The sequence below is a fragment of the Sinohyriopsis cumingii genome, chromosome 7 (assembly GCF_028554795.1).
Source record: "Sinohyriopsis cumingii isolate HCF-2022 chromosome 7, ASM2855479v2, whole genome shotgun sequence".
Classification (NCBI taxonomy): Eukaryota; Metazoa; Mollusca; class Bivalvia; order Unionida; family Unionidae; genus Sinohyriopsis; species Sinohyriopsis cumingii.
Genome location: NC_142967.1, coordinates 111,535,848 through 111,671,426, shown reverse-complemented (window position 1 = coordinate 111,671,426; position 135,579 = coordinate 111,535,848). Strand labels below are relative to the sequence as shown.

The 135,579-nt window shown below is 37.7% G+C and overlaps 1 protein-coding gene across 3 annotated transcripts; it reads right to left on the bottom strand.

The window, feature by feature from the left end:
• Positions 1–14,358: 14,358 nt before the first annotated feature.
• On the bottom strand, positions 14,359–96,883 carry LOC149795935 (uncharacterized). 3 transcript variants are annotated; one of them, XM_089964153.1, is made up of 6 exons: positions 96,743–96,883; positions 60,657–60,737; positions 51,716–51,800; positions 17,019–17,324; positions 14,766–14,972; positions 14,359–14,547 (listed from the first exon to the last, which is right to left on the bottom strand). In XM_089964153.1, the coding sequence occupies exons 1-5, from the start codon at positions 96,788–96,790 to the stop codon at positions 14,842–14,844; spliced, it is 651 nt and encodes a 216-aa protein (XP_089820279.1). In that variant the 5' UTR covers positions 96,791–96,883; the 3' UTR covers positions 14,359–14,547; positions 14,766–14,841. The 3 variants fall into 3 exon arrangements, with proteins under 3 accessions (XP_089820279.1, XP_089820280.1, XP_089820281.1); XM_089964154.1 differs by lacking the exon at positions 60,657–60,737 and having other exon boundaries at positions 96,743–96,878; XM_089964155.1 differs by lacking the exons at positions 60,657–60,737; positions 96,743–96,883 and adding an exon at positions 57,897–57,943.
• Positions 96,884–135,579: the final 38,696 nt, after the last annotated feature.

Here is a 135,579-nt window from a genome sequence, read left to right as displayed (position 1 = left end):
AATGTGCTATGATTTGTTTGGGAGAATGCACATAATAAACATGTATGACGCATTCATAAATGATACCGCGATCTTATTTTATCCATCACATGTTTGATATTCCAATAATTTGGTTTATACCATTGTTACAGACTTCCAAGAATTCCATCAGTATACTTTGGAAGTCAATAGCTTGGCTACTGCTTAACATTTTTATTTAAACCACCACAGGCATTTCTTCACGAAGAAAATATTTCACAGCTCGACCATATATCTCTCTTTTTCTCAGTATAAAATAAATGTCATACAGGCAGTCCAAGCATTGCTGTAGAGAAAAATTAACACAGGCTTTTCCATGTTGATATAGTTACAATCAGTACATTAATTCATTAATTGAGCTTGCGGTGTGAATTCATTACTACCATAAACTTACATGTTTATTTACACTGAAGGATTTTGTTTCTACACTCTGTGGTGACTTTGTTTCTATAATGTCAGCAGAATAGTCTAAAAGACTGTGATTTTGCCCATTTTTTGGAAACCCATTAGGGCAATTCCATCTTGATCAGCTTATACCCCCATGGACAAAATTAAAAGTGATAACAGGCAATGATCACTTATGGGCTAAATATGTAATTAGGGTATTGTCGAGAACAGAATGAACGGCTTTGAAGGGACATAAAAGTAGAAAGCCCCACTTTCATGCTACTCTTAATCTCAGAAGGGTTTAAAGCTCTAGTGCAGAAGTGAAAGTGTGAAGAGAAATCTCAAGATATTGAGACATGGTCTTGGCTTGAGGACAAGACCCGCAATGTGGCCTGTTAAACACACCTCTTAAATGGATAATAGTCAAGTATACCAACAGTCATATCTTACTGTCATACGGCATTAATGTTAAACAGCAGAAGTGAAAGTTTGATTTTTTAAAAGTAAACGAATATCAACTGTTCCCATTACATTTAAATATAATTACGGATGTAGCATACACGTGTGAGGCAATGAATAAAAATCAAATGAATGTGGATAAAAAGAAACAACTCGGCTTATTATGCATCAATTATCATAATTCATGTTTTATATCATACATTTTTGTGTCATCCATTATGCCAAGTTACATCCCTATATTTTTCATTTCAAAATAGCTTTGATCCGAATATATTGTATGTTTGATATGTTTCATGGTTATTGAACTCTTCCCCCCCAAAAAAAACCGTGTTTGTTTCCGCTAAAAAAATAGGTAGATGGCATTATTTTAGTATTATTATTAATACCATTAGTAGTAGTAGTAGTAGTAGTAGTAGTAGTAGTAGTAGTAATAGTTGTGGTACTTATATTCAGGCAGGATGTTCTTTGAATAAAATATTTTCATCTGTAAATGTTATCATATTTATTATTTTCTGTTGTTATAATCATTATGTTTTTCAGGTTATGAGGTTATCATTTAATGAAATAAAGAAAATATGCTATTGTGATAAATATGCAGTATTTGGATAAATAGACTGAACAAACTAATGTTTTGTTTATTTTCATTTTTGCTGGTTAGGAGGTAGGAATAATACCATTATCCTTTTCAATTAATAAATCATAAATCGATTCATTTTTCTTAAGCTTCCATCCTGACCTTGTGACATGTTTCCCACTGTTTGGTAACAAAACGTGTAATTGATAATTTCAGTAATTGCTAGAAAAATCATTGATTTAGTAGGCAAGTAAAAGTTTATATCAGTCCAAAACTAAATTTTCTTGATTTGCAGTAGTAATTAGGAAAATGTGATAAAATATTAAGTCGTAAAAAATTTAACATAAACAAACATGTATACAACTTTTTTACTTTACAACTATGGAATAATAATCGCTTCACAACACTGGTTCTACCACAATAATTTTCTGATGCAAAGATATTTGGCTACTCTTTTCTAGTTTCCTTTTAGATGAATACCATAACCATACAAATATTACACTTTAGCAACATAATAATAAAATGATTCGCAAATGACTGATGCTCATAAAATTACTGATTTTAGGCGTATAAGTAATGCAAATAATATTTTCAGTTACAAAATCATAAATCAATTCAGTTTCCTTGCTTCCATCGCGACTGTGGACATGGTTACCACTGTTTGGAAAAGTTTTAAAATTTTATGTCAGTCTTAAAACGATTATTCTTGATATAGATAAGTGCACCGGAAAACGTGATGAAACTTAAGCATGAAAAATTTGAATATAAATATACTTGTATGAAAGTTATACTATCTAATTATGGAAGAATAACCAAATCACAACACTGGTTCCAATACCATTATTTTCTGATGCTGACATGATTGGTCACCCATGTATAGTTCCATTTTAGATGAATAACATATTGATAAAAATTTACCTTGTATGACATAAAAATAAAATGATTTTCATATTGTGCATTATTTTTATTGTTTTGAAAACTGAGCAATTACTAATTTTTATTTCAAACTGTAAATTGACATATGTTGATATTATGGATATTAATTCTTAAAAAGAAATAAGATAGAAAGAAGAAGAAAAAGGGCGTAGTTTCGGTGGATTCGAACTTTGTGCGAAAATTTGGCACAATAAGGCTATATCGTTTGAGCTACTGAAGCTTGTATTGTTCCCTGGGTATATCATGCAGATGACCAATTTATTTCCAAACAGATTTATATAAGTACTGATATGTTGTTTGCCTAGTTAATGCTTTAGTTTTAAAGACTGAATGTTTGTACTACATGAAGAAAGATCCAGTTAACAAAGCTTTAATGAAAAGAAGCGCAGCTTATAAATAATATTTCCATCAGAAAATTTACAGATTCATTTAAAGATTACATGTACAGAATTGCACTGTAATAGTGAATTAAACGTAGCAAACGACATCATGATGGAAATGAGGAAGACAAAACCTGTTATTAATGTATAAAATAACTATATGCCCTTACCCTACTTCTTACAGCATCCTTTTTCAAAAATACTGGCAACGTAAAAATACATTTAATGTTTACTCCACGTTGTCTTTGTTTACATATCGTTCCAAATGCCCCATCAAAAAAATCTCGTTCCCAAAACAATTTAGAAAGAATGAAGAAAGAGAGAAATGAATGGATAACATTGTTTTTAAAATATCTGAATAGTTATTATTCCCGAATATTTTAAAATATAATAATAAAAAAAAAATATAGCGCACTCTAGCAATGTGGGTTTAATTGCTCACGCGTAGAGATACGTGGGCAGCTACGGTGCAACAGGGAAAACTAAGACAGTTATACATAGACAGCAAAAATTCAAGACTTTTTTCTAATTTGTACTGATTAGCGCAAACGTGAACACATAAATTAATATGAGAACCTAAAACTTTTAATAATTAATTAACCAGTGTAAATACCTTGTCTGATCAAGCCTGCGCTTTGACCTTATTTCTAGTTTCAAGTTGCTCTCTTAAATTTCCCTTACCAAACCATGTTTAAAGGTCGTGTTTAGGTATGAAAAAGACATTTATATGCATACTGAATGCAGAATAAGGTGATTTATACATCGAATAATACAATGAAACACAGATTTATGATATTTACAATATATTATTCCTCCATATAAACGGGGGCAGAAAATGACCCTATTCAATGTAGGTCTCTTACCAAATGAAATTCGTATTCTAGTTAACTTTCTACTTCAGATTCAGCGCAATCGTCATAAATGTGACACGCCCAATTGTATTCAAACGTGCATTGTGTTGAGCGAACTTCATAATGATGCCAAGGAGCATTTTCCGAAGAACCTAAAAAAGTCCAACTGTGATTTGGTCCTCAACTTGCAGAAATGTTTCTTGCAATGTTGCAATCAATTTAAAGTCCACTTGCCTTGTTTAGTCATGTTAATTACGTTTTTTACATAAAATTAAATAGTGGTACAATATATTGTTAAAAGGAATGCAAAGCTCACCTAAGTAGAAGCTAGCAGTCAATGTCATGAGCCAAGTCAACGCATTTCATACGACCAAACGTGAAGTTTGAATATTTTAAAATATCTAACATTAATCAGTGGTTTATATTACTCATTTACTGGTGTAATTAACGGCAGTACTATGGAATGAAAGGATGGCAACCTCGGTGTATTTGGTGCTTAAGTTCATTTGCAGAGTTCATTATGGTGAAATGAGATTCAATACGTGTATTGAACACAAAATTACTGAGTTCATATTCTAATTATACTCATGGATAAGCATACATTTACGAGTTAACTACAATGAAATCACAGCATCAATACTGTACTCGTAGAGCAATAAACTATTGTCTTTTTCTTAAGGTAAGCAGCTGAGGGGGTGAACCCACATCAATAAATCCAAGTAAAGAAGTCTATACGGCTTACCTTAACGGGGAAAGGTTCCATTTTGAAAAATAAAGCTTTCGAAAAGGAAGTCTCCTTTGGAAAGGCCGGGCAAAAATGTCTATACGGGTTGCCTTAACCGAGAGGTCGCACCCTATCCAAAACTTTTAGCAAGACCTACACGATATCGTGATCGATGGTCATGTAAGTTTATTGTTATATATCTATGCAGGGTTGACTGAGCCTCCCTAAATAAATTTCTAAACTTAATTATGTCCATATCACCAGTACACCAAGTCTGGTGAATATTTCGTAACGTGTGTGTATCAACTACATTAAATACAGTTAAAATACTGCAGTTATCTCTGATTACTTTAGGTATTTGCGTATACCGCTGAGTAACATAAATCACGTCCGTGCTTTTATGCCTTCCTCGGGAAAATATCCGAACTGGATTTGACTGTCTGTCTAGCACTGCATCGTCATATACATCTAAATTGTTAATAAATCCATCAAAGTCATCTATGGATAGCGCTTTAGTAATATCAGTTATAAATTCAATAGCGTCTTCGTTTAACAACTTTGCATTTTCATTAAAAGCCTTAAGTACTTCGTAACATCTCTGATCATCAACTGACGGAGCAACTAAATACAATTTATCCCATTTGATCTACTTCATTATTAAATTAACTAACAGTTGTGTTTTGTGAATGGGCCTAATATAATCATTAGAACATAATTTGGTAGTGCTGAATGATGCTTGCCCGGCTCTTGCTTTCGTGCCGCTAATCCATGATGCAGAAATATAATAAATAATATGGATTTATATTCTGTGAAATGCAGGGCGCATACCCCGCATAAGTGGACTAGCAACTACAACTACGACAAATAAACGACAAGCACTTACGGGTAAGTGTCACCGAAGTGGTACACATTTTTTTAATTTATTTCCGCTGACAAAACAACGAGCAAGACTTAAGAAAGGGAGGTGATATTGTCATGCTGTTAACAAAGTTACCAGGAACACCATGGGCTAAGTACTCAGAAGAAAAACACCTTCCAGGATATAATTACTGTAAAATTAGTTCATGCGCTAAATCCACCCCCCCCAAAAAAAAAAACAAAAAAACCAAAAAGAAATAAAAACATCTTTCAAAGAATCATTAGCTAATTCGTTAGTAAGATCTGCAATGAGAGGTAAGCTATCATTAGGAGCCGATAATTAATCAACCGATTATTATTATAATGGAATCGATTTATTATAGTCCAAGGAGATACTGGAAACGTAGAGCAGCGATTAGTAATCTCGCCGACGCAGCAAATGTTACACGTGTTGCTGTTGAAAAATGGTTAGCACGACAGGCAATATGGCAAATTTATCTACCACCGCCTAAAATTATTCAACTTTCATAATTTGATGTCAGCGTTCCAAATGAAGTTCATTAGGCGGATATTTTGTTTTGACCACATAACACTATTACAATTGAAAGACGTCGAGTAACATACAGGTACGACTTAACTGTTGTTGACGTTGCAAGTAGATTCAAAGAAGCAGAGCCGCTACTAACTTAAATAACAACTGAAGTAGCTTAAGCATTTGAACGAAGTTATGAACGAGAATCTGGTCTACGATGGCCATACTTAATTACAAGTTGATCCTGACAAAGAACATCACGGGTGCAGTATCATCGTTGATGAAGAAACATAACATTGAAATACGACGAGGACATACAGCAATTCATCGCGAACAGGCAATTGTTGAACGATTTAATTGAACGCTTGATGAGAGATTGTTTGGATATCAGTATGCGAAGGAAATAATTCAAGACAAAAGATCTCTCGAATGGGTTGCAAGGTTACCAAGTGTGATAGATGCGTTAAATAATGAACTTACTGGAACAACTAACATGAAACCTATTAGCGCGATCGCCCTTCCATCGGAAGAAGCTATCATAAGTACATGATCGCACTCCTCGTTGTTTCGTGTCTCTCGCGAGTCTGTGTGTAGGTATTAAAACAACCATATCATCTGAACTATTCCGAAATGATACAATAACTCGCATTGTTTTACCATAACCTCGCGGTCCATTTAGATAAACAGTCTTGTGTATGGATACTGGATCATGTACGGATGCCACATACGATAATTCTGATATCTGATTATTTTTATAATAAATATCTTTAACCGCAACATCTGCGGCTTCAGATTAATTATATAACGTTTCTTTTTGTATTCTCTATTCACCCCACGAGGCATCATCAGCTATAAACTGAGTCAGTAATTCTAAATATTTTCTTTCAATATTGAATATATCCGTAGCAACTCTGACCGCGGTGTAGGGAAATCTGTTTATCATTGATAACAAATTTATAGAAACATGCGTTAGCATTGAGAACCTTAAATTAGTAAACTGAGGCGACTCGCCATCAATATAACGAACAATTGTACCTAATCATGTATCCGTTAGACAAGTAAGCGTTTTCTCGACTTACAAAAATAGTTCTCTTCGTTGCACCAGCAATTATAAAATCATATTCAACATCGTTTATGATCGTATGCTCCGCATTGAGTAAATTACCAATTATTATTCTACCAAGATCCTTTGCAGTTTTATTTTCATAGGTGGTGGTCACCAAATTTCTTTCTGAGGGCGGTATGATATAATTGCCGCACTTACAATCAACGATATTAGTATTTTACAATCAGGCATATATCGTAACAGCACTATTGGTGCAAAACGTTTTTCTGAAAAGTGCCTATCAAGCCACACATAACAGATCGGATGAAGACATTTAGCAAACTCGAATGACTCAATACGGGCGAATCCAGCTAGATCAAAATCAGGTTGGCGAATCCAGCTAGATCAAAATCAGGTTAGGGTCCGTTTATTGATACTCTAGTCATCTCGTGTGTGGGATGTCCAAATCTTTTAAAATATACAGAATACTCTCCGTAACAAAGAACATTGTCCGGATAACACGCGGCCATATCAATCTAGATAACATCGTTGCGGTCATACTCGGTATACCACAATCCGCCATGACCATATTTACAGCAACTTAATTTCACATCATCAAGGCATTCAAATCGTGTTGGAATCCACGAAGTTGTTTCTCTTGCAAAGTGAGCTGCAATAAGAGGAACTGTAAAACAATCATTCAATAATTGTTCAGTATTCTGTGTAGAAAATTTCTGAGCAAAATTTTTCATTTCTTCATGAACAGATTCTCTACGATTTATTTCGTCGTTAGATCGTACAAATTGATGATATTTTCTATCATCGGAACTCTTAAACAGCCATACTTATACAGGGTCGTTTTTGCTTATTTCGTAAATAAAATAAAACATGTTTCACCCAGAGTCTTGCTGGTAAAATCTTACGGTTCGATTTCGTGGAAATATTGTTACTGCGCTAGTCCACACCTGCGTAATATGATCAACAATATTTATTGGAGTTCCCCCTTTTATAATGTTTCGAATCGTGTAAAATTTATAGTGTTATCTGTGCTAGTTTTATTGGGAATTTTAGTGTTTTTTCTAACTTAGCGACATCATTAATTGACGCCCCGGTATCCTTGACTTATTCAGCCCATTTGCTTATTTTTACACGTCGCTGATCCGTTAATCCATTTCCACGTATCGCGTTTGTAAATGTTAGATTACTCGTTCGGCTACACAATTTACTTTTGACAATTTCATCGGCGCAAGATCATCGACGTTGGGTTTATCATTTAGCGAAAAAATTCCATAAATAAGCACTGTTATAGGATACGCTCGTTCGTAATATAGTTTATCAATACCAGTTAATATTCAAGGCAGCGAATTTTTACTTAGCACAGTGGTTTTCCGATTAATAAGGACAGTTTCACGTTTGTCACAGATAATTAACTCAGGGCTGGGAATGTCTGTTTCTGATAATACAACAAATTTTATTCTGAAAAAAATATTTTTGATGTTTGAGATAATCGATAATCTGTATCGCCCGCTCATCTTTAATTGTAGCATCAATGACCAACGTCGCGAAATTCTTTTACAGCATCCCGAATATTATAAATCAAATTGTTCGTAGGATCAGCCAGAGTTCGCCTCCGCAATTCAAGGGTTCTTCTGTCAAGATCGAATCTGGATTCAAGAAACGATTTTTTTCAAGGCTGGATTGTAGATAATCTCTCAAATTATTCCATATTATATTTTAGACAGGAATTTAAATTAAAAATATTATATATATGATGACTCAAAAAAGAACCAGTTCAAGTGGCTGATGATAGGGTCTTCAACTCCTTTGTAACAAGTCTTGTGTAAATGAATTCCTCGGACAACTTTTACAAAGCGTAAGAAGAGGAAGTCTTGGTCCAAAACCGTGTTTGCAGCAGTGTGGTGTTGGAGTTAGAGGGAAACGCAGTTGTGTGAGAGTTTGGTGGTAAAAAATATAGAGAACTAAAACGATATTATGATAAAAAAATATGACAAACATTACGTTATCAAGGCCGTTGTCAAAGACTCTGCCCTTGATAAAAAAAAAAGGTTATAAGAAACCCTGAGGATTACATAGCTAGATCTGTAAAGACAAATTATAATTTAGACAAATAATATTACATATAAATGGAGCAAAAAGAGGTTGTCAGACGTCGTATCCTCAAGACTCATGAAGCATCTCATGATGGTGTATAAAACATTGTCAGCGAAACAATACTGTTGGTGCAGTTGATAAAATTTTTATCTTAGATTCAACGTTGGGAGGAAGAGGTATTACTGTCAAAGGTTTATATACGAGACTTTTCACGGGGTGATCAAAAATGGTCTTGTGATCGATCATATTGACGGACAAAAACTCAATAACTCTTTGAAAAACCTGCAAGATATTACACAGAGCGAGAATTATGCACGTGGGAACTCTGGGAGATGTAAAACAGTTGTATGGAAGGCAGTTAAATCTATAAATACTGAGAACGGAAAAGAAAGAATATATCAGTCAATGTGTGCACCTGGCAAGTATTTGGCTATTAACTCGCGCGTGGTTCAATATGTATCAGATAAAATAACCAAATCATTGTTTTCACAGACGAATGAACAATGGATTTCATTTTGGTATGTTTCAATAATGTTGGATACGGACAACATCCTCGATAAATTCATCAGAGACAACTCTGACGCGGATATGTAACGTGGTTGATAGAGTTCTCGTTGTCCCCTTGACTCGCGGTGATAGATTTCAGAATACTTGTAAAGAAATATGTTTGTGGTCAATTCTCTCTTCTGGAGTTTAAAACACCCACCTGGATTTCATAGAATGTCATATGGCAATCAAGAAGTTCACATGAACGTGAACAAATTTATTTTAAACGTATATTTAGTATATAATGAATTACGAAAATATCTGTGATATTATGTCTGCTGTTAAAAAATTAAAGCATGAAATATATATCTGATGAACTATATCCCGAAATAAAAATTATTTCTGATTTTGAAACATAATAAGAACGTAAACTTTAAAAGGGAAACACACCTCCATCAGAATACAAATTTGTAAAGCGAATTCAGGGGTCCATGTTTCAATCGTTGGCTACAGTAAAATAGACTGAAGTAGGGGAAATGCATTCTCGCTCTGGCGCGATAGAAAAAAACTAGATTAGAATTGTCTCGTGAATAAGAAGCAAAAGAGACAATTAACACTCGCGTAAGACAACTAAGAAAGATTATATCTGAAAATGAGAGTCATTTAGTGAAAATGAAAGTGAAAGTATGTCAGCTTTTAGTCGTTTTCTTTTCACTGATTTTCAAGTATGTGTTATCTTTTGATCAAATCATTAAGATCTCATATATAAATTCAGACTTAAAACTTCTCCACGAAGGTCAAGAAAGTGGCCGGTCTGGTGAGTTAGTTTGAAATTTTTTTTGATAATAAGCGGATTATGGCATCTTAAGTAAACCGGATTGGTCGGCTCTTGCACAATCAGATATCCGGGTGATTTGTGCTGCCATCAATTACATACAAGATTGACCGCGATCGTTGAGGTTATATTTACAATTCCCGGCGAAATATAATGGCCTTCACGGTGTTGCCAATTGTTGTACCGGATAATGTTATCATGCTGTAGTATCTTTCTCCACTCAGCAAATATTTTAGGAAACAAATCAATCTATAATATCATTGACGGATTTTTTAAACTCAGCTGTGATACATCAAGGAAAATTAAATGTTGGAACATCAGCTTCTTTGATCGAATAATGATTAAGTAAAAATTGTTTATGTTTATCTGCTGCGTTAATAAGTACACCTATAATTTTCTCATAAATGAACTCAATATCAGAAAAAATCTGATGTAGTATTTTTATTTGTTTGATAATTCCTTCCCTTGTAGACATCAAGTCAAGAAGATGTTCGGTGAGGCGTTGGTGTAATTTTTCTCGTTGTCGCTTATGTTCATCATGTATCTCACTAAAAACATCTTAATGTGTTTGTCAAGAAAGGTCCTTGGAACTCGCTTTCCAAATATGTACCACATATGTGGGCTTTCTTCTCTAAATTCAGGCTTGTCCGGGACTTCCTCAAAACTACCAGTGTCTGGACTCTTCTCTATATGTTCCCGCAGCCAATTCTTTACATATCCTAGAGTAATTCCATGATACGAGCATTTATCCGATGTAAAGTCAGACCGCGCTTGATAGGTATCGGTTCCGGTGGAACAACTTCAGGCCACCCTAGCACGGATCTGATCGACGATTGATATATATCAACTGTGTAATCCGGTGAATTTATTTCTATCGCGGCAGATAATGTTGGTTCATGAACTTGTATGGCTATCTTGGATTCCCGGTCCGTCACTGATTTTATTGTACGCTGGAATTCATCAATAATTTGTTCAATCTGATAACTGCCGGTCGGTATTCCAATAACCTGCCAATTAGGTGTTTCCCCGTTGACAGAGTCAGGGCCATCGGCACCGGGTTTATTTTTATTTGCAAACACTAACAAATTACCACCAAATGATCTTGACCGGATATTGGGCCAACTGTAGTATACTTACAACTGTGCAATAGCTATTTCCTTTACTGGAATCGCGGTTGAAAAATAATACTAAACTCAGGGTTAGTGGAGTTTACTGGTATCATTGTGGTTTCAGCGGATTTGTCTTTGCGACTTTCAATGGAGTAATTATATCATTATTTAAACCGTCATTTTCTAAATCAATTACTTCATTGTATGTCTTAAACATTGTGTCAATTCAGAACCAGATATCGTCGTATCGTCAAGGCTTGATGATATCAGCGACAACAGTTTAGAGTACGCGTGTGTTGCCGTGTGTAATTTTACAACGCAGTCGTGCAATTTTGTGCTCGTGCACGTGGATATCTTTATCGCGATAATATTAAAAAACCGAACAATGTTTGCCGATGATGAAACACATATTGTCACAGCTAATGCTGCCGTTAATGGTGTTAGCGCTGATAATGCTACACCGGTAACAGCAGTGAGCGCAGACACCGTTTATACAATATAATCGATGAGAACCGCACGCCTTTGATATATTTTTTACTTTTATTGTGTACTTGTAAACGACAGTTTTTAACGCTGTTTGCCATTTACGTACTTGATTATATCTACATTTATGAACGCTTAACTTTGTTAAGGCCATTATATTTTATACAGTAACCAAATAGAGGCGTTTCAGCAACAAATTCCATACACCATCAGTAAGATACTCCGGTTAATTTCATATCAGCTAATTCTAGTATAAATGTTTTTTCATGTCCGCTATTTAACAAAATCGACACAACCTTGGAAAACATCGGTTGAATGACGCAATGGATGTGTAGTGTATATACTAAATTTGGCAGCGCTGAACACAGACAAACTGTACACAACAGTGAATTCCACGGTATGTTTGATAGTATTATTTTGCTGTGCTGTGACCATGTTGAGAATCCTGATGACACTGTGTATACTACGTTGATGATCTGTTTGTGATGAATTTTAATCAGACTAATTTTGTTACCGATATCAGGAATTCCACCTACGACATCTTCTAGTGTCTTTTAATCGTTTCAACGCTCGTTTTGATATCAGAGAGTTTCATGTCAGGAGTCAACTGGGTGCCAAAAACATCTTCTGCGATTTTATTAAGTTTTCTAAAGTTTCTATGGAGATTTGTAAACGCACTTACGTGAACATCATACTTGGCCCACAGCGTGGTTAATTTACCATCTACGGTGCTGTAGTTAACGTCTACATATTTTTTTTTGTTGCAGCATCTTCATCGTATGTTGGATCTTTTAACACGACTATTTATTTTCGTTCATGCTGAGTTCACCTGTCATTGTGTCGCCGGTATTCTTTAAACTATTAACAGTGTTTCTTGCAATTTCATTTCTGATTTGCAATATGGATATACTTGAGTCTCTGATCTTACTGTCGCTGGTAAACACAGGGATGTTATCCGTTTTAGAACCAAGAACTCTACGCACTATGTCAATCCACTTGATGCTATTCGTTTTTAAAACGCCTTATTTATCTTGAAAAACAAAAACTTCATCTCGGTCAACTCCAGAGAGCTTTGTTTTACTCTTAATAGTATCGCCTTAAGATCTTCCGAAACAAAAATCGACCATTATTGTTTAAACGACGCACTTGTATAATTGTGCACGACTTTGTAAGGTGGCAACGCTGATTTTGATACAGCGTCGAGTACAGCAATTGCTTCACGACCATAAACAGCGGATCGGTTTGTGTTTGTATTGAGAGCGTTGAATACCAGGCCGAGGATTTGATAGGTGTAAAATAGTTGATAAATTCTTGCGGTGTAGCTAACCCTTTTTAGTCAAAATAAATAATCCCACGGGGATTAATCGCGAATGCTACCCAATTAGCTCCTGCACTTGTACTATTATCGAGATTAATAATACCTGTCTCAGTGCTGTTTGGTCGTTTTGGTAACTGATCGCGAATAAAATCACCTCTAAAGTATTTTAATTTTAGTTGCTTGGCAGAATCAAGTAAAAAAAAATTGACAATGGTGAAATCAATAAAGTGTTCCTAGAAGTCTTAGGACCTCTCCCCGAGGATGAGGTCCTGAAAGCCTTAAGCCCATTCCCTTGTTTATTTAATGCCATCCAACAGCTTTTGCGACGGTTGGTGAGACTACTGATATCAGCGCTGGTATTGCCGCTAGTAACGAAAATATACCTCCGGTCTTAACAGTGTGTTTGATGGCTCCTATGGAACGTTCAAGCCGTATTCCGGTTTTGGATTGTTTGGCTTTATTAAGATGTTTAAGCTGACATTCTGTCAACGACAACTTATTTCCACCGCCTCTGATTTGACCGTGCTTTAGCGTTATTGTGGCTCCTGTTGTTTTTTTCACTGACGCGGAATGCAGTTGCTTAATTTGACCAGGATTCAGACTGATACGAACATGATGGTACGATGACATTTATAAAATACTCGTATTTTTAAATTACCGCATGTTACATGTTTTTGAAAAATATTTACGTGTTTTCTACTAGTGTGACAACGACTCTCATTCGGCCACCAGCGCCTTAAGCAAAATTACCATGTTACTGAGTATAACCTCGATTGCTATGAAATTAACACCACCACCTGTATGCACACTGGCTCTAAAGTGGATATCAACAACATATTGTCTGGTTAAATCAAGATGTTCCAGCGAAAAGTAATAGACCGGATATAGATTTTAAAATCCAGCTGTGAGATTTGTAAACCAGTGTCTACGTTTTGATCACGTCAGAAAAATGTCATTAATCGACGATACACACGCGTGATGACTTTGTTCATAAATTAGCAGCATGTTTTCCGTTGGTTCCTGTTGTCTGTTTATTCGCAAGGAAACCTCGATTTTCTGTTTCATTCCTATCTCAAACAAATTTAAAAGTAAAAAGTGGAAAGAAATGAAACAGAAAAGAGAGTACATGAATCAAAAACTGCAGGGAATCTATTTTGTCCTATGAAAATCAATTTGTACATCTAACACAGTCTTAGCATATTAGTAACTGGATGTCCACATTACATCTTTGGACAGAAAGTAACAGCAATATTATGATGTAATATTTTTATCATTTTCGGAAAGTACAATTTTTTGAATTGTAAATTAAATTCATAAACAAAGTTTCTGATTGTTAACAAATTTGTATTATGTGATTCTAATATATATATATACCCTAGTTAAGTCTATCAGTGTTACAGCAATATTATCGTAAAACAAACCTTCAGTAGAGGATGTGATTCACACCAGCATTCCCAGACACTGACATAAGTAAGTATGATGACAAAACTAGAGCAGAATATACATATATACACACATATATACACACACATATATATATATATAGATATACAAACATATATATATACATAAATATACACACATTCATATATATAGATATATATATATATATATATATATATATATATATATATATATATATATATATATATATATATATATATATATAATTTGCATACAAGCATGAGTGATGTACAGTCAGTGAAACCTATAATTATAATGACAAAAAGAAATTCAAGGTATCCTGCATATCCTTATATATGTGGATACATGGAATATCAATACAACGATGAAACTCCTAAAACAGCCACCCTTTTCGCTACTGCCATTTGAAATCTTTTGTGTTGTACCGTCATATGAAGTTCCTTGAACGAAAACGAAAAACAAAAGTAAATAGTCGGTGGGGAGACATTTTATCATGGTTACTCTTTATGCCCCTACATCTCTATGTACACGTTATACTGATTCATATATATATATATATATATATATATATATATATATATATATATATATATATATATATATATATATATATATATTATGCTTTCAACTGCTGCTACATTGCTTTCTTCCATTGTCCAACTACTCTATTCGAATTATTGTTGGACTTGGGATTTCATAAAATGAAAATAAGCGATCACGCATATTGCTATTACTCATATATATATATATATATATATATATATATATATATATATATATATATATATATATATATATATATATATATATATATATATATATATATATATATCAATGCGTCTGAAGAAGATACTTATTTGTATAAAAAATAATTAAATGCGGTGGAATCATCACTATGAAACTTAATGTTGACTAAACATTTAGCAAACATTTGCAGCATTTCAAATTCTGGTTTATCAGAAAGCATGGACTTATCATAGGTGGTCAAAAATCTGACAGACTGACACACAGACAGACAGACTGATTGATTCATGCAAATGGTAACAACATTCTAATTCTCTACTAACAAAACAGGGGCAAACCTAAAGATATTACTTCTGTGTTGCCATATAAAGTTTTGTACATTCTGGACATAGCCTTGCCATGATAAAGACCACATCATTTACAGCTGTTTGCACCATGTCATGGAATGACAATTCCAATTCTAACCTACAAGCCCAGATGATTTTGATTTTATTTTTGCTATTACAATAATTGGACTTGTAAATGAAATGCTGCTTGCCACCAGCAATGGTTTTAGATGCCCATGCTAGTTTGTCAATGGAACTTTCATTCTCCACACATCACAGACGGAATATGCTAATACCACTTCAAAGGATCCAATGAAATCATAAATCTATTCTACAAGAAACATTTCTTTTAGCTAAGAGTGATCTGTTTAGCTGCCCCTTTTACATTGTAAATAAATAAATGCCACGTGTATTCAATTACAAAGACTGTGTGTATCCACTGGCTTACTAAACTCTGTCCAAATAAATATTAGTTCATTTTTCCTCTGACAGCTTTTATTTGCGACCTCAAGGAAAATGTGGCAGTGAAAACCAACATTTGGGCACATCTGAATAAAATGTATATTTAGTTTGATGATCAGACAACAATTTGCCCTTTTCAGCCATTTTGCAAAAAAATTTAACTCCATATGCCACAACAAAGACTTAGTTAATGTGTGATATATTATTATAAAGTGTTTCTGTTGTGAGAACATTATTATAACAAGCAAAGCACAAAGTGAGACTTTACCCTGTCAAATATACCCTAAAGAATGTTTCGCGAGTGAGGCTCTATCAAAGAAAAATTAATAAATATTGCGAAGAATAAGCAATTTTCTTTTTGTTGTAATACAGACAAAATGTAAATTGTCAGTTAACTAGTATTCAGCTATGTGTTGATGACTGAAACAAGTGGCTATGATAAACAGTGTCAATTAAATTGAAAAAAGTATGTGAATGATATATAGCTATGTGAACAGATGTGACAGAAAATTGATGTTGCATTGTATTTTTATTTCATGTGAAAATGCTTGTTGAAAAGATTAATTTATGTTCTATTCCTGGGAAATAACACTGGCAGCAGTTGTCTGAATAATCTTTGTGACTGGTCTTTTCTGTCATTAGATCATACACACAAAAGATTTCTCAAAGATAATGATATTTTACTGGCTGATGACAATTTCTTTGAATCTATGATAAGTCCGTTTCTTCTCTCTTTTCATGGATATTTTAACTGCTGAGTTTTGAAGCCATTTCTGATATCCTCGACAAACTAAAACATTTAGTTAGAAGTTAACATGAACACAGTGCAAATGAGAGGTGTTTCATTTCTAAACTCGAATGTACAGCACACTTACACCAGAGCAAAGTTTATAAGCTATATAGTTACTACACTTGAAACAATATCAACTAGAAGAGCTGCTAAGAAATACTTACGGTGAAGAGTTAAATTAACTGTCTGTGAACCATATTGGCATTTCCAGGAGAAAGAATCTTCCGTGAAGATCACCGCTGATATTTCTACAAAAATAGAAGCTGATGTGGCACCATAGTTATACCTGCCAACATTGTTTGGTGTACACATTTTGGATGCTGACAAACAATTTGTAAGGATTTTGGAACTATCTCCATTTAGCCATGATGCTACACCAGAGAAATTTGGTATGGTACAAGTTATTGTTGCATTCTGATTATTGGCAGGATATCTTGGAACTGCATCTATTTTAAACGGTGCATCTGGAACTAAATAAGAAATACGAAAAACAGTCAGGACAAAAAAAAATATTTTTAATAACAGATTATCACTGTTTATAATAACAGATTATCACTGTTTATAATAACATATTATCACTACAACAATTTCATATACACTCTAGCGAACGGTTAGGTTATATTGAGCCTACAACAATAAAACATATTTGAACTCAATATTGAACGAGATCTACAACATACAGTATGCCCTCATTATAATTCTGTCCATGGGCGCTGTGTTTTCTACTGCCAAGTAATAAGACAGCCTGACAATAAAGTAATCAATGTTAACATATAATTTTGTTATCACTAAATGGAATGGCATTTGTGACCATACTGGCATTATAACATGACGTGTGTTCAACAGTTTCACATGAGAGTGTTTTACAAAAACATATACTCCGATTAGTTTCACATGTCTGCATGAAATGAGCATAGTATAGTGTTACAATACACTCAAGTAAACTCCATAATTCATCAAGTGTATAAGATTTGATGAAGACCACTCCGGTGGCCTAACTGGTTAGAACGTCTAACTCAGATGCGGGAGGTCACGGGTTAGAACCCCGGCAGTCATACCAAATTTTTTTACAAATGGTTCCAGCAGCTACCTCGCTTGGCACTCAACATTCTATACTTAGTATTCGGACCGGTTGGCCTTGTGTCAAGATAATGTGACTGTTTAATATTGTTAAAGGTACGCTAAAAATGGAAATCACACGCAACACACACACACACACACACACACATGCACACAGATTAGAATAATAACAACCAGGGAAATCCACATGCTTTATCAAGGGCCTTATACTTAGTGTTTATTATGCAGACATACTCGCCTATTTATAAAGATTATTTCTCCCGTTCTGTTGAAATATTTACATTATCATCCCTTTAGTGCAGCACGCTTATGTTTATAACATTAAGTACTTCCAGAGCATTTTCTGATGAGGGTCATGCTGGCAAGCCGGGATGATATAGTGATGCAACTGGAACACTGCATTCTGATTGGTCATTCAAAATGAAACACAGCTTCAATATTTTTAAGGACATGTTCCTAATGTGCGGCTTTCACATGTGCTCAACAGTATTACTGGTAAAAATAAATGGAGGGTGTCATGACCCGTCATTTTCATTCGCCAATCTGCATTTATGAACAACACAAGCAGTGTCATCATAAGCTATTAACTTGTTCTCTCTCATGCATACCTAATATCAAAGTCGATATACATGTATATTCTTAGAATAAGTCAATATTTGAGACGATAATAAAATGTCCAAGTTTTCTTTTCAAGATAATAGTTCGAAGTTTTCATTTCAAGACGGTTGTTCGAATACCAATAGTACAACCCTGCCAAATGGCAAACACTGACATTCGCAGCCTGAAAATCAACTAAGGAACGTTTTATCGCATGCTCATTCAATAACTGCCCTTACGCAAACATCTCTTCCATTAACGCTTTTACATTTAATTTCATTATGTAATCAATCTGGTCACTATTCGGCAATACCCGCCCTGTTAACTGACACAAAACCATATGGTTAGCATCAGTCTGATGTCACGTAAGTAATAAATGTGAGACTTTGTATGTATGAAATATTGCATTAATAACTATATAGAAACAATAGAGTCATAGCTAATGGCATTGCATCATTTGCTCTGAAACTACAAATACAATGAAGCCATCGTGCATCAGAGTCTTGACAAATGCTAAATACAATCTTCTTTTATACGTTATGTCATTTTAAATTAAATAGTTCTTTTAAATTTTAACACTATATTTCTGTTACCAAAGTCTCTTCAATCCTGATAATTTAATGCTCTGCTCATTAACTGTCACCAAGAAAATTCCAGATGAAAATTATTTATCTATGGACTTTTACAATTGTGGCATAAGAGCGCATGGAGTAGAATCGTCACAATTCATATGTCACATGTTTAGGCTCAAATAAACAGTAACACAAGAAAAAGTGAAAACAACAAGCTTTGGAAAATATAACAATTAATTTATTTCCCTGGAAAAATACTGTAAAAATAGAAATAATATGAGATCTTACGGTTTCCAGAATCAAATCCAAAATGAATGCAAGAATAATTCACGAATAAAAGATTTGCGGTCCTAATATTGAAATGTTCTAATGATTTCAAGTTTGAGTCCCGACAAAGAATCCAAGATGGAAGGTGATGACGTATAATGTAGCCTGTACTGTGTTGACGTCCACAGTTCCTTGTACAAACACAATAATCTATATTCTAGTCTTGGAAATCCAAACAGAATTTTCAATAAATGTCCTTGTTCAAGTATGAATACAATAATATTTCCAGAGAAACTAATTATCTTTTAGAGTCCTAATAATTTGGAGAAAAATTAGCTAATAACTCAAAAACTCGAAAGAAGTTCATTTCTGGTCACAACAGTAAAAATAAAACTAGACATCAAGTGTTTAAAATCCCTGGACTCTGATATATCTCTGTCTAAACATCACTATTAATACTAAGTATTTCGTAATTTCGGAAATCCCTAATTGCAAAATATATTACGAAATAAAGAATCGCGTTATCATGTTTACATGTAAAGGTCACATAGCTCCTGTACGTCCTTGATTAGAACTAATCATTTTACTCCACGAAAAATGTTGTTTACTTGACACTCAATCAAGGCCAGGAACTATGTCAAAAATAGAATCAAGTGTTTCTATTATTAGGTGACTAAGGAAAACCTCAGGTCAACCTAAATTTTTTGGAAAATATCAAATTCCAAGTAAACAAAATTACATTACATTGATATGTAAAGAAAATAAAAAGATTCCAAAACCCAGAAATAATCAAATCAAATCAAACACAAATTAAATCAAATATAAATTAAACTAATATATGTAACACAATCGAGCATATTACGAATGTTTTTTTTATCAATATGCATTGCTTTCATTGTGACATGGCAGCGTGCAACATCCAATCCAGATTATACTGGATCATACCTTCAGGCTTGTTTTATCCAAAAATGTCGACCTACCTTAACTTTGATTTTGCCGTATGCACCTTTTGGGGCTTATAAATAATGACCTTCGATTATAGAATATGAATGTATACCAATCCAAATATAGTGAATACTTGCCACTTAAAGGTGTGTAGAATCAAATTCTATAAAATGACACCCGTTACTGAAATAATCAGAGTTGAATGCCTATATAATCCTTGTAACTTGTACTATAGACAGAAATATGAGTTTGACTTGCTAACACAACTGTAATAAGAAAATATTTTCTGGTGGTTGTGCAAGTTACAAAGCTATATGGATATGTGTGATTTAGATTTTTAATGTAGCTTTAAAAATATTCAGTCATATCACTACGATGTCTGCAGTATGGCAGCTTATAGTGACGTCTAGCCCTGGGCAACATGCCGCAGACATGTAGCTTGATGTCCCACCCATCCTGACTGACCTTCTGCATCCGAGGCAGATGCTCTAACCACTAGGCGACTGGAGCGGTCTAGAAATATGTAATAAGCACCGACACTAAAAAGTGAATCAATCTTTCACTCAAAAAATCTGGGTATGACATTCATGATGTGTACCTGTGTCACACGTTGAGGGATGAAGAGCAGAGCCGAAGTCCAAACCATAAGCTCGACTTGTCTACAAACTGGATGGCTTGAGCTCTGTTTCCTTGTATTACAATAAAACATGACTAGTGTTAGCCCTTGTTCAAACTGTTGGCAGTAATCTGGTAGAAGGATGGAAAACTTCCAAAGCAGTTACTATTGGACCCATGGAGAAACGCCTTCAATCTGGAGAGTGAAGAAAGTAGGATGTGACACACACCCCATACGCGGCTCCAATAGTAGTATCGAATGCAGAATGATTAAAACAGCCAAAAGAGGTGGCAAATATTCCAGAGTGCGTGCATGGGCTGTAATTCTCTGGAAAGAAATTTCACTCAACGAACGAGTGATAATGTTTCTTGATAGTGAGGACAATCTATCTCTAAATGGCACATGCTGATATATCAGCTGACCCCATAATCGGTACGACGAGACGCTTCTGATCCAGCCTTCTACCTTTTGAAACAAAGATACAAATACGACTGAGGACCCCAATAGTCAGAGGAGCTACCAACAAATTCTTGTTAGCAAACGAGAGGACAGATTTATAATAGTTGAACTGTAAATAACATTTCTTCTATAGGCAGGCATAAATTGCACTCCATCTTCACGCACAGCATGATGACAGAAACAAGGCTAATATCAAACGAAGCTTCACTCAACAGTTCCTAAGGAGTTTAGACAAAGCTCACAAAGCCCACAAAACGCTCAAGGGATTCAATCTAGGCATCAGTCAGTGGGATACTGGTGTCTACAGCTCAAACTGCTTGATAAGATCAGAAAGATTAAGTTCAGACATACCCTTAAAGGATCTGAGCATTTTATATAGAGCTGCATTATAGCTTCACTGGCAGAGACAAAACATTCTCATCAAAAGGTAGATAATAAAGTCTTGAGGTCTTGACAGGGAGGTGAGCCCAGGTTCCCACCAAAATCTCTCTTAGCGCGCACCAGAATGCAGTAGGGAAATACGCAAAGGTTTAAGCAGGAGAGTTTAATCTATAGCTGAGTGCCAATACCAACGGACACAGTGTAGAAGGGGGGTGATAAGCCACTCCCCATGTTGCCAGGTCAACTTCTAGTCTCTTGACAGCTTCTTACCATCTCAAACTAAAGCAGCTAAATACCTTCTAGAAGCAACATCATCCTGAAAGGTCTCTCCAAACTGCACGGGTGTTTCTTGTCTATCAATCTCAGCGGCTTAAGATAGAAGACTTGTTGCAGGTAATATCCAACGTTCGGATTTGTTCCTCCTAAAATGACTGGGCTACGAGAAAAGGGTGGAGAAGAGGCAGGTGCCCAAAGGGATTGGGAGAGACTGTCAGTCATTTATTCGGCTACCTCATTAGAATCCAACAAGACAGGAAAGATACAATATTCTGCACTCAGTCCAAAAAGGAATGCAGGACTTCCCATTGCAACGTCTCGCTGTTGAGAAGGAAATTTGAGAATCGGGATATCCTTTTTCCTGAACTTGGGGAATGATGGGACTGTCTTTAAAGGAGACCTCGTAGGAGCCCGAGAACACTTCTAGTCCTAAGGAGAGTAAGCATGCGTAAATCTTTTTAGTTGGCTCCAGATGAGCAGATGAAGCTAATCCCAGTCATGCAACATCAATTCTGCTTTGAGGACAAGGCATGAATATCCATGATTACATAAAGGAAAAGGAGCATTTTCTTTTCCAAATTTTTCAGGGGTTGAAAGGGAACACAGGAAGGAGTAGGAGCAGCGGGGGGGGCGAATCCGACATTTTGTCCAAACGTCATTTGGCTTAATTAGTACTTTCTGCACTCAGCGGATCCGGTGTCGTCAGCGCCTGGTAAAAAAAAAACGACGTCGTCGTCGAGGGGATCGTCCGGACGTCATTTGGTTTAATTAATACCTTCTGCGCGCCGATCCCAGCGTCGTCAGCTTCCGGTAAGCACATCGACGACCGCGTTGATGTCATCGCCCCCCCCCTGCTGCTAAGTGGTTATTTACAATGAAAATTAGTTACAACTAACCGAATATTTGGTCAAGTCCGATACGATATCGTGTCCGAGGATCATGTAAATTTATCGTTACAAATCCATGTGGGGTCGACTGAGCATGACTAAAAAAGTTTCGAAAAACATTAAAGTCCATGTCACCGCCGCACCATGTCTGCCAAATATTTCGTAGCGTGTGTGTATCAACGCCGTTGAATACAGCAAGAATATTACAGTTGTCTCTGATTACTTTTGGAATCTGAGTGTATCGTTGAGTGACATATATCACGTCAGTGTTTTTATGCCTGCCTCTGGAAAATATCCTAGCTGGGTTTTTTTGATTGTCTAACATAACATCATCGTACACGACTAGATTGTTAACGTCGCCATCAATATCATCGATACCTGGTGCATCATTGATATCTGTAATAAACTCGATGACATTTTTTTTAGCGATCGCTGATGCATTCTCGTTGAAATCTTTCAACACCTCGTAGCATCGTTGATCATCTACGCTAGGGGCGATTAAATACAACTTATCCCACTTCATCCATCTCATTATTAAATTGAGTAACAATTGCGTCTTGCCGGATCCAGATGGTCCGATGATAATCATCCGGATCGAGTTTGGTAACGCTGCAACATGCTTAACTGGTTCTCTTGTTTTAGTCGCTGAAAAGTCAATTATATTCATGTCTCTATACATAAATTATGGATCTATATTGTGTAAAGTGTAGAGTGCGTACTGGCACAAATGATATGACAACCGTTACAACAAGAAATAACAGATCGGCGCTTACTGGCAAGTGTGTACAATGCGGTACAAAGAAATTTAGATTTATTTCTATTAAACCCGGGGATGTTTTAAAAAAAAGCGAGGAGGTGATATTGCAGCCAGGTTATCAAAACTCCCCGGAACCCCGTGGGCAAAGTATCCAGGAGAAAAGCACCTTCCAGGATATAACTACTGTGGCCCCGGAACGCGATTAGATATCAGACTCGATGATCAAAATCAACCCAAACCCGGCGAGTATCCAATAAACGCTATCGATAAGGCGTGTCATGCTCATGATGTTGCCTACTACAAAAGTAGCGATCTGCAACAGCGTCATATTGCGGACGTAAAATTAATTCACGCGTTAAATGCTATTCCTGATAAATCCGTCAAAGAAAAATTGGCCTCATGGTTGGTAAAATCGGCTATGAAAGGTAAATTAATGATTGGAAGCGGAGCTTCTCGCGCTGGTAATTGAAAACGCTAGCGTTTATAATAACAACATGGAATCCATCTATTATTCTCCGAGAGGATACTGGAAGGGGAAGGCCGCAATTGGTAAGCTTGCAAGCGCTGCAAAAGTAACGAGGGCCACTGCGGCTAATTGGTTATCCAAACAGGCTATATGGCAAATCTATCTACCACCGCCTAAACAAATCAACTTCTCGCGCTTTGATATCAGCGTACCTAATGAAGTTCATCAGGCTGATATACTATTTCTGCCGCATGACAACGGTTACAAATACGCGCTAACCGTAGTTGATGTTGCGAGTCGATATAAACAAGCGGAGCCGTTGAAAACAAAGTCAGCAACTGAAGTAGCCGATGCGTTTGAGCGAATTTATCGAAGAGGTCCTCTGCGCTGGCCAAATCTATTACAAGTTGATCCCGGTGGTGAATTTCGCGGCGCTGTTCTATCAACGCTGAAACATCATAGCGTCGCGGTACGACGAGGTCATACTGCGTTACATCGTGATCAGGAAATTGTTGAACGATTCAATCGGACTCTTGCTGAACGGTTATTTGGATATCAATACGCGAAGGAATTCATCCAAGAAAAACGATCTCGTGAATGGGTCAAAAGGTTGCCAGGCGTAATTTCAGCGTTAAATAACGAGATTACCCGAGCAATCAACATGAAGTCCAGCGACGCGATTAAAGAAAAGTATATACCCGGAAGATCAAAAATAGATAGCGTTTCCAAGCCGATTCTCGGCGATGTCACTGTTAGATATCTGTATGAACCAGGAGAGCTTGAAGGCGGTAAAAAAAGGGCTACTGATCCTATCTGGAGTGTTACCACACATAACATATCAACGATAACACGATCAACTAATAGACCACCGATCTATAGATTGAATTCAACTGCCCCACAGCGCGGATTTACACGCGAGCAACTACAAGTGATACCTGACGATACTCAATTACCCCCGCGTGGTCTTAACTAGCGCCGTTGCGTCTATTGCACTCAAGACAGGTCAACCTCACATTGTTTTTGACATGACCGAGACTGTTATCGATCCTGTCCACGGTAAATTGGCGAGCGTCTTTATCCGAATAGCGCCAACTCATTATACAATTGCAACTCGCGCAGTGATTATTCTGTTGTTGTCGTAACGCAATTATTAATTCGGCATCAATATCAAAACGCCGCTGTTTTTTTTATCCTGTTGGCGGTAACCCGATAGTTTTCTATCAATGATGCTTGCATCGATGGTGACTCCGTCACTGACTCCGTCACTGACTCCGTCAATAACAATTCTTCGAAGCTGATTTATCCTTCGTACTCTGGACACTGCAAGATAGACTAGATTCGACCATTCGATGCGATTATCAACCATCCAAACAATTGTATCCGTGATAGTCAGTCCCTGCGAGGAATGTATTGTCGTTGCGTATCCTAGCGTCCACGGGGATTTATCAGCACGTAGCGCGTCCTCGACGACGCTGATATCAACGAGCACGATATCATTCAGCACGAGAATTTGTTTTTCTGTCCGGCCCGGGATTTCAACTTCAATGTTCTGTCGCCGTGTATCCGCGGGTCTATAACATAACGGCACTGGACGCGTTGGAAACTTTTCCTTATGCAACGTAAACAACTTCCGCTGAAGTGTGTCTCTGACTATCTTTCTACTCGCTACAATCAAATCGTTTGGTCTCCATGTTTCCCAGAATTCATTTAACGGTGTTTCCGGAATCACCTCGCGGATTATTTCACATTGAATTCTATCTGGCTGTAATCTGATTAATTTTTTAACCTCGCGCAGTTGTTCATCAAGTGCCCGGTAATCAGTATCGGTTTCTTCATAATAGTCCACAAAACCCTTTAACCAATCATGTGGACCCTCGCCGACAAATGGTGGTGGTTGGCCATGGTCGCCACACATGATTACCGCTGTATTCGCGCGCAGCAACCACTCAAGAAACATTTGTAAAGTATCTAACGAAACAGTACATATTTCGTCCCAGATGATAACCTCAGGAATAAATTTTTCACCCATTCGATCAGGAGTCCACTCACCGCCGCTGTATCGAAAAAAGCTGTGATAAGTAACGGCGTCAACATTTCGTTGTTTTATCTCTCGCGCTAGTCTATGGGTCGGTGTAAGCACGATTATACTTGCCCGCGTTCGAAATAATTCAATTGCCCGAGTCGTCTTTCCCGACCCGCCACAGCCGCTTAAATAAACCGTCTTGTGTCTACAAATTGGATCAGAACACGATGGTGCATTAGACCATTCTGACAATTTATCACCGCGTAAGTAGTTGTTCTCAACGGTGACATCTGCTGACGGGGAATAATCGCGTCGTATTTCATTTTTAATTCTCCATATACCCCAACTCTCGTCCGGACTAGTAAACTCGGCTACGTTTTCCTTGTACTTTACGTCAACATAAAACGAATCAACGGCTACTCTAACCGCGGTATCGGGAAATATATTTATCATCGAGAATAAATTGATAGCGGCATAACCCAGCATAGACGCCCTCAAATGTGGATACGCCGGGCTGTCTCCATCGCTGTAGGTAACAACTGTACCCAACCTCGTTCCATTGGACAAGAAAGCTGTTTTGCAGTTCACGTATCTATTTTTTGCCACTGCGTCCTTGATTACGAAATCATATTCTGCGTCATCTATAATCAGCCGTGAGCAATATCGTTTGTAGTTGTGGTTTTTTCCACCTTGTGTGAACTTACCAATTATTCTTCTACCGAGATCTTTTGCCTCGCGGTTTCGTTGGTTAAATATCCTCCTGGACCATTCGATGATATATTCCTCGTCGGCATCAATGTTTTTTCTGGACTCGTCAATTATGCTATCTAGACGCTCCGGTTCTGGTAACCAGACTTCAGTCTGCGCCCGGTATGATATAATCGCGTCACTGACAATCAACGATACAAGCATGCTACAATCAATCATGTACCGTAGCAACGCTATTGGCAGCCACTTCTTTTCAGCCATGTGTCTACCGATCCAAATATAGCAACAGCGATGAAGTCCTGCCGCGAACTCAAATGATACTATGCGAGCGAATCCGGTTAAATCAAAATCAGGCAGTGGTCCATTAATAGCAACACGAGTCATTTCATGTCTGGGGTGTCCAAATCGTTTGAAATACTCAGCGGCGGATCCATACCCGAGAAAACTCGCTGGATAACAGGCAACCATATCAACCGAGATCATAGCGTCGCGGCTGTATTCAGTGTTCCATAGTCCACCGTGATAGTATTCCAAACAACTGGATTGTACATCCGGCAGAAATTCCTTGCGCGTTGGTCTCCACGCATTTTTCCTTGCTGCAACATGAGCTACAACCGATGGAATCGTAAAACAATTTGTTAGCAGTTGTTCATCATGCTCTTCAAATTCCATGGCGGTTTTTTTCATCCTGTTGTGAAATGCTTCAGTGCGATATAATTCGCCGTTTGGTCTTACAAACTGATCAAAGGTATCCGCATCGTTTTCAGCGCTGCGAAGTAACCACACTGATAAAGGTCGTTTTTACACAAGTAGGCAATAGCATCAAATAGTTTCCTCTCCGCGAGAAAACCATCCCGGGGGAATTCTTCTCCTAAAAATTCTTCGGGTATATACTTTACTGTTCTATCCCGTGGAAATATTGTGATCGCGGGCGTCCATGCGTGTTCGTTATGATCAATAATTTTGATTGGGGCCCCATTTGATTTGTACTTTGATTCGTATAATACTTCACCGGTTATCGTTGTAACGGTTATTGGAAATCTCAACGACGTTTCTAATCTCGCTATGTCGCTGATGGTTGCTCCACGCTCTTTTACGGTTAGTTCCCACTGGTTGATTTTGCTACGTCGTAAATCAGTCAATTTGTTTCCTCGACATGCATTTGTAAAATGCTCTATTATTCGTTCTGCTACACAATTTATCCCAGTTGACTGTTTCATTGGTTTCAGTTTTCCGATATCAGGTTTCTTATTTAACGGGTATATTCCATAAACAACTGCTGTTTCAGGATACGCTCGTTCATAGTATGGTCTGTCAATTCCGGTTAACAGCCCCGGCTTGGAGTCGCGGCTAACAATGACTGTTTTCTTGTCGCTGAGAACTGGTTCAAATTTATCACGTATGATCCAATCACCTGATTCCACCCGGACAATGAATTTTACTCTGAAGAAATACTTTTTACCGTCAAGTTGTGATATTATCGTTGCTGCGCGGTTGTCGTTCATGGTAGCATCAACAACGCCATCGATTCGAAATGTTGACCAACTATGAGATGCACCATCACGCTTGAATTCATCGATACAATCGCGTATTTTACTCAACAGGGTTCTATCGTTTATTAACGCTTTTGGTGCGTCCTTGAGGACTCTATCAAGATTGAATTTAATATTTTTCCAGGGCTTAATTACTGCTAATCTCTCGAACTCATCCATATAATTAAAACAAGTATTTAAATAAAAGAATATAGTATAATGAATAAATGCAAATGGTTGATGATTGGGTCGATAACCCCGTACAATAAATCATGTAGAGGTGAATTCTGCGGGTATCATTTACAAAGCGTTCGTAATGGTTCTCTTGGCCCCCTCCCGTGCTTGGTTTGTCACGTTGGTGTAAGAGGAAAATCGCAGTTGTGTATTAATTGTGGCGGAAAGCGATACAGGGAACTAAAACGCTATTATGACAAACGAATTAAAAACGCCGTCATTGACCCCACCGCTGACTCCGTCATCAAAACCCCCCAAGACTATGTTAAAAGATTTATAATTAAACCAAATAATAAATTAGAGAAGTAGTATTATTATATAAATGGACCAAGAATTTCAGCCGCATCCCCTGCTCGTCAATTACGAGGCATCTTGCGACGGCATTGTTAGAAACCGCAGACTAAAAAAACCGGTTGGATGGAAAAACAATCACGGGTATTTAATGTTTACTGCTGGAGGGAAAAAATATCTCTGTCACAGAATCATCTATGAATGTTTCCACGAATTGATCAAAGATAGTCTCGTTATTGATCACATTGATTCTAATTATCAAAATAACAGACTGTGTAATCTGCAAGCTATCTCTCAGAGTGAAAATATTAAAAAAGGCCAGACTGGTAAGTACTCAAAAGCAGCAAGGGGCGTCAAATCATTTGATACATCAACGCACGAGGAAAAAATATTTCAGTCAATGAATGAGGCAGGAAAATATTTTGACATTTGTAGCGCCTCAGTACGATTTGTTGCAGAACGAGTATATCAAACAGCTTTCTCAAGTAAAAACGGACATAGAATTCGATTTTCATATCTGAAGGGGGATAACTCGTGAGGGTATGACGAAGTCGCCATGATAGAGTTATGCTGTCACGTGATTGCAAATTGTCGTCTGTTTCAATGTAAATGAGTTACCTATGCGCGTTCACCTGGAACGCACTACGTGCTTATATTTTTTAAAAACTCGTTATTTGTTAGGTGCGTCCGTAGTCCGATGCAAACATGTTTGACTATGAAACTCGAGTCAACAATTTACGGGTTCGCGCCTCGCAGCGGGCAATTGCCTGGCGGGAAACGGTTAGATGTTTTTTTTTCTATATAATTGGGGGGGAGGGGATAAAGCCCCCTTCGTTGAAGTTCAAAACGAACCAAAACGCAGCCCACACACTATCATTCATAGTGTGCGCGGTTGGTTTTTTCCAACTACGCAACCATGATTGATTTTTATGGGTTGCGTTTTGGTTCGGTTGAGTGCAAACCACGCCCCCGTCATTGTTTGTACTGTCCATAATTAAGTATATGTATGCCTGTAATCTGCCACAAACACTTCTGCAACATCGAGTGGAGATTTACGGCATTGTACTGTCCATAATTAAGTATATGTATGCCTGTAATCTGCCACAAACACTTCTGCAACATCGAGTGGAGATTTACGGCATTGTACTGTCCATAATTAAGTATATGTATGCCTGTAATCTGCCACAAACACTTCTGCAACATCGAGTGGAGATTTACGGCATTGTACTGTCCATACAAAAAACGGGGTCAAAAATGACCCCCCAATAATTTTATTAAAATTTTTGATATTAGAAATAAGATGTTTATAAGAATATGGATCCCCAAGACATCAATAATATATTAACTGAGATTTCAAAATTAAAAAATCAAGGAATTGTATTATCTGATAGGCTCAACAGCGAGGAAATATTATCCGATTATGAGGTTATAAACGAGCAATCGAAGCGGGGGCGTTTTACGCTAGCCCGCGAGTATTCTTTTATAAAACGATTACAACATACAATTAATGAGAACCTGTATGGCAATGACGTAAGCGTATTCATTGGGTTATTCACTGCCGTTGAAACAATACGAAAAAAACTCGGGCAGCTTTATGAAAAACGCCGCGAGATCTCTAGTAAGATTAAAAACATTAGGAGGATTATAGACGAAACCCCTGTGGGGAGCCTCAGCTTGAAGTTACCTGTGCCCACGTCGCGTGACGAAGTCGGCATACCAATGTAACATTATATACATGTGATGTGAAAAAGTAATGGTTTATTTTTTTTTTCGATAAAGTCGTACTATAACGTTTTTAATTACCTATCCATATACACACAATGACACAACTTTCGCTTCGATATATTTCTGCCACCATGGAAAGACTCGGCGGAAAATTAGAAAATTTTATTTGAAATTGCGGATCAATTTACAATAATGGTAGGTGAATCACTTACTACTCGGCTAGCCAGAGAGCGGCTAGCAGCGCTTAAAAAGTTTATACCGTTACGAGACAGAGTGAGAGAAAAACTTCAAACGCGGCAACAAATGCAAACTGATTTTGCTGTTGGAAGTGAACAGTTATTTGCTCCGGTAACTAAAGCGACTAAGGATGTTACAGCGGCAACAGAACGAGCAATATATGGAGATATTCCTAAGGAGGGCGAGCGACGAGAAGTGCCTCTTCTTCCTGTACTTGAAAAGATAGCAGCAGAGACCGAACAAACAAAAAAGTCTCTGGAAACACTTCCCGTGGATATAACAACTACTGGACAGCAACAACGACAAAAAGAACGAGTACTAGAAGAACTACGACGACAAGGTGATACTAAAGAAGAGGAAGGAGACGTTACTATAGAAAAAATATATTCACCACAAAGTATATTTACACACGATGTATACAATAAAATTAAAAGTTTAGATGTCACTGAATTAGCTAGATTCACCACGCTGAATTTTTCACCTGATCTAAGAGAAAACGCTGTAAACAAAATGTATAAAGAGTACATAAAAAATGACAAGAATTGGATAAAAAAAGTATACCTGGCAAAACGCGGCAAATTTAAAATCACAAAAAATATTCGCAATGATTTCGAGGATTTTAAAAAGATGGTATTGAGTAGAGTGGATAAAGAAAAGTCAACTGGATTTCTTGGTAAATGGGACACAACTAAAGAAACAACTGGAAATGGATATTTAGGCAGCGGCTTAGTTGGAAACGCTAGTGTTACTTGTCCTGGTAATGTTCTCAGTGATATATCACGGCTAGAGGTACTAATTGGAGGAAAACGAGCCGGAAATAACTCTCCGGAAATAATCAATGAGGCCGCTGATATTTGCAAGCGGTTATTTGCAGGAGGTATCATGGACATTAATGCATATCGAACGCTCATAGACGAACTCGTGGATGATTAAAAAAATTATAAAATTATAAAATTATCGTTTTTGCCATTTTTTGACTGTTTTTGGCCATTTTTTGACTGTTTTTTGCCATTTTTTGACTGTCTTTTGCTATTTTTTGAGGGCAAAAACCCAAGGAAATCATTTAGAGAAAATCGATGTTTTTCTGAAAAATCGAGAAAAAAACGACTATAGGCAACAAAAAACGACCAAAAATGACTAGAAATCAAGAAAAAACCAGAAAAAAACCGGATTTTTATCGAGGGCAAAAACCCAAGGAAATTTTGATAAAATTTATTCCGGTTTTTGATTCGGCGGGGGGGGGGGGTGATCAATCACTGGTGATCACAATTACTAATTGGAAAACTGGTGTTTTTAATAAGGATGATCATACACTACAACCATGATAAACCAGTACTCGTCTACGTGGTAAACTCGCGATTGCCTGTTTACCGCGCGTACTATGGAGATGGTCTCGGTAGCACCATTGCGGGGTTATTTACAAGAATGGCTCCAAAAGTAGCGCCGTTAGCCAAACAATTAGGAATGAAGGCTATTGATGTTATTCGTGATAAGGGTATTAGTGCCATTGGAGATGTTGCCGGAAAGGCGCTTTCAGCCGCGCGGGATAAACTAATGTCATTGGTGAGAAAAAGAAAACAGAAACCACCGGTGATGCCATCAACGACAGTGATGCCTGCAAATGTCAGTAAAGTAATAAATAACGCCGTGGAAGAAAAACTAGAGTCGTTGGCGACGACTCCGTCGTTGGCGACTTCGCCATCCGCCGATGCGGCAACCAACGCGCTCATGAACGCGATAGCGGGAAGTGGTCTACGACGAAAACGACGTTGATGGATTTCAATTGAAAACATCAACATGAATAATAATAGAATGTTTGCGCGAACCGCTGATCCCGCGTTTGATATGGACGCCCCAGTGCGCAGGGATGATTCTGTCCGTGATTATCAATTTTATTCTTATTATGCAGCGCAACCTGACCTACGATCGCGAATTGAACTTCAGGTCCAAGATACCAGTAAATACTTTCTGCCGTGTGAAGCGTTTATCGAAATCGAGGGAGAACTCGTGACAAATGCCGCCGATAATGCACCATACGCAGATGACCATCGTGTTCGAGTTGGCTTCGTCAACAACGGTATCATGGCGTTATTTGAGAGCGCCAGATATCTTATTGACGGGCGAGAAATTGAATCAATAGAACGCGAGGTTGATGTTGCAACGACGATAATTGGGTTGGCGAGATACTCGGATGATTATACAAGATCGGCGGGCCCATCTATGATGTTTGCGAAGGACACCGCTAATAGCGCTGATCATCTTCAGTACATCAACGTGCTGGTGGAAAGAGATACCGCAACTAACCCACAGGCTGAAGCAGCCAATCCAGACCGCAGAGCAAGACCGGGCGCTGAGTTCAATATTATAAAAAGTCTTAACGATAATTACAATATGGGATTCGCAGCACGAGTAGGGATGTTGCAAGGACCACGCCGACAGTTTTCATGCGCGATTCCACTCCATCACATATTTGGATTCTGCAGAAATGTCAGGAAGGTTATCTATGGGGCTAAGCATACAATCGCGCTGACGCGAAGGGGTGATGATAACAATGCAATATGGCGTGCTGCTGGCGTCGCTGCCGGTAAAGTCGTTTTAACTAAAATGGCATTGTGGATGCCGGTGCTGACTCCATCAGTTACCACGGAAGCACGATTGTTAGCATTTATGGAACAGGGAGGGAAATCGCTGTTGAGTTGGCTAGCGGTAACAACTGATGCTAAAGAGGATAACGTCGCCGATACGTTTACATGGCACCTAGCATCAAAACAGGGTGTTTCAGCCCCGCGTCATATATTCATAGCGCTACAGAATAGGGAACGATTGGGCAGTCAAGAACGCAGCCATATGATATTTGATCAATTAGGAGTCAGGGATGTTTCGCTGAGAATAAACGGACAACAGGAACCATCCGAGGATATACAGCTTAATTACGGCGACAACCATATCGCACGTGTGTATCATCGATTGCTGTCATATATGGGCCGTGATCAAAACGTCGACACTGGTTTGCAAATATCACAACTTGATTTTAAAAACCTGTATCCGATTTATTACTTTTCGTTGGAACATCTTGATTTAACGAGACAATCCGTCGTTGATATACACTTCCGAGCTCGTATAGCCCCGGCTGGTGCCAATTATAGAGCGGTTGCTGTCATTCTCAGCGATAAATCAATGCTGCTAGAAGGTGTTGGTGGACGAATGAGAATCGTTGATGCGCCAGTGGAAAACGTAATTGAAAGCACAAAACGCGTTCACAATAAATGTCGTATAGTGTCGTCAGTGTAGAGTTGACTGATGGTCAAGTCAAGAAATTACGATCAAAGTCGGCTAAACAATGCGGAACCACAATAACGCTGAAGCCGTCGCAGATGGCGGGCGGTAATCATAAGATATCGTTGACGGCGCGTCAAATAAAACATTTCAATGATGCGATGAAGAATAAAAAGGGAGTTCAAATAGATTTTTCAGCCGCAGCAATTAAAAACATGGAAAAGACCGGTGGGATATTTCCGCTGTTAGCTGAGATTCCAGCGTTGATTGCCGCGGTGGCCCCAGCAGTGGCTAAGGCGGCGGCGTTAGGAGCCGTTGGTACCGCGGCGGGAATGGCATTGAAGAAGGCAACCGGGAAAGGCTACAAAAAAAAACGACCCGTGGCCGGAAAGGGTCTAAGACTACCGGGAACCCCGTATTCATGGTACTCGGGAAAGGGTCTAAGACTACCGGGAACCGTTTATTAACGCAAGAGTCTATGACTCCAATGTCTAATTTTGATTTAATAGACGCCGCAAACGCGCTAGCGATAAAAAACTTCAGAGGTGTTTTTATGAGGGATCAATTACCGGCGGCACCAAGGAATATTGAAACCGGCATAATTAACCTCGATGGGTCCTCCGGAGCGGGAACTCATTGGGTTGCGTACGCGATTGATCCGCGTGCGATCGTCTATTTTGATTCATACGGGTTAGCCCCGCCGAAAGAGTTTATGCGGTATGTCCGGGCGTGTTCAACCCGGGTTTTTTATTCCACGCTGCCAACACAGCAGTTAAGTGACCCACCGATATGTGGCCGTGAGGTATTGAACGTACTCGCGGCGATTTCATCATCGCGGAAACCACCTCATGTGGTTGTAAACGAATACACTAGTGGGGTCGTAGAAGCTCAACGGATTTTAGAGAATAACATTTACAATAATAATGATTGATATTTGGGGACGACCGGTTTCGGCGCTGAAAGAATCCACGGAAACGGCCGCCGCCGACATAAAAAACCTAATTGAGGATGAAATCGCTGATATGTTGAATCTAACAAGTGTTGACCCGGGCGAAATAGTTGTATTTCAAGACCGCCAGGGTAAATTGAAATCCGGTAATGTGTCACTGAATGACGTTTTAATACGACAGCGTGATGCCGCCGAGGACACTATCGCGCTGTATACCAGCGACGGACGACTCAAACCGGGTGAATCCATCTTGACGATAAATGGAAAAATAAGTACACTTGGCGACAATTATATAACCATGTCAAATTCGTTAAAAGGTTTACGTAGTGAAATTAACTTGCATGAAGAACGGTTCAGGTCGACGCTAACGCATTTCGCCGATGTGCAACACATTGTCGATAGTTTTTTTCGGGGACCCCCGACGGCAACCGAACCGAATTTTGTAATAATAAAAAATACTATTTCGGAGCTTATGGCGCTGTCGGTCAATTTACCCCCGTTGCGAAAAAATGTTAACAGGATCGATGACAACTTTGATAAATTCTTTGGTAAAAAAAATACCAAGCCGGATGAGATTACAATAACTATAAATGATATCACTGCGTATGGACAGGAAATAAAAACAATCAAAACTGATGTTGCAACAAACAAAAGGAGTGTAGACGCGCATGAACGGGAAATAGAAATAATCGGCGCTAATGTTGCAACGATCATAAATAATGTAGACTCGCATGGACGGAAAATAGAAACAATCAAAACTGATGTTACAACGATCATAAATAATATGGACGCGCATGCACAGGAAATAGGAACAATCAAAACTGATATTGAAGCGAACAAAAAGAGTGCGGACGCGCATACACAGGAAATAGGAACAATCAAAACTGATATTGAAGCGAACAAAAAAAATGTAGACGCGTATTGGCGGGGAATAGGATTAATTAAAACTGATGTTGCAGCGAATAAAAAAGGTATAGACGTGCATACATATGAAATAGAAACAATCAAACTTGATGTTGCAGCGAACAAAAAAAGTATGACCGAGAATACACGGGAAATAGAAACAATCAAAACCGATATTGAAGCGAACAAGAATAATATAGACGCGAATTTGCGGAGAATAGAAATAATCAAAACTGATGTTGAAGCGATTAAAGACGGACTACCGAGAATAACAGAGCAACTCGAAACTAATATTGAAGCGAACAAAAAAAATGTAGACGCGTATGGAGGGGAAATAAAAACAATCAAAACTGATGTTGAAGCGATTAAGGACAGACTACCTAGAATGACAGAGCAACTCGAAAAAATGAAAACACCTCATGGGATCATCGGCAGTGGCGTATACACGGTTCAATACGGATCATTCGATTGGACTCCTACGCGTAATGCAATAGATGTCACCGCAATTGTTAGGGGTATTTATCGATTGACATTGATTTCGGCGATGCAGTTCAGTATATCATCGCCGAGTTCATCCGGGTTTAACAATACAATATCAACAATCATCGACAAGGATACAATCGAACGGTTTATAAATAAAGCCGTTGATAGCAGTCTATTTAGGGCAAACACGACATGGTATGCGGAATTTGTAGTGGATCTAAGTAATTAAAAACACTAGCTCTTTTAAAATAAAAATGACTACCAAGGTAATTGAATCAGAGGTATCACCGACGTCACATCAATATCGATTCGATACCGCAAAAGAATTCTCCGCGAATTTGAAAATGCTTTCCGAACAATACCGTATAAAAATAAAAAAATACCGCCGAAAAATAACCGCCATCGACGCGGTCGTGTACTCGGTGTCGGGTATAGTAGCCGGTACCGGTGTTATTTTATCCACGGTGACCACGATAGCCCCGATCGCTGTTCCAATCGCTATCTCCGCAATGACAACAGTTGCTGGAGTTGCCAACGCAATCACTAGGAAGATATCATCGTGTTTTCAGAAAAAACTCAACGAGTATACAGTAAAACATCAAATAGTATCCGACGCGTACTCGAAATTATCCGGGTTGATCTCGTTGTCGATTGATAATTTGTTCATATCCGATGTTGAATTCTCCACGATGGTCCAGTTGTATAGCTCCGCGATGTCAAAAATCGAGGATTTTTAACTGGAAGCCGGAACCACCTGGTTGTTGAAATTAGACACTAAAAACAACGAATAATAATAATGTCGCTGAACCCCGAAGGGTTTCAATTACTTCAGCGGATCGCGGAGAACACCACTCCGGTACAAACAAATATGATATCGATAACGTCAACGAAACCCGAATTCAGTGTGAACTTCCCATCGCCGGCTCCAGTGAAGGAAATAGCGCTGGCAAAATTGCGAGTATATCACAGTTGGCCTAATATCCGAGCGGACGCATTTAACGGACAACAACCTAATAACTCGCTGGTTTTTGCGTGGACAAATAAGCCCGATGGGACCCCAGACTGGAATGAGGTTACAATACCAACTGGGTCATACCAAATAGAACAAATCAATGGAGAATTTCAGCGCAGGATAAAATCGATCACAGGAAAGGAATCAAAAATCGCTATTACGGTTCATGAACCGACGTTATCGTCGACGATTGAAATAAGCACACCGGGGTATATGGTTGATATTTATAACAGTTCAATAAGAACCATACTAGGATGGCCTAAGGATCCACCCGCGAACTTGCACACGAATGATCAATCGTATCATGAGATTAATCCCAATTATCTAAATAAATTATCTACTATAAAAAGCACGTTATCACCCAGTTGGTTTTTATTTCAACGCAGGAATATCATGCAGTGGTATTTTCAGCATAAGGAAACTACTGAATCGGTCGCCATATTAATATTTATTTTAAGTGATATCACTGATATGTTTGCCGAGATTAATCATTATTACCAATTACAACTAGAACAGCTACGGGAAACAAAAGAACGAAAACACGTTGAGGTGTTAAATCAACTTATATCAGACATGGAATATATCAATGAACGAGTCGTTAAAATAATATCCGATAACAGCGATGGTAGTAAACAAAAATTCCTAACCGAGTATAATATCACAGAAGCCGATTTACCCGATTTCAAGTTTCCAGGATACAACGCGCCAGAACTAAGAAAGTCTCTTAATGATTTTCTCGGTCCATCAACTTATATCCTCAGACACAATAACGGAGATGATGGTAGGCATATTGCCCCGTACAACGTAAATATCGCATCGGTGATAGCAATCAATCTAGTGTGCGATGTTATCGAAGGGAGTTACCAGGTAGATACCAAGCAATCAAATCAGGCTCAACAGGGGTATATCCTTTATTCGTTTTCACCAACAGCCCCTCCGGGATTTTTGATCATTGAGAGTCCGATTAATCCGGTCTATATGCGATGCCATGATCGGTTTTTAACGAGAATTAATTTTAGACTTACCGATCAGTCAAATAACCTAATTGACCTACAAGAGGAGGAGTTAGTGATCACTCTGTTTGTAAGATCATAGCAGCAGGGGGGGCGATGACATCGACGCGGTCGTCGATGTGCTTACCGGACGCTGACGACGCTGGGATCGGCGCGCAGAAGGTATTAATTAAACCAAATGACGTCCGGACGATCCCCTCGACGACGACGTCGTTTTTTTTTTACCAGGCGCTGACGACACCGGATCCGCTGAGTGCAGAAAGTACTAATTAAGCCAAATGACGTTTGGACAAAATGTCGGATTCGCCCCCCCCCCCTGCTGCTGTAGGGGATATGGACACTGTGGTGGATTAGTATGTAGACCCAAAGCTGGTTCCCAGACCACTAATTAAACTCTACTGACCAGTGACCGTAGCTTGAAGACTATCGTCCTACGACTTGTAACAACTGAAAGACAAAGTCAGATCAGGATACAATTATATCACAGTAAATCTAACAGAGCGAGATCACAGCTGCTCCACAATTTTAAATAGGCAGAAACATATGTTCGTCTTTAACTGGAGGTTTGATGAACTGTCTTGTGGTGTTTTCCTAACTTCGAGAACCCAGGACTGATCATTATCAGGAAATAACTGCATCGAAACCATCATTGGGTATACTTGGGCCTTATTGTGAGTCTGGTAGGACCCATGACATTCCTGCTAAGCAGGTGGGTGAGTGTCATAGACAGCCCTTTCCTGTCATGGTCTACATCGTAAGACACATCCCCTGATATTTTCATTATGTGGGGTTATAGGTCTTACTGCCTAAGCAACTGCCTTGGGTAGAGTGTTCACAACTCTTCTTACAGGAGAATGAGAGGTCAAATTTTCAGGACTAAAACATATTTGGCAACAAATATCGACATTCCTCCACATATTTAAGTGTCATTAATATACTTACATTGCTGTCTTTATCGTTATGGAATCAAAATCCGACAGTAGCAAATGGATGCATTTTCATGTTCCGTTGACATACATCTCAGTTGGTTGCGATGCGAAGGAAGCTCAGGAATGTTGAAGTAGGTTTCAACAAGGGCTCTTTATTTGACAAATGAAAGTATCTAATTGTTGGTTTTTTTTCAAACATTGCCATTTCGGTGTGCTTTTTTCCTCATAACCATAATAAAAAAGTTCATTTCTTTTGTTATATTGAAACAATAAATAGTGCATTTGTGCTTCAGCTGAGAGAATGAACAAAAGGAGACAATACTGGAACCAGTGTGGAATCAAATTAAATGAATGATAGATCAAATTTACTCAAATATTCAAGTTAACTAATCACGTTACCGTTGTGTGGAAAAACTTCAAGGTTCATGACCACATTGTAACCAGAGATTTAAAAACAATGTATGTTTTTGCTACTCACTGGCTATGGTTTCAGTAATTATATACATTGGGTTAAAATCATCTACACTTTTGACATGACATACGGGTAATACAATAAGCGTGTCATTAATTATTTTTGTTGTTTTACAATTGAATATAACAAACTTTGTGGATGGCTGTGCAAAGAAAGTTGATCAATTTAATCTTTGCATATTATAGGGCTTCATTTCAGCATGAAAAGCATGAAAAGCAACATCAAGTATCGGTTTATCAGCAGATATAACAGTTGTGAAATAAAATATAATAAATTAATGTTTTTATTAGTTTGCTATATAACCCTTGAGATATCAGTTTGTACATTTTAAATTAATATGGCGCCAAAGAAAGCATAAATGAGTAGATATACTGGATTTCATTTAAGATTTTCCATCACATTGAGATCACAGAAAAGCAACCAAATACCTGCAGCTTCTATAATAATGTGAACCAAACAAGTCAAATTAAGTTGTTCATTTCCAACATCATTGATTATACAGGAACAAATACATGTACAGGGTATGATGACAGCTTAAAATAAAAATATACTCAATTATTTGGAAAGTTCATTAATAAGAAAATATTCACTGGGAATGAATGGGGTCTGGAGGTTACACTGTTTTTTTAAAAAGTTTTTCATACATGATCGTGTGACAAAGTTATAACTTTAATGTTTGAGTAGCATTTTAACAGAGATTGATAAAATGACATACTGCCAAATTTGTGTACTTGGAATTGTGTTATTAGACTGATTGTATTTTCATACACGAGTCATCGAGTTTTCGTATTTTATGACAGAATCTTTCAGCATTGCCAGGTCAAGTTTGATATTAATTTTACGCTTTGCTTCCTGATTTTGATTTCAAACTTCTGATTGAGGATTTCCTGGATTAACTGATCAAATGAACGTTCAGGAATTACGTTCCCTTCTTTGGTATTTGCTTTGCTGATAACAAAGATCAACTGAACAAATCAAAATGAATAAATCTAAGAAAACACAGTTTAGACAGGAATAAATCTAACCTTTAGGAAATCAAAAAGTAAGCATAAATGACATCAGTCGCATATACGACTCCCTTGCATCTTTCACAGCTACATACACCATAACGTATGGGTTATTGCAACTAGTTTTAGTATTTTTTCTTCACTCTTTCTTCTGTATCCCTGCAGATTCATTTACAGAGGCACCACAAAATTAAATATGGTGTCAAAATGTTTCTTTGAAACAAAAATGCGATGATAACGTACACTTTATGTTAAATATTTATAATAAAAGTACACGTTCTATATAGTCTTTAAGACAGTTCCTTGCATTTGGGCATGAATTTGCCAGGATGTCTTGGATTTAAATCGTGCTTATAATATGGAAAGGCTCTGTGCTGCCTGCCAGGTACAAAAGTGAAAAGATTCTCCCCCACAAGAAAGCAAACCATCTTCTCAACATTGCTGTCCCTGTTCTGACTCCCTCAGTGCCTGTAAATATCATTTTATACCACCTTATCATCAAAAAGCACATCAAGCGATTCTCCCAAAAGACCTATAATTTGGCTGCACCTACTAATTGTATTTTAAGTGTATCGACCTTTAGCTCCTTGCAATAGATCATTGAATAGCCTGTTCAGGACTTCAATCATTCAGTCCATGGTAAGGTTTCTGAAAATAACCCCTCCATAACTGACTGTCCTGTGCCATGTAATTTCATGCCGTAGTTTTTCTCGGTAAACAACCATGTGTGGCAGTAATCAGACGATGGCGAGAATTAGGTATTTAGGGTGTTTCTTTGCTACACAAAATGTACTATATCCAGGCACCAGTGGGACAGCATAGCCTTGCCATCCGGTTTCTCGTACAGCATCGCGTCTACAAAGATGATTAAGACCACTCCATAACATCCCCAAGGAGTAAATGTAAACCTGGTCATCCTCTGGTAAATGATCTTCCTCTTTCTTTGACATCCTTTTCCTCTTTTTACAGCCTGCTTTGCTCACATGCTGATTCTTGCTCTTTGGTTGCTTTCCTTTGCAATACTAGCAGTACCACATCTCTTATGGCACTTCATCAAGTCATTCTGACAGAAACAAGATGGAACCATTCTTTACTTAAACATTTCTTTTCAGCATTACATCCTATTATTTGCTCATCAGCAACTAGATTAGTATGGCATGAACATAATGTTGGGTCGGTCGTTCGATGTTCGATCTACAGTCGTCGTTACAATGCCATTCAGTGGGTATATTATCTCTATCAACGTTCACACACAAGTAATGAAGCCAGTCTCGACTCTGACAGTTTCCTCTTAGTTCACATCCAATAAAGTCATTATCATTCTCTTCATCATCTGGTTTTAGAAGTGCTTTAGTGTGCAATTTATGCCAAGCATTACGAACTATGTTATCGCTGACCTTTTGTAAGTAATGTTTCCTTTCATCAAACTCTGCATCTTTGATCGATGAAGGGGTTTCAGGGGTCTACTGTATTTGTCCTGCATATTCAGCTGATATATGGCAAGGAGTAAAACCAACCCTTCTGTTACAAGACACACCAGTTCCAAGGCAAGAGAAAAGTTTTCACTTATATCAGACTTAATTTGGTGGAAGTTAAAAACATTTTTCAAATCAGTGAGGGTCATTCTGTCTATTGCGCTTGAGCCCTGGAAAAATTCATCACAATGATCTTGCGTTTCTTTGTGAAACTCTTGTGGTGAAGGTTCCAATCCTTCTAAGCGCTCCCATGGATCCAATCCATTTGTTTGTGCCCGTTGTGCATCAATGACATGCTCACAACTTAGATGATCGCCATAAGGTATGTAGTTTTGTAAATGTTCATAAATGACTATTGCACCCTGGGTAGATGATGGATCTTCTTGAAATGCGACAAGATTTATCATGACACTTCGTTCACTTGGTTCCTTTGAATGTTCATGACACATATGTGGTATAGAGCAATCATGGAAGTACTGATTCAACCAGTATAGATGGCGAATGGTGATCCTCTCAACAAATACAATCATTCATTGTTGTAGTTCATTGAAGTCTTCCTCCTTGGGCAGGTAAGATCACACTTCCAAATCAGAGGCTTTAGCTCTTAATTTCCAATAGAGATGGGTCACAGGGACATGGTTTACAGCTAAGTATGCAAACACCATATTAATTGAAGTGTTGGATGTATTTGGCATCGGATGACATGCTTATGCCTTTTTCACTACGTTGTCCCAGCATGCTGTAAATCCAAGTGTAGCACCTCGCTCCACACAGTTGATGGACTTTCTTTATGATCCTGTGGCACTTCAACTGTATCTAGAGCTTCCTCAATTACACCTCCTTCATTTTCCGTTAGGTCTAGTCATTTGAAATCACCATCGTCGTCTTCTTTCTCTTCTTCTTCTTCCCCCTTTTGTTCCACTTCATAATCCACACTTTCGTGGTTGCTTCCACTATACTCGCCTTCTACTGGATTTTTATTTCCAAATTCTTCTGAGTCCGACGGTGGATTGATCTCTTCATCAATGTTTGGTATTGTCACCGACATTGCCACGGATACACTCAGATATTTCTGTGTTTCCCAGTATTCTGTCCAAACGGTTGCCTGAAAGCTCTTTTTCAGTTGTACTTTTGTACTGTTTGCCGCTTCATCAAATGCCTTTGTTATTTTATCAAATGAACTCAACGTCCCTTTGTATCGTAGACAAACACCTGTATGTGACATCTGTTTGATCGTTTCTGTTTTCAAATCACCCCAACAAAATTGTAAGGAAAAGGTTTTCTGGAGAAAATTTGCCTTTCAAGGGGCCATTGCATAAAGAAGGCATGCTGCAGCTGTATCTATGTATGGCTTTAGTGATGACCCATCTTTCTCCTGTCGTGTTTCATCTGTCGCCTTTGATTTGACTGCACTCCTTAATGCTGTATACAGGATGGGAGTGTTGTTCTAATCTGCTGAGAGTGAAATGTCACGAGAAACTGTTTAGATGTGGAATAGTAGCCTCTTTGCATAATGGAGATTTGTGTTTGAGAACCTCTTTAACTTCTTGTTGTACCATCTGCGAAACAAACTTAACAAAAGATCATTTATTTCCAGACGTGGCGTTGTACAATCCTCTTATGGTCCTGGTATTCTGTCTTAAGCTCGTATGGCCGTCACTATGGAATCACATTTTCTTGAACAGGGTGCCACAGTGGCCAGTTGGAAATGGGTTTTATGAGTTGCCATTATACACTGCAATTTCGGTCAATAAACCTAATTTGACAGACTTCATAGATTTCATTTTCATAAATACAATTTTGCGTTATTTCTATTATTTTATTTGCATTTTGTTTATCGGAGTGAGGTGGGGGGGGACAATTCATAAATATTAATTATACTTTTTATAGCGTGATCCGTGCCTTGTCAAAATCCTCTAATGCCAAATTCAATACTGATTTTCTTATCCTAGATAATCTACATATACGTACCAAGTTGTAATCCAAGTTGCATATTTTATAAATTATGCTGCAGAAAATCTAACTGTTGAGGACAGACATACATAAATATTTATTGCTATAGGAGGGAACTTAACTATCAACGTAACCCTAATATAATGTCACCCAGTTGGATATGTTCCTCTTTAATATATGCAAATTGACAATACAAGTTCATGAACAGAATATCACAAAAGATAAATATAAGATACAGCAAAATGTTCATTATCATGTTCGCGCACAAGTCCTGATAATCGCTGTTGTAATGTATGTACGATTTATTTGATGTATACGATGTTACTGATATATCATTTTACAGAGGCATTTGTTTACTTTGGTAACTATTGCGGTACTTATTTACTGTACCGGTACACTGGTAATTTTGTCAATAGGTGATTTAACAAAAGAAATCCTGTACAGAATTCTCAGAAAATTCTTTTTTTTAGCTACTGTCATGATATTAAAAGCATGTTTTTCATTTTTGTTTAGAAAAAAATAAACACGTACCTGTCACAAATGAATTTTGAATGTTAGAAATATAATTATATTTAAGAACCTTGAACTACGATTTTGACAATTGTCACATTTGCCAATACGATATCCGAATGGAATATTCTGTATGTACTTACTTTTACAGGTGTACTGGTATAACGCGGTTTCTTTGCAACAGACGGTCAGCACTATTCTCTTTTCTTCCTAATATATTCCTTTAAAGTATTTTGATATTTCACAGTTTCACTTACAGTGCTCCAACACTTAGTGCACAAATAGTTTCCTCTGCGTTTTGATGACACTGGGGTGAATCTGGAGCCAGTTAACTTCACAAAAACCTTGTAAGCATTTTCATTACTGTTTGTAAGAGTGTTCTCAGCAAAAATCTACAGTATCCTCTGTCATCAGGTTTCCTTTAAAAAGTTTGATTGGAGTTACAGCAAGTATCCATGTCCTTTTTTATTTCAACAAATGCAGACGACACAATGTAATTTTTTCAACTACAGAGTGAAATTCAAAACAAAGGCAAAATAAAAGAGTGTGCTCATACAATGTATCCACACGTGGTGAAGGCAATATTTGATGATTTAAAGATAGGTTGGGTTATGCATATGGACATTAAACATGAACAGCTGTTAACTGCAACGGTCGTGTTATATAACAAGAACGTTCTTTGACTCCTTCTGACTGGATCTAGAAAAACTGCATAGTAATACCTACTATGATAAAGGAAAAAGATGGCCCTATCGCACTGGTTATTTCGCCACTTACAATAATAATAGATGAACAAATTACATCTATTCAACTGTGGAATTGTTCTTGTTGCAAAATTGAAAGCATTGGAAACATGGACAAAAACGTGGTCACAGGTAAGCGAATTAAAATTTATCTTTTGTTTTGGATATCGGTATACTTTTGTAATCAAATGTATAACTTGTCATTAAATATATATGCAAAGAAATGTATTAATGTTCAATATGATGATATTGTTATAATGTGACATATATATGTACAATAATAGTAATAATAATAATTGATTAAAAAAGCAGGTTAAGCAAAAATTATTTTTGTATCATTTCATACATAATCAAATCGTGATTTCCATTTTTAATTTAGTTTTCTCGTATCAAAAACGGAAAATATCAGTTTGTCTCTTGCTCTCCAGAAGCTTGCTTGAAAACATATTGGAAAGATATATATATATATATATATATATATATATATATATATATATATATATATATATATATATATATATATATATATATATATATATATATATATATATATAAAATCCTTGTTGGGGTTTGGACCGAGACAAGGAAATCTCATTCATTGGTTTATATTATTTGTCTCCCCACGAGGCTTCCCCGAGTGGGGAGACATATAATATAAACCCGCGACTGGGATTTCCTTGTCTTGGTCCCAACCCCAACGTAGATTATTTTTCTCACCCAATAATTTCCTTTAAAGTATAAAGAATTCTGCACTAGTGTTCACGTCCAATGTTTACATGCGGCGCATGAATATAAATATGTTAATGAGGGCTGTGGTGTGACCGTTGCCTCCGAAGTACACAGTTTATACGCGTGAGCAAAGAAAAAGAAAAACATGAAACGTCGCCTAATAATGAGGTATTATCACATTTAATACATGGATGTTATATGAAACTGACAATAAATAATTAATATTTTTTACAAATCAGTTCCAATTTTGAAAAGTTACATTGTAAATAATTAAACAATATTGGCTACTCAGCTCTACTGTAGTTATACTTAGTATAAGCTGTAACGAAGAGTAACATCTTTCTTTAGATTATTCATGGGTAATTAGAGTTCTGTGTCACTATCGTATATAACTAGTCTTTTCTTTGAAGGAGGTGAAACTGTGTGTGACATACTTGTGTTGTCCTTAATATTGATTGTAAAATTATCCCCGTATATAATAGACCCTCCAAAAACGGAATCTAGCGGATAACCATGTCCTAAACTTTCAAGTTCACGGATTCTTTTAACATGTATTTTTGTGTCCTGGAAATATGGCAAGTGCTACAGTGACACTTGCTTATGGATTAATGTGCTGACGGATAAATGATTACCTCTGGCTGGTAAGTGTACTTTTTGTCATTAAATATAGTAAGTATATTTTTGTTTCAACCGGGGCACAGTGGAGATGCTTAAAAAAAAATTAGAAAAAAGCATGTTTTATATAACACTTTTCTGGCTGTTACTAAGTTTTCCGTAGTTGTTAAGAGAGTTGGGAGGCTATGAGGTGTATAGGTCTATAGTCTATATGCATGGATCAGTGCTTTTGGTTATTTTGTTCATTTCACACAGCACTATGAATTTTATCCTATCTGTAGCAGTCATTTTCAGGTCAGCGTCATTAAATGTTGCTAACAGTATATAATTTGTTTCACACGAAGTATTTAAAACTAGTTAGGTAGCTTTAGCTACATTTAATGACGTTGATTTAACAATGAACTGAGCTAGGCCTGCATATAGGATAAAATTTACCATGCTGTGTGGAACGAACCAGCATAATACCACAAAGCTCGACATCATATGCGTTTGTCTTTGTCTCTCTTGAAATGTTTTCTGAATGGTGTGTTCTCAAAGATGGATTTTAATTACGTTACTATGTTTTTGTTATATATTTGTTGCTGTTGTTGCTGTTGTTGTTTGAGTTTAGCACAACTACGTCAGGCACAGCAGAAGACAACAATGGTTTCTTTTTAAAAGTAGTTCTGAGCGCGTGGACACCTTCACTGGGACGACTGATCTGAGATGACTAGACGGAGATAAGAAAAGTAAGGTTAGCAAAACAGCTTGATTTCTCTGTCGCATGGGTGAGAAATTCTGTTCAACTGTATGGCAGTCGAAATGCATTCTATATGCTATTGATGAAGCCCGTTGTATTTCTGAGTGGAGAGAAGAATTCAGGATAGAGTACCAGCGATTGGGCGAACTTACTGCAACAAGTATGGCGTAGGTGAAAACAAATATCTTAAACTTCCTGCAGCTCTATGAACATTATACAGAGATTGTGTTCAACTCTCTTGATCGTCCCAACATGTCCATCGGAATCATTAACATCGAGAATAGTGATTATAAGGAAAACATGTTGTGGCTTTTGGAACATATAAAAGAAAAAGGGGCGTGATCAAAGAAAGCAATCATTTATGGCAAAGTATTGACACCGTGGCCAAAGTGTATGTCACTATAAACGACTATCTTGGTCGTTATATCCATATTGATCAAAAAGAAGATTCACAGCATCTACTAACATAAATGTTTCATAAAAGTACCTATGAAGTATCCAAGAAACAAATGTTTGCTAATTTTAGATGGAAGGATGACAGCATTTGTTGCATTGTTGCAATGGTTGCATTAGGTATGGGTATGGATATGCGAGATATTGATCTTGAGCGTGTCCAAAATCTGTTTTGACTTACTGGCAGGAAGCGGGATGTTGTGTTCTGGATGGTGTGTGCGTGTGTTTTGGATATTTAACGTTGCTTTTGACAATTTTGCAGTCATATCGCTACTATGTCTGCAGTGTGGCAGCTTATAGTGACGTCTAGCACTGGGGTATTATGCCGCATACATGTAGCATGACATGCCACCCAGTCACATTATCCAGACACCAGGCAAACCAGTCCGAACACTAACCTCTTAATGCTGAGCGCCTAGTGAGGCAGCTGTAAGTACCATTTTTTATAAGTCTCTGGTATGACTCGGCCGAGGTTCAAACCCATAAACTCCTGCATCCGAGGATAACTCTCCAATCACTAGGCCACCAGAGCAATGATGCTAGGGATGGCAGAAATTGCATAAGCGTTATTTGTATAACAAATTTACAAGTTCCACAACAACCAGAAAAGAAATCATGACAATAGTCACAAATGTCGAAAAAAATTAGAAAGCTAATCTTGCAACATGTGTCCATAACCCAGAAAGATACAAATGAACCAGTATCAATATGCGAAGGATGTGAAGATGTACTGTGTCAATGTAGTTCATGTACATGCTGCTGCGTGTGTATTGATAAAAGCCCATTTTGAGCGCACTAATTCTCTATGCGTAATTTCCTCTCACGTGAGTATTTTCAGTCAATGGATATTAAAACCGGGAATATGGTTTAAATAAGTGAAAGTGGTCATTTATATAAAATGCTCTCCACATCAATCGTAACCAGTTTCTCATGACCAGTCGTTTCATTAGTACAAGTATCATTGTCATCGCATCCATTTTTTGTCCGTTCTGAAAATTGTTTTAAGAGCAAATGTTAGAATTCTCAATTATACCACTAAACAAGTGACGACCATATCTTATCATGCTGGTGAAGCAAGAAAGATGATTCATTCTGTAAAAGATTAACGATGATTGCTTTGCTCCTTTTGACTCAGTCTTATTCAATTGCAATCAATAAATATACATGTATTAAACATGCCACCATCAGTTAAAGAGAAAATAAACAAAATAGTCACATGCAAGTACTGATCAATTTTACAATTTGCATACGTATACATGTTATCTAATTATTCATGTATACCTAGCTACTTACTAACAAACATGTCAATCAATCTGTCTATCTAAATCTATCTATCTGTCATAGTATATAATTACAAGAAACAAATACATGTTTAACGACAGAATACTTTTCTTCAAGATGTATTTAGATTTGGTCTGGTTATCTCTATAGGACCCATTTGAACATTAATCAATGTTTCATTCAAAAAACATACCCACACTTGAACCTACTTGAACATAATTTGGCAAACTTCAAGTGCCGTTGCATTTCAACAATTTCAAATGTATGTCAACGGAACATGAAAATGCGTCAATTTGCTAGTGTCAGATTTTGATTCCATCAGGATAATGACGGCACAGTAAGTACATTAATTGCACATAAATTTGAAGAAGAGTTTTGATACGGGCTGCGAATAGACCAACAAGTAGGTCTCCATTTTTTTTCCAGACATTACTAGTAGAGTAGATCAACAATGTCGGGATGTATTCCATAGTGACGTTTTACGCTGGTTCAGCCTTCCATCATTTCTGACTATTGGACGCTCACTAGTAATTAATAAATTTTATTTTGATTGACCTTTGTATGTGGATGGTAAGTAAAATCCCTTTCCTTTAGACACATTGCATTAAATCTTTCAGAACCATTACTTTTTAGTATTAATCCCTGTCAGAACAGAACACATGAGCATACATCTATTAATGACCTGTTTTTAAATTGCTGACGTATGTGTGGAAAGCAGCATCACCCCAAGGCAAGAATAAATCATGGAAACCTTCTTATGAGGACTATATCACTAGGAACTGACCAATGCTTATGATGGATCTGTGGTAAGAGAGAGAGAGAGAGAGACAGAGAGAGAGAGAGACTTGTTTTTAGACTTGGCATAATTCATCATCTTCATTATTTACATAAACACACGAAGAACATACAAAACAAATATGTGGTACCATGACCACATGTAGACTGGAATAAGGGAGTTATCACTTGATTTATGCAAACAAAAAGATTAAAATGTAATAAATAAGTCTTTAAAACACAAAACAGCTGTACTTTCTGCTAGCAAATTTGACCATGTGTAAGCGTACATATATTAGATGACATAAGAACACACATAACAATAATATTACAAAAACAAACATTGAAATTACAAAACAAAATGAAGATATTAGATTTACTTGAATGATGTGCATTAGTTGGGTTGTATTTATCATATGGAGGTTTCTCTTAGACGCAAACAGATGGAGGGTTAGGGAGGTATACGGTGAGATGGGATATGATGCAAGTTAATGGGAAACCAATGAAGACTTTAAAATATCAGGTCAAGGAAGAATCCACTCTAAAATGAAGCCCTGTTTTGGGGTTTGTTGTCTACCCGACTGTTAGCGGTTGAACATGGGAATATAATCTAGGAGTTTTGATGTGTATGGATTTCCAGGACAGTCAAAGTTAAATTTGATATTGCCAAAAAGAATCAGATTGCCACCTATAAATTTTGTTCATGTTCCAGTAGGTTAAGAAACTGCTCCAGAATGAGAGATTCAGCCAGCTTGTTTTTTTTTTTTTTCGCCTAGCAGGAGGGCGGTACAGACAGGAAAAAATTGGACTGATCTCTATTCCATTGTGACCGAGGTTTGGACCAATTAAATGTGTTCAAAATTGAAAGTTATAGAGTAGTTTCTATATCTTATTCTAAGAAGAAGATGTAATTATAGGGTTTCACCGGATTAGGTAATTAAAGCAACAGTCACAGATTTTGTATTACTGCTATAAAATTAGCACATTATCAGTGGCGTTATGAGTGATACAAGATATGTTTTTTGCTAAGCGTACATTTTCAGTTTATATATGGACCGCTCCGGTGGCCAAGTGGTTAGAGCGTCCGCCTCGCATGGGGGTTCAAACCCCAGCTGAGTCATGCTTACAAAAAAATGGTACTAACAGCTACCTGGCTTGGCAGTCAGCATTAAGAGGTGAGTGTTAGGACTGGTCGGCCTGTTGTCAGGGTAATGTGACTGGGTGGGATGTTCTTGCTACATGTCTGAGGCATGATGTCCCAGTGCTAGACATCAGTATAAACTGTCATACTGCAAACATCGTAGCGATATTACTGAAACATTGTTAAAGCTACGTTAAAAATCTTAACCACACACACACATACATACAGTTTATTTATGATTGTGATAGTACTGTGATATGTATCATATATCGGGCAATTATCATGATTAATATCGCGGCAAAAATGGATGGCGATACCAATTCCTAATTTGTGGTAATTTCATATACTTACGGTCTAGTGTTACTGCTGAAATCAACGCAACAATGAAGATGATCATAACTGTGGGAAAATACATTGCAGAATGCGTCAAACTGCTCTGAAAAGGAAACACTGATTAATGTAGTTCAAATCACAAAGAGTGAATATATATATATATATATATATATATATATATATATATATATATATATATATATATATATATATATATATATATATATATAGTTCCAAAAGCTAACCGTACATGATTATCATTTACAGTGTAATACCTGCATTTGTTGTAATTACTGACACAAATAGTTAAAACATCATTCATACGATCCTGAAAATTTAGTTTCTCACACAGATGTCAGATCTAGAAATAAATTACACAGAACAACATTAGCTCAATGGTTAACACAGCAAGCTGCCTACATATTACACAAGCAAGCATGACCAATTTGATAAACAGTAATTATATGTTAAAAGGATGACCAGTGGCAAACACATATTCTGTGTCATCTGATATCTGTCAGCATTCTGACACTGATATATATTTTCCCAGACAACTTTTTAAAGCATCTTTCTAATCAGTTTATATAATGGTTTGGACAGTGGAACAAACTTTGTGCTGTGACACTTGGTATTACCTAATCATTGTCATATTGATAAATCGGCAATGTTTAATATAAGATTAAACAATGAACATGAATTTTCTGTGTGTTTTGTAAATTGTACAAATTAAATATAATTCTCTTTGACTTGAGGACACTTTTTAAGCTTTAAGTTTTAGCTAGAAACCTTTCAGAGACGGGGAAAATATTCAAATGGACAGACACTAACCTTGATGTCAAAATATTATGAGACATAGAGAATAAAATGTGTAAAACAAATTCATGTGGATTTAAATTACCAAATTATTGACAAAAGACTGGATGATTCCAGATACCCAGTCCATAAATATTATTGTCACTGCAAATAGGGACATTAAACAGACTTCTGGAAGACATGCATGGAAATGACACTATATATACATATTAGGCATTGCTAGTGAACTGCAAAGGAACTGCATTTCAAGTGTGACTCCAAGAAAATTTCCGAATGGACTGCTGATGATCTATTAATAAACTCAGCATCTGAATTTCAATAGACCAGAAATAATTCGACAACTGTAAAGAGAGGGACTAAACAGTATATTACTCTCTTTGCAGTATCATAAGTATATATGGAATTTGAATTTTAAAAAATGCACAGGTACAGGGGTTGGGCACTGGATTGGTTACAAAATTAACCCATTTCAGTCCCCAATTGAAATGGGATATAACAAAGGTATGAGGCATAAAATAACTAATAATGCACTAGAAAACAACTACCAGTACTTTAAGGCAAGTCAAACTGCCAGTTTTTGCCCTCGTGGTTCATCCATTACCAGCAGGATGCAGTTTCCATACTTTTGGCTGGCACTTGATCCGCCACTTTGCGGTGTCTACATGTTATCACTAGAATACTGATCATGTTCCACAACAATTTAGCCGAAACCCTCTGATATAATTTTAATTTAGGATAACTAGACAACATAAAACTCTTTTGACAAACTCCCAATGTGAATATTGTCATCGATTTAGGAGGAGTAGTGATGGCACGATTTCTGAGATGGCTGCTTCATTGCCATATTGGGTGCCACATAAGCATTTATAATCAACAACGCATCATTACAAGTTCTTTTGTAATAAAAAAAACAAAACTTGTTCTTATGATGATTTGTCTAGGCGAAACAGATTCAAAAGCATGACAGCCATATAGGTCAGATCGGCAACAATGTACTCTTAAACCAACAAAACGTCATAAGAATTATCATGTTCAAGCCATATGTAGTTATGACTTTCCAGTAAGAAGCAGCGTTAACAAGATTTTCAGGATGGCGGCCATATTCGATGTCAGATGACTAGAGCTTCATTTAGGTCAAACTAAGTAAAACAAGAAGACATATGGCAAAACATCCAAGCAGATATGACCATCTATTCAGAATTAATATCAAGAACAATTTTCAAGATGGCTGCTCGAAGCCATATTAGTGGACAGATCGGCACCATTGCCATCTGAGACCAACTAGACATCATAAGAAGTCTTCTGGCGAAGGAAGCACGCATTATTATAGATTTCCTTTCAGGTGGTGTGTCAAGATAGGTGCCATTGTGTCCATATTGTCTGTCAGATCAATAACATATGTATTTAGGACGATTTGATGTAATAACAAGTCCTATGGTGAAATCGCCGTCTGATGAGGAGTAGCAAAAACAAAATATTCAAGATGTTTATTATGGTGGCTATGTTGGGTATCAGATCGGCACCATTTTCATTTAGGACGTTATGAAGTTCTTCAGTGAAAACCTCATGCTGATATGACCGTACATTCGGGAGAAGAAGCAATGACAGTATTTTCATGATGGCTGCCGTATTGGTCAAAAGGGATTTCCGATTGGCACTCTTTTCATTTAAGACCAACCAGACATCATAAGAAGTCTTCTGGTGAAAACATGACTTTCTGTTCAAAAGGAGTAGTGATTGCAAGATCTTTTGAGATAGCTGCTAAGGCAGTCATACTGGTGCTAGATCAGGATTATTTTCATTCAAGACCAACTAGATCTCATAATACTTATTGTAATGAAACCCCAAGTTGCTATGACTATCCGTTCAGAAGGAGTAGCGATAACAAGACTTTCAACATGACCACTATGGGAACCATATCAGAAACCTCAGCAGCACCATTTTCAGTTAGAACAAACTACACCTTGGGATGAATATGTGTCTAAATTGTTGTTTATATTTAATTTGTATTTTTTTAAACAAATTTATTTAATTATCTGCTATTGTTCTGTAACACTATATGTTGGACTTTGTCCAAAAACAGGTTTATCTTCTACTTGACCTGAATTATTGACATTTGTTTTATTCTATAAACAACAAATACACAGCTAAAATATTCTGTTTGAATACGTTTAATATCATGATCGTTATTAATAGAAGTAAACGTTTATTTGGGCATGGGTTTAGGTTATTGGAATTCCTTAACAATTTGCCTGGCTTCTCTGATATAGTCCAGGATATATTATAATTTTAGGAACAGGCTTTCTAATTATATTACAGCATTGTAAACATTATGTTTCTAGAAGGCTTTTTTTCTTTAGGTTATAGTCTTTCTTTAATTGTGACCCGAGTAGAGTACTATATAATCCTGTTATTGGATGAATTATTCATTTATGCATAAGTTCTAGAAGAAACATTTGGTATTGTTTTGTCCAGTACATTAATTGGCCTGGAATTTTTATTTTTCAAATTATTCAAGTGAACTTTCCCTGAAAATACAGAGTGCTCATAGAAAATAATATTCTTGGACTGAGACATTCACTACAATTTATAAAGATTCAAACCTGGAATTATATGTCTGTTTCAACAAAAGACTGTCGGTCCAACAGGACGATACAGGCCAACACATTCGTTGTATTTAATTTTGGATTTCTACTAAAGTTTATTCAGAACTTGTATTATTAGGACTTGAGTCAGTAATTCAATGATTATTTTGGGATTTAATTTGCAAAAGTGTAAGTTCTTTTTCTCATCATTTCCACTTTGTTTTCTAGGGACATAAATTATTTGAATTTTACAAATCCTGTTGTCTTTCACCCTATTATGTTACTTATTTTGAGAGCACATACTCGTAACAGAAAATTAGGGGCTCATCCGGGATACGAATTTCTTTAAAATATTTCAGAAAACTTTCTGAAAATTATATTCACCTTGTTTTGGAATTTCCAAGTCACACGTATACTTTCACATTTTGGAAATCTACAGTGAAACAAAACACCCTTTTTCAGTGTCATCAGAATTGGAGAACTTTACTTCAAATCCTACTCAGGAATAGTTAGGACTCCTTTAAAAAGGATGAACTGCACCAGCTTGCCAGAAAATATGAGCTATCTGAGGCAATAGCTTCTAAAGCAAATAAAGACATAAAATAAATATTTTCGTCTAATATATGGTGGAAAAGATTGTTTTTGATAAAATTGTGTTGCATTTGAATTAGTGAGTTTACATGTGGCTTTACCTAAAAGTGATGAAATGGAAATTGAAGTACAAGAATGAAACAGAGTTGACAAAGTTTGAGCTTCTAGAAAGACAAATGCAATTGGAAAAAAGGAAAGAGAGGGGAAAATGCAGTTGCAGAAAGAGGAGAGAGATACAAATGCAGTTACAGACGAAGAGAAATACAAAATAAGTGCAAAAAGAGAGAGAGAAAAAAAAGAGAATTTAAATTTAGATTGAAATAATTTTGAGCTTGCAAGAGAAAAACACATCCCCACTTCACAAATTCAAGTTTTTATGTTCCTAAAAAAATATTTGGTTAGTACCACTTTTAAAGAAAAAGCAATAGATGCATATTTTCAAGATTTCGAAACATTTACTGAAAATTTGAAATGGCCAAGAGAGCATTGGACTCTGTTGTTGCGAAGTACACACTTTAGCAAACTCGTGACATCTACATTTCTCTGTCGATAGAGCAAAGTGCTCATTAAATCTGGTTCAGGACTGTATCTTCAAGGGTTATGAGTTGGTGCCTGATGCTTATCGACAAAAATATAGGAACTATAGACAAGAAAGTGGAAAAACTCATGCTCGTGTGGAACTTTTAAGAGAAAAGAGTAATTATTTTAGAGGTAATGCTTAGCCAAGAAAGTTGGTCAATATTAGAAAATCTCAGACAAGTCATATTAATTGAGGAGTTAAAGAACTTCATCAACAGTAAAGTTAAGGTTAAGACTTATCTTGATGAGAATATGGTCGAAACTTTAGAAAGTGATACTCATACAGCTGACGAGTATTCCTTAAAGCGTAAGACAATCGGCACTATAACACATTAGTTCAAATTCATTTCAATTAATTTCTTTTGAAAATCTTAAATAAATTATTTAGGAGTCAACATAACAAATAATGTGTAATGGTACCTTGAAATTCAAGAAGCACCAAAGCAAATCGTACCTTAAGCCAATTAGGAAGCAACTTGTCATCTTGCACAAGCGTGAAAGAGTTAGATTAAGTTATACCCATTTTAGGATATCCTTGTATAACTTGGGAAACCCATTCCCAGATTTAGATGATGCAATAAAGAAATCCAAAAGTAAGCAGCCATGTCTGCTATATTCAATTAGAATAAACCCTTCATAAATGTCGCGAAAACCATTAAACACCAACGTACCCTGGAAAATATAATATCTTTTAAAATGGTTTCAAGCAAATCATCATATCCGATTAAAATATGATCAAACCAAAAAAGAAAAACCAGAAGAAATCAACACGAATACTACAACCGATATGATGGTTACAAATTTAATATTCCCCAATAATAATCATTGAAATTCCTTAAAATAAATAACAATCACAACTGCAGGTCTTTGAAAAGCCAAATGTATTCTTTTCCTGAAACTGTTGTTGATGATAATGATGGTGAAACTATCTATATAATACATGTACAATAACAAAATTGATCTGCACTTGTATGAAAATAACACGAGTATGTACTGACATTGAAGTCTATACTTGGTGTCGTCTTTTATATGCATTACTGTAGCATAACACTGTCTATAAAATCCCCATGTTTTATTAATAGTTAGCCAATCAAACTCCACTACTCAATGAACAATCAACATAATAGCGTCTAAGGGGAGTTGTTTAGGACAAAATCTCCAGTAGTCTGCCAATCAAAGTCAACAGCCTAATACAGGGGCTCGTATCATTGCTTACAGTTAAACTATCATACATGTACTATATAATAACTAAATACTGTACTAAATAAAGTCCTGTCTAATATCAGGTGAAGTTTGTTATCTTGAGTATGCAGTCAGTCATCAGAAAAATAACACCTTTTTTAAACAATGCCATCCCCACCTCGCCACCTTACTGAACGGGAACATAGTATATGTACAAGATAGATTATGCAATTTAAAAGTAAATTATAAGCAAAGATATGAGTCCTTTTGGCCAAGAAGTTGTACCCTGCCTATTTTTCATGTTTGATACAACTGTTGGCCGCTAGCAACATCGGATGACTAAATGAAAATGATGCGGAGAACATCTTAGTTGTACTAATGCCTAAACTGGTATTATCAATCTGAACATTATCGAAAAACTAAGAAAAATAAGTAAGAAATATATATACCTGTGCCATTAAACAGAAGCCTACTCCAGAAATGTTTCAAAACTTTCATTTTCTATTTCTTGGAAATGAAGAATTTCCATTTATTTCGATGAGACGAGTATATATATATATATATATCCGACTGGTCAAATAGCTCATGTATGCGATCTAAGTTACCTTTTCGGAGAATTTTGATTACTCACACCTTTAAATGGCGTTTTCATCTTTCTTTCTTTCTTCACTTTATTTAGCGCATTGTCCATCAAAATTATATTGAAGATCATTGGATAAATCCTTCAAAAATGCTTAACGGCAAATTCAGTGATAACTTACGTCGACATTTTTAGAAACAAGGTCTCTTACTCTTGCTTACAATATAACTATGAGTCATACATATTATTTTATGCTATATGTATGACTGACATTTAATTTGTAAGCAACGATACAAGCCCCTGCGAGTCTAGCAAGTGGGTTGATAACGTTTTGTCGCGCGTTATGATGTTGTTGTACGGTCTAACGCCATTTTTAAGCACAATATAAGCTATACATGGCGGCCAGTATAAATGGTGGAAGAATAACCTCAGAAAACCCCGGAAAGAATCACCGACCCTCGAGAAGCTACTGGAAAGCGTTCTCACATACCCACATTGGCCGAAACCGAGACTCGAACCCACGCAGACAGAGGTGAGATGGCAATGATGCGTAACGGTGAGTGCTTTAGACCACTCGGGACCCAAAACTTTAAGATGTAATCTATAATCCATGAAATGGAAATGTGTCACGCTCAAGAGGTTATATATTAGGTCTTGCGCGTGTTTTGGCTTCCAATCAACGGAGTTATAAAATGTTATTGATGGACTTGGCGTTGTTATTAGCCCAATTCACTCGTTCAGTATTTCTGCGGCTAGGTTCGAAAAAATATTTATGTAGTCTTTATTTCAAGTTGTATGTAAAAGTATCAGTTTTCGACCAGCGTTCTTGCAATCGGTATCATGCAATGGTATAATCGACATATTTGCCGAAACGAAGGCAAGTTTAATTCAATTGTAAGAGGTGAGTTGTTTTTTTAGTGTACGGTGGCATCTACGGAAATAGCTTTAATTACTGCTTTTTTCAACAGATTTTCAATCCATTAACGGCGTCATCTTTGATCAACATGTGTCATATATTCGGTATGTCCTCTCAATTCGCTGTTGCGACAGAATAATTCATACAATGACAGGAAGAGTGTAACATGTAGTACACCAGTAAATATATTGATGTCAGTAAATACGTCTTAGCTTAAGGAATACATTTTATATTTCAATATACACTATAAGAAGAGCAAGAACTGGCAGAGGGTTGATTTTATATATATATATATATATATATATATATATATATATATATATATATATATATATATATATATATATATATATATATCTTAGGTAATCCGTCATCTGGTTACGTGGAGGAAGAAGGAAGAAAAAAAGTGTAAAAGTGATGTCACCCCATCCTTCTGACAAAAAACAACAGAAAACCCAATATGCTCTTCATGTTCATGTATTGTCTTATATCAACAGATCCCTTAGGTTACATATATGTAATGATATCCCACCCTAAGGGAAATTATATACTGTATATATAAATAAATAATTTCAACCTAAATCAAATAATGAGCACAACGATAAGACAGATTCTAACTAAAGATGTCAAAGCACGATTTACTATTTCCAAATGTAAACAAAATTATAAAGCCCTCTACTTGACCTAAGTCACAATTAGCATTTTCTGGTAATACTACGGCTTACTCATGTTAATGGGAGTTTCAGTTCTAGAACATTCTGGGTTCTCAAGCAGATAAAATCTCTTATGAAATTATAATACAAATTAAAGTGTAAGCAAAACGGTAATATTGGTCTTGAACACATGAATATTAGATTATACAAGTGAGATTTTATCCAATATTAATGCTTGATTAATGGAAAGAACACGTATTATCTTCTTATTATACATTAGTGTGTTTAACTGATGTGACATCATTAGATAAACTTTCAATGGTACATATGGAATGAGTTAAGTGTTTGAATTAAACGACGTGGTGGTTTGTGAGCTATTGTTGATAATTGTCTACGTGATGCACCAATAATTAAATGATCCGTATATTCAAACAGTTTAGAAATATTACATCGATATATCAAGTAATCTACCTTCAGTAATTTTTCTTCACATCGAAGTAAAATCAAGGGAATTACAGAGCGATTTTCTTTCACAGCAAAGTATAAAAAAAAGGAAATCACTTCCGTGGAGTTTGTAACATTCATTGGTCACGTATTCGAAACGCTTCTGTCAAAATGTACAATGTACGATTTGAAAGGAAAATTGGTATATAGAAAGTTTATAAGAAGAAAAAAAAGCGAGGGAAGTACGGTGTTGCCATTTACCTAGGTTGTTTTTTGTTGTTGTGGGGTTTAACGCCATTTTCCAGCACATGATAGGCTATGCATGGCGGCCAGTATTAATAGTGGAAGAACCACCGCATTTAATTAGGAAATTGTGTTATATATATATATATATATATATATATATATATATATATATATATATATATATATATATATATATATATATATATATAAAGAAATTTGATGCATTAGAGTTATTTTCCGTAGGTTATCGGAAATAGGGACATGAGCCAATACTATCAACCGCTGATAGTCTCAACGTCCATGTGTGTGTTTGCTTTATTTTCCTTTCTTGATACGTTTTTGAGATCATACGTGCGATTATATGTAATACCGGGGTGTTCTTTGGGAGTCTTGCGTTGTCCTGGGTGTTTAGTGAAATCGCGAACATGCCTGCAGTTGGGAAGAAGTTGTACTGCAAAGATAAAGAGAGACGTGACAATGTCGTCATTTATAAACAAAAAACACCAGCAGAAAAAAAGGTCACACTAGTTCAATAAATTGGAGGTAATTATGTAACTTTGTATACATCTTCTGTACTGTATGTCATGTCTTTATTTCCATTCGTACATAATACCTTTTTCCAATACAATTATGTGATTCCATTAGCAACAGGAGACGCCGCTAGAGGGCACTGGTGATCAAGATTAACATTTTCTCAAAATGTCAACATCATAACACCCGGTACTTTCTCCGCTTTAATATGTAAAAAGCCGACATTATTACATCTGAATGTATTTATGGTTGAAAGGTCGAATGTCTATATTTAGCGTATATGAAACTGGGCCATTTTTACAACTTATTCAGCGAAAAAAAAACGAAAACCGAATTTTTAAAAACGCTGTAAAACTAAATAAACGAACATATACGCTCACCTACGCCTACTTTGTAAATACTTGGAGTTCTTTTCAAAAGAATAGTGATAAAATGTGAGCGAAAAATCCACGAATTACGTCTTTTTCAAAGGTCACCCATGCCAGCAAGAACGGTAACTCTTCCCGGCACATCTGTACGTACAAAATGTAAACAATGACAGCAATACGACATAATTTGGGTTCAAAAACACATGAAAACTTGATTGTTTGAAATGGCAGGCGTTTATAGTAAGGAATCGGATTATACAGACGTACTGTCATTCATTATATCAAACGTATTACAACTATTTGTACAACTTTTGTTGTGTAATATATTTTCGAGGTTAGAGACTCGACGGGAGTATCACTCAGTGATACTAGACTTACTCCTAATATGTATGTGACTGTGATCACTGAGATATTATCAATGTCAGGCCATCTGTTCTACGTACGATTTTTATCTAGAGACACTGGTATTACAATTAAAATGTTCATGTTTAGTAGGGAGGGAAAAGAGGTAAAAGTTAACTATTTTTCAGAATTTTGAAGAATGAAAACAAATTCATTTAAATTTGTCATGCCATTTTTTGTGAATATCTATATGAATATTGTCATCATAAGCCACGGAATAGAGAATCGATCTGCAGTATTTTTCCATTTAAACAAATACATAATCATAAATGTTTATTCAGAACCAACTCAGTGCCAGTTTCTTCTCTATCTCTGATACCATAATTGTCTTTACTTCACGAACTATGTAATATTGCTCAAAACAATGGTCAGAATTATTATGAAAATATCGCAAATTTATGACATCTAAAATTTAATGTTGCACCATCCTAAGTTGACACTATAGAAATCCTGACTTACTGTAATGAAAACTTAGTGGAAAACCTTTTGTCATTGATTTTATTTTATAGATATGAAAACTGACCAAATGTATCTTATGATAACTAAATTCTAAAATAGCAATTGTTATTTACTAAATTGTGATTCAGATAAATGTATATATGTACAAGAACACTGTAATGAATATGCACTATTGGTTTTAAGAGTAACATACAATTTCAACTTGGTATGACTCATGATTATACTATTTCATGCAAAAAAGTTAGGGGGCGTGTGATAAAAAGGCACAGAAAGTCTTCAGAAGTACCTGGAACATAGAAAAAGTAAATTTATTCTTAAAGCTGAATGTTCACAGCACATTTATATATAAAATATAGGTAAACAAATGTGCAACTCTCAGGATGAAGTAATGAGGTCAAGAATTTTCAACAGTGGATGGAAATGTGTTTGAATGCTTCCTGTGAATTTATTTGAAAAGATATCATAAAGATGGGTTTATTATTGAAATCTGCACACTCAAATTAAGCAGAAAACATTCCATTTTAAAAGCAACATATAATTTCAACTTGTGCATGACTAAAAAATATAGTATTTCATGCAAAAAGGTTGGGGGGGTGTATGATAAAAAGGCCCATGGGGGCTTCTGAATTACCTGGAACATATAAAAAGTCAATTTATTCTTAAAGCTGAATGTTCACAAAACATTTATATATAAAATATATGTAAGAAATATGCAAATTTCAGCTTGAAATAACATGAGGTCAAGATTTTTTTCAAAAATTGCCAAAGACCAATATTAAAAATGGTGGATGGTAAATGTGTTTGAATGCTTCCTGTGAATTTATTTAAAAAGATATCATAAGATAAAGATGGTTCATTTTTTAAATCTGCACACTTAAATTATGCAGAAAACATTCCATTTTTACATATATATTCTATAATTATGAAAAATTCATCCCTGTTGCTACTTTCATGCACGTAAAAGACTAGTCAATCCACATTTATTTTAGTTTAAGGCACAACAGTTCAGCTGTGGGTGAATTTTCATGCAAAACTGTTGGGACGTTTATGTATATCAACTGATTAAATACTATTTAAAAGGCAATTCTGGGGTAATATCAAGTACGTAGAGTATCATCTCCATATTGAAAACCCGCTCAGCAGTGATTGGCAGATCCCAAATGAATAAACATAGTTTTAATACTTTTAATGTCTCCTTGAGTGCCTCCAACAGCATTTATGTTAATGTCATGAATTTAGGAGTTTCTAGTAAGGGTTTACACATAGGTCATTTAAATATTCAGGGTTTTCGTGGAATAATCGATTAAGTGAGGTTACTGCCAACCTCTCCAAATAATAATAACCATTTATTTGAACTCTTGGAAACAATGTTGACAGAAAATCAGGGCAAAAATTTCTTGTATCTCCATGGCTATGACAAACATTGTCATTGTGGTAGCTTTGGGCACAAAGCCAAAACTAACACTTGATTTATGGAATAGGAAAAGGGCAATGAGGCCATCTCAACTACACAGGAAGACTCTATTCAGGGGGAGGACCAATCTATGTATCAAGGACTGTCATATACACCAGGCATCCCTTGTCAAAACAGATTTGATCCTCTTGCTGATGGTATTTCTGAATGTGGAAACTTACCAGCTACTTGTACATATTCAAATATGACTGATAGTTCAGATTTATACAATGATTATAAAAGTAGAAAATGCAGTTGTAGAAAAACTAATCATTTATACAGTATTGATAGTTGTAATGATGATCACTGTAAACATAGTTTTAATACTTTAAATGTCTCCTTGAGTGCCACTAATAGCATTGATATTAATCTCATGAATTTAGGAGTTTCTAGCAAAGGTTTACACTTAGGTCATTTACATATTCAGGGTTTTCATGGAAAGATTGATCAAGTGAAGTTACAGCTAACCTCTCCAAATAATTATATCCATTTATTTGGATTCTCAGAAACAATGTTAACAGAAAATCAGGGTGAAAATTTCTTGTATATCAATGGCTATGACAAACCTTATTGAAAGGATAGGAAAGCAGGCGGTGGTGGTCTCCTTGTGTATGTTAGAACTGGTACTATTTGTAAAAGACGGGAAGACCTAGAAATACAGGAAATAGAATCCATTTGGCTACAGATCACTCCAGAAAAAGTTAAGCCCTATTTAGTAGGTTTTGTGTACAGACCCCCATCATTACATACTGACTCAGTGATTGGTGTGAATATAAGTAGATAACATTTCAGATGAAAAAAAAACATTTACATTCTAGGCAATATAAATAGAGACCTTCTCAATGATCAAATAAAAGTGAATGGGGTAGATTTCATTGCTTCGTTAGGTATGGAGCAACCAGTAAATGAACCCAACAGAGTAACATCTTCCTCTAAAACACTTATTGATCATATTTATACCAATACAAAAGAAAATGTTTTGGAAGTAATGGTTCCAAAGATTGGTATAAGCGACCAATATGCAATTTTTCTAACACGTAAAGTTAATGGCAGCTCAACAAAAAATAATATCCATAAATCCATTACCTTTAGATCTTTTCAAAACTTTGATACTGTTAAATTCCTGGAAGATCTGAAAGATTCCATGGAATACAGTCCAAATCTTTGAAGATATTGATGATGGTTTAGATACTTGGAGAGATCTGTTCATCAGTATAGTGAACAAACATGCCCCTTTAAAAACAAACAGAATAAATAAAGACTACCAGCCAGGCTGGATCTCCCCAGAAATTTTAGAAGCAATAAAGCAAAGAGACCAACTAAAATCAGTAGGAAATCAAGCTGAATATAGTTTGGAGGAATAAAGTTAATAAAATGATATGTCAAGCCAAACAAATGCACTACAAAAAAGTGCTGGATGAAAGCCAAGATAACACGAAAGCCATCTGGAAAGTATTTACAGAGTTTGGTGAAGGGAAATGTATAACTGAAATTTTATCCCTCAATCATGAGGGCATTTATACTGATAATCCAACTGACATCTCAAATATTTGTATTAACTTTTTCGTTCAAATTGCTGAAAAACTTAAAGAACCCAGGACTTCATCTGATCATCTGGAACTCAAACATTTTTGTGCTAAAAAACTACCAAACAATATCAAGTTTGAAATTCTTGAAATGAGTCCAGAATTTGTGTTGAAATATATTTTAAAAAATGGATGATTGTAAAGCTACAGGACTTGATATGATTGGACCAAGGCTACTAACATTAGCCGCACCTGCAATTGTAGAGTATAGCTTTCATTTGCAATGAAAGTATTAGGTCTAATAAATTTCCACAAACATGGAAAACTGCCAAGGTTACATTGCATAAAGCGGGAGCAAAAGATGATGTAAATAACTACAGACCCATCTCTATCCTTCCTTGTCTTCCAAATTACTATAAAAACATGTACACGATTCTTTTCTCAACTATTTGAACACTGACGATCTTATTCATGATAATCATTCTGGCTTTCGACAGAATCCCTCCTGTGAAACTGCACTTGTATCTCAATTGATAAATGGCTGACAGCGTTAGATCAAGGAGAAATGGTAGCCACTATTATGGTTGATCTTCGTGAAGCTTTTGATCTTGTAGACCATGAAATTTTGCTTGAAAAACTAAAAATCTATCAATGCAGTGAAAACTACCTAAACTGGTTTACTTCTTACTTAACCGATACAGTGCAAAAAGTATCTTTAAATAGTCAACTTTCTCAAAGTAAAAATATAAACTGTGGAGTACCACAGGACTCAATCTTTGGACCTCTGTTATTCATTCCATTTATCAATGACTTACCTCTTAAGATTGAAACTTCAGTTTCTTCCACTGACCTCTATGCAGATGATACTACACTGTCTCAGGTAGGTAAAACCAAAACGGTACTTGAAAATAACTTACAAGATGCTCTCAACAGACTTTAAGTATGGTGCAAGGAAAACAGTATGATAATAAATACAGAAAACATAAAAGTTCTACAATGCATCAAAAACAAGCAAGGCTAGATAGTGATAAACTCCAGGTTCTGGCTGACAATATGAGCTTTAATAAGACCTCTCATAATAAAATTCTTGGTGTGTTCATTGATAACAATCTTACTTGGTCTATTCACATTAAACATGTTTCAATAAAGGTTAATTCTTATGTTTGGCTACTGAGAAAAATCAAAACATACATTCCTTTTCAGTATATGGTCATCTTTTATAAAAGTTATATTCAGCCATATCTGGACTATCGTACTGTAATTTGGGGTAATACCTCCAGTTCAAACATAACAATACTTTTAAGGGGGCCTCGAGTGGCCGAGTGATCTAAAGCACTCTTCGTTACGGATCACTGCCATCTCACCTCTGTCTGCGGCAATTCGAGTCTAAAATTCAGCCAATGTGGGCATGTGAGAAAGCTTGCCAGTAGCTTCTCGTGGGTCGGTGGTTCTTTATGGGGTTTTCTCTGGTTCTTCCTCCACCATTAATACTGGCCGCCATGTATAGCCTATCGTGCTGAAAAATGGCGTTAAACCCCACAACAACAACAACAACAATACTTTTAAGACTCCAAAAGAGGGCTTGCCATTTAATTCTAGATCAATGTATAGACAATTTCCAGGAGGCAATGAATAATATAAAGGTTTTAACAATACATGAAAGAATATTTCTTAGAAAGGTCAAAATTGATGTATAAAGTATCCAGAAAAGCCATTCCTATCTATCTAAGCAATATCTTTCACCAAAGAGATGCTCATGGTACTCCAAATTTAAGGTCCATAAGAAGTAAAACTTACATTATATCAAGGCCAAAGAAGGAATTGTTTAAAAAGTGTTCAATATAATGGTCCACTGGTATGGAACAACATTCCAGGTGACATAAGGCAGGCTCCATCTCTTCTTTTCATAATCAAATGGATGAAATCTTTAAACAAATGAACAGTTCTAGTACAAAAAAATACTGCCTGCTTTTCTGTAACTTTGCATCATTTTCATAGTTGAATTTTTCAATGCAGGATGATATTTTGTAGATGTTTATGTGTTCACAGATGCCTGTACGTATCTTCCAGGCTTGACACTTTGATTTTTCAAATCACTTATTTAGTGTCAAGCCAGATTTTTCACATCATGTTGTATGCAAATATTGTACGTAACAGATAGAATGCCTCAAGGTAGATTAGTTCTGTAACAAACTGAGTTACCTTTTCTAAATAAAGTCTTTATTATTATCATTATTATTATTATTATTATTATTATTATTATTATTATTGTCACCAGTGGACCCCTAACACCCATCTTTCTGGCATTTCAAACAAAGCAGAAAAGAATTTGTGTTCTGCTTCTCCAAGTTAATACTTTACAGACACAAGGTTTTAAATACCAGTTCCTTTTTTTAAAATCTGCAACTGGAATAAGGAATCAAGGTCCAGAACTCAGGGCCAGATCATAAAGAAGTACACGCACACACACAAATGTAGTCACTTGTCAACTGAAGTTTGACCACCGTTTTATCTTGCATATGTTTATTGGGTATTATGCACACAGAGTAAACAGACACTTAAACCATGCTTTTGGTGCCCAATCGAGGAATGTAGGGTCCCTTTTTAAATTTTGGACCCCCACCCACCCATCACTTGACCTGATCCAGCCCATAAAACTTGTATTAATTTCTGATTCTCAGTTGGCACTATATTCCTATAAGTTTGATAAGTAATTATGAATATGTTGTCAAATTATGATATACTTTTACATATTAAAATTCATTAGAGAGACTTAAATCAGCTCACTTTCAAGCTCAATTCCAGAGCGACCTTTAGAGGCAGAGGGAGAGGAAGGACGAGGCATGGAACAAGAACCAGAGGGGGAAGAGGAGGAAGACATGCTGTGCAGCCTGAAAACAGAGCTGACCAAGCCCTACACATAGTTTAAACAAGGCAGACAAGAATGAGGGTGATTGTTTATTTATATCTTGCAAAAGAAGTATTGATACATATTAAAAAATGTTTGGTACAAAATAACTTGGCAAAGACTCTAAGTAGTGTTTTGCACAAGGAAAATGCATACTTGTATTATAGGATTTTTTATTTTAAAAAACAATATGTTCAAACTGCTCTACCTTTTCGTTGCTGCTCACCATCCCACCCTAATATCATTTGTTAAAAGAAGAGGCCACCTCATATATAATACCAAAATGATATGGAGACAATATCATAGAGTACCCCATTGCATGATGACATACATATAATTGATATGAGACTAAATACAAAAGGTTTTAACATGGGTCACTTAAATGTACAAGGTATAGTGGGAAAAATAGAACAGATTAAGGTAATGTTGTCTTCCAAGGAAAATAAAATACATATTTTAGGACTCACTGAAACCAAATTAAATGCTAACCACAATGATAATCTATTTCACTGTCAAGGCAACAATAAACCATTATGAAGGGACAGAGAGACGGCAGGGGGAGGTCTTGTATACATTAGGGAAGATGTAAATGCAGAAAGGCAACCTGACTTGGAGTCACGTGAAATTGAGAGTATTTGGGTGGAAATTTCTCAAAATAATGCAAAATCATTTCTAGTTGGTTTCATTTATAGGCCACCTTCCTCCAAAGCAATTTGGAAATGATAACTTTTTGAAACATATAGAAAATATTCTTGCACAGGAGAAATAAACATATATACTTGGAGATATAAATAAGGACCTACTCAATACTCAAATAAGGAACAACTGGATGGAATGTATTGAATCATTAGGCCTAGTCCAGCTGGTAAATGAGCCCACAAGGGTAAAATAAATATCAAGCGTTCTTATTGATTACATTTATGCCAACCTACCAGACAATGTGGCTTATGTTAATGTACTAAATGTTGGTCTTAGTGACCACTATACTAGGTTTTTTTTATACAAGAAAGGTTAAATGCAAGAAAAATAGGAAAAACACACACAAAACTATCACTTACAGATCTTTTGAAAACTGAAGTAAAGAAAGATTTCAAGACGACCTATATAAAGTTCCATGGAATATTATCCAAAATTTTGATGACATGGATGAGGCTCTGAGGTGTGGACTGACTTATTTATGGATGTAGTCTCTAAACATGCACCACTTAAAGTACATCAAGTAAAGAATGAAATCCACCCTAATTGGCTTACTACTGAAATCCTAGATGCTATGAGAACAGGTGACCAATTCCAGCCTATGAAAAACCATGCACAAAATAAAGTATGGAGAAATAAAATAACAAGTATGATTAAAAAGCTAAAAAAAAATCTTATTATCAATCATTGCTTGAAAACAAAAAGAGCAACACAAACTCCATTTGGAAAGTCTTCAATGAACTCAGTGGAGGAACACACAAAGATCAGACAAATAATATTCACTCACTTCTGGTAAATGACACCAAAGTCACTGCAACTGTTTTCATTGATTTCTTTCACAAACATTACCACTAAGGTAAAAGAACCAATGATAGAAAACAACTTTAATTAACTGAAAAAATCCCTAAGGAGGTATGTTTCTCTAGCCCACAGGTATAAAAAAAACGTTAAAAAATGTCTCAATAAACTTGATACCAAGAAAGCTACAGGACTTGATCAGATTGGTCCACCACTCATTAAAACTTCTGCCTCAGCTATTTCAGATAGCATAACATTCATAATCAATTTAAATATTGCAACCTCATCTGTCCCCAAAATATGGAAAACTGCAAAAGTAATGCCTATGAACAAATCTGATTCTAAGAATGATGCTGATAACTACCAGCCAATTTCAACACTACCAAAACTTGTCAAAATTGATTGAAAAACATGTCCCTGACTCATGCATGTCATATTTAACCAAACACTTGCTGTTACACACTAATCAATCAGGCTTTAGCCAGAACCATTCCTGTAAGACTGCCTTGATCTCCCTAACTGATAAATGGCTTCAAGCACTTGACCAGGATAGAATAATAGGATCTGTATTTGTAGATTTCAGGAAAGCTTTTGACATGGTGGATCATGAAATCCTTTTGAAGAAACTGAAAATCTACCAGTGTGATGAAAGGACAATTAGATGGTTTACTTCTTACTTAAGTGAGAGAACACAACATGTTTATATAAATAATGTTCTGTCTGAACCTGGAACTATTAGATATGGAGTACCACAAGGTTCAATTCTAGGTCCATTACTATTGATATTATTTATCAATGGCCAAAACAAAAAGCATAAACTGAACTAGAAATTTCTTTACAGGATGCCCTAAACAAACTGGACAACTGGTGCAAATGCAATGGCATGGTGGTAAATACTGGTAGAACTAAAATATTACTTATCTCAACACAGTCAAAAAAGAACAAATCTTGATAGTGATGAACTATGTCTGACATGGAAGGATAAAAATTTGCAAATGTTTGTCATAATAGACTACTTGGTGTTTTGGTAGATAATAACCTATCATGGACTGGACATATCAAACATGTCAGTAAAAACGTTAGTTCAAGTTTATGGCTTTTCAGTAGGATGAGACATGTTCTCCCTGAAAGGTGCAGAAAACTATTTTATAACAGTTACATAAAACCCTATTTAGACTACTATTACACTGTGTGGAGTAATTCAAATGATAAAAACGTAGCAAAGCTTACACATCTTCAAATAGTACCATTCAGGCTAAAACCAATTAAGAAAGAAAGCAAGGAAACTTTAGATGGTAAGTTAAAAATATTACCTATTAAAGACTGAATCTGGCTGAGAAAAGCCAAATTAATGTACAGGATATCCAATAATAGTGCTCCTGAAGAACTTAATAATCCTAAAATGTTTTATTTGTCCAGAATTTAGATTGACATGAAGGCTTGCAAGAAACAGATTTTTTTCCATATCTGATCTAATATTTTTGGATAAGAACGTTAACTGCCCAGTCTGTTTGGCATTCAATGTTTAAACCTCTGAACTATGATTACTGCAAATTTCTGTAATAAAATTTTTACTTGATTCAATGGCAATTGTGAAACTTCTTTAATTCTTTGAATACCTTTTATGTATTCCTTTAGCATGTTATTGCCAAAGCTTAAAATTTTTATGTATAAAATATATATCACAAAAGGTATGAATAACTTGCCAGGTATGTTGGCTACATTACATAAAACCTCTTTCTGTATACAGGATATGTGTAGCAGCTGCCTACGAATGTTTAACTTGCACTTTGCACTGATAAAATCAAAATACTGCATCCATTTACACACAGAATTAAAACTTTGGTAGTTGCTCTTACAATACAATATTTGCAGTGACTTCCATTTCCAAGGTGGACTTGCAAAGATTGATAATTGATGTAAATACATGATTGTTGTAAATGATGAAATTTCCATGGTATCATGATTTTAGCTTTGAAGCTTATACCACACACAGACAGGGATTCAGTATGATTAATCTTTTAAACATATTCCAGGAGATCATCAGTGTGGAGCCAGACCGGCTGTGGGAACTGTTGATACAGATATTGCAGTTCCACCAGTCTTTAACGTATTGGATCCAGGTTCAAGACAGTGTGGTTGCTATCACCCAACCTCCAACACAGGATTACCAGAATGAAGTGTGGAAAATGTAGAGATGCCCACAGACCTGGAATAGATGTTGTGAGAGACAGCTTTGCAGGTCACTTTTGCTGGTAACGATACTATAGAGTTTTGTTCAGAATGCGTACTGTCTCTTAATGCATTATTCTTAACATGCTTAAGAGTTTATTTAACGTAAGAAGTTTCAAGACTTTTAACGACACTGCTTACCAAATGAGACATATGCTTAGATTATTTTGTTGCAACCACTGTGAAAGAATTTTAAAATTGTAAGCCGTCCAAAAATAGACATGCATACATATGTAAATTTTAAGGACTTTTTTTTAATTTACAATTGATACTTATCGAGTAGATTCCTTTCATTACCTGTTTTCAATGTGGGTACCTTACTATGCTAAACAAATCTAATATTATGATGATACAATGATACAATTTTGTGTAAATATTATCTTCATCTGCAATCAGCCATTCCTATTTGATCCCAATGCAGGAGTCTCTGACTTCTACAAATGCTCCCAAAAAACTTTGAGCTATCCATCTTAACATAAACTACACTTAATGTCAGTTCTAGTTATGATGGAACTCTCAGTGCTCATGTATAAATAAAAACCGTGTGCAGTTTTGAGCCAAATGTGTTTTACACTGGAATCTGCTGTTCGGAGATGAATAACTTTCAAATAAGTGCATGTTCCTGTTATTTTTTTACATTTTAGAAATAGCATATTACTAATCGGAATAATTTTTCAGAATTTTCAAGTTCTAATCCTTGATGGGGCTGTACTTGCCTTGGCCAGGATGTACCGATGGGATGTTCTTGTACTTGGCGATGAAGTTGACTTGATGAGCACTAACAGGCATGCTGCCTGTAGGCAGTTCATACTATGGCAATATGGAAGGCTTGTGTCTGGACAGAGACATGTAATTCTCTCTTGCTGTTTCTGGCAGATACATGACAAATATCCGGATGTACACTGGCTTCATCCCTTCTAGGCTTGTATGAGCTTAAACACTTTCTTGCATGTACGAATTTGTATATAAATAAATACAGTCGACTTCATTCTTTGTTTTCTTGTAACTGCACATAATATTGCATCAAACAATAAAGCTTTCATTCAGATTTTTATTAACACCAGTCTATTTCTGCCGATAAACAATGTGGGCACAAAGGTCATAAATAATCAATGTAAAACGTTTTCAGCAATTGCAGATACAGCATTATATCTTATTTAATTGTCAACTACTGATATTTACAGGATATTATATAAAGTGTAACCTGCCTTAGCAGACATTTACATATATCAGACACTGTTTCACATTTTACATAAATAAAATTGAGAGATCTTCTCCGTCACCAAAACTAGAGTTGATGGTGGTTCTTGAGGCACCAGGTTTCTACAAATTCTCCTGGGGTCATCTTCCTTTAGTTCTCTTCTCCTCCGCATACCCTGCTTTCCCTCAAGTTGACAGATGAGGGCTTTCTGTATAAGCTTCCTGACGTGGGGATGTTTTCTTTTCCTTGTAAGGGTAGATGGACCATCCGCCACTTTTTTGTTGTAACATCAATGATACCTGTTTTAAAGAAAATTGTATTTTATTAACTTGTGTGACAAGCATCCCCATGCTAACCCATATTAACTTTTCACCTAATATTAGAGCCTCATGACCAGTTCTCAACAAGGAGTTGTTGAGGAGTTGTTTTTGTTCTTATTTGTTCTATCTACAAAGTACTATGTGAGACAGGATGCATTTTTGCCCATTCCTTCAGAAGGCAACATGTTTTCACGAACAGGTATTAGCTAACAATCATCATGATGAAAGCATCTTCCCCAAACGTCCTGAGGAAATTCCATGAACTCCATATATCCTTAATAAAGTGTGTCAGTCCCTTTGGAAAGTGCTATACATATCACTGTATCTAATTATTAGACTTGCATTATTCAAATCAAAATAAATATCCACTAGAATGATAACAATACTAACTACAAGATCTGTATGCATGAAAATATATTCCTTACCACAAATATTAAAAAATGTGTGCCAATTGTTGCATAATGACTTGTATCTAATACAAATTTCCCATGACTTGTACATGTGAATAATATTCCATTGGCTTATCTCCAAGCAGGGATCATAATGTACAATCAATATATAAAATTATTTCTAATTTCCTGTAGTGAAACAAACTTACACTATCTCCCCTTCTTTGTTTCTCATTACACCTCAACCACTATGGATATTGTGATCCAAATCAGTTAGCTCATTCCTAATCCTGTACAAGGGAGGGATGTATGAAATTATCTTGGCACAGTACATCATGATCTGTACACAAGAGGGATGTATGAAAATCTCTAGGCACAGTACATCATGATCTGTACACAGGGGCAATGTATGAAAATCTCTTGGCACAGTACATCATGATCTGTACACAGGGGCGATGTATGAAAATCTCTTGGCACAGTACATCATGATCTGTACACAGGAGGGATGTATGAAAATCTCTTGGCACAGTACATCTGGATCTGCTGATGAAAAACATCAAGCTCAGCAGTGCTTCTGCAATTATCAAAAACATGTATCTTGTAACATGTGTCATTTGGAATCTGCTAACAGGTTAATACAATTATTAAATAATCATTACTGTTGGTAAATTGTGCATAAATAAAATCTTTACTAAGTATTTACATGTATTGAGAAAGTGTCATGGAATTGTTTATACCTGATGTACATGTATTATAACTAAACTTACCAAAGACTTGAGAAGGAGAGCTTTATGAATGCTAACTTATTCAGATCTTCAGATGGTAAATATATACAGCAATTTATTCTTAAGTTGAGAAAAAAACCCACTGAAAGTGGTCTTCACATTTTTCTTTTAAATACCATGCAATTGTTGCAATCCTAAAATGGCACACCTGAAATTTAAGTAATACTCCATTCTATTTAGGAACCTTGGTCCAAGAGCACCTGTGCCAAGGTTTTCAGCACTTTGGCATCCTTCTTGGGATCAAGCCAAGGTTGTGTCCGCTCTTCATTCTTCAACAAAGGTTCATGTAGACATTTATTAATGCCTTGGCCATGTGAGAGGATCTACTCATGTGTATTGGTGATGTGATGTAGGACACTCCTCCAGATACCGGTACTCTGAATGAATGTCACAATCGATTCCTATAGCACCTACAGATGGTCTCTTTTGTCATGGTGACCCCATATTGATAAGACAACTTGATTTATATAATCAAGTGAAAGCTATATTGTAGATTTGGTTAATAGTTAATGTAACAGGATTGCAGTTTTGCTCAGATCAATGTTCCTTCAATATTTCACCTTACTCTGACATTTCAAATAATTTACTTTTAACAGGCTACATACCTACAAGATTTGGTGATTTATATATATATATATATATATATATATATATATATATATATATATATATATATATATATATATATATATATATATGGATAAAATAAACATTAAAAGAAATCAGAAGATAAGGATTATGCTCTGTAAATTTGATTTCATACAAAAATATTCAGTAGCAAACATTTACATATATCTGATGCAAATACAAGGACTGAAAACTCACCAAAAATTGTTCATAGCTACTAGACGTCTTACATGAAAACCGAAACTGGTTCATGATGTCTTGGGACCATTGTAATAAAGCCATATTTCCTTTTGTTTGGTAACCTTGAAAAGAAGGCAGATAAAATAAAGTTAAAAGTGCATGAAGAGCAATCATCAAAACAGAAACAGCTTTCCAGTTGAAAAAGTTTTATAACAGTAAAGAGTGAAAACCAACAAGTTTTGTACAAATCAGCAAATCATTTAATTTCCAAGAATAAAAAATTAAAATTTTAAAAGAACTTACAGTATTGTGATTTAAATACCAAATAAGTTCTATCACCAGTCCTAATGAATAAAGTTCTAATTAAATTCCAGTGGTGTCCAAAAAATTTCAACTGTTATATCAGTATGTTGTTTTTAAATTAAATATGTCCTATGTGCATTCATCGTGAGCTAGGTGGATCGATGGGAAGAGGGTGTTAGCAATAACTGCATGTGGCAAATAGCCATAAACAGAGAAACTGCATAAAGAAAGCATATGAGATATGTAGACACAATTTCAATATACAATCTCTTGTCCTTTAAGTACTGAGTGGGAAAAAAAGCAGTTGTGATTATTGGGTTAGCCAGCACATCATATTGTAATATTTTTGTCTAACCAAAACAATGACATTTCAAATGATGCCTTTATTTCATGCATCAGATGGCACAGCTGAAATACCCCACCCCACTTCTGAGAAAGCAAAATTCAGGGGCTTTTTGTTCTAATTCAAACTAAGAAATGCAGAAGTGGGAACACAGCCTGCTGGCACAGTTATAATAATGTCCTTTATCAGCACTGCATTTGCTACATCATTGTTTTCAGTAGAATGACAATTGTAAGACACACCCCCAAAAAAAATCTGCAAGAAATTTCTAATTTTTACCTTCCTGATTCAGTAGTAAATACTTCAGATACTGAAGGTGTCTTCATTCTCCCTGTATGTTGTAAAAGCACTTGGCCAGGTGTTGATGGGAATCAAGATGTACTGGCCATTGGTTCTCTATGCCTGGGTTCATCTTTTGCTATATTCTTTGAAACTTCGTAACTAAAAATATGAATTAAATGTTCATTTGTATTATAATTTATGTTTTAAATCTCTTTCTTCGTGCACTGTGTTAAGCACTTAGAACTGAAATAGTTCATTTTAGCAAGAATACATAATAACAGATCTTTAAAAAATTCACATCAATAAAACTAACTTGACTGCAGCTCAAAACTTGAACTGATAACATGACAACCTGCCAGCCATATATTCTGGTAGCACTACAACATCCTTTCCTATCATGACTAGAGATCCTTTTGTAAATATAGTAAATACAGTGCTTTATAATAAATTTACTAGTTGTTGAAAGATGTACAATAAAATCTTAGCATTCAGCCAGCTGTAATCATGAGATCAACATTGTATAGGATCAGCTCTACATTCAGATACAGAAAACAGATCAACATTAAACATGTAGTATTTGTTTTACATGATAAAGTTATTAAGCTTGTACGCAAGTATTGTGCTTGTCACATTAACCCAAAATGTGTGTGTGGGAGAGAGAGGGTATACATATTGATAACGCTTGTATATGTATCTAAGTTCCCAAACAGAATTTAAAGAACCTGTCTCACAAACGTAGCCTAATGACTATGATATATTACTTCACCGTCTCCAGCATGTATTTGGCATTCATGATACAGCCTTACTGTGGTTAAAGTCCTACTTGGTCAACAGGACACAAACTGTATCTGCAAATGGAATACACTCCAGCCCAGTTGATCTATGTTGTGGTGTTCCAGAGGGGTCTGTTCTTGGACCTGTTCTCTTCATTCTGTACACTCAGTCGCTCTCAAGTGTCATAGATCATCATCCAGTCTCACCAATTGTACGCTGATGACACCCAAATATACAAATCTAGCCACCCAACTGAAGTTGATGCTACCATCCAAGGTGTAGAGAGGTGCATTTCTAATGTGAAATCATGGATGACTTGTAACAAGCTGCAGATGAATGGTGATAAAACTAAGGCCATTCTGATCACAACACAAAGACTTTCTCATTCATATCCTTTACCTCAAACAATAAATATCAGCAACACCAACACTAAATTCACACAATCAGTACGAAACCTAGGTGTTACTCTGGACAATACTCTCACATTGCACCAACATGTCATGAACATATGCAAGGCTGCATATCTTCAGCTGAGATGCATCAGCTCAATTCGCAAATATCTTTCAGTTGATGCCACTAAAATACTTGTGTGTGCATTAGTACTTTCAAGACTGGACTATTGTAACTCAATTCTGTCTGGTTCATCTCAATATCTACTCCAGAAACTTCAAAAAGTTCAAAACACAGCTGCTCGGATCATACTTAGAGTACCACGATCAGAGCATACCTCCCCGCTGCTCTGTACCCTGTACTGGCTATCCATTCGATCCAGAATCAAACACAAAATTTGTTCTTTGTGCTGCATTTCACTGTCGGACTCTAGTCCAACATACCTATCTGACCTCACTCATGTGTACACACCAGCAAGATACTTACGCTCCTATTCTGACAATCGTATACTCATTATTCCCACTATGAAAACAAAGTCATATGGATAGCGTTCTTTTGCATACCAGGGCCCAGCAACGTGGAATGAATTGCCCACTGAACTTAGACACAAAGACACAGTGATCACATTCAAGAGGGCTCTCAAAACTCACTTATTTCGACTGCAAGAACAAACGTAAAGACCTAATAATGTTTCCTACCTGAAATATTCTCTGGATGTTTTTTATTTTTTAATGTTTTTCTAATTTCATGTTGTTTGTTTTTGTAATAATATTATTATGTTTCTTATCTTGTAGGTGTTGTCTAATGTTGTGAAGCGCTTAGAGCTTCTAAAGATTAGGCGCTACACAAAGTCCTCATTATTGTTATTATTTTAATGTGCATGGGTAACGGGTCAGAAAGGACCAGTACGGAAAAAGTCCAGCTTAAAAAGGACCTGGACATAAAAGGCCTGGGTTAAAAGGACCATTTAAAAGATTCATTAATAATAATAACAAAAATAATAATAATAATAATAAGAAGAAGAAGAAGAAGAAGACAGCATTTCTACAATACACATATCTATTCACATTTAAGTCATTGACATTTTTACATATATTGCTAAAACACTGAGCTGCAAAAACTGAAGCACTGGTCAATGATGATGAACACCAAGACTAAAATAAAGCACTGATAGCAATCAGCAGACCTTTACAGATTACACAGATTGTAGTACCAGGAAAGAATCGCGATTGCATTGTACTTTTCACACCTCCTTTACTTGTTTTCTATGTCAGATTTATTTAATATGTTAGGAAACTTTGATAATCACAATTACGATGCAAATACAAGTCTCTACAATCACAACTCTTTCCCATGGCTTGCCTCCAGTATCAACAGAGCTTGATATGTAATATGATTTTAACAGTTTCTGTAGATTTATTGAGAAGCTCCTGACTGAACTACCCCAGGCGATTATCTGCAAACTTCAGGTGTATGGTACTTGTGCTTCTTTCTTCTCTTCACACATATCATTTTATTCATCGTCATATATACTGTGTTTCCATTACATATATCTTTTTATTGAACTTTCCTTATTTTCCGTGAATAATTTATGTATCTTTTAAAATTACTGTGACTATATCTAAGGATGAAGATTTTGAAGCTGCTGACCTTGGATTACCTACTTATATAATGAAATCATTGCCATTTTGTTTGAAAAAGATAAAATGTATGAATGTGCAATATTCATAGATCTCACATTATAGTTTTTTGCCTCACAATGGAGAGATGCTTGATTGCTTTCATGTAAGTTTCTGACAAATGTTCATTTGTGCCATACATTTTTGTAACAGTTGTCGATGCAATATTGCAGTAAATTGAAATAAAAATTTGGCCTGTATTATTAAATCAAAATGTTTAAACTCTGCGTCACACGTACAGTTTCAAAAGTGAACTTTTCTGCATGCATTTACTATTTTGTATGTTAGTGTTTTCTTTTCTTGAATGTCCAATAAAATCCTCTGTTCTTATGAAACATACTGATAGCTACATATTTGATCTCGAGTTGTTTCAACGCTATTTTCTACCCAGCTTTTTACGTTTTGTGCTTTACACTAGGAAAACAATGGCTTGGAAATTATGAATTAACTTTGACAGCCACTGTGTGCGTTTTTTGTTGTTTTGTAAGGTTTTTTGTTGAAAAGTGAATATATATGTATGCACATTTTTATAGTTCAGTGATTATTTGTTGCTATTATTGTAGAATTGTTTACTATAATTTGCTGTTAAATTTATCTGACAGCCGTTATGTGCAATATTGTTGTAGTATTTAATATTAGATTTTAATATTCATGTATTAGCAATAATTCTTGCTATTATTAACAAATTTATAAATCTGAAATGGCATTAGCATTTGTTTGTCTTTTGTTGCTTATACTAGTTAGACATGATACCTTTTCTTTTGTCTTTCTATCCCACCAGAACAATTGTTTTGTTATTTTTTTTTATAAATAACCTCTTAATTCTCTTCCAGTTTTGACTTGACTTTTATTGCAACCACAACACAAAAATGGCATCTAAAAGGAACCGAATATAGAAAATGTCTATTTAAAGCATAAATTATAATCAACAAAAATAAATTACACATACACATGTATTAACGATATTGAATATATGTAAAACAGGAAGTCAATAGTCTTCGCAAATGAAAATATTCATCCACTGGTAATGAAATCGTCATTACTTAATTAAGGCATTACCATGACAAAGTTGGCATGCACAAACCACACATGGGTGACAATAACTCGTATTCAGTCTTGATATCTTATAACAAAGATATTATTGATTTGCTTTACTTCCAATGTTTTCTTACACAATTATTTGCCTTCTTTTAACTTTCTCACATTCAGTAAATTGCGTTAATTTTTCTTTTTTCATTTTATATAGAGCAAGTAGTGTATCGCAATTAATTTCATGATCACTCGGGTAAGATTGTGACATTCTGCATAACGATTCTCTACTGCACATTATTTAAAGACGTTTCACAGTAAAACAAGGATTTGATATTTACGTATTAGTTACTTTTATCAGACATGATACTAGTAATTGGTAATTGATACATAAATGGGACTTTTAAGCATTAGTCCGTTTTGGTCGTGGGCCTTTTGGTACCGGTCCGTTTTGACCCTGATCCTTGACATGTATACAAATGATATTATGAGCACGCTGTTATATAAAAAAAAAAATATATATAAAAAATAAAAAAAATCCACCCCAACATAATACACACAATGCAATCACCGCACAGGCACTTGATTCCGGGTAAACTAATGTGTACACTCACCATATAACACTATGGTGAGTGAACACATTACTTTACCCCAGAATCAAGTGCCCGTGAATCACCGAGTGAAATATTGATCAGCCGATCACATTTATTTTGGGAATCTTACAAAGCAAATGAAGTCCTTATGCAAAGATAGTAATAATAAAACCACAGAGGCTCCTTACAAAGAAAATCAAGGGATGGGGGTTCTAACAGGTTAGAATCCCCATCCCTTGATTTTCTTTGTAAAAAGCCCCTGTGATAAAACAGTGTGCTTTCAAACATAGGAACAAGACATTGACAACTGGAGAACACTTTATACGTAGACATTGGCCTACCTGTCCAACAACAACTTCGCCATTTCAGTGTCTGATGCCAGTTCTAACTCTTCCATCAATGCACTCCATCGAACAAACTGGTCCTCAAGACGAATCCTTGATAAGTCCCGTTCGGTTTCTCTGACAGCTTTTCGAAGTTTCTTCTCGGAAAGCGACAACCGCGGGCGACCTTTACGTTGTTGACTCTTTCGTGCATCCGCCATTTTTGTTTATAGTTATATTTAAATTTGAACCACGTGACTCATAACCCGCCCACTGGACGAAGTCGACGTTTCCGTGTTTGTGGTCACGTGGGGTTTCCGTAAGAGTTTCGTGACCTACAAGTTTCAATTGAAGCTGGCCCCCACAAAATTCATAGAACTTCAAAAAATACACACACACACGAAAAAAAGTGGGAAAGGTCTCCCCAACCTAATAAATAGACAACAAACAAATATAATACATAGACTAACCACTTTAACCCCAAACCCAACATATTACTGGCAAGGTATATATATATATATATATATATATATATATATATATATATATATATATATATACTGGTTCGGGAAGCTTCTTGACCACAAAGACGAGATAAGAAAAAACACAAGCCCATAAACGATTAATGAGAGACCACAAAGTTTTTAAAAACTATATAAAATCATTAAAAAGTTCCACAACAAAACAGAATTATGGCAACTAATAAAGAAAAAACAAATATATATTAGCTAACACGAAAACAATAAACCATGTATAATAGAAAATAAAGAAAAAATCTAAACTAGCCCCAAATTTGGTCACAATGTACACAAATAAAAGATCCTGACAAACAAGCTAATATTTATTTATACCTGCACAACGCATGGTGAACAGGTGAACACGCATACTTAAGAAAAGTTATACCTTTCATCCCCAAATGTCACTTGTGTAAAAAAGAGATAGATAATAAAATACATATAATTTTAGATTGTATTTTTTATCTTTTATTTTTTTTAATTTTTTTTTATACTAGAACAAAGCTGATAAGTGAAATAACTAAAAAGAATGGAACTTTCAATCCATCAAATTTATTATACACAGACCAAATTATTGATAAAAAAATACTGTACATAGAAGTAAATAAAGCAATAATTGAAAAGAGAGATAAGAAATGGAAAAACGAGATTCTACAATAAAATCCCCTATAACCCTGGAAAGCCGAAAAGGCTAATTTAGAAAACACAAGGGACAAGACAATCTTTTTACAAACACTGGAAAGCCGGAAAGGCTAGTTCTTTAAAACACCAGAAAAAAGGATGTTTTCCATCACGTCCGCATCATGACTGATTTCAGTCCCCCAGCAATTATAGAACCATGCATAAAAGGTGGCCCAGTCACTAAACATTTAAGAGATACACATACATTTTACTTCCCAAACAAGGAGACTTACTACACCTGCGGAAACTAGGTTTTCGCCGCTGTAGCCTCCCTCCCCCACCCCTTTAGATATGAATACTTTTCTTTCAAGTAAATATTTTATATGAAAGAAATTGGTAAACATCAATACTCGGTCAAAGCCCTACGTTGATTACATTATTTGTGCGACAAGGAAGACAAATGGATTCAGCATGCCCGCAACGGAGGGGGTGAAAAGACCACCGGAACGCATTCGGTCGATGGCTGGGACTTAGAAAACCCCAAGATCGTGTACGAGTTTAACGGTTGCTTATTTCATGGATGTCCCGTCTGCTACCCTGATCATAACACTAAAAATCAGTTTTTACAACGAACCATGGAAGACTTGTACCAGGCAACTTGTCAGCGACGTTTGAAGTTAGAACAGCAAGGACACGAAGTGGTGGAAATGTGGGAACACGAGTACGATCACCGTTTGAAAACCGATCCCGAGTTTAAACGCATCTTCGAAAGTTACCAGTGGGTGGACCCCATGAACCCGAGGGATAGTTTGTACGGAGGAAGGACCAATGCCACCTGTTTGCTGTACCACGCTAACGAAGAGAAGGGAGAAGAAATCTAATACTTGGACGTGTGTTCACTGTATCCCTACGTGTGCAAATTTTGTCGCTTTCCTGCAGGGCACCCACAATTGTTAACGGAGCACATCGACCTGAAAAACATTCGACAATACGAAGGCTTGATCAAGTGCAAAGTCTTGCCTCCCTCGGATTTGTACCATCCCGTGTTACCTCACCATTGCCAAGGCAAGCTGATGTTTCCCTCGTGCCGTACTTGTGCCGAAACGTGTAACCAAGATCAGCCTTATCAGCACACCCAGGAAGAACGGGCCTTGACGGGGACGTGGGTTAGCGTGGAATTGTTAAAAGCTCTGGACATGGGATGCCAACTGTTAGAAGTGTACGAAATTTGCCACTTTCCCAAGACACAACAATACCACTAGGGTGACCAATCTCAGAAAGGCATTTTCGCAGACTACGTGGATGCCTTTTTGAAACTGAAACAAGAAGCCATTGGCTATCTTTCCTGGTGTCACACTCCTGAAGACCCAAAAAAAATTAACAGAGAAATACTCAGCAAAAGAAGGCATCTCTTTAGATCACATCGAGAAAAACGAAGGCAGGCGATCGTTTGCCAAAGTGATGTTAAATTGCTTGTTGGGTAAAATGGTACAACTACCGTGTTTACCCAAGACGGAGTATTTGACAGAACCTTCTCGCTACTTTCAGATGATTCACGACAAAACCTAATTCACGAAGCACGTGGACGTCGTTTGTGAGGATTTGATCTTAGTGAATTACGAAGAAGATCTGGACTTTGTAGAAGCCGACGAATTCGGAAATGTCATCATTGCTTCTTACGTGACAGCTCATGCTCGCTTAAAATTGTACGAAGCTTTAGAACTGATAGGGGAACGCGTCCTGTGCTTTGACACAGACAGTTGCATCTACATCGAGCGCACGGGTCAACAACGCTCTTACATACAAGGAGACCGTTCAGGAGCCTGGACAGACTAGCAGCCCAACGAGAAAATGTTAAGTTTCGCGAGTGGCGGTCCTAAACATTACGGCTACGAATACCGGGACAAACAAGGAGAAGTGCACACGGAGTGTAAAGTGAAAGGATTGACTGAATTATCGTACCAGTCGAGTGGTGAACTTTGGCGTATTGAAAGAAGCCTTGCAGTCTGGAGAAGAGGAAAACTTTAAAATGACCACCTACCAGCTAAACAAGATTGTACGTTTACCCACTCACCAAATCGTCAGTGACCCTTGGAAAAAGTGTATCAAATTGTGCACCAGAAGCGAGTGCGACTTCCCAATCACTTCACTTTGCCGTATGGACACGTCTGTATTGGTCTGTATATAAAAAGGGACCATAGGCAAGATTGATAGTCCATTGTGACTACCAAGACCAAGCGAACAAGACGAATCCTTTGAAAGAGACATCGTTCAAGTTTGGGGATTATAAAAAAAAGTTTTACCTTCACATAGTGTGACTAATATTGGATGGATAAGACCCATGCATTGCGACAGAAAATGTCCGGAAGGAAGCTGCAAGTGTCTATGCGGTTACCATTGTAATTGCGTAACGGAGTTTGCAGACGAGTGTGCCATGACACCCACCATGATGACCATGCAAGAATCCCAATGGGTCGAATTTCATCCCGTCCCCTCTTTGACGGATTCAACTCTTATCGAGTTTGAAATCAAAGGACGACATGAAGATTACATCGATCTGAATCGCAGTTACTTGTACTTGAAAGTGAAAGTCATCGAACCGCCCATCACTGATTTAGACAATGATGATGTAGTAGCTCCCGTCAACAATTTCATGCATTCCTTGTTCAGTGAAGTGGATTTGTACTTGAATAACAAACTGGTCAGCAGCAGTATGGATACTTACCCTTACCGAGCGTACTTGGACAATCTCATGACGTACGGAAAAGAAGCCAAGAACACTCATCTGCATGCTTGCGTGGTATGGAAACCTGACAAAGCGACAAAGTTCAACAGCATTACAGTTGCTGCGGATGATCAAAATACAACGGGATTTATAGAAGGATGAACGAAAATTGCTAGAAGCCGTAGTTTAGAACGGATGGATCGCTTACATTTGGACATGTGGTTGCAAGAGCAGTATTTGCTGAACGGTGTGGATGTCCGCCTGAGACTGAACCGTAGTAGTGCAGCTTTCCATTTGATGGCTGCTGCTGATGCCACTTGCAAAACCAAAATCGAAGAAGCCAGGCTCTACGTGCGTCGTTTGGAAGTGTTGCCTAAAGTAGGAAACGACATCAGGCACACTTTGAGCAGAACGACCGCCAATTATCCAGTACGGCGTGTGGAAGTGAAAACCTTCACCATTCCCGCTGGACAGCGATCCATGATTGAAGATCATCTGTTCCAAGGGCAGCTACCCAAACGTTTTATTATTTGTATCGTCAAGAATTCAGCTTTCAACGGAGCCTGCAATAAAAATCCTTTCCAGTTTCAACATTATAATGTGTCCAAACTTGAGGTCAGTAGCGATGGTAAGACCTTGTGTACCAGACCTTCCAAACCTAAGTTTAGTAACGAGAAGAATTACTTCAAGTCGTATTTGTCCCTGTACGAAGCTACCGGACAGTTAGGAACCAGCACCAGTCACGGCATATCGTACGAGGAATATGCAGGAGGCTACACTTTGTGTGGTTTTGATTTCACTCCAGACCAAGGCAGCGACGAAGGACATTTCCACCCTATAAAATCGGATCAGATTCGAGTAGAACTTCAGTTTGCACACCCACATGCAGACCACACGGTAAACGTCATCCTGTATGCTGAATTCGACAATACCCTAGAAATCAACAGTTTGAGAGAAGTCATTCTAGATTATTAGAAGCCATGGAAGACTGTTATCCCTCTTTACCTAGTGGAGAAACTTTGGACATGGAATGTGAGGAGACCATGGAAGAAGAACCCCAAGACAAAGATAAAGAAGTCATCATGATGAAGTCGAGACGGCCAGGACAAGAAGCGCATTTAGTCTCCTGTTTTGCCAAACACTTGGCCGAAAATATTACGGAATTGATCTAGGATGATTGCTATGGATGTCAAAACCATCATCCCAGTCAAATTCAACACGATATATGTTTGATGCTGAGTCAAGAAGAAAAGTTGGACGAGTATCTGGACGAAGCTTGGGGTCTCATCTCGAAAGAAGTCGTGTTGCATCAGTGGTATAAAGACTTGCGTGACCATTCTTGTCCTCCATTATCAACTCAAGAGATCCGTCGCATAGAAACCCTCTTGCACCAGGGTAAGAAGTCGGAGCTAAACGCCTTTTACTTGACAAACTAATTCCAAGAGAAAGTCAGGATCGAATTGATCACTTATCATTACCTGTTAAGAAAAAAAACCCACAAAAACCATGGATACCTGGGAACCTTATTACCTTTTGAACCACAGTTCGTACACTGCTTCTTGGACTCCTGTCGTATGTGCTAAAGATGAACTCCCTCACATCAAACCTCAAGACCATCAAGCTTTTGTGATCAACACGGACGACAGTCATCTCCCAGGAACCCACTGGATAGCCGTCTACGTTCCTCATGAAGGATGTGTGGAGTATTTTGATTCGTATGGATTACCCCTTTGGAAGACGACATGATTAACTTTATGAGAAGAAATGCTCAGACCACTCGATTCAATAATGTGAAATTACAAGGCACAGATTCCTTGGTGTGTGGACAATATTGTTTGTATTTTCTGCATCATCGCAGTTTGGACTATTCTTTAGAACATTTAGTGACTTATTTTGATCATCATTCTCCTAGAAACGATGAGAAATTAGATCGATGGTTTTGTGACCATTATGCTTATCTTTTGTCTTTAGCTAGGAAACGTAGTGTCCATCAATGGCCTAATGACTTCCAACAGTGGAAATCACAATTTCATTCACAACGGGGTCAGTGCTGTCCAAAATAGAGTGTTATTTGAGAAAAGAATGTCTGTTATTTGAAAAAATGTTTAATGTTAAATTGAATGGTTAATGTTAAAATTGTATAGTTATTTGTTAGTGTTAAGTGACTTGGAATAAAATTGTTGTGTTTTGAAGAAAAAAATGCCTTTTGTCGTTTGTTTTGCTATATCTATCATGATTCATGCTCTTTGACTTCTCTCTATCCCTCACATCACACTATTTGAACTTTCCGCTCAACCATGCCACCCAAGCAAGCCACAGGAAGCAAAGGAGCACGATAGGTATATGAAACTGGTTTACACTTTTCATTGTGTAATTCATTTCGTAATTTTGTATTTGCTTTTTGCAATTAGCATTGAGTAACTTAAATTTTTGTTTATAGCTTTCCAATTTACAGATTTTGCTTGTATTTTGTATAATTTTGTGGCAAGAAAATAGTAGAGCGCGACCTAGTGAGTGAGGCTCACTGTAATATATAGGTGAGCTCTACTCGCACTAATCCAAGACACAAAACCGACAATACATATGCATAGAAAGAAAAGATAAAAGAAAAACATCACACAACTACAATGTATAAAGGGCAAAACTAAGAAATTATTTTCCTGTTAGAGTAGAGAAAGAGACAGAAAAGAGTTCCTTATAGCGGAACACCCAAAAGGGTGTCAATTAATGGACTTCGGGGCAGTGAATGATTGTTCTCGACAGTCGGACATTCTAACCGCAATAAAGTTAAAGGGTATAGAGATTGGGAAAATTGACGGCATACAAAACGCTGGTAGAAACAAACATGTTATCTATCCAGTTGAATACGACACTCCAGTACTAGGATTTGAGAATGCAGAGGTCAAAGGCCTAACGGCTACCATAGCAAATGCCCAATCAGTTGTAAGGGAGGTAAAGCCCAAAGTGAAGAGAAATTTTCATCTCCGGGCTCCCTCTGAAAATTCGTCTCTATTCCTTACTGATATATTGATTAAGAAGATACAGCACAAATTCAAAATACCAGTCAGGTCTGAAAAACTAGCAACAGTTTGGGGATTTCAAACAGTGAAAATAGGAGTAAGGATTCTTACGATACCCAAAGAAACCTCAGTAAATGTACCAACATTCTTTTATGTATTAGGCTTCCTTCTCAAAACATGGTATCGAGGGTGTGAATTAGAAAGGGCATGCCCTCGATGCAAACAAACAGGACATGCACCAAGAGATTGCAAAGCACAATGTGTCCCAGGCACGTACGCTGCAGCAGTTGCTGCACAATTAAGACCCATTGAAGCAGAAATTGCTTCGGCTTCAATCGAACATGAGAGCCCAATAGGGGCTACAAATGCTCAAACAAGCTCAAATGTGGAAAAAACAAATGAGACTCATGAAGCACAAAACGAGGTAGGAATTTGATATTTACACAATATTGATGTGACTTATCAAATAACCATTCCGTCAAACCTAGATTCCACCAATGTGAATAGCATAGAGACTCAAGGTGATACAACAGGTGTAATGGGAACAAAAGACCTTGAATGGGAAGACTTTGGTACCCCCGGAAAATCAAGTAAGGCAGTATCCCTGGAAACGGAGGAAGACGATAGCCTAGCAACAAATCCCTACTTCCTCTTAAATGTTGAGGAGGAATATGACGAAACACAAGACAAATAACTAAGACAAATAGTAGAAGGGCTGGTTGATCTGATAGGGATAAAACGCCTCACATCTACACCAACCTCAAAAAAGAGGAAACTGGCCATTTCGTCCCAAAGCCCCACCCTTGATGTGGAAGAGTGCGAGAACGAATTGGTCATAAACAAAACACAGTAGACTATTATCCCACCAGTTGAGACAAAAATCATAACTAGAAACGCAAAGAAACGAAACAATTAAATGAAACGGACAATGTCAAGGTCATGGAAGACGATAACGACTTGGAAATAGAAACGGACGACGAAACGGACTTGGAAACTTACGACACAAATACAGAAAATAATTACAATTCAGAAATCGAAGAAATCACGGAAGAGGAAGTATATGAATCAAAAGAGGCTCTGGAAGAATTCCAGAGCCGTTCAAAAGAATAAATTATTCTAACTTTTTATAGAATATATATAAACATAAACTACATAAATCTCAACAAAAGAAAATATACAATCGAAGTGATGCGGCACCTGGTAAAGTGTAGCTAAAATGGAGGGATTAAACTTCCGAATTGCATCTATCAACAACAATGCGATAAACAAAGAAAAAGCAGAAAAACTGACCAAAGAAACGAACTTTGAAGTGATTTTACTACAGGAAACACATAATGGAATTACGCCGGAAATAAAATACATTCTAGAAGATAAACTAAAAGTGGTTATATGTAACTATTGTACAAATAATGACAACAAAGGGGGCGTAGCAATAATAATAAAAAATAAACAGTGTTTAAGCTGGGAGCAAATGGAGGTAGGATAAATTTGTAAGTGACGATTGATGCATATAATGATACACAACTGGCACATTATAAATGCATGCTTCCCAGCAAAGACGGGCAACAAACAAGTTTTCATCGAAAATTTATCTAACTACTTAGCAAACTACTCAATGGAAAATTTGATTATGGGGGTGGGGGTGGATTTTAATTGGATATGCGATGAAGTAGATAGAAAAACTGACCTAACATCAGACGATAAGCTTTTCAGAAATGAAATGTTAAATTTAATCAACAAACATAAATTAAAAGATATATATAGGAAACTAAATCTGGTTAGATGTGAATATACATATGAATACAAACAAATACAGGCAAGCAGACTAGACAGATTTTATGGAACGAATTTCAATCTTTTGAGTTATATAAATGCAAAAATAACTGTCTTCAAATTATCAGATCACAATTTGGTTTATATTGAATTAAAAATTAGGAATAGGTGCAAGTGGGGCCCAGGTCAGTGGAAAATAAATAACAAAATTCTAAATGATTTAGAATTTGTGGATATAATAAAAAATGAAATTGAAAACTTTAAAAATGAAACAATCGACACAATAAAAGATTGGGACGTATTAAAAGAAAAAATTGAAAAGAAAAGCAATCCAATATTCCAATACAAGGGCGGAAAAAAAGAAGAAAAAAGAAAAGGAACAATTAAAGATAACCATAGGTACAACAATAAATGAAGAAGAAAGAAAACAATTTGTAAAGAAAATAAAAGAAATTGAAGAAGAAAAATCTAAAGGATATATAATCAAAGCAGGGAAATTTACGGAGATATACAAGACAGCAACAAATTTATATAAAAGAGAAGAACTCAGAAAAGGAAGAGACAAAATACTAGAAAAAATTAAAGTAGGAGATGTGATATACACAGAAAAAACCGACATTTTAAATAACATTTATATATACTATAATGATCTCTATACGACACAATCTATCGATCCTGAGATAATTGATAAATACCTGGAAGAGGTCAAATGTGAGATGATATCATCAGAACACAAAGACCTGTATGATGAGTTCATCTCCGATGAAGAAATTACGAAAACCATAGCTGCACTTACGAAACAGAAATCACCAGGGAAAGACGGACTCGTAGTGGATTTCTACCAAAAATGTATCGGTGAGTTAACGTATACTCTAAATACTTTGTATAACAATATTTTTTAAGTAAAAGGAAACAAATGTCAAAATCGATGCAGGAGGGAATCATAACTATTATTTACAAAGGGAAAGGAGATAGAGAGGATATTAAAAAATGGAGACCCATTTCACTGCTGAACACCGACTATAAAATTTTAAGTAGAATACTAACTAACAGAGTAAAAACCGGGATAGGAAAAATAATAAACGTAAATCAAACCTACGGGAGGAAAGGAAGAGATGTACAAAATAACATCCTAAATATTAAAACAATTATTGACTACATAAATGAAAAAGGATCGAAGGGTGCCATGGTACTTTTCGATCAAGAAAAAGCTTTTGATCGATTAGAACATGACAATATACAAAAAGTACTAATAAAATTCGGTTTCGGAACAAATTTCCGAAAATGGACTGAACTCCTATACAATGGAATAACCTCAAGTGTACAGGTAAATGGAAAATGCTCGAGAGAATTTGACATACAAAGATCGGGGAAGCAAGGATGCCCACCGTCGATGCTATTTTAAGTGATAGCAATTGAAATCATCAGTCACAAAATTCGAAACAACACACATATACAAGGTATTCAAATTCCATATCTCAAAGAGGAATGTAAAATGCTCCAACATGCCGACGATTGTGCCAACTTCATAAGATATGATAAATCTTATAAATACTTACAAGAAGAATTTGAAAATTTCGGTAAAGCATCCGGTTCAAAAATAAATCATGACAAAACCGAAATATTAAAAATATGAAATTTGCGCGGTAAACATCCTGGGCTGCCTCCGCAACTCCTGAGAGACAAAGTGAAAACTCTTGGAGTGTTTTTTGGTTAAAAAAAAACGAACCAGAAAATTATAAGCATCTAATCAGGAAAATTACAGAAAATGTCAACACATAGGCACTAACACCGCTATGCATGATGGAGCGTGCACAAGTTGCAAAATCATACCTATACTCGAATATAAACTATACCGTTAAATTCATTGATATGGAAAACAAAAACCTGAACAAAATTAATAAGGGCATAATAAACTACATATGGAACTATAAAATACACATCATAATTAAAGAAACACTATATAGAGCAATAAATAAAGGGGGACTGGGAATCCCCAGCCCTCTACTTCTAAAAACTTCCAATATAATCAATAGATTAAAAAAAAAACAGAACCTGAACCCAAAACAGCGTGGGAGGCGTTTATATTTACTGGTTTGGTTTCTCTTTAAGAAATAGACCGGAAATATACCGAAATAATAATCTAAAAAGAAAATTAACAGTCCCAAATAAATTTAGGTATATAAAACATTTTATTAAAATATAGAGACAAAAAAGAACTATGGTTAATGGAGACAAAACTGACTTACGACTGGATTAGAGAAGATACAACAAAGAAATTAAAGTGCAGGGTAGAAAGGACAAACTGGGGAATCAACTGGACTCAAACTTTGTCAAATTGGGCAAAAATAAGGTCACAAAACACACAAAGCTTACTCGTCAAATGCTTACACGAAGCCTGGCTTACTGGTGAAGAAGCTATTAAACGTCGCATGATAAATTTTATACCAAAATGTCCGCTATGCAAAATAGCAAATTTTTCCAAACTCCATGCGATGACTGAATGTGATAAAACAAAAATTAATAGGCAAATACTAATTATGGAAATAGACAAAAAATATAAATATCAGATAAATAATATTTTATATTTGGATGCAAAGTATGACAATAAAACAATTTTACAAATAATAAATTACATAATTACGACAATGTTATCTTGTGGCCAAGTGATAAAAATAAAAAAAATTACGTTTTTTTTATTTTTATTTTTTCTTTTCTTTTTTTCTTATAATGATAGTAAACTTCAAGGGGAAAATATGTACAGGGAACGCCTTGTGGGAGAAGTATGACGCACAGACGCCGCAGGGCTAAGCCACAAGGCGCCACGCGCAGTGGAAAGGCCTGCGCAAGAGCGACTGAAAATCCCACAGAGCGGAAATGGACAAACAAAGCAAGTACACGGGGACTAACACATTTAAAGAACAGCAAAGGGACTAACTTCAATGTCAAAAATTCTTTCGAAATTTCTGAAATCCCAAATAAGAAAGGAGAGGTGTAGCTCTGCAGATAAGAGAAGCATATACAAATAAAAAAATTGCGGCTCCCTACTCGGACTATGCCAACTTCAATATTAAAGTTTAACGAGAAAACGACACACCATGATGTCTCATATAAGACATTAGCTTTAAAAAATAAATTCAAAGTTTTAATGCACCGTTTTCTCGGCAAAATTCAAAATTACAAAAAAAATATTTAAAAAAAAAATATTTAAAAAAATATCAGAGTAGTGGGATACAAGAGGAATTCGGTAAGACAACCAATAAAAAAGGATGTCGCCGCCAATGCGGACTGCAACCCTCATCTCATCACCAAACTCGGACCAAAACTTCTGGTCTACAAAATACAGATCTCTACACCAAAAATAAATAAAAAGAAAAAGAAAAAATAATTATAGTACAACTACCGGCGAAATACGATACACTCCCGTCCCAACACAAAATCTATAGTAAAACATACAATATAGCAAAACACATTTTTATATACACAAGACATAGGCGACCTCTGGCAAAGGTCACTGAGAAAGAAAAAAGAAGGGGGAAAGGAGTTTTCCGATTAGGAGCAAAACTTATGTCGGAGGAACGGAAACACCCCTTAGATAACACTGTCAACAATAGATAACACTATGGAACAAAAATACCCCACTCAAAATCTCTAAATAAACAAATTTTGAAATAAATTCTTTTTATAAAAGAAAACAGACTTAACACATCTGCGGGAGAAACAAATACACATAAAAAACACTCTTTTTCTCGAAAAGGGGGGGGGGCATCTGTCTGGTGCCCCCCAAAAAGTCAAGACTAGCTAAGGTGAACAAAGCTTACGTGAGTTTGCATTGTGTCAGACAAAGTCTGATACCGAAGCCTGAAGAGATAGAGAATGTTAGAATGTTAAAATTTACTGAAGACCTGATAGAAGAGCTCTTCAGAGAAGAAATTAACAGGGAGAAAGAAGAATGGACAAAGAAGTACAGACTTCAGAAACAGCAGAGAGAACAGAGAGAGCAGCAACAGCACGAGCAGCAGCAGCAACCTGAACCTGACAAAGGTTTTGTCAACTGTCGTGTCGACACCAAAGAGTTCTTCTTCTCTTTCCGAAGAATCAGACCTTATCCTGTGAGAAAGCCTGTCCTCAGAGGAGGCCGCAATCTTAGAACCTAAAAAATTGCCATAGTTTCAACTTCACACAAAAAAACAGCCCTTTTCAGGGCTACCCCATACTCTAGAAAAGAAATAACATTCCACTGCCTATGATAAGTTAGAAAAACATTTAGACGTGCGTGTATAAGCACATAAATTCTTTATCTTAGTTAGAAAGTGCGTGTATAAGCATTTTCTTTAAGGGGTTAATGAAACAAATTTAAAATAATGATGGGTAGTAAAAAAGTGAGTGAGTGTTTCTTTTAGGTCCATACGTTTTTAGGTAATGATCTAGGTAATATAAGTTTTGGGTCTTAAGGGGTGTTTTCCTTCACGTCCGTGCTTTTCGTATAAATACGAAACCGCTCGGCAGTCTGACTACCCTTGTTGATTCGTGAAGAACGAAAATGAGAAGCAGGCTAGCGAGATTTTTAGAACTCCAGAGGCACCTGGAATATGCCAGACGCCTACTTAATGAACTGGCAGCGGAGGCTATCGTCGAAGAAGGCAGGATAAAAGAGGAGGAGGAGCAAAAAAGGAAAAAAGAAGAGGAAGAAAAGAAAATAGGAATCAGGTCTCACCCTATGATGAGACCTGTGTGTGGAGTGAAACCATTGTCACCTCTAGAGCCAGTACTTCCAGTACCACAACGTGAGCAACAACAGCAACAACAAGCACAATTTGCTGTACCACAAAGACTACATCCACGGCTGTGGCACAGAAGACAAAGAAGGGAGAGGGAACAAGAAGTGTTCACTATTCCACAAACAAAGGAGTGTGATAGTGAAGCCACTCAATCCCCGTCTGATCTTCCAACCACTCAAGTCAATTGGACCCATGATTGGAGTAGATGTTGTGTCTGTAGTACCAGGCCTGGAAGGTGCAACCATCAACCAGGTGCCTCTGGATTTAAAAAAAAAAACCCAGCCCTTTTCAGGGCTAACCAAAATTCTAGAAAAGAGATACTATTCATTTAGCCATTACTAGAATGTGGAGTAGTGTGAATATAAACACTCATTCCTTTCCTGGCATGATTGTGTGTGTGTTTGTATTTGTGTGTGTGTGCGTAATTGTAAGCGCTCTTGTACGTATGTGGGGATAGTAGATTATGGGTTTAATTTTGCTGCTTTGCTTGTGTGAATAGTATAATTTGTTTTTGATTTTTGCTGCTTAGCGTGTGTGGATGGTAGAGTATGGGGTTTGATATGGCATTTCTGCATGTGTGTGGATAGTATATTTGGGTTAAGAAGAAAGGAATTGTGGGAAAGATAAGGGGATGGATGAAGACGTGGAGGAAGAAGAAGAAGAAGAAGGAGAAGGAGAAACCAAAGGCCCTTATCAGGGCCAATCATATGCCTCGAAAAACATTAACTTTCATGTCTAACCCTTTCAACGTTTTTTTTTTTTTGTTTTTTTTTAAATGTGGGGTATATGTATAATGTAAGTCTTGTCTGTATTCTCTCTGTACAGCCCCGCTCTTTGCTCAGTCCTGTGAAGTCACCTTCCCCTAGTTGATACAGTGTTACCAAACTCCTCTACCGTGACGTCAGACACTATCTTTCCCTTGTCGCTATACAGACCGATCCATGTTAAATTTCCCCATTTTAAATTCCAATTGTCGCTATAATGCCGGTCCTGTATCTCCCATGTTAAATTCCCATTGTCGCCAAGGGCAAACTTGCTATTTTAACATTAAAGTCCCCTTATCGCTAAATCGCCCCTATTCACTACTTCCGCTACATATCAACTTCTAAGACTAGAAGCTGATATCAAACTAGCTTTCAAGTCCAAAAGAAAATCAGACAGACAACTTATATCAGTCTTCCTTGACCTTGAAAAAGTGTTTGATCTTGTCTGAACCAAAGGATTGGTTGCAAAACTCAACTACTTCGGAATTACTGGACGCATGTTTAACTGGATCGAAAACTCACCAACAGGTCGCAGAATAATCACTAGAGTAGAAAACACCACCTCAAAAGAATACCCCCACCCCCTTGAAAATGGTAGCCCACAAGGGAGCGTATTACTTAGTCCTATGCTATTCAACATCATGATTAACGACCTTGACCTCAACTTAGCGACAAAACAGGTTAACATTTCCCAATTCGCCGATGACAGCGGCATCTGGAGGGCAGGAAACCTCGCAAGCAATCAAATAGTCAAACAAATCTAGAAAAGCCTAGGTAACATAGGGAGATGGGCAGATAAATGAGGTTTTAAGATCTCACATGGAGAATAAAAACGGTAGCAATAATCTTTTCCCCTAAACGCAATAAACAGATAATTTACCCCAACTTCTATATCCAAAACCAGTTAATCAAATATGCTAAAGTAGTAAAATTTTTAGGTATGTTCTTCAATAATCATCTAACTTGGAAACACCAGATTGAGCAACTAATTCAAAATTGCAATAAAGATATTAATCTCTTAAGAAATCTTAAAGGGACTGCCTGGGGATTCAATCAAGAAACCTTATTAACCATCTATAGATCACTTATAAGGTCGAAACTAGATTATGGATGCCAAGTTTACAACTCAGCGAAACAAATATTACTGAACAAACTGGATACCATCCAAAGGAAAGCATTATCTGTTTGCACTGGCACTCTACCATCGACATCGACATACAGTCCTACGACCTGACGGCTAAATTAGCACTGCTCCGTAAGCACATAAACGTGGGGTTTGTTGTTTTTATTTTCCCATACGCCAAAAATTTTAATGTTTGGTAAAACAAATATACATTCTATCTTACTTCAGCTTAGGTTTCACACTTCCGTCGACAGCAATGTTAAAGTTTCCGAATGACGTCATTAGCAGCCATACGTGCGATATGTTGGCAGATTTACTGTCGAGTTCACATGCTGTTTGGAAGTTGAAATAAATTTACTGAATCTCAGGATAGTGTTACAAAAAATACATACATAAACAACGCTTTCTGTCAGTATCTACGCTGATCGTTTCTTCAGAGTACCTTGTTTGTACCTCCCTACCGATTTCAATAAAGAAAAGATCTAATGTGATTAAAACTGCACAGAACTAAGTCAATTGAATCATTGATTTATAATTTCTAACCTGACTTGATAAGAATGGCACTACTACTGGATCCCCTGCACCTTTCATGCTTTACGGTCTTTCCATACTAACACGGCGCCATATTGCGTACACCATGGACTAGTTTATCTCCGTCAGACAACATAATGACGTAGTTCATCCTATTCTGTAACTACCGGGTAATTCCGTAAATTACCATAGCACTGAGTTTGGATTTATATCCCTTTGCACACATGGACATATAAATTAGACCGCTTGTTAAACCACGTGAAAGGCACGTTTGTTGTTGTCATTCTTTTCCTTTGCTTGATTCGACATTGTAAATATCTTAAGCAGGAAACATGTGTATGTACATCTGTGCACACACCCCTTTGCTGAAAATGGACTGATGCAGGAACTGGAAATGGATCTCGAGCACATCCTGTCTGTTATATTGAAAACTTCCGTTAAGCATGAAACGCGCAGATGATGACGGTGTTAAGGCCACTTTTTTCACAGTCAGTTTAGAAATTATAAAGTAATGAATGAATTGTCTATGTTCTTTGCACTAATTATCACATTAAAGGTTTCCATTATTGAAATCGGTAGGGGTACAAACAAACGGGTTGGTATAGACAGACTATAGTTACCCATCGTTTAGGTAAAATGGGCAGAATATCGTCTGCTAGTGACCTAATTTGGAAGCATCTTTTGACAATTTGACCTTGTACTTTGTAAATATACAGCGACTAGAGTTCTCTAGTCCCAACATACACACTTTCAACGTTATGCATCACATTCTTACGAAAACAAACATCTGTAAAAGTTCAGAAACATACAGGCATGATGTTACCATGAGACGTGGCCTTTTCTTAAGAGGGGCAGTAACCACAGATCTTATAGTCTCATGCACCAATTACAACTAGGGTAACATGGTCATATTACGACCAATAAGATAATTCCGACCATAAACGTACTTCCTACTGTTTACAATAAAGATTGGTAAAATATTTACTGTATTCACTCTTATTCTCTGTGCACATGCGTATACAAATCAAAATGATTTCCCCACGCGTCGAGGGCATCGCGTGATAAAATGACGTAATCGCCTCGTCTCTCTCTCTCTCTCTCTCTCTCTCTCTCTCTCGCGCGCGCGCGCGCGCGCGAGTTCAGAAGTGGCATTTACGAAATTTTAGATCCAGTCACTAGTCAGGCTTCCGTCATCCGAGGTTTGTATTGCGATTATAAATATACTCATTATTATAATCATTATGCTATCAAAGCTTTATCCTTACACTTTCTCTAAAACGTGCAAACTGCAACATTTTTATGACAAATAACATTATTATACAATGTTTTATATGGTGGTCGGATTTACCCCAGGTTATTTTACATAAACACATGCTAGAAATAAGTATAGATTTATGATTGATGTCTACGGGATTTTGGGAAGAAAAAATACAGGGGATAAATATGTAGATCAAAATAAACAGAAAAATAAAGGTATGAATATAGAAATAAAAAAAGTACACGGTTTGTAGATAACGATCTTGCTTTCAGAATCTCAGAAATATGAAAACCATTAAAAGATAAGCTTTTAAATCTGTAGAACAATTATATGTTACAGATGAAACTTGTGTATGCACGGTACATATATGTGGTTGGAATGCACCACTGGGTTCCACGACAAATGGAGATTGGGAATCTCTTTTATTTGAAAATTAGAAAGTGAATCCTTTAGATAAATTGATGGGTGGCTACCCATATAAAGAATGTTGAAGGAGTGCAGTCTACTTGCAGAGAAAATATACCGCAAAAGATACAAAAATTTCCCAATATAATCTTGCACCAGGAAAAATATATTTAAAAGCAGAATGTGCCGTAAAAACTTGGAATAAAAAGGACCGGTCCTCATCAGAAATGTGACGAAGGTTTCAAACGTGAGGAAAATGATATTGATGAAATTAGAAAATTGCTGTGTGGATTCTTTCTTGAAATATAATAATTCTGAAGATTTTAAATAAAAGTCAGGTCTTTGCTTAAGTTCTTTCTTTCTCAACCTCATCCTTAGAATGTATGTTCTATATTTTTTCAGAATGCCCAGAAAGTAAAAAAACAAAGCATATTCAGTGTGAAACAATAATCCCTTGGAAAAGCTGTTGATGCGGTTAAAAGAGGCATAATGAGGTTCCAAGTGTTGTCATCGCCGGGGGCGGATGTGGGAGACAAGTACCCACTTCGCTTGGAAATCTCCCAATGGCTTGCGTCTGATAGAGCCTCTGACAAACCCATACAGCTCCAGGCCTTCATGAGTGGTGGAACCTGTTTGAACTGATTGGAGAAGGGATGACAGGCGAGTTTCTGGCACCTTAAAACCAGATGCTTCGGGCAGATGGGGCTCGTCAATCTGGGGTGGTCGCCCATCTAGGAGAAGGCAAACTCCGATTTCAAACCTTCGCTGACTTGCGACTATACCCTCTCATGGGGAAGGCTAAGGGAGTAAACCCCAACAGAAAATCCGGAGACGGAGTCCCTAAGGCGACTTGGCATTGATTTCAGCGTCATCTCGGCAACTCCTGCGACGAAGCTGGTACCATGATGTATCGGCTTGTCCTTTCCCTTGGATCCATCAGTTGCGTGGAGAGGGGGGATGAGCTGCATCTGCAACAGTTGATTCTGGAGAGGACACTCCAGCTTCGCTGGGTGGAATACTACTTTGAACTGTACTCCCAAGAGAACCACGTGACCAATGATGCCCTCAACGCCATTGAAAACCTCATTCTCTTGGTCGAACTGGACGAGAAACCTACTGTAGACGAACTAAAGAAGGCCTTAGTGAAACTGTCCTTAGGTAAAGCCCCATGGAAGGATGGCATCACAGCAGAACTCATCAAGTACGGATGTAGCGTGCTTCCCACGCACCTGCACGACCTCCTCTGCCAGTGCTGAGAAGAGGGTGCAGTGCCCCAGGACATGAGAGACGCTAACATCATAACCCTGTACAATAACAAGGGCGACAGAAGCGACTGCAACAAATACAAGAGCATATCACTTCTCAGCATCGTGGGTAAAGTTTTCGCACGCGTCATCCTGAACAGACTGCAGACGCTTGCTGACAGAGTGTACCCAGATTCACAGTGCGCGTTCCGCGCAGAGAGGTCCACAAATGACTTCTTCTCTGTCAGGCAACTGCAGGAAAAATACAGAGAACAACACACCCCTCTTCTTGGCCTTTATAGACCTCACCAAGGCATTCGACCTGGTCAGCAGAGACGGACTCTTCACAATCCTGGCGAAAATTGGTTGCCCTCCAAAGCTGTGAAGCATGATCCAGTCCTTCCACGATGATATGAAAGGCACAGTGCAGTACGATGGCTCAACATCCGACCCCTGTGACATCCGCAGTGGAGTTAAACAGGGCTGCGTCCTTGCCCCCACGCACTTCGTTATCTTCTTCGCAGCCCTGCTCAAGCACGCCTTTGGAACGTCCACAGAAAGGATGTACCTGTACACACGATTAGACGGCAGACTGTTCAACCTGGCACGACTGAAGGCAAAGAGCAAAGTGCGTGAAGTCACCATCAGGAACATGCTCTTCGAAGACGATGCTGCTCTAGCCACCCACACAGAAGCTGAGCGTCAGCGCCTGATGGACCGCTTTGCTAAAGCATGCGATGAGTTTGGGTTAACCATAATCGTACAGAAAACAAACGCGATGGTTCAGGACGCGAACCCCACAAGGATCATCATCAACAACTACGAACTTGTGTTGGTCATGTACCTCGGCTCTACCATCACCAACAACCTCTCGCTCGATGCTGAGTTCAACAAGCGGATCGGAAAGGAATCAACAACTCTCTGCATGTTGTCGCAGAGAGTGTGGAACAACAGCTTGCTGACCCTGAACTCTAAGATCACCGTGTACCGTGCCTGCGTGCTAAACACTCTGATGTACGCCAGTGAAACCTGGACTCTGTTCACCTCACAAGAGAAAACACAGCGCCTTTCACATGCGATGGCTCCGACGCATACTCGGGATCACCTGGAGCGATCGAGTAACAAACAACGAGGTGCTCAAGCGTGTCAAGATTCTCAGTATGGTCACACTCCTCCGCCAAAGTCGCATCAGATGGCTGGGCCATGTACGTCGGATGGATGACGGACGGATCCCCAAAGACATTCTTTATTCGGAACTCGCCTCTGGCAAAAGGTCGATCGGACGGCCACATCTCCGCTTCAAGGATGTCTGCAAGCACGACATGAAAGCCCTTGACATCGATGCCAACACCTGGGAAAAGCTCGTTCTAGACAGATCAAGCTGGCAACATGCTCTGATCACTGGTCTGAAAGCCGAAGAGGACACGCTACAAGCTAGCTGATGAAAGACGATCGCAGAGGAAGAAGAAACAGCTCCAAACAACACCAGACGCAACCTTCAAGTGCTGCAAGTGCAGTAAGGACTGCCAGTCCCGCATTGGACTACATAGCCACAGCAGACGCTGCACAACCACCAACCGGGACATCTCTCATGGGCGCAGTTCCATCGTCTCTCGAGACTAACGGATGCCAACAACAATGAGTTACCAGACTGCAAGTCAACAATTCGGTGTTCTCAAGACGACAATTATGGACCATGCACAAGAACGTTATGCCGTTGCTTCTAAGCTAGGAAGTTTTAGAGTGATTCCGGTCGCAATGGACAATAATCTATTGTGGACAGAGTCGTTGTGGCATTAAAGGGTTCAGCATTACCAAGCGCCAACTTTTTTTGAAAACAGCTCATCTCTGCAAACCATCACAACTGAAGACCCCTTTTAAAACGGTATCCCTGGGGATGATTGGTGGAGGTGTTAAATCAAGTCTGTCTAAACTGGTATTAAGAAAGCCTGAAAAACTTAGCATCTCTTGCTCAAGAATGATAAATGAAACAATAGCAGAAATTCTTCGAAGATATGGGCTAAATTGTTTCCACACTCAGCTCGCACGACCAACCGCATGCCATTTTGAACTGTGACGAAACTGGTAAACAAATAGAACATAGGCCAGTATCAGTATGTGCTAAGAAGGAGCAAGAAATATTTTAGGCCGGACATCAGATAGCTGCAAGATACTATAAAAATGTCACAATCCTTGCTTGTGTTAATGATGCACGATGAGCTCTGCCACCTATAATTATCTTCATCATCGTCATCATCATCATCGTCGTCATCATCATCATCGTCATCATCAATTTCTTAACCCAAGAGGTCGTTGGGGCAGCACAGCTGACTTTACAACCAATTCTCTTTATTTTCCCTGTTCTCTATTGCCCTTTGGGTATCTCCAAATATCATGCCTGTCTACTCCTTAATATTTTCTTCCCACCTCTTGTTCTGTCTGCCTTTCTTCTGCACCTTCGCACTGTACCTTGGAAGATTGGTTTTGCCAGTCCAGATGATCTTGAGACATGACCGTACCAATTCAATTCGTATTTTTTTTGTAATGGTCAAGAGGTTTTCATGGGATCCGATGGCTCGTTGAATCCTGTTGTGGACTTCTTCGCTGGTTGCATGGTCAATTTTATGAGAGGCCCAAGATCTTGCGGTAGCATCTCATTTCGAAGGTTTGAATCCTTCTTTGCAGATCTGATGTGAGCGTCCATGTTTCACAAACATATAAAAAGATGGATATAACAATCAGTGGCATCAGTCTTACTTTGGAACCAAAAGCAATGTTGGTGTCTTTCCATGTTGGTCTCAACCTTGTTATTACTGCTGTTTTCTGGGTAATGATGCAAAGTAGTTCTGGTTTGGAGCCCTCATCTTTGATAATTGATCCCCAGTACTTGAAGCTGGTGACTCTTTTCAGCTTCTGTCCACTGACCTTTATTTCTGCACTGATGCCGTTGATACTGTTTGCCATCAGTTTGGGTTTTTTCGGTGCTAATCTCTATACTGTATGCTGTATAGGTTGTGTCAAGGCGTTCAACCAAGCACAGCATAGTATCACTGGGCGGAAGTCTTCCTCAATGAAGTCAACGGCCAGGGCGGAATGGCTGCATGATGAGCTCAACGACCATGCGCTCAGGGCCATGGCGTGCCACATTCAGCGCATTTCGGCTGTGGTCATCCAGTTTAGAGAGGGATGGGCTCCGCCAGTCTGTATCTTACCATTGACGCACCACATGAAGATATGCCACCTATGTGTATTGTAAAAGGAAAAACGCCAAGGTTCGTCCATGTCTTCAACTGCCTTGACGCTCCAACTAGTACAATTTGGACCTATCAAAAGAAGACATTGATGTGTGACGTGCTGGGGGGTTGAGTTGTTCCAGGGGTTATTTCTAAAACGTTGTGGCCCAGATAGGCCTCAGTTACTGTTTGTCGATAGCCATTTATCTCATTAAGTTTTGGGTCTTGTAGAGGAGGCCAAAAGGAAAACATTTACATTCTATCTCTGTCACCACATACAACATATTCTATAATGCCTCTTGATCGGACAGTGGTTGGTCCTTTCAGAAAACCATACAACTACCTAAAATCCAGGCCTGATAATAAATAAATATTCAGGAAAGGGTTTCAGGCTACTGGAATATGTACATTTGATATGTCTGCCATACCAGAGTGTACGAAGAGGAAACCACTTTAAATTTGCTTCTTGCACAGCTTCTTTTTCATCAGTTTCTGACCAGTTCACTATCCCTGTCTCTGTAATTAACCATCAACCTCTTTCAGCATATTGCACAGTATAGTTTCTAGCCAAACGCATACTATGAATTCCACCAAACCATCTACTGTTACACAAATATACCCTTCTGAACCAATCGTGTTCATAAACGTGCCAGCAGATTTATTTGAGTCTGCATCCAACCTCTGCAATGCAATAACTGGTTCAGATGTTTATCTTCTTTCCACGTTATATAATATGGTACCTTTCTAAAGAGAAACAGTCCTATTGGAGCAAGCATAGTAGCAGAGGACTTGGAAGCTACTTCTCATTTGATATCCCAGACAAATGGAATCTCTTCTGCATCCAATATTGGCAGTGAATCTATCCTGCAAGAAGGATATGATTCCCTCCCAGGAAAGCATATATGGAGTTCTATATTGAACAATGATCTGAAAAATGTTTTCGGAATTACACCAGCTGAACGGGGGGAAAAATCAAGTCGAAAGCATTAACATGTCACAGGCTTTTGACTTCGATGAAATTAATAAAAAATAAGATAAATGCTGAAAATTTAACGTACAACAAAAGCAGCAGCGAACTAGGAGAGGAAGAGAAAAGCATTGGAAAACCAGAGGAGGATTGGAAAAATTGAGGTGAACAAGAATAAAAGTTTTCAATAAATCTATGTGGTTGAAAAAATTGTAAAATTTGATTTTTACGAAGTGAAACTAATACACGTTCGCATACGTTTTCGGATCAATATCTTGAAGGAACTGTGGAGCCAAAATGAATGTCTTTCGTTTGTAGTCACCAATCTCCCCCTTTCCCTATCTCTCTCTCTCTCTCTCTCTCTCTCTCTCTCTCTCTCTCTGCATCGCAGATCAGTTTTACCTCTTCTTACCACTAGTGTCTCATATTGTTTCAGTAACTCTTTTCTGTCCTTCAACTAGACCAAGTAATCCTGTTTAACCTTTTGATATCTTTAGGTGATACAGCGGAAATATATGGCTGTTTGCCAAGTACAGCTCCAGTCACATGTATAAAAAGTCTAGGAGTTTCTTCTGCTGTTTCCCGTTGTTCTCGATGCTCATGTTCAACTTTTTCCTCAAATGCGGCTCTTGTAGCAACAATTGTTTTTCGAACCTCTATTTGTTTCGCGTCAATTTTTATAAGTATCTGTTAGATTAATTCTTACAATTTAAAAACATATATATTCCACATGTGAACATGCGATTTCGATCTTTTGCTGTTTTATCAAATAAAAAGAAATTGTGCTTTCCTTGGCCAGTAGCCACATGATAAAGCACATCAACTTTTTTTTAATACATCTCCGTACTGCTCTCGCGCTATATTTTGTAAGCCAATGTTGTCGAGTGCAGCGAATAATGCAAAACAACCTCTATATCACCTGATAAATCGATCGACGTTATAAATATCATGTGCTAGATAAACTTCATTACATTTTTTGTTGCGAGACAATGAAAAGTAAGATTGTATCTTATCCATTTCATTGATGTTGAGTGGGATGTCATCAAAGACAATTATTTTATGCTGGTCTGAATCGAGCTTGGCAACTGGAATGAAATCTTCAGGCTGTTTTATGACAGAAATATCATCATTAACGCCAAGTTCATGTTTTTCAGTGTTTCTTTATATTCACTAAGCATCGTATATTTATTCTGCTGTGAATATATGGTATAAATATACACTCGATCGAAGTTGAAGAGGACTTTAAGTAATAGATTCGACAGAAGGTAAGGAGGCGATAAATCACGTTTCAGCCTCTTACTTTCTTCTCCTTTCTCCTTTCTCCACAAAATGATGTGATCGTTTCAGCTTGACTGCATAAAGTCAGATGACTACATTTGAAACGCTATGGATCCCTATATCAATGTCAGACCAGTGTCTTCCCTATATAAGGAGCCAGTGGCTTCCATCCCAGTATTCATTTCATTCTCAAACCGACCAGAACTTTGGAAGAACTTTGCGAGGTGTCCTAAGAAAGTTTTCTTCAGACAAGCCGACGGAATATTCCCCTCCTTTCGAGATAAAAGTCAATATACTTGCTATATCTGTAAGAAAAAAGGGCACTGGGCTACGGATTGTCCAGCCCGTCAAAAAAGCAGGACAGCTGTCAGAAGAGACAAAAGTAAATATACTTGTTATCGTTGTCAAGAGAACGGACATTGGTCTTCAGTCTGCCATAAAAAGCACCAGGAGCAAAATGAAGAGAGGGGTTCCGAACAGGAAGAAAAGAAGAGGTACCCTCCCAAAAGGAAAAACCTCGACACGTCCAGAAAGTGAAAAAGAGACGAAAAGAAAACGAGACGAAAGTAAGGAAGAATAGGAGAAAAAAGCTGTGAAAATGAAGAAATTAAAAAACAATAGAGAGAGTGAACAAAGACACAGAAGAAGTCTATGAACTTTTAAGGTGTTGAGTTGTGAATTGGATTGTAGACCAGACAGAAAACGTAAGTGTCTCTTGGTCTTGATTTTTTAGAATAAGGACCTACACTTAAGCACTGATTCAAACATGTACATCATGGGCAATAAATGGATTTTGAGTTTAATTGTCTTTGGCAAAATGATAACTATCTCTTTTTGAGAGAGGTGGGTGGCCCTGAAAAGAAACGTTTGGTGTTTGTTTTTTTAATAATAATATCAAACTCAGGAACAGGAAGCAATCAGCTTTAACTGTCTTAAGCCTTTGCCCCAGCCAAGGCCTACTTCTGCACCTGACGATGATGACTTGGTAAAAATCACTTGGTTGGGTATTTCCTGTGTAGTAACAGGGTTGGACTGTTTGGTTCGGGAAGGTCAATTCATCTTGGGTAGTAATAAAGAAGTCTGATACATTTGTTTCAGACTCCTTAACTATGCCACATGTCTAAGATTATCATCACCATTTGAATTTCACTATTAATCCGTCTCTCCTAGACTGTGTTTCTTCTCTGCTGCTGCTTCTTCTTCATGTCGTTTCCTTCTTCTTGCCTCGTCTTCTTGCTGTTTCTGTTGCATGCGAAAGGCTTGTTCTGCTTCTTTCTGCTGCTGAATAAATATATACTAGGACTTTAAAACAGGATCGTCACTCAAGTTGTGACTACAAATAGATAGTGTGTTTTTCATTGGAATTTCCGACAAGTTGTAGCTAAAAACATCTGTTAGGTTTTTCCAAAGGACTTTCCTACCAGTGGTGACTATTAATAGATACTAGCGTTTTTCCACATAGTAGTTATGGTGTAAGAGATAGTCTATTTTGTGAGATTTTATCGCCTTCTGTTAGATTTTAATTTAACAAAGCGTGATTGGATAGTGATTATTGTATAATCTTTTCAATCGAGGGTGTAAGGGACATTATTTTTGTAGTGTAATGGATACACAATTTGAAAGATATCATCTCCTTATCTTACATTCTAAGTGAATACGTAACGATTGAAGTGTGTGTGTGTGTGTGTGTGTACATTCGCGTACGTTTGTGTGGATAGTAGAGTTTGTGTTTGCATGCGTTCGCGTATGTTTGTGTGGATAGTATATTTGTTTGTGGTTTTTTTTTCTTCCTCCCAGTTGTGGATAGTATATTTTGGGTTAGTTTTTTCTTCTTCCCTCTGTGGTGTTTGTGTGTGTATGTGTTTGTATGAGTTCGCGTACGTTTTTCTGGATAGTATATTTGCTTTTTTTTTGTTTTTTCTCTTCCCGTGTGTGGATAGTATATTTTGTGTTTGTTTTTTCCTCTTCCCGTATGTAGATATTATATTTGGCGTTTGTATGCGTTCGCGTACGTTTGAATGGTCAGTACAGCATGTGTTTGCACACGTTCGGGTACGTTTGTATGGAAAGTAGATATTGTGTTTGTATGCGTTCGCGTACGTTTGTGTTGATAATATATTACGGCTTCGTATGAGTTCGGGTGAGTTTGTGTGGATAGTATATTTGGGGATTTTATGTGTTCGCGTACGTTTGTGTGGATAGTGTATTTGGGTGTTTTTTTCTCTTCCCTTTGTGTGTTGTGTACGTGTTTGTTTGTATGCCTTCATTTTCGTTTGTGTGAATAGTATATGTGGTTTTTTCTTCTTCCTGTGTGTATATATTATTTATTTGTTTGTTTCTCTTTCCGCAGGTCAATAGTATATTTTGTTGTTTGTATGCGTGCGTGAACGTTTGTGTGGATAATATAATTGGGGTTTGATTTTTTCCTGTTCTCTCTGTGCATATAGTATATTTTGGGTTTGCTTTTTCTTCTTCCCTATGTGGTGTGTGTATATGTGTGTGTGTGTGTGTGTGTGTGCGTGTGTGTGTGTGTGTGTGTGTGTGTGTGTGTGTGCGTGTGTGTTTGTATACGTTAGCGTACGTTTTGCTGGATAGCAGAGTATGTGTATGCGTTAGGGTACGTTTGTTTGGATAGTATATTTATTTATTTTTTTTTCTTCTTCCCGTGTGTGGATAGTATATTTGTTGTTTTTTCTTCTTCCCTTTTGTGGATAATATATTTGGGGTTTAATTTTTTTTTCTTTCCTCTGTGGTGTGTTTGTGTGTGTGTGTGTATGCGTTCGCGAACGTTTGTATGGATAGTAGATATTGTGTTTGTTTCTTTCTCCTTCCTGTGTGTGGATAGCATATTTCGGGTTTGTTTGAAAATAGAAGAAACCCAAAGGCCATTGTTAAGGACCACTCATATGCCTCGAAAAGATTTGCTTTCTTGCTTAATTTTTTTAGTCGGTTATATAGCTGTTTGTGTGATAGATTGACGTTCATTAATCTATGTCTATTTGTTATATATGTATATTGTATTTGTCTCTCCCCAGGGTAGCGTTTATTCAGGTCAGCCACTTGCATCATTTTGCGTTTTCCGCCTACTTGACATCAGCCCCTTGCTACATTGTTACCAATCCCCAGTACCGTGACGTCACCCACCTGTTCCATTCCTGTTGTCCCTATACAAAACCCAACCTTTTGTCTTGTCGCTATGGTAGCCCAGAGTGATTTTTATAATGTCGCTATAGTGGTCCTGGGGTGGTCTTGTAATGCTACTTCCCATTGTCGCTAAAGTTGCCCCATGCACTACTACCTAAACCCTCTGGGCTGGTATTGTGATTCAGACGAAGTCAAGAAACACAAATGCAGGATCATGTGACAAACGAATACTGATATCGAGTTTTCGACTGGATGTCGCCTCATTGAGCATGCAACATGTGCACACACCCATGTTCTACATTTCTGTTCATGTCACAATTCCTATAAAGTAACAAAATGACTTTGGTTCCTCATATATAAAGACTTATTGCAAGAAATGACACCAAATCCATAAACATTAACTACTTAACATCCTTCATTAGCAGAACACAAAAATATAAGGACTATGATCCAGTAGCATTCAATCAACCGACAGTCTAAGTCCGAAGGAAAATCGGATTTATCTACGTTGTACTCATAACAAACTATTATATCCATTATATTAGCTGAAAGAGCTAAAATTGTAAAGTAAAAGGAAAACAAATATCCCCGCTCGAGAGAAAATTTCAGCCACCCTCCACCATCAGTGTAAATGGTTGATCTCAGTAAAATAAATGAATCTGTTTTGCCTTTCTATTCTTGATATAGGTCACAACCTCTATTCCGCATGACTTTTGGTCATTTTAGCATAAACGCCACATGCTATGTGCAACCAGTGGATCATAATCCATGAAAGTTAGTTTATTACACTTTTAGGACCGATCCAACGGCTAAAATGGTGAGAGCCTCAGCCTAGGATGCGGGATGTCGCGGTTTCAAGCCCCAGCCGAGGCATACAAAATACTTGTTATAAGCAGTTGACCCGCTTGACGCTCAGCATGAAGAGGTTAGTTTTGTGACTGGCCGGCAAGGTGTCAGGATAATGAGACTTGATGGGGCATCTGCTACATGTATACTGCATGATGATCCAGGTGCAAGACATCACTATAAACTGGCACATATGACTAATACTGTTTAAAGTTACGAAAAAATAAAAACAAATAAACAAACAAAGACAAATACACTCGACTCTTATTGTTTATACCACTAAGCAGCTCTTTGCCTGTGTTCGGAATTGTCTGTATTCCTCTTCCGCCAAACATCTAAAACTCGGCTGCGCTAATTATTTATCGTCGATAGCCACCGGATTGGTTTGCTAATCGTATTTATAGGAGAGGGAACAAGATTAGGGCAAACACAAAGTTTTGACAACCTAACAAGCATACTAGCTATAACCATCAAAGATGGTTGCAAATTAATTAATTTTTTTTTTGGGGGGGGGGTGGAGAAGGGGGCGGGGGCGTTTGTTTTTGTTATCCAACCGCCAAATCTTCTCGATTGCCTTTGTATCGGTGAAGTGAAGAGGAGGAAGAGTGGGTGAATGGTAGTCATAGTCATCAGCGTCCGGTGCAGCGATACAATCAGCAGTATTACATACAAAATAAGTTGAAGCGTTTTCATTTGCCAGAGCCACAGCGAGATCAGTTTTATTATTGGTTGAATAAGGTGACTCGTGTTCACTTGGTAGGTCGTGCGAAATTTATAAAATTTGAGTAAGTGTGCAAGCGTATCTTTCAGAAGATTGGTCTTCATGAGCATGCATCGTAATGTAAGACAGTCCCTTTAAAGATCTTGGTCGAGTAATATGGTAAGATTATTTCGAAGGCGCTATCGTTATCCAAGAGGCTGTGGAAATCCACAAGTTGAATTTTTCAGGATAGCCAAACCACTTCACGAATGATTTTTTCCATTTGATAGAGATCACTTTTGTCAACTCTGTAGATGTTTCATTCTGTTTTTTGTTTGCAATTCCTGCTCGTAAAAAGATCCTTGGGTGGGTTCTTCTGAGGAATCTTTGAGTGTGCAGGTGATTGGAAGGGCTTTCTAGATGGCATTGATGACGAAGACGTCTTCAGTCCAGTTAGGTGTGTATCTTTTATCGAAGGTAGTTTTTTGGCTGCTGATTCTGACGTGATCTCCACTTTGAATTTGGATGAAAAAATAACACCTCTGCAAGCTTTTGTATTTTGTCATAAAAACACCGAGGTTTTATTGGAGAGGCTTCCTCTGGAGTCATTCGAATGCGTTGATGCCAGATATGGTTGTACATGTCGATGATGACATGTAGGAAATCTAAGTATGGATTGTTATTATCGCTGGTGAATCTCTTTCACGTCACGTTGTTTGAGAGTTCTGTTAAACCGTTCAACGACAGAGGCTTCGAGGGGAGTATGTATGCTATACAAAGCGATGTTACTCTTTTAAGCCAGCCTGAGACGATTTTTTAAAATAAAATTCACTTTCGTGATCTGCCCAGACTTTATGTGGCTTTCGTGTACCTTTAATGATAGCAAGTGCGTCCACTGTGGATTTTCCTTTTTTGTTTTTGAGAGGAATGGCCCAGGAATATTTACTGAAGAAATCGATGAATGTCATGAAATAGTGGAAATGTTTGCTGTTTCGCTGCAGTCTCTCACATCGAAGTGATCTGCTGACCAGATATCGTCTATGTCCACGGTCATGACTCGAGGTCGTGACAAATGCTTGCGAGCAGATTTATGCAGTTTTTCTGCGAGAACTTTCAGTTCCAGTTCCTCTGGTGTGCTACGTACACCCACGCCGGGCATACCTATGCCTGGAATCTCCATTCCCGCTTGATGTTTAGTGCTAATGATACCACTCACAAGAGCTCGGTCTGCACCGTTGTAGGGCTCCTGACCTGACAGTGGCTGATCGTTTTCATCCAGTTGTTGTTCTAAGGGATTCTACGTCCTGTGTCCATCCACCACGAGGTTTGGGAAGCTTTCCTACGAGGATATGAACATCTACGCTGCCCGAGAATTCGTCGATGTCCACATCCTTTACAGTGTCCCACGCATATATTTCTTTCCACGCGAAGGTCCTCTCAGCTCATATCCAGATCGCAGTGTATGCAGTTATGAATTTTGTATACAAAGTTATAACACTAAGCTTTACCGGTGACAATGTGTGCTTTTTGGAACCACATACGACACACCACGACGTGATTATGTGTCGATGACACTCTCCATCTTGGCTTTACACTTAAGAAAACACCAGTTCATAATGATTATATGAGGAGTGGATATTTGTTAGATCCAACACAGTTTCGATGGGAAATTGTCCATCCTGCCTTTTCTGGATGTAGTCGATGCAGTACCATCTACAGATGTTATCGTCTAAATTTTGAAGTTGTAACAACTTATACACAGCTCCCTTATGGGCTGATTTTAGACATCGCACGATTTCATCAAGAGGAGGTACGCCAAACGATTCGAAATACTCCACATCATCACAATGAGGAACGTTGACAATGGTGAACCAGTAAATTCCATGTCCATCGTACTATTTTTCTAGGTTAATGACGCAGCTCTCGTCGGATGTGATATATTCAAGAAGCTGATCTTTAGAAAAGACGCTTCTGAAATGTGGAACACTGAATCCTAAGATGTTTTCAAGATCGAAGCTGCTTAACACCTTTCTGTTCTCTTGCCCTTGTCTCGCGTGGTTCCTGACAGCCTGAGTCATTTTCCAATGCCGAGTAATCCTGGCAGTTCGTTGTTGTTATCGACGACATTTCCTGACTGATCGGTCAAGCACATGGTGATTTATCGAGTTCGTGTACAGGATGGATAGTAAATAAAAGGATTAGGACAAATGTGCAGTAGTAAGCCTGGAGGAACGTTAATTGACGTGGAACAAATTGCACTGGAGGTAGAACCTACTGAGGATAATGATCCATGAGCGATGGAGCAGTTTATGAGGAAATTATTGACATCGGTGATATTGACGGGCAGATCTCTTTTGTACACACCATTTTGCGTAAGACTGATACTTGTGCTGAACCCCAGGAGAGATCCGATCGAGTTGGCGATGTCAACTCGTACGATGTAATTTCCCAAGAGGGTGATTCTGGTACGAGGCGTAGAGTAATTGGGTTTGATTTTAATATTGGCAGGGACATATCCATTAGCAGTGATCAGTTGGGAGATTTCCGTGGCGACGTCGGTGATGTTTTTTCCACCTGGGGAAATCGTAATCGTTTTTTGGCTGAAGCGCGACCACTTACGAAATCCGTTTCTTGTTCTCGGTGACGTTAAAGAAGCTATTCCATATTTCAGGGGAGATCAACTGTACGACGACTGATAGTCTAATTGCAGCGGAGGATTATACCTCACCTTGGAAGTGACCGATCGCGAATAGAACAATAGCGTGGTATCATTGAGAGCCTTTCGGAAGATTATATATCATGTTCTAGTACACAATACGATACTGATCCAACGAATCAAACTTTTGATCCATAAGATGATTGAGAATCTCGACAATTTCGTTATCCATTTTCACACCGACATTTTCTGCTTGTTTAGAAGCAATCAGTAACCTGAGTCGAGAGACGATCTCAGCGGGTGTTCAGAAGTAGTGGATGCTGCCGCCACTGATGTCTTTTCCCTGTTTATCACCTCCTTGTTGCCTTTCCATCTCCCACATTAGCTCAACCTCTGGTTTGCTCATGAACTTTTTATTTAGTTTCTCGTACTCATTTTCTTCTTCTTCCGCTTTGTCCTATCGTCGTGTGTTTTGGGTTTACTATGTTATGTTGATAACGTGTTCATGCGCTTGAGGATCTTCTCATTTGATAATGATTCCAAGGCAAATCATTTCTCTGGATCCGCTTGTTCTTTCATTCGAGCAGGCTATGTTTGATTTACTTAGTAGGGTTGATCCTCCGTGGGAAATATGGGTCTGGATCCCGAGCGATAGATTTTTTCCCTAACTTTGATTTCCTCTCCGACTGCAGCATTGTACTGTTTTAACTTGTCGAGCAGCTGACACAGGTGCCTTTTTTCTTTTTTTCGTCCTTGCGTTTCTAATCAATGGTCCATATACTCGGTTGACGTCAGTGATCAATTTACGTGCGGCTACCACTTTATAGTAATTTTCCTCGGCAGACGATCTTAACGCAACATAATTTTTATGTCTGGAATGTTATCTTTCACAAAGGTCTCCAACCATTTTTTGCTTAAATTAGAAGGACGCTTAAAACTTACTTCAAGCATTAGTTCACCTATAGCTTGTTTAGCCCTATCTTTGTCACGTGTTTTGGCTAGTTTCTCTTCCGAAAATCTTTAGAAACCTTTTTGTTTCCAGCTGAATCCTATCTTCCTCCTGTCTGAGCATGTCGAGAGCAGTGTCGATGGCTTTCGTGTCCTCCTCCATCTTCTGTTGAGATTTATTTTTCTTTTCGTCTCAAATTTTCCAGCTCAACCTTTTTAGGTTCTCCTCTGTGCTTAGCTACTGTTAGTCTTATCATCTCAGAGATATTGCTTTCAGGATCTAAGTCTACCGACAAGTCGCTGCTGTTGTTGGTGAGTCGATTCCAGCGTAACAAGCAACTGATCTTGCTTGACATCATACGTCGTGTTGGCCTCGTCGATGTTCGTCAAAAGTGGTTTAAACAATTCTCCAGCCACATCGCGCTAAAAAGACTGTTGTCCTACTTTGTCCGCAAGAACGCGCTGACTTAAAGCAGCTAGCTGATTGATAGACATTTTGAGAACGTCCTCAGGCTCAATACCACTGGTGACTTTTTTGAACGACATTGCAGAATTGTATATTAACCAAGAAGGTAAAATTCGTCACGACTTTTCTGATAGGATTCCGGGATCATTTCCGCATCGCGAAGAAAGGTCATCAAATCATGTTTGGAACTCAGCGTTGCAGTCTTTAAATTGTTTGACGGTGATGCCACTTGAGTGGTCTCTCGTGATCGCGTCGATGTCTCAGATATAGGGTCCTTAAAACAGGACAAAGTCTCCCATGTTCAGTCGAATATATTTAGGTATATCGTAATAAGACTGAGATACAGGCTGTTACATCGTTTGATTCGCAATAACGAAAAATATTCGCAGATTTTGTTCAAGTTCTCTCGGTCGATTTTAATGTCGTCAAAAACGATGATCTTGTGCATGTCTGACTCTAGTTCTTCTACAGGCTCAATCTCTTCTGGATCAGCTATCTTGGAGGCATCAGAAAATTTGTTCCCAAACTCGTGAAGCTTGTTGTACTTGTCCTGATGAGGATTGAGCATATAAATGACCACTCGATCGTGCTTGAGAATGTTATTCAGAAGCATACTAATGAGGAGATTGGTTTTACCTCGGCCTTTCGAATTACGTAATGACAATCTGGCATAATTAATGATGCGGATGCTCTTTTGTTTTTTCTTTGTGTCGAAATTAATGATGTTCATTTTCTATATATAAGTTTGCCAGCATAATATCGTGCACATCGTTTTGGTACTCTGATTGGATCGGAAAGTTCAGCAAATCAAGATGATCAAGTCAATCGCTCTTTGGATTCCATGCAGGGTCATATTAACATGAGTGGTTACAGTCTCAATAAATTCGAAGATGTATGTTATCCATCTGCAGATACCAATGCTGTGCAATGGCCCCACGTGAATGTACTCGCGCACACCCAAGTATCACTGGCAGGTGGAATGATGACGGGAAATCACAATATGGGTGGAATGAGCTTGTACGGACTTTCTTCAGCGACAGCATGGATTTCTCAACCGGTGAGAGCCTCAGATCTCGAGGTATCTCTGGCTGGCAAATACGATAAAACAAGTGGTACGACCAGTGGCAATGATGTAGTGACTGGAGTGTTTTTCGTAGCAGGTCAACAAATGAGCGACAGGTCGATATCCTCTCGAACGTCTGGAACCACTGCTCAGAATCCAATACGTGTAGGAATGTACAGTGATTTCTTCGTCAATAAGTTCAGTTACTACAATTTGATGGATGTCAATGATGGGCAAATTATTCTGTACAGAACGACAAATATGCACAACCAGAAGATGGTTGGACTTCCTATCACGTGGCCCATCACCGATAACACTCTAGCGATTTCTTATTCTCGGCTTAACTCATTTGGAGTCAGTAAATTTATCCAAGACAAAAGGAACCATGACAGGAGTGATCACCGTGTCGGGAAACACCATTAAGGGTCTTTCCACGACGATTCCGTCGAGCGATGATACCCCGGCGAGCTATGGGAATGTAAAAATTTATTCAGTTAACAAAAGAGAAAATCTTACCAGTAACGTGTTTTAGGCTGATTACTGATTATCCTCCCCTACTCGACAAAGAGGCCACTCCCAAACAATATGTGAATAAACAACGCGTCAAAAATAAGAATGGTCACATTCCCGTGTTCCCTGCAGCGACTGGAAATCGATGTGGATTTTCTGTCTCGGTGTCGTCGGAATACGGTGCCTCTCACATGGCTTATCTCTTGTACTCTCAGCACAAAGTCGCGACTAATACCGCTAACGAGTGGGCGACGACAGGAGTGACTTCTAATGTTTGGATACATGCAATTTCCCATCCCAGTCTCGATCTGGAAATTTCAGTTGCGTGGACGTGGGACAGGCACATCAATTGTGCTCACTTGGAGAATCGATGGCATTAAATCTGATGCAACTATCGATGTTTTGTATAATAGAACTACGACGACCGTAAATAATCTACTGCAATTCACCACGACGATCACTGACACCAAGTACATAGCTTTAAATTTTTGGGACTGATGGCAGAGCCCACCAATCCTGGCTTGCGTTATTTTCAAATATTTATTTTTGATAATTTAATATGGATCATGGATGAAATCGTGCGCATCACTGCGGATCTATACCAGTTGCTGTTCGACAACATTTACAGACAGGATGCGTCTTACGCTAACAGTAATCATCACATGCTCCAGCAGACTACGGGAGTACACGAAGCGCTGAACGAAAAATGAAATGCGGGTAAATCCTTCTTGGAAGAGTCATACGAACGATGGAAGCATCACGACATGAAACGGTCTCATCTGTCTGTAAGACACATGCAACAGGAGCGGCTCAGAGAGGCCATCAATCGATGCTGGACGGTCTTTAAATTTTGTAATGATAGAAAGTCAGCACGGTAAATCAAAACAATTGAGCGTTTCGTTCATGATATTATTCACAAATTACATCCAGACATCGTAGACGCCATCGAGAAAACAGATATGTCAAACGATGACGATTCGGTTTAAAGGAAGACGACGAGGCACATAAACAAATCATAACTGCATCGACAAAAGTTTTTCCAACAAGTGAGACTTCATTATGAAGACGTGGACACGATTATAACAGCGATGGCGCTGGGTGAAGGTTCTGCTGGCGAAGGAAGCGACGATGAAGCACGTGCGGAGCCATTTCATGTTCGAAAATACTTAGAAGCTCTGTTTTACATGCTTGTGTACTATCATCGTCAAAAGATCACGGTGAACCCTCTAGCTGAGGGTTATCGTTATCTCGAAAGCATCACGATACCGAAAAATGAGCTGGAATTTCTACTTGCAGCCTCAGGACTGCATGACGTGCCTCAAGGTAATTTTACAGCCTATCATTCAGCGGAAGATATTCTCAAAAAACATCATCGTGATTTGTAAACAACTTGATGGGTCAAAATATGTGAAAATGAGCTGGCCCAACTCTGAGATATTTTTCAAAGCATTGATGATGGTTATGATAGAGTATAAAAACGTCATCCTCAACGCAGACAAAATCGAACTTGTCTTTTATCATATTTATAGGTATCCCTGTCAGCTCGATATTGTGGTGGACGCGCTCAGCACGCTTGTCTCTTACGTCTATGTGGAAAAGATCGACCCGAAGGTGTCTCAAGAGATAGTGAAAATCTGGTGACGATTAGTCAAGTGATTACCATAGATACTGGTCTAGAGTTAAGTGCTGGTGACACAGTAACCTTTGAGATACTCGACGTTGTTCGAGTGAGACGATTTAGCGTTGAAAGGTATATGTCCTTCTTACATGAGCACCTGTCCTCGACTTTAACCACATCGCCGAAAACTTGTCGGTAGAGCAGCGTAGCGAACTAGAATTATATTATCGCTATTACTATCGGAGAGTCTACAGCAACAGACATCCATAACGACGTTATAAAAGCATCTGAGATTCATTGTGATGATCCCTCTTGCTTTGACTGCCACTTGATTCATCTCCATGAGAGGGATGTTTAATCCCGATTTTGATCGGAGCTGGACTAGCCATGCAAAATCGGATGAAACGTCTCGAGCCAAGACTGGAGGTCAAAAACAAAATGTGCATGCTATGCTGTCCTATCAGAAAATGCTCAGCAAAATCCCTCTGATATGTCCTGGTTGATTCACGAGATGAGGACTGTTGACGACGTCATCGCGGACATGGTAGGAAATAAGGGTAGGCTAACAAAACTAAGTCGATTCGAAAAGGTGCATAACCAAATTATAAGACCTAATTCTATAAAAGATGTCTGACGGCGACGAAATGTTTGTCACCGACGTTATCTTGCATCTTCCCGAAGCGCTCCATGAAGACATCGCTCGGTATTTCGAAATAATGTTCCTGTAAGAATCGAGCTGACACTGACTAAAGTGCATGGAGCAGCGCGTGAAAAGGCAGTACACAAGCGAGATGAACGTTCCGAGATATCCCGCAACAGCGTTGTAAAAATTTCTTACGACGAACATCTGATCAGACAGCACTAAATGCGATGTATGAGTGAGAAGGAAAAACAACTCTTAAAAAAAATCATAAAATTTATCTTAGATCAACAGAAAAAAATAATAAAAACATAGTTTCTGAAATATGTTTTTTTTTTCTTCTACTATCCGTCTGGCCTTATCTCGAAGTTGCACAGTCAATTATCCGACTTATCTCCGTTGAGATGAATGACGGAGCATCCGATAGGAACTACTCTACGATGAGTTTCAAACACAAAACGATGACGGTATATCGTTGCTCTAACTCCATGGACAAACACATGAACGATGGAGTAACCAGTAGTGTTAAACCTCAACACGTGCCTGATTTTCGTGCGTAGGTTACTCACCTCTCCTAAGTCTCCTTCCATGTTAGATTCATAAAGTCTAAGGACGGGATGCACTTTCCATGTCATGCTTAATCTTGGTAAGAAACTCGTTGAACAGCGCTGAATAATTTTGAGGTTTCTCATTAGTTCTAGCTTTTTTCGTAATAATATTTAATCGCCCTGAAGTTTCGTCCACCACAGCGCTGACACACCTGGAGCTGACCTCGACGACCTTCCTGTCACCCCAAGCAAGATTTCATCTCTGGACTTCCACTCTTCATCAGAGCATAATGCTGTTCGCAGCATAACACTCTCTTATACATGACTTTTACGTGTTGCCTGAGGTAACCAAACACACCTTTCAGTCCCAGGCTGAGGCATTGTGCTATGTAATACATTAAATATTTGGCTATACAACATGCAATTAAAGAAATAACAAAATGAACAAGCAATTAAAGAAATGAGCATCGGGACTATATTATATAGCATGTCTATCATTGCAAGGATAGATTAATATCTTGTCCAGTATCAATGAAATCTGGTCAAGGAAAAGAGTTTATCCTTCAACATCACATTGCCCGTCGACTCAGGATCATCGCTTGATCGATCTATGGTACTGAAGTGTAATATTCCGGATCGAATGCCGCTCTGCATGAGTTGATCGAACGAGTCAGAAGAGACCTCAAGTCGATGCCAAGACATCACAAGCTAATCAACGAGTACAATGCACTAGCGCGACGGGAAATACACACCACGAAGCAGAGCCTGAAGCAACTGCAAGATAAGTGTAAAACACTTACGGGAAAAGCCTTCCAAACTTCTTTGACTTCAGCATGAAACTCTGAATCGACAGAGTCAAGCTGATATCGAGAAAAAAATCGATCTACAAGCTCTTCAATGACAACATTATCACATCACACATCTTCCTCCTCCACGACGCGTAGTAAAAGAATACGAAGAAGCTGCTGACAAAGGATTTTTTTTACGATCATCCCCATATCCTTCAGCGCGGAGTTGACATAGAACTGATGATACGCATTCTATAAACTACCACCAAAATAGAAAATAACGCACACACTGCCATCAAACTTGGAGTAGCTTTCAACACAAGGAACACAAGAGCATTGACGTGTGGATCAGAGCCAAATCTCTCATCGTGTATGGCAATGATGATTTCAGTCACATCGTCGATATTTTCCCTGATCATTTATCCAGTGTTGCATCAATGATTATCAAAAGTCAGGATCAGCATTTTTCATCGCTCGAATCAATTCTGTCTCGTTTCAAACTTCTTACTTCACCCCGCTGTGTGGAAGCCAGTAAGTTCCGCTACCCAACCAAATTCTTGCCATCAAAGCTTGCATCAATGTCAAAAACAACAATGACTACTGCCGCCTGTGGGCTGTCATCTCAGCGTTACATTTCGCCGAGGACAATGCCAACTCGAAGTAGTCATAACCATATGTTTCAGCTTTAAGGTCTCTTCTGTAATTGAGCACTCTCGCAAAGGAATACGTTTCAAAAACTCTGTCTAAGAATAGGTGAGAGGGGGATGTCCATATATTTAGACTACATATGTTAACAGATTCATTTTAGTATCCAATATGCCCATTTGTACCTGAAAGGTCGTCTTGTAAATGATATGAATAATCAACTGCAGATTTCCGACAACACTAATTTCTAGATGTTTCTAGTGGTTCCAAAAGCGATTAAAGTTTGCAAATGTATATAACGGCTTCAAAACCAATCAGGTTATCATACATTGATACATACCGACAACAATTTGCTAAAGTTAAACGGTCCAAGTTCATGAAAAAGGGAAAAATGACATTAACGTCATGAGATCGAAATATGCATAGGAATTTAATATTATTTTTGTGTTTGGGGGTGGGTAAACAGTTTCTGTTCCCAAAGGTTTCACATCCTGAATGTAATATGCCGACATCACATACGCTTAGCTGTTTGATTGATTTGTTTTAATGGTATCATTTTCCTTTTCATGGATTATATTATACCAAAGAAATTGTGTTCTAATTTCAATTTGCAAGGAACCACCTAAGCAACCGACCTAAAATGGACTTGCATATTCAAAAGTCAGTGTTCGAAAGCATTATGAAGTGCAGACTTAGATGTATTGACTTTCAACTTGAATTTCTGGTCGGTTAATTTGATTTTAGAACGTGTTCTCAGTAGCTTGGATGTAACAAGATAACCGGGTGGGATTTCCGGATTCACAACATAACACTTTTGACGATGTTTTAAATACAATGTTTGATAATGAATGACGTGAATGAGCAATTAATTATGAATATGTGCGTGTATATATAATCCAAATATTGGATTAATTAACATAAGAACGCACAGACTTAATAATGAAAAATACAAATAAATTACTTTACAAAATACAGAGACATGGGATGAATGGTTCACAGTGATTTCACAATGAAAAGATGGATATAGTTTACTCAGCTAGTAAACAATGTAGAATTTTACTCATGTAGTAAAATGAATTCACTCAATGCAAACAAAAAGGGACAGATATACAAATCATCTTTACAGTCCTGAAAGATACAACGGGTTTTACTTTATTTCAGCTCCACGGCTGCTACAGTTCATCTTCACAACTGCTACAGTTAATTCTTGTATTTGGCTTTACATCTTACATCACGTCGACCTCGATCACTCTTGAACGCTCGATCACGCTGGTCACTATATACACTCTAGCCACACTGGACACTCCAGACACTCTAGATTCGCAGACACTCCAGACACTCTGGACAGCTCTACACACTCTGGACAGCTGAAAATATATCCAATACGGTGTACTATACATGACACGGGCATAAAAACATAATGACGTTATACACGGTGAGTATACAGATTACATTATCAGTACAATAATTACAAAACAATAGGTTCAGAAATAAACCTAACCCTGCTCAATAAGAATCCTTAAAAATGTAGCCTTATATTACTAATATAAAATCCCATGCTAAGTCGCAAACAAGAATAGAAATATGTGCATTATACTGCGTAAACCTAAACTACATAGAAAATATACAAGAAATTAATAAACGTATATGCCTCTACAGCTGAAGATGTGCAAGTCCTTAAAGTAAACCGCTGACTGACAAGACTATCTGTAATGTAAACGCAATGTAAAGAGTTTTACCTACGGTGAGGTATTTATACACAGATATAGCCTGTGCACTGAAGGCATTCGGTTCTTCCCATCGAGAGCACATCGCACTTGCAGTATAGGATGAACCGAACTCACTATTTCGAAATACAACACAATATACCTAAATCACCCTCGGGTATCGTTGTACACAAAAAAACCACCCAAGTACATGTATTTAATAAACAAAAAAATTCATACAATTCCGTGACATTGGACATGTTGTAGCTTAGATCCACACCGTTGACATTCTTCTAACACTACTTGAGAGAAACGTGATGTCGATGCCATCATTCTGTCAGCAGTAGAAGTGATAACAAGATTTGTTTAAGATGACAACTACCTTGCCATTTTGATTGTTACATCTGCACTATTTTCAAACAGTTTGTCTACACTATGTTATAGTTTTGTGTCAGAACCTTTTGGGTAATATAAGCGTACATGTAGTAGAAATATCCATAGATTGATTTTCAAGGCAGACATTCTAGAGTTTAGATTATAATATTCTAGCAACATCCAGTTTGTTTGTATAACCGTACCGACTTTAGAAATAGAAGGCATCAATAATATAAAAAATCCACAAAACATTTCATTCGTTGATTTATAAGTTCAGACCTGAGGGGGTTCTAAACACAGTCGACATATATGTTTGCGCCACTGTTTTCACATGTATACAAGAATTCCACCTAGTTATTTGTTGAATTTGTTCTAGAAATATTACAAGAAATTGCAAATATTACACTCAGATGATACAGTTTTTACTGAAATAGGCTATTCGAGAAAGCAGAAACGGACATTGTGCTTACTTGTTTATACCTGTAGCTTCAATTAGAGTTAAAACGCAGTAATTTGACAGTGTTCGGAACTCCTTTGCGACAATTAGGTTATACATTATAAATAATGAATAAAATGTCTACGTTTTGTGCATTTTTTATTTCTTTGGTTGATTTTGCTTTTAAAATCGGACGTACAAACAAATAGGATTGTATGCACATACTATAGTATCATTTTAATGTGTAGTAATACTTACCTATTGCACGCAGTGTTTAGAACGCACGAGGAATATGTTCAAGAAGCAGATACAATATGTTAATGATAAACTATGTAATGGCCATATTTTACTCAGGATGAATAACATGCCACACAAAACCTGTAACCAAAAATGAATATCACTATGACAATCTGTTTACAGGCAGTAGGTTAAAAAAAAAGATTTTAAAGATGAACAATTGTGGACCCCAGAACTGAACCATGCTCTGATTTTTCATCTGCGATAACAAGTCTTTTAGTGAATACCTGTTTAGGAGAATTGATGATAATATTTCCATGATGGCCGTCATGATGGTCATGCTGAATTTTAAACTTGACCATTCCAAGATCATCTGCAGATCATAAGATGCATTTCATTGAAACACTATGTGATATGACCACCTGTTCAGGATGAACATGAAGTAAAATATTTTCAAGCTGACAGGTAGTATGCCAACTGTGGATTTTAAATCGACACAATTTTGTCTATTAAATCAGCCAAATGTTTTAACATGTCTTTTAGACAAAACTCTAAATAGCTCTGATTATATGTCTGTACGAGTAAATATACAATTATTTTCAAGTTGGTCGCCATAGAAGGAATATTTAATGCTAGATATGCATCTTGTATATTTGAGACTGTATGTAAGCTATAAGACGTCTTTAACCGAATCCTCCAAACCAATATTTAAAAGGAATAGTGATAGCAAAATTGTTACGATGATCGCAATGTTGAATGTTAGATAGGTACCTTTTACTTTTTATATAGTCGACTATCTACATATCCTAACAAATATTATTGAGAACACCCAATGCCGATATAACTAGCCATTCAGGAGTGGTGATAGCAGGATTGCACAACGGTTGCCATCTCGTATGCTTCGTCCAAGTAGTAGCAACAATGCCAAACATATACTACTGCATCTCCATCGGTGGATGGAGATATACTCTTCGCATAAGTTCTTCTTGTTTTATTATGATAGAGATATAATGGATTGAATTAATACGATGAGACAAACCTCCCCAAAATTAGTCGTAATTTTACATGTACTATCTTATCCTGCTTTTAACCTACTAAACTAAATACATTTCTCTTCTTATCTTGAATAAAAGGCAATTGTGTGAATTTTCGAATTTTCGATTTAGCATTTTTATTTGATAGTATAATCTCTAACAAGTATTTCTTTTAATGAAGTTTTTTTTATTCTATCAGACATGAGTCAAAGAACATGTCAGGCAAAATAATCAATCGGTCACATATTTACTTGGAGTCTGATCTTTGAAGGGTATATTCTTATAATTTCTGTATTGCCGTGTATAATTTATTTTGGTCATTTAAATGTTTTATAATGTAGAGTCTGAACTATTGGTTTGATTTAGAGAAGATTAATGATCGGACTTCAATTCTAAGACTTCCGCTGATAACCTAATGCAATCCAAATGGTCGACCCACATGAACACCTAAAAAGAAAACCGTTTACAGGTTTTTTTTTCTACTTCAGATAGTATTTTCTTGATATTTCCAGGAAGGTTCTGTTCGTAAAACTGTTTTACATGATGTGTCCAGCAAAGAGGCATTTTCTCTTCTCAGTTATAAAGGCGTTTCTAACACATTTTATATTATATGATGCTGAGGAAATGGGAGCTATGCCTGTTTCCCAACATCACGCCGAGGTAGCCGATCCAGATTACAAACCTGACGCTCTACTACGACTTCCAGCAAAGATGCATAAGAAACCAAAAACCACTGCCCACAGCCACGTACACCCTGAAAGATAAATATTCAGTGTCAAACGATACTCAAGTGTTTGCAGTTACGAATATAAATTATAACATTTGCTCTGTATAAGTGTGTTTAGTAGGTTGCAGTTTTATAAATGATCATCAGTAGCATACAATTAACTGATGATTGAATACAATAGATTAAGACAGCAGTAATAGCTTTCATGATTACTTACATGCTCCCATGTTCTTGTTTATTTGTATATTGACTTGGTTTGGTGTTTGGTGTTTTCAATTTCTAAAATTCATTTGTTGATATTTTTTTTTTTATTTTGCTGGTTTTTCTATTCTTTTACACTCAAGCTTTTGTTTTACTGATCTTGTTCTCCGTCTGCTTTTTCCAGGTATAATACAAGGCTACATCTAACAGATGGCTTTCACCTGCTTTATTCAATAGCGTTGATATAATGCTAGCTAACTCGTCGAGATATTGTTTAATCAATATAACTTTTTGGCAGATTTATCCACGAGAAACTAAAATGAATCGCTCTGCTTATTGTATTGATAATTTCTGGATTACACATGGTTCAATGTTATTACATTTAAATGGTCGTTTCATAAGGATCGAAAATCGCTTATAAAACCTATCGTATTGTGTACTACAGTTTACAACCATGGGAATGGGACATAAAAGAGATAAGACAATATTTTCTAGAAACACATGCAAATCAAGGTCAATATGGGTTTAAGGATGCTGGCAGGAAACAGTTGTGTAATCCTGTCCCTACAATCCAGAATTCCATATTGTACAACATTACTCCTTTAAATTTTGTTTCCAAAATTATATGAGAAAGGAGTTTAAAAGCATTTAAATGATATTGAGTAGAATAATTCCATTTCAATATACTGGACCAGACATCAGCACAAACGTAATTGCAATAATCACAATAATCTCTTTATTACGGAGATGAACTTGCAATGTTGCTCAAAGGTTATTTAACAGAATTGCCACAGTGACTCTTGAACATGGAATTTCACTGGTTAAAAGATCGATGAGAAGGCCATAGGGTTGTACGGGAAAAGGCTGCCAGGGCGATAGCTAGAAATTTGTGATATAAGACAGACTATCGAGATAGGTTTCCAGGAGGATACATTTGTCGCGGACCACCAGTGTCCCGATCACTAGTGGCCTACCACTGCCAAGTACCGAAGACATGACTACGAGTGACAGTAAAAACAACAGCGTAACGATAAAATAATATGGTGATTCCAGATACTAAAATAACGGCAAATCTTGTTTCAGCGAGTTATTTCCAGAGTTCTGCTGAACTCTGCGCGAACAACAAACTGACCATCGCTAAAAATGTGATGCCCGAAAATAACTTTTCTAACACCTCTGTAAAATCCAAAAATAAGTGACAGTGGAATTACGCAACTAAAATGACCTTGTGCGTTTGTTTGACTTCGACCTGCTGTGAACCACATATTGAATATGTGATTAACGTTATGGACTACAGCGAGGACATTTGCATCCGCGTTATTAGCAGGTCGCCGAAAATTATATATGCTATCAATGGCATTATTAGTGATGACCTTGGCGAACATCACCGAGGGTCTTCTGCTACGAGAATAAATATCGTAATCATCGTAGCATCTTGCGAGTCCATAAATTGTCGTTGCCAAGTCAAGTTGTCCAGGCATGTTTCGATTTCCTCGCCGTCTATGATGCATCGGTTGATGTTAAACAATGACATCACGCAGTTGTTAACAAAACCACCAAGTTTCCCATCGGTGTATGTATTGCAAATGATTTTCACAAGAATTCCATGGACTTCACTTAACATTTATATAGGCACGAAATGCACAAACGTACAATTTTATTCTTGCACGTTCGATTGGCACACGAACATCAAAAGAATAATATTGATAATCATCTTTAAGTACTCTTGCATCTATATCAAATGCGGCTTCTGATACACCTTTGAACGTGTTTATTATTTTCAGGCATCACATTTTTAGCGACACGACGCGGTACTGGCGTCAAAGCCATTACGTACGCTGAAAGTGCGGATGCAGGGGCAACCGCAACGCTATACGGACGGGTTACATTGATAAAAGACTTGCTGTTGCTACCCACGCTGACATCCTCATTGACTGAAGAACAGCGACTACTAGTTGTATGCAGGATGGGAATCAATCTACGGTGAGCTGGCTGACAATGACGAATGAGTTGGCTCAAGGTGCATCAGCAGGTCTGTTCACGTGACAGATCACAATTCAGCAGAACGTTTTTGCGGATCGACGTTTATTTATAGCGTTTTAAGATATACAACGCAGAACTCGCAGATAAGATACCCAATAGCGTTCAACCACCATAACGTATATGAGGTATCGTTGAGACAAAACGGGCACGAATAACTATCCAAATAATCCTTCGTAGATTTTCAGCAGAACCATGTCGCACGAGCATACCACATGATGAGTTTCTTGGCACGCGACCAGAACGTTGACACAGGGCTCGAAATATCTCAGAAGGATTTCACAAAGCTGTACTCAGTTAACGTTTCATTGGAACATCTGAAATTATTCAGACAATCTGTCATCGATAGGCATTTTTGCGCTCGTTTGGGAGCATTGCCAGGTGATAGTGCCGTTTATAGATGCATTACTAGGATATTGTCGGACAAAACTTTACTTTACGCGGGAACAAACGAAGATCGCTGGCGAGCCTGTGGAAACATGTAATTTACTCTTCGCGTGCAATGGTCATACGTGCGTGCAACATAAATATTCTCAACAATATATACAACCAGACTGATGCTTCACTGAGTCAAAATCAAATTGCAAACGTGCGATTGACAGGCAAGAACAATTGTGGAGAAACACTATAATTAGGACCCATCAATTAGAAATAATTATTCTAGATTTGCATGCCGGTCCCGGTACTCACTGGGTTAATAATTACATTAATCCACGAAATTTATCCAGTATGTCAAGCAGGTGGGCGAAATACGCCGCTCTGGGTATCAACGCTACGTACACAAACCGTGATAGATCCTCCAATAGGTGGGGCAGAAGATATAGGAACACATATTGCACAGATCGCAGTGACAAACTCGTCTAATCCGGGACAGAGTTGCAAAAATATAAGCACTGCATTTTTTTGAACGCAGCAAGCTTGGGTAATTAGAAATTGCTGCAACTGAAAAAAACAATATGACTGTAAATATTTATGGACGATCAAACGCGCGGAGAGACAACAAACTGTGTGGGCACATACAAATTTGTCACAAAAGACGACTAGGCGCGTAAGAGGACTACACCGGGGAAGATAGGGAAGAACGTGTGGTGTTTCAACATCAAATCGGCCATATAAATCTAGCTACGTTAAATTGACTGATATAATTACTAAAATATCAGGGTTGATCGTCGTCAATTTAACCTAAATCAACGAGGAAGAGATTCTGGGATGTCCCTTGCGCTAATAGCGGATGAAGTACGAAGTCAGTTTCTAACACCGGAGACACAATGTGGGGAAAACGTAACATGAACATAAACAAAGATGATTTTGTGCGCGACCTCCAGATCCAGCCCAGGAAGTGGCGACAAAAAATAAAAAATACGTGAATATCAATTGCTGTGCCAAAAAATGAACATGTAAAGGCATTTAACCTTTTATGTATAAATAAACGTCCAGGACGACTCTACAGCCATCGATGAAAGTTTTGGAAAACCCAGCATTGCTACAACACAATTTGCCGATATCTCTATGAAACTAACAGCGCTATATAATGTTAAAAGGTTACAATCTGAACTAAAAATTGCAAAGACTGGTATCGACACACTCACAACCCAGATAAATTTTGATTTCCGCGACATAATTAGAACCATCAATGAATTTTTGGATACTCCAATGAAATCCATTGAAAGTTGCTGATATTGCCAAGAAACTAACCATGCCTGAAGCAGTGGAAACAGATTATCTGTAAAAATATATTTAATCGTTACAAGCATCTGCAGGGAGGGCGGGAACACCACCGCCACTAATTATTTGGTTATATACTTAATGATACTCCATCGCGGGGCTAAACATCGCCAGAAGAACACGCCGTAGAACTAACCATACAACCTAACCGAAGGAACTGCTGCGGAATTAGACAGATGGCGCCATTGTTTCTTTGCTAAACCCCGTAAGCGTAAGCTGCATTGGTTTCGCCAAATTATAGATGCATACATACATGCATACATACATACATACATACATACATACATACATACATACATACATATATGCATGCATGCATGCATGCATGCATGCATGCATACATACATACATACATACATACATACAGGTAGATATTACGCGCTAACAAGAACAGAGCCGCCATGGCCTAGATGAAATACGGATCTTCATGCGCTAAAAGTAAACGTGGATAAGGTAATCAGTGAACGCAAAGAAATACAACGACTATTAGCTATTGAAACATACAGCGAAGATAAAACGTTTCAAAGGAAATACGATGGCTATGAGATAAAAGTGTCAGTCACGCATTTCACAAACCCCCAAAAGAATTAGCAGTGGTACACTTTCGCGACGCCAAGGATACTTTTAGTGACAGCGGCGATAACTATGTGTACTTAAGGTTGTAATTTGAGATAAAACAAAGACAGATTTATAATTACAAAATGACCGACGAAGGTGACACAGCTATTTCATCAATTCTGCAACCCAAGTTTGCTGATTGTAAACGTGTCTTGTAACCGGCTTGCTATCGACAGAGCCGAGCTTGGATTTCTCTGTTCAAAACGGAATATTTGTGTCTAAACACCAAGATGACAGTAAAAAATAGCCTTTTGATAAATGGCATTCATAGTGGATAATATCGAACCTATATGGAGAATCTCAATGGTATGCACACCTAAGATCGTCAAAGCTGGCATATGCAGCCCATTTTTATCTATGATGAACATATACCAAAAACACGGCAGTCAAAGTTGGCAAGAATTCATTTTATATCGAAATAAATATCTAGAGGAGAGTCTCATTGAGCAACTTGAGCAATATCTGGCTACTGAGATTGGATATCCCATGAATTCCACGCCTCTTGATTCCAAATACGGTAAAATAGCAGTTCCATACGAGTATGTGCTATACGGAGCTTGGTGGATTAAACATGAATTAATACGGTCTTCAGTGTTTTCTGCGATGTACGCGATGTAATAGCAATATCATGCCAACGATAACATGGTCCCTGCATCAGCGGCCTAGATTGTAAAGGATCTCATTACCAAACGTAAAATTACGTATCTGAATGGCCGTGGTGATTCAGGCATAACAACAAAGGGCTCTTACCGTGTTTAGAAGTCACGCTGAAACAACTAATCTTGTCGTGCTAACGCCGACACATAAGCTCGCCTCAGACCGCATATTGACAATTGAAATGCCCGCGCAGACATGCCGCGATTCTTTTCAGATGAAAAGGAAGCGAAGAATGAGACAGGATCAGGATGGCAAGCAAGCAAAAGTAGTAAATAGGGCCACTATAGCCTCAATGGGAATTAGCATTACAGACCCCCTCTGGGCCACTATAGCCTCAATGGAAATTTAACATGGAGAAAAATCGTGGGCCACTATAGCCTCAAGGGGAATTTAACATGGGGGAATAAAGTGTGGGTCTATCTAGGGACAAGGGGAATTGAACATGGGATTTTTTTTTTTTTAAATATTTTTAAAATTTTAAAAAGGGGTAGGCAATGGAAAGTCATTCTCTTTTCGAGAAATATGGGTGGCCCTGAAAAGGGCCTTTGGGTTTATGTTAATGTATCTATTAACATAAAGGGCATCTGCGGCATCTTCTTGTCCTCAACCTGCGTCTTACTCGAGGGCCATAAATCAGTGTCCTCTTGAGGCAACCTTGTCTTTCTACGTACACTCTTCGTATCCACAGACTGGTGTCTGACTTGTCGACAACGGTCCACTTGGACCGGACATACATGAGCATGTCCGTCCTAAACATCATGTAAGACACAAGGGTGGATGATTCGACTGTGGTCCACATCTTGAAGCGACGAGAACAGGTGAATCAGTGCAGTGAACTGCGCTTATTTATAGGTAGAGGAAGGATTGAAACGGATTGAGTTCATTCACCAATCCGAACACGCGTTACAAAATTCAGTCAGCAAGCATCCAATCCGAAGAGAGCAGTCTGTGACGTCACGTGGTCTATATAGATTCGCTAGCGCTTGTGTTCAGTCAATTTATGCGACAGTGATTCAACATGACGGAAACTCAGAAAACGATCCATTGGGGTGCACCAGCAGGGGAGACTGTCCAAGGGAAAACGGACTTATTTTCAGAAGAGGTACATTGGGATTTTGTGGATTTTCTTACCTCGCAAGAATTTGTTCCGGAACCTTCGTTACCTTCTTCATTACCGCAAGTGGAGAATTTTAGACAGAGACAGAAAGAAGAATTGGAGAAATTTATACAACGACAAAAGGAAGCGGAACAAGCTTTTCTCCTACAGCAGCAGCAAGAAGAAGAGGTAAGAAAAAAACAACAACAACAACAGCAAGAAGAAGTAGCAGCAAAGAAACAAGAGGGCGAAAATCAAACGGTTACGGTACTGTTGGACATTTTAGCGGAGTTAAGAAGTCTGAAACAAATGTATCAGACTTCTTTATTACGACCGAAGAGAATACGACCTTCCCGAGCTAAACACGTTAACCCTGTGACTAAGCCTACCGTACCACCCTTAGTGATTTCAACCCAATCATCATCAACATTACGCAGTCCAGAAGTAGGCCTTGGCCGTGGCAAAGGCTTAAGGCAGTTAAAGTTGATTGCTTGAACTCACCCCTGCACCGAAATAAAAAGGCCCTTTTCAGGGCCACCCACATTTCTCGAAAAGAAATACAGTTTCAATTTGCCAATAACTCAAAACAAAAACACCAGCCCATTTTACCCCTATAGCACGTGTCTTTGTATGAGTGCGTGAGTGTAGCTTCTTATTTTAAAATCAAAACTCAAAGACACTTACCTTATATCATTAATTTATTCTTTTATCCATTGTTACAATCCAATTCACAATTCACAACACAACACTTTAATAAAAAGTTCATTGACTTCTTCTATCTCCTTGTTTAGTCTCTCTGTTTTTTAAATTTCTTCACCGTCACACTCTTTTCCTCTTCTTCCTCCTCACTTTCTTCCCTTCTTCTTTTCTTCTCCTGTTCCTTTTTCTTCACCTGTCTGCTTTCTTCCTCTGAAAAATCCCTCTCTTCTTCCGAAGAATCCCTCTCTTCTTCTGAAGAATCCCTTTTTTTCTTTTGACTCCTCTTGTTTCTTTTTTGGGCAATCTGGAGACCAATGCCCTTTTTCTTGACAATAATAACAGGTATCTTGACTTTTGTCTTTTTTAGCCCCTTTTTTTCTTTTTTGACGGTCTGGACACTCTGAAGACCAATGCCCTTTCTTCTGACAGATATAGCAAGTATCTTGACTTTTATCGCGAAAGGATGGAGAGTAGTCCGTGGGCTGGTCTGAAGACAATTTTCTAATGACCCCTCGCAAAGCTCTGACGAAACGTTCGATTTGGCTAGTCTCTTCCATCGTTGTGCTCGGCTTGAGAGTGAAATGAATAGTGAAAGGACAAGACACACACCCTTTTATATACGCTGGTCGGCCAGGACTATAAATTAGTCTATGGTGTTTAAACTTGAGTCATTTGACGTTTTTCACTCAAGATGAAACGATCCTATTCATTCAAGAAGAAAGATGAAGAAGAAAGTAAGAGACAGAAACGTGATCTATCGCCTCGTCCCAGGGCTGAAATCTTGGCACAAATTCATGCCAGTGATTTTGAAGAGGACATGAGTGAACCAGAATCCGAACCCTCTAAACGAAGTTCACCACCCTTAGTCAACCCTGAAAAATACTATTCCATTCGAGAGACCGAAAAGCACTCCTCTAGAAAATTTAGAACCACGGCTTACAAATACACGGTGAAGTTTAAAGATTTCAAGGCTGAAGTACCGTTAGAGAAAGCAGAAGTGTTCATCACTGGGGTGTGGGATTCTTTGCTCACCGCACTCAAGCGACAATGTCAACCCAAAGAAGACGATCGCTTGAGACTTTCCATACAACATGACGGTTTGAAATCCCCTGTTTAGATCGAGTTTAGCACCCCTGAAGAATTGACTGCTTCCAAAGTCATGGACAAGATTCAACACGTGCAACAATCTAATGACCAGTTTGACATCACCGATGGAAAAGTCACATTGGACATGACCCACGTCTCTCCTCCTCAAAGGACCGGACTCAAAAAGATGTTATTAGTGAACGATCTTCGCAGCATTAAGCGTAGCCTTGTCCAAATTCACAATTCTCAAGACCAGATGTGTTTAGCTCGAGCCATCGTGGTGGGACGAACGTATGCCAACAAGAACGACACGGTAGAATGGAAAAGAGCCTGGAAAACTATTCGACAATCTGACCGAGCCAAACAACGAAACGAAGCAGAACTCCCGTTGCAGCAAGCTGGCCTGTCCAAAGACACACCCTGTGGCATTCCTGAAATGCAAAAATTGCAAGATGCCCTAGCGCCACGCTACACCTTGAAAGTGCACCCTCAAGAAGTGCGCGGACCTCTGTTGTTTCGAGGCCAAGATTTTAAGGACGGAAAATACATTCATGTTTATTATCACGATGACCATTTCGATACCATTACCACTATCACCGGATTCCTGGGATACAGATATTACTGTGAGAAATGTCACCGTGGTTATATTAATCGAGAGCAACACAAACATTGTGGAATGAAATGCCCAGGATGTTTGGCCTCTCCACCCTGTCTGAGCGAAGGACCAGTGCCTTGTTCAACTTGTCTGCGCACGTTTGTCAGCCCTACCTGTTACCAACAACATTTGAAGACGCAAGGTTCACAGCAGAAATGTGCTTGTCAACTCCTGAGATTGTGCCCTACCTGTGGACAAGGCATACGTACCAATAGTACCAAGGCACACGTATGTCGAGGAAAGAAAAAATGTGGACAAGGCATATGTACCAATACTGCCAAGGCACACGTATGTCGAGGAAAGAAAAAATGTCACATTTGTCACCACATCGTGGACTTGGAACACCAATGCTACGTGCAAAAATACCAACCTCCACCAGAGAAAGAGGACGGTCACAAGAAGAAAGGCAATTTCATCTTTTTCGATTTCGAATGCATGCAAGAGACCGACATTCACATTCCTAATTTCTGCGTGGCTCATCGAGCGTGCGAGAAGTGCATTCAAGAACCTATCTTCAGTCATTGCCCTCACTGCAGCAAGATTCCTGGAGGGCGTGAAAAAATCTTTCGGGGACCGAACACGTTAGCCGATTTTGCACAATGGGTCTTAGACCCCATCGACAAGACGTGGAGCCAAGAGGACATCGAACGTTACGGAGATTGTCATCGTCATGCCACGGTGATGGCTCACAATTTCTCCGGATACGATGGACAGTTTCTTTTGAGATACTATACGGAACAAGGCACCGAACGTCCTAAAGTGACTTTGAACGGAGCCAAAATCATTTTCATGCAAGTGGGACGAGTACAGTTTAAAGATTCGATGAGCTATTTGGCCATGCCTTTGAGTCGAATGCCTAAAACGTTTGGAATGACAGAAATGGCTAAAGGGTACTTTCCACACTTTTTCAATACGGAAGCCAATCAACACGCCGTTCTACCCCATTTACCTGAGGCTCACTATTACGACCCCAACAACATGCGTACCGAACAACGAGAAGCTTTCTACGCTTGGAACCAGGCTCACGCCTCCGACCCTTTCGACTTTCAGGAAGAAATGCTAAAGTATTGTCGTTCCGACGTGGACATTTTACGGCGTTGCTGTGGAAAATTTCGAGAACTGTTCATGGAACACGGAGGGGTCGATCCTTTGAAAGAAGCTTGCACCATTGCCAAAGCGTGTTCCTTAGTGTATCGACAATGATGCATGCCTGAAAACACCGTGGCTATCATCAGCCCTCAAACGACCAACTTTGTCAAACGTCAATACTCGGTCAAAGCCTTACGTTGGTTACATTACTTGTGCGACAAGGAAGAGAAGTGGATTCAGCATGCCCGCAACGGAGGGGTGAAAAGACCATCGGAACGTATTCGGTCGATGGCTGGGACTTAGAAAACCCCAAGATCGTGTACGAGTTTAACGGTTGCTTATTTCACGGATGTCCCGTCTGTTACCCTGACCGTAGCACTAAAAATCAGTTTTTACAACGAACCATGGAAGACTTGTACCAGGACACATGTCAGCGGCGCTTAAAGTTGGAACAGCAAGGATACCAAGTGGTGGAAATGTGGGAACACGAGTACGATCACCGTATGAAAACCGATTCCTATTTTAAACGCCTCGTGGAAAGTTATCAGTTCATGGACCCGCTGAACCCGAGGGATAGTTTGTACGGAGGAAGGACAAATGCCACCTGTTTGCTGTACCAAGCCGACGAAGAGAAAGGAGAAGAAATGAAATACTTGGACGTGTGTTCGCTGTATCCCTACGTGTGCAAATATTGTCGCTTTCCTGTAGGGCACCCACAATTGGTGACGTAACACATCGACCTGAAAAACATTCGACAATACGAAGGCTTGATCAAGTGTAAAGTTTTGCCTCCCACGAACCTATACCATCCCGTCTTATCTCACCATTGTCAAGGCAAACTGATGTTTCCATTGTGCCGTACTTGTGCCGGAACGTGCAACCAAGACCAGCCTTGCCATCACACCCAGGAAGAACGGTCCTTGACGGGAACCTGGGTCAGCGTAGAATTGTTCAAAGCTATGGACATGGGATACCAACTGTTAGAAGTGTACGAAATTTGACACTTTCCCAAGACACAACAATACCACAAGGGTGACCCCAGTCAGAAAGGCATTTTCGCCGACTACGTGGATGCCTTTTTGAAACTGAAGCAAGAAGCCAGCGGCTATCCTTCCTGGTGTCACACTCCCGAAGACCAAATACAATTCAGAGAGAAATACTATGAACAAGAAGGCATCACTTTAGACCACATCGAGAAAAACGAAGGCAGGCGATCGTTTGCCAAAGTGATGTTAAATTGCTTGTGGGGTAAAATGGCACAAAGACCGTGTTTACCCAAGACGGAATATTTGACAGAACCTTCCCGCTACTTCCAGATGATTCACGACAAAACCAAATACATGAAACACGTGGACGTCGTTCGAGAGGATTTGATCTTGGTCAATTACGAAGAAGATCTGGACTTTGTATAAGACGACCCTTTTGGAAATGTCATCATTGCGGCTTACGTGACAGCTCATGCTCGCTTAAAATTGTACGAAGCTTTAGAACTGTTAGGAGAACGCGTCCTG

What these genes read in the sequence shown, in the direction of transcription:
- LOC149795935 (XM_089964153.1), bottom strand. Translation starts at nt 96,790, where the DNA reads ATGAAAGGTGCAGGGGATCCAGTAGTAGTGCCATTCTTATCAAGTCAG. An exon ending in GACTCCCAAAGAACACCCCG is followed by an intron (nt 51,801 to 60,656) that starts GTATTACATATA and finishes TTTCCTTTTCAG; the next exon opens with AGCAGTTTGACGCATTCTGC. An exon ending in AGTTAATTTAACTCTTCACC is followed by an intron (nt 14,973 to 17,018) that starts GTAAGTATTTCT and finishes TTTTCGTTCAAG; the next exon opens with GAACTTCATATGACGGTACA.